The sequence below is a fragment of the Sturnira hondurensis genome, unplaced genomic scaffold, assembly GCF_014824575.4.
Source record: "Sturnira hondurensis isolate 20B ecotype Veracruz unplaced genomic scaffold, ASM1482457v3 Scaffold0020793, whole genome shotgun sequence".
NCBI classification, from domain to species: Eukaryota; Metazoa; Chordata; class Mammalia; order Chiroptera; family Phyllostomidae; genus Sturnira; species Sturnira hondurensis.
This window is the reverse complement of record NW_028093424.1, coordinates 9776-151813: the sequence shown is the minus strand read 5'-3', so window position 1 is coordinate 151813 and position 142038 is coordinate 9776. Positions and strand designations below refer to the sequence as shown.

At 42.4% G+C, this 142038-nt stretch overlaps 7 protein-coding genes and 2 non-coding genes across 11 annotated transcripts; 4 read left to right on the top strand and 5 right to left on the bottom strand.

The window, feature by feature from the left end:
* The first annotated feature begins 7380 nt into the window (after window positions 1–7380).
* NUPR2 (nuclear protein 2, transcriptional regulator) lies at window positions 7381–8249 on the top strand. The gene is made up of 2 exons (XM_037030674.1): window positions 7381–7719; window positions 8039–8249. Coding segments are annotated over exons 1-2 (288 nt in total). The 5' UTR covers window positions 7381–7433; the 3' UTR covers window positions 8041–8249.
* A 6764-nt stretch (window positions 8250–15013) lies between these two features.
* Window positions 15014–19046, top strand: CHCHD2 (coiled-coil-helix-coiled-coil-helix domain containing 2). Its single transcript, XM_037030669.1, has 4 exons — window positions 15014–15207; window positions 16726–16975; window positions 17746–17902; window positions 18750–19046. The coding sequence occupies exons 1-4, from the start codon at window positions 15158–15160 to the stop codon at window positions 18758–18760; spliced, it is 468 nt and encodes a 155-aa protein (XP_036886564.1). The 5' UTR covers window positions 15014–15157; the 3' UTR covers window positions 18761–19046.
* Window positions 19047–21037: 1991 nt separating this feature from the next.
* On the top strand, window positions 21038–32591 carry PHKG1 (phosphorylase kinase catalytic subunit gamma 1). 2 transcript variants are annotated; one of them, XM_037030665.1, is made up of 10 exons: window positions 21038–21315; window positions 23593–23707; window positions 24209–24387; window positions 24862–24916; window positions 29718–29783; window positions 30059–30222; window positions 30641–30731; window positions 30854–31041; window positions 31170–31295; window positions 31647–31739. In XM_037030665.1, exons 2-9 carry the CDS (start codon window positions 23625–23627, stop codon window positions 31280–31282), a joined length of 939 nt encoding a protein of 312 aa, XP_036886560.1. In that variant the 5' UTR covers window positions 21038–21315; window positions 23593–23624; the 3' UTR covers window positions 31283–31295; window positions 31647–31739. The 2 variants fall into 2 exon arrangements, with proteins under 2 accessions (XP_036886560.1, XP_036886559.1); XM_037030664.1 differs by having other exon boundaries at window positions 21045–21315; window positions 30854–31007; window positions 31647–32591.
* SUMF2 (sulfatase modifying factor 2) lies at window positions 32572–46786 on the bottom strand. The gene is made up of 9 exons (XM_037030666.1): window positions 46650–46786; window positions 44717–44873; window positions 41359–41473; window positions 40880–40924; window positions 40121–40271; window positions 39216–39271; window positions 36705–36789; window positions 34522–34666; window positions 32572–33089 (listed from the first exon to the last, which is right to left on the bottom strand). Exons 1-9 carry the CDS (start codon window positions 46711–46713, stop codon window positions 33005–33007), a joined length of 903 nt encoding a protein of 300 aa, XP_036886561.1. The 5' UTR covers window positions 46714–46786; the 3' UTR covers window positions 32572–33004.
* Window positions 46787–47260: 474 nt separating this feature from the next.
* Window positions 47261–57667, bottom strand: CCT6A (chaperonin containing TCP1 subunit 6A). Its single transcript, XM_037030668.1, has 14 exons — window positions 57423–57667; window positions 56943–57006; window positions 55255–55389; window positions 54273–54446; window positions 53677–53780; window positions 52895–53005; window positions 52459–52618; window positions 52284–52366; window positions 50957–51053; window positions 50523–50670; window positions 49967–50100; window positions 49458–49560; window positions 48488–48560; window positions 47261–48216 (listed from the first exon to the last, which is right to left on the bottom strand). Exons 1-14 carry the CDS (start codon window positions 57557–57559, stop codon window positions 48144–48146), a joined length of 1596 nt encoding a protein of 531 aa, XP_036886563.1. The 5' UTR covers window positions 57560–57667; the 3' UTR covers window positions 47261–48143.
* On the bottom strand, window positions 50327–50467 carry LOC118976268 (small nucleolar RNA SNORA15). Its single transcript, XR_005064229.1, has one exon. It is a non-coding gene; the product is annotated as a small nucleolar RNA SNORA15 (small nucleolar RNA).
* On the bottom strand, window positions 54548–54681 carry LOC118976269 (small nucleolar RNA SNORA22). The gene has a single exon (XR_005064230.1). It is a non-coding gene; the product is annotated as a small nucleolar RNA SNORA22 (small nucleolar RNA).
* A 10824-nt stretch (window positions 57668–68491) lies between the features above and the next one.
* PSPH (phosphoserine phosphatase) lies at window positions 68492–97660 on the top strand. 2 transcript variants are annotated; one of them, XM_037030671.1, is made up of 8 exons: window positions 68577–68700; window positions 71366–71367; window positions 76079–76209; window positions 92061–92219; window positions 92885–93019; window positions 93693–93838; window positions 94832–94980; window positions 97394–97660. In XM_037030671.1, exons 4-8 carry the CDS (start codon window positions 92080–92082, stop codon window positions 97499–97501), a joined length of 678 nt encoding a protein of 225 aa, XP_036886566.1. In that variant the 5' UTR covers window positions 68577–68700; window positions 71366–71367; window positions 76079–76209; window positions 92061–92079; the 3' UTR covers window positions 97502–97660. The 2 variants fall into 2 exon arrangements, with proteins under 2 accessions (XP_036886565.1, XP_036886566.1); XM_037030670.1 differs by lacking the exon at window positions 71366–71367 and having other exon boundaries at window positions 68492–68697.
* A 4224-nt stretch (window positions 97661–101884) lies between these two features.
* Window positions 101885–140376, bottom strand: NIPSNAP2 (nipsnap homolog 2). The gene is made up of 11 exons (XM_037030663.1): window positions 140201–140376; window positions 130473–130612; window positions 130345–130390; window positions 124805–124899; window positions 124408–124478; window positions 123422–123562; window positions 122367–122398; window positions 113371–113465; window positions 106151–106234; window positions 102843–103032; window positions 101885–102774 (listed from the first exon to the last, which is right to left on the bottom strand). Exons 1-10 carry the CDS (start codon window positions 140290–140292, stop codon window positions 102968–102970), a joined length of 861 nt encoding a protein of 286 aa, XP_036886558.1. The 5' UTR covers window positions 140293–140376; the 3' UTR covers window positions 101885–102774; window positions 102843–102967.
* Window positions 140377–142038: the final 1662 nt, after the last annotated feature.

Sequence of the window (142038 nt, the reverse complement as noted above, 5' to 3'; positions counted from 1 at the left end):
CTATAAAATTTCAGTATAGCACTGTTTTTGCTGCATCCCATAAGTTTTGGTATACCATCTTTTTGTTTTCATTTTTCTTGAGTTGTTTTATAATTTCCCTGTTGTGTTTTTCTTTGACCCATTAGTTGTTGAAGACTATGTAGTTAATTTCTACACATTCGTAGATTTCTCAGTCTTTCTTCTGTTATTCACTTCTAGTTTCAGGCCGCTGTAACTGGAAAATATACTATGTATAATTTCAATTTCTTTAAATTTATTAAATCTTGTTTTGAAAACTTGTATGTGGTCTATCCTGGAGAAATATCCATATGCACTTGAAAAAAATGTGCATTCTGCTGTTGTTGGTTCAGGTGTTTTATATATGTGTGTAAGGTTCAATTAGTGTATGGTGTTGTCAAGTCTTTTACTTCCCTATTGATCTGTCTGGTGGTTCTACCCATTATTGGAAGTGGGGTATTGATGCCACCAACTATTTATTGTAGAGCAGTTTATTTCTTCCTTTAATTCTCTCAAAGTTTCTTTATATGCTTTGGATCTCTAGTATTTAATACATATATGTTTATAGTCACTACATCTTCTTGGTGAATTTACCCTTTTATCAGTTATTGACTGAAAGTCCATTTTGTCCGATATTAGCACAGCCATCCTAGCTCTCTTCTGGTTACCATTTGCATGGAATCTCTTTTTCCATTCTTTCATTTTCAATCTATTTGTGTTCTTAGATCAAAAATTAATCTCTTGAACTTCCTGCCAAGATGGAGGCATAGGTAGACACACTGTGCCTTCTTGCATAACCAAAAGAAGGACAACAACAATTTAAAAACAAAAAACAACCAGAACTGATAGAACATCGGACTGTATGGAAGTCTGACAACCAAGGAGTTAAAGAAGAAACATCCACCAAGACCCGTAGGAGGGGCAGAGATGGGGTAGCTGGGAGGAGAGGACTCATAGCAAAGTGATGGTAGAGGACCAGGGCGGGCAAGTCGGTGGCCGGCAGACCCAGACAGCCAGAGGACTGTGGATTGGGCAGTCCCACATTCATGTGCAGGTAAACCAGGAGGAACACCTGGGGAGTGAGACAGACCTCACAACATGGGGCTCCAGCAAGGGAAAATAAACCCTCAAATCACCAATTGAAAACACCAGTGGGGGTTGAGGTGGCATTGGGAGAAACTCCAAGCCTCACAGCAGAGTTTGGCAGAGAGACCCACAGGGTCCTAGAATGTACACAAGCCCACCCACCTGGGAATCAGCACCAGAAGGGCCCACTTTGCTTGTGGGTAGCAGAGGAAGTGACTGAAATCTGGCAGAGAGCAGAGCAAGTGCCATTGTTCCCTCTTGTACCCAGCCCCCACATACAGTGTCACAAAGCAGTGACCATGGGTCACCCTGCCCTGGTCAACACCTAAGGCTCCGCCCCTTATATGTAGCAGGCACACCAAGACAAAAGAAAAATGGCAAGAAATGAAAGAACAGATCAAAGCTCCAGAAAAAATACAACTAAGTGATGACGAGATAGCCAGCCTATCAGATGCACAGTTCAAAACACTGGTAATCAGGATGCTCAGAAAATTGGTTGAATTTGGTCACAAATTAGATTTTAAAAAATGAAGGCTGTGCTAAGTGAAATAAAGGAAAATGTACAAGGAACCAATAGTGATGGGAAGGAACCTGGGACTCTAATCAACCAGAAGGAAGAAGAAGGAAGGGACCAGAAGGAAGAAAGAAACATTCAACCAGTACAGAATGAAGAAACAAGAATTCAAAAAAATGAGGAGAGGCTTAGGAACTTCCAGGACATCTTTAAACATTCCAACATCTGAATTATAGGGATGCCAGAAGGAGAAGAGGAAGAGCAAGAAATTGAAAACTTATTTGGACAAATAATGAAGGAGAACTTCCCAATCTGGCAAAAAAAAAAAAAAAATAGACTTCTAAGAAGTCCAGGAAGCTCAGAGAGTCCCAAAGAAGTTGGACCCAAGGAGGAATACACCACACCAAAGCACATCATAATTACACTACCCAAGACTAAAAATAAGGAGGGAATCTTAAAAGCAGCAAGAGAAAAGAAGACAGTTACCTACAAAGGAGTTCCCATAAGACTGTCAGCTGATTTCTCAAGAGAGACCTTACAGGCAAGAAGGGCCTGGAAAGAAGTATTCCAAGTCATGAAAGGCAAGGACCTACATCCAAGATTGCTCTATTCAGCAAAGCTATCATTTAGAATGGAAGGGCAGATAAAGTGCTTCTCAGATAAGGTCAAGTTAAGGGAGTTCAAGACCTTATTATATGAAATGTTAAAGGAACTTATCTAAGAAAAAGAAGATTAGAACTATGAACAGTAAAATGACAACAAACTCACAACTATCAACAACTGAGCCTAAAACAAAAACAAACTAAGCAAACAACTAGATCAGGAGCAGAACCATAGAAACGAAGATCTTATGGAGGAATATCAGTAGGGAGGCAAAGGGGGAGAAAGGGGGAAAGGGTACAGGGAATAAGAAATGATAGGTACAAAATAGGCAGGGGGAGGCTAAGAATAGTATAGGAAATGTAGAAGCTAACAAACTTTTATGTATGACCCATGGACATGAACTAAGGGGGGCAATGCTGGAATACATGGGGGAACTAAGGGGGTACATGGCCATGGGGGATAAAGGGGTAAAAAAAAATGGGAGAGTTGTAATAGCATAATTAATAAAATATACTTTAAAATAGAAATGATTACTGTTAAGAAAAAAGGGCTATACAAATGTTTATTCTCATTAATAATTTTAATGGTTTATTTCTTTATATCCATACATGTATTTATTTAACAAGCATTTATTTTTCATCTACTGTGAACTGGAAATGAAGGGGGAAAGCTGTGTTTGATCTTAAAGAGGAACTAGACAAATACCCAGATAATGCAAAAGCATGAACAAATGGGGAAGAGAGGAAAATGTTGAATGTAAACTGTAGCTAGGCCTGAGTTTGAAAATGAGTATTATTCATCTTCTAATATGAAAGACCTCAGAAACATCAGCAAGTTCTGCTAAGGCCCAAATGCAGACACATGAAATCACTGTACCATGGACCTTGGGCAAGCCATATGACCTAAATGAATCTCCATTTCTTTTTCCATCAACTAATGAGTTAGTTGCAATGATTTATTAAGAAAGTAATAAGACAGAACTTTATAATCTGTGCATAATTATGCTAATACAAAGAGTTAAAGTCTACTTCTGAAGAATGATTGCTATTTGTTTTCAATTCTAGAGTTAAAAAACCACGAAACAAAATGCAGTCCATCTTAAAAATCATATTACAGTGGACTTCCAGTTATCAAGTGGCAGATAAAGAGCTTCCCAGACAACAAAAACTAAAGGAGTTCATTATCAACAAACCATTATTAATAAAATGATAAAGGGACTTATTTAAGAAAAAGAAGGTCAAAACTATGAACAATAAAATGGCAATAAAAACATACCTATTAACGATTGAAAAACTTAGCAAACAAGAACAGACAGAATCATGGATACAGAGAGCGTTTTGATGGTTGATAAATGAGAGGGGGCATGGGGGGATAGGTGAAGAGGTGAGGAAAGTAAGAATTACAAATTGGGCCCTGGCTGGTGTGGCTCAGTGGATTGAATGCCAGCCTGCAAACCAAAGGATGGAAGATTCCATTCCCAGGCAGGGCACATGCCTGGGTTGTGGGCCAGGTCCCCCAGTAGGGGGCCCATGAGGGGCAACCAGACGATGTTTCTCTTTCTCTCTTTCTCCCTCCCTTCCCCTCTTTCTAAAAATAATTAATAAAATCTTTTTTTTGAAGAAGCACAAATTGGTTGCCACAGAATAGCCATGGGGATGTAAAGTACAGTACAGGAGAAGGAATAGCCAAATCATTTATACACATGACCCATGAACACAAACAAAGGAGTGGGGATTGCCTGAGGGAGTGGGCAAGAGGCAGAGGTGGAAAATTGGTACAACTGTAATATTACATTTTTATTAAAAAAAATATAATGAAAAATTTAAATCTTATTACAGTGATTCGTTGTCATTAGCTTAGAGTCTTCAGGTAGGAAAGAAAGACAGATAGCAGCACCTGCTTTTAAATATCGTCTCAGAAGCTAGGGTGTCAAGTATGTTTAGCAATCTGTCTATGAACTAAAAAGTAATGAGTTCATACCAAGAGGCACAGTAAAATGGAAGAAACATTACCTAGGTGTCGGAAGATCTCACTCAGTCTAGCTCTGCTTTTTATGTCATATAACCTTGAGAAAGTTGTTAAACTTTCCCTCATCCTGAAAATTGGGACAGTAATATCTCACAGGGTTTTTGTAAAGATCAAGGGACATAATACACTTAGTATTAGCACTGTTGTCTCTAAATCCATTTCCCACACTAAAAAGATCAAGGACTCCTTGGAGAAATGGCTGATTCCAGATCTGGGGCATAAAATGTAGAGGATGAGCCTTGACATCTTACTTTACCAGAATACATTCTCCTAGACTACTAGCTTATGCCAAAAGTACAGAAGAATCACATGAAGGAGCTCCCACTGGCCAAAAATGGAAAGCTTTGAGTGTTAAAAAAGAATAAAACTGAATGAAACTGATTGAAACATATGGACTGTGTTTTCAAAAGGTCCACAAGTCCATGATGATTCTGAAGAAAAAAGTTAAGTCCATTGGAACCCCTGGAAACCAAACTTTAAATGGAAAGAATTAAGCATTTGTCCTGCTTTTCTTGTCAAAATGTATTTCATGAGGGAAAGAATTCTAGCTAATAAATGTGAAAGGAACAATTGAATTAGAAAATTGCTATTTTACAACCCCTGACAAAATAATAGCAAATGAATATAACAGCACATAAAGTAATGAAATACAAAGGAAACCGATCATAAGAAAAAAGTTTAATGTGAAACTTTACAACTACAGGGACATGTTGTCACCACCTGAGTCCACTGGCTAGTGATCGCATTACTAAAACTGGGACAATGAGCCATTGTAAGTCTTCTGGTGCGCTGCCAAAACACACCACTTTCTAGGAAGTTTTCTTGGCCCCAAAAGTGAACCTGAGTATAAACAAGCCTCTAGAGCCAACCTCAATATACAGGAAATATGGGAAAGAAAGGAACGAGTTAAATGACACCATGGGAAGCAGAAAAATCCACATTTTACATGAAAATTGACCCAGTTTCTGCAAATAGGCAATGGCAGAAAAATGAAAAGGGCAGGGGGACTGCTCTGACATCAGAGATTTAAAAGCCATACAAGCAAATTTCATGTGTAGATTTTGTAAGCATTCTATGTATTTTGATGTCTGTTAGACAGATTTGATTTGGGCTGGGTGTTAGATAATAACAGGAACAGTTGATTTTTTTATCGGGTATAAAAATGGCATTACAGTTATATAAGAAATGTCTAGTTTTTTTAGAGCTGTATGTTGAGACATACTCATATACGGGTGAAATGACATAAGGTCTGCAATTTGATAAAAAATGCTGAAGCAGAGGAAAACAGGATATGGTACATAAAGCAAATACGACAGGATCTTGGTAACTGTTGAATCCTTGTGATGGGATATGGGAGTTCACTGTTCTTTTCAGCTTTGTGAATGTCTGCATATTTCCATAAGGACAAATTCTAAAGAGATTTTTTTAAAGAGACAATGTATGGGAGAGTTACTTAGGGATAAATATTAATTTCTCTTTTTCCCAGCAGCAGATGTAAGACACATGGATGTAAGAGAAAATCCCCTCTGGTGTTTAATTAAAAACATTCTCCAGGGACTTGTTCATTTAAGGTACCAACAAAAGTGTGCTCAGAGTGAGGTATGTAGGCCACGCCCCACCAGGAATAAGGCTTCATAACGCAGAAGAAAAACTCAAATCAGCCACTTGGTCACAGACAAACTCAGAAGATCAAATACCTGGGAAGTCCTTTTCTCTTTTAATTAGAGAATTATTTTCCATCTATTAAAAAGAAAATCCCCAAGGGGGTGGCTGTAATTTGGTGGCAGTTTTCAATGTAAGAAAATCACAAACCAGTAGAGAATTTTTATGTGAGTTTATTTGAGACAAAGTGATGACATCTACCAGGGAGCAAAATTTCAAAAATTCTGGAGAATAACAGTTTTGCAGGTTACTTTATGCATTTGAAATTAAAGAGTGATTTTAAGGAAGATTACATGGAGGTGGGAGAACAAAGGCTCTCTTGCTTCTCATATGCTCTCTTTAGGATGGTTACAATTTAATTCAAAGGTATGTTAACTGATCCAAATGCATAGAAACAATGGACCTGGCTTGCTTAAAACAGAGATAAGTCTTTTACTAAACACTTGTGAGCATGGGGCATGACTATCCACCATGACCTGCCCAGTTAGGAAAGTAACCTCATACTTTTTTGTCCACATAGTTAAACCAAACCAAAACAAAGGCCTTCTTCCCAGTAACTAACTCTCAGCATTTACCAACTCAGTTCACCTGACTAGACTCCTCTAGCCTGTGATGCTTTCTGGAGCACCCTTCGCAATGCTGCAGCTCAGGACTCAGCTCTCACTCCAAGTTGCCAATGGGTGAAGTCATCAAACTTACCACACCTGGGATGTTGGCGCCTTCGGATAACCCGAAATTGTGCAGATTCTGGGCCTTGCAGCAGGCAGAGTGCTTTTCCTTCTAATCGCTCTCTCTTAATACAATTAACTCTTACTCCTCAAAAACACAGACTTGAGGAAAAGAAAGAGAACTAATATATAACCCTACCCAGTCAGAACTACTTTTAGCATTTTGATGAATTTCCTTTCAGTCTTTTATAGACAGATGTGTTTTAAAAGTACGCTCCTGGGATACTGGAGGCATTTATTTCTTCAGAAGATAATTTTTCACTTTCATTATTGAGCGCTTTTTGCCGACATCAAATAGCCTTAACAAAATATTTATTACTGATAAACTCCCTCCAGGGGAATACATAGCCCACATTTTCTTTAAGCAATCCCTTTGGTCATTTGGATAGTTTACTTTTTTTCTTAAACAACAGAAGTTTGTCTCACACTTGTAAAAGCTGGAAGTTTAAAATCGAGACGTCCGCAGGGTCGGTATCTCCTGAAACCTGTCTCGTCTTGCAGATGGTCACATTCTTGCTGTGTCCTCACATGGCCTTTCTTGTGTGCATGTTAGTTTACCATTTTTGACCAATACAAAGGAACTATTCGGTCGGATTTTGCCAACCTCCCCCTCTCGGGTCAGGGGTACACAGGCTTAGGGACCAGAAAGGGTCAGGGAGGGTTGTCCCCCGCTGGAGAGCAGAGATCTAGCGGAGCGCGCAGGCCCGGCTCTGTGAGGTCACGCCTAGGCTCCGCCCGAGGGGCGGAGCCAATCGCGGCTGGGGAGGGGCCTCCAGAGGGGCGCGCCTGCGTGGGCCCTTGGCGGGGCAGGGGCGATGGACCCAGTCCATCCCAGCGCCCCTACTCGGGCCCCGCAGCCGCTGCCCCCGCCAGCGAATTCTGAGGAGGAGCTCTACGACTGCCCCGATTACTACTACCTGCGCGACTTCCCGGCTAGTGGGGCCGGGCACAGCAAGGGTCGGACGCGGCGCGAGCGGGAACTGCGCACCAATTGGCCGGTGCCTGGTGGCCACGAGCGCAAAATCACACAGAAACTCCTCAACGGCCAGCGCAAGCGCCGCCAGCGCAAGCTACTGCCCCGACCGCGGACTCGCCTCGCCTGTGCGTACCTGCCGCGACCGAGCAGGGTCCAGGGAAGCCCCGTGAGCGCCGCGGGCCACGTCCGTTGGTCCCCTACGACTCGGCCCGGGCAGTCTCCCCTTTCAGAGGCGGTCCCGCGTTGGCGAGTCTCAGGTGTTCCCCTCTAGCCCTCAGGTTATCCTCTGACTGCATGTGGACTGGTGGAAGGGGTTAGGAAACGTAGAAAAACATCTTTTTATAAAATTAAGTGACGGATTAACAATTGAGGGATTTACTTCCAGTGCTGATGCTCCGGCTAAAGAAAAGAATTGATTTTTGTCTTTTGTCTGATTTTCTGCAGGATACCGAAAGACCTGATAAAAGTATTTTCTCTGACTCCAGCTGTAACTCTGGTCCCAAGGGGGAGAGAGAATCCATGTTGGTCAACAGATTTGTTTCCGACATCGCTTACGTTTAGTGCTTCAGTATCTTTTCCTTACTGGTTGTTAATTAAGTGACATCCAAGTGGGTATGCCTTTTTAGGGTTTTTGATTAAAAGAGCAGCAGCAAAAGTGGCATTTTAACTCTGGGGGCGGGGGTTGGTTGCTATGGTAATTCGTTTCACGTCTAAAAATATTTGCGTTTTGTGTAAAAAAAAGATCACAAAGATAAATGGTGGGAGGAAAACAAAGATAGGAATCTGTACAAGATTTCAACTCAAGTGTCAAAGGAAACTGTGCAGGTTTAATATTTGTTTTCCAAGGAAAGGAGTATTTTCCATTGTAATACTGTCTGTTGAACTTACTTGCTAGGTTCTCTGTACTGCAGGTCCCACAACAATCCTTTGAGGTAGATGCTGTTATTTCTTTCTTTCTTTCTTTTTTTTTTTTACAGAGAGGAATCTTTTTAAAAAGATTTTATTTATGTATTTTAGGGAGGGGAAGGGAAAGACGAAAACATCAATGTGTGGTTGCCTCTCTGGCGCCCCCTACTGAGAACCTGGCCCGCACCCCAGGTGTGTGCCCTGACTGGGAATCAAATCAGTGACCCCTTGATTAGCAGGCTGGCGCTCAATCCACTGAGCCACATCAGCCAGGGCTACAGAGAGGATTCTTGAGGCTTGGAAGTTCTCACAACTTTTCAGAGATCACCCAGCTAGTTAGAAGGAAAATGGGTATAACATACTTTTGCATCACAGTTTTCCTCAACTGCATACAATATTCTGTGGTTCAGAACCACCCACAAACTCCATGTCCAAGGATAAGAGTTGAGTTTTAGTTTTAAAGTTATGCATAATATGGCAGGGTAGCTTTCTTTTTATCTTCAGTCTGCAACTCAGTCAGGCCTCTGCACCCAGTTTTGAGTCCTTGGTGAGGACAGAATGGTGTGGACTGGCAGGAGCAACCTTACTATTAATCTTAGCTATGACTGATCACCGCACTGGTGGTCAGCAAACTTCTGAGTGGCAACAACTGTTAAGTTCCACCAAGCTTTAGGTTTCTCATTTGTAAAATGGGTGTAATATTGGATTACTTTGCCAAACTGGATGATAGATAAAATATATGAAACATCTGACAGAGTTAAAGGCCTGACACATAATAAGTGCACAATAAGTGGTAATTATTTTTAAGTTTACAGAACACAATCCCTCCTCCTTTCTCTCTGGGCACAGTCTTACATTATTTCACTCATTACATTAATTCTTTTTTTTAAAAGATTTTATTTATTTATCTTTAGAGGGGAAGGGAAGCAGAGAGGGAGAGAAATATCAATGTATAGTTGCCTCTCGTGTGTCCCCTGCTGAGAACTGGCCCGCAACCCAGGCATGTGCCCTGACTGGGAATTGAACTGCAATCCTTTGGTTCGCAGGCCGCACTCAATCCACTGAGCTACACCAGCCAGGGCTACATTAATTCTTTTAAAACATCTCCAGCATCAGGCAGTATGGTATGGTAGGAGTCCTGGCTTTGGAGTAAACTACTGAAGGGCAAGTTGCTTAAACTTGGATCTACATGAAGAGCGTTTTAATCATAAAACCATTAACAGGATAAAAAGTATAGATTTCTCATGTTGTACTGTAATTTCTTAAATTTTGGCCCACAATTTCCAAAAACACTGACTCTTGACAAATCCACCCTCACCATAATTCTGTTTTTTTCATTTGAATCTGTATTGTCCTATTTAGCATGCCCTTCCCCCTTTACAATTTTAATCCTGAAACTAATTCACCCATATTTACTTAAATGGCACTTTTTCCCTGAAGCCTTCACCACATTGAAAATCCAGTCCTTTCTAATTCTATAGTACTTCATGTAAAGCACCATTTAACTACTTTTTCATATAGTATTTTGTATTTTTAGATGAACAGTTAAAAATTCATTCTTTTTGTCTAATATGTGCAAGGCACTGTATATAAGTATATCTTAGTTATTTTTTTAAAAAATCCCACATTTAGATTGTACTATTCCAAACATCTCATTTTCTACACAATTCCTACTGTGTAGCATACCCAGACAGACATAAGCCATGTTAAAGCAACTCTAATGTGTTCTAACTATTGGGTTGGCCAAAAAGTCCATTTAGTTTTCTCCATAATATAATAAAAATAATAATGTGGAGTTTTCTCCACATTTTTCATTTTCTCCAATAACTTTATTGATTTGGGTATTTTACTATGTTGGCCATCTCTCCCACGTGGCATGACATTGATTGTTCTTAATTTGATCACTATCAACTTTGACTTGTCTCCCCGACTGTGGAACATCATCCACACACAAAACTTCACAAACCACTTCTGACACATTTCAGTAAGTCACAGCACCTTCTCCATACACTGCACAAATCTTTCTTTGCATTTCAGTTGCATTTTTACCTTTTTTGAAATAATAAAGCATAATGTGCCAAAAATGTTGCTTATTTATTCTATCTTCAATATTAAAATGGCTACACGAAAATTCACCAATTTGTTTCTTTTAAATGCATTCTGATATGACAGCTGTCACAATCCAACCTAACAAAATTATTTCAAATGAAGTTAAAGACAACTAAGTGCTACTAGAGCCATCTTATGGAAAAAAAACCTTTTTGGCCAGCCCATCCATTTTTCTCATTTTTAGATAATATAATGTTTACAACTTAAATATGGTAACTAGAAATTGTGAGTTATTTATTGCTCTGTAATTTATTGCTCTATAATAAATTATTCCAAAACCTAGTGGCTTAAAAGAACAAATAATTAACTCAGTTTCTGTGGGACAAGGATTCAAAGTGGCTTAATTGGGTGGTCCTAACTCAGCCGTGAGGTTTCAGTCAAGCTGAGACCAGTCATCAGAAGGCTGCTTCCAAGTTTGCTTACCCACATGGCTGTTGGCAGATGGTCTCACTTCCTAGCTACATGAGACTCCATTGGGCTCCTTGCGTGTCCTCACGATGTGACAGATGGCTTTCCCCAGAGTAAATGATCTGAGTGAACAAAGGAGGAAGCCACAATACCTTTTAAGACCTGGTGTCCAAAGTTGTATACCATCACTTTTGCTTTTTTCTATCCATTCAGAGTCACTAAATCCAGCTCACACGTAAGGGGAAAGGTATTGGGGCCTGCTCTGTTTTTGGAGATGTTATCCCCGAGAGAGAGAGCAAGCACTGAAAGGGGTTGGTAAGTCTCCCTGGAAAACCAGGTCATAACGCAGGTGGCAGGCATGAATCTATTCTAATACTGAGGGTCCTGTGGGAGTCAGCCCTGAAATGTATATTTTTGTCCTCTGAAGCTGGCTATACAGCAATAAGCCCTGTTAGTATAACCCAGATGATTGAGTTCAAGGCATAAGGAGTGGAACTCCCTACTTCGTGATATATGCCTTTACAGCCATCTGGTGCCTGCATGTCTCACAGACCCCAACCTGAAAAGATTTCTGTGTTTCTTTAATTGTTATCTATAGTGTTAGTTCTTTATGACTATAGCCTGTTGGACACTGATTGATAAACTATGCACCTGCAATCCCCAACCCTAATAAAAGCCACATCAGAGAAGGGCTGGGGACATTCTCCCCTAGAGGGAATAGCCACCCCTTTTCCAGCGGGAGCAACAAGACTGCATCCAGGACGACTCTATTTCCATTTGCGGCAGCCCTAAGGAATCTTGTGGGCCAAAGTTCCCCTCAGAAAGGAACAGGCTCCACCTTTTTTTAAAAAAGGATTTTATTTTTAAACAGGGGAAGGGAAGGAGAAAGAGGGAGAAAAAACCATCAATGTGTGCTTGCCTCTCAAGCAACCACTACTAGGGACCTGGCTCGCAACCCAGGCATGTGCGCTGACTGGGAATTGAACAGGAAACCCTTTGGTTCACAAGCCAGCACCCATCCACTGAGTCACACCAGCCAGGCCAGGCTCCACCTTTTGCAAAAAATAATCAATCTGTGGATATTTTAGACCACCATGGTATGTTTAATACAGGTTTATTCATTGAAAAAAAATTGGAAAATATGGACAAAATGAAGAAATCATTACTCAATTGATAATGTCACTCCTTGGTTGTATATAACACCAGTCTTTAAAATATATAAATTTTCGCCCTGGCTGGTGTGGCTCAGTGGATTGAGCACAGGCCTGCGAACCAGAGGATCTCAGTTTGATTCCCAGTCAGGGCACATTCCCGGGTTGGAGGCCAGTTCCCTACAGGCCAGTTCCCTACAGGCCAGTTCCCAGCAGGGGACGCACGAAAGGCAACCATACATTGATGTTTCTCTCCCTCTCTCCTTCCCCTCTAAAGATAAATAAATAAATAAAATCTTTAAAAAAATAAAATATATAAATTTTCTCAAAATATAAATGTACCATGTATATTATTTTGTAAACTTTCATTTAACATATTATGAAGATACCTTTCATGTCAAATATTCTTTCACAATATTTTAAATGTATGCATAGCACCTTACATATATGTATAATTTAACTCTATTATAGGACACTTAGGTTTTTTACAGGTTTTTTCCTATTTTATATATTTTGTTAAACATCCTTACAACTAATTTCTTTTTACATATAACTGTTCTTCATTCTTTTTTTACTGCTGTTTCTTACATTCCTAGACATGAAATTTCTGGAACAGAGTTTTCACTATTTTATTTTGTTTTATGGGGGAGGGAATGCACAATTTCAAAACTTTTGTTATCTACTGCTTAATTTGAGTAGAATTTTTGCTGCAATCATCAAGAGTGCATTCAGTCAAATGTCTGTCAAATATAATGATGTCTATAAGAGTTCTTCATTCAAGTTATGATCACCATAAGAATTTGTTGAGACTGACTGAAATCACTATGAAATGAGAAGTTGTTACATAAAGTTTACTGAAGAGTGTACTTCAGCACATCTCTCCAGCAAACTACAAGTGATACGTAGCAGAATTCTAGCATTTATTTTCAATTTCTGCTTTTTTAAACTTCTGGCATGTTTTTTGTTTTTTGAATACAGGGAATACACTAATTATTCCCTCTATTCAAAAAGATAGAAATCCAAAAGATAGAAAATGTTAACAGCAAAAGTTCTACACCCATACCACAGATATCCAGTCCTACTGCCTGAGGGCAGGCATCATCATTAACAGCTGCAGATCTTTTATGCATATGCGATATGGTCTTTTCCATTTTACACAAACTTGCACTATACTTAATCCTGCCCCTTGCTTTTTTCCCCCCTGGTAGTTTATCTTGGAAATCATATCAATAAAGAAGCTTCTTCATTATTTTTTATAGCCACATATTGTGTGAATGTGCAATGATTTTAAGATTTTTATTTTTAGAGAGGGCAAGGGAGGGAGAGAGAAACATCAATGTGCGGTTGCCTCTCACACACCCCCCTGCTGGGAACTTGCCTGCAACCCAGGCATGTGCCTTGGCTGGAAATTGAACCCATGACCCTTCGGTTTGCAGGTCAGCGCTCAATCCACTGAGCCACACCAGCCAAGGCTGTGCCATGATTTTTGTAACCAGAAATCTAACGGGATTATTAGGTTGTTTCCAGTTTTCTACTATCATATAATAAATAACCTTGTGCAAAACATTTAATATTCTCTTCAATTTGAAGTAATGCTTAGTCAAGATATTAAAAGTGCCTGTCTTGATTACCCAAAGTTCTCCCTGTAAGTTCTTGTGCCAGGGCGTCCTTTATTAAGTTCCTTTTCTCTGTCTCTGCATATGAATTATCCAAAGGCAAGTACAAAGTCTTACCATTTATAAAGCTTTAATTTCTTTAGGAAATACAATGAAAATAAAATAAACCTTTTTCATGAAAAGGTTTTGCATTTACCCCTTGGTTCCACAAACACCCTGCTATTGCTGGAAAGGTTGTGTCAAACTCCATTACCTCCAGTAGAAGGGGAAATTTCTGGGGGATACCCAGTAGAAACGGAGGTTCCACCTCAGCTTTCTCTCCTCCATAAATCCCATCCCAACTCCAACGACCTTCCCATGAAATGCCACTAGTCAGCTTTCCCCCTACTGCAGAGGCTCTAAAATGTTATTGTTAAAAGCATTTCACACCAACTACTACTAAAGCACAGACCCTTGGGACCTGTGCAATTGCTGTTCCCTCTGCCTGGAATGCTCTTACCCTTCATAAACACATGACTTGCTTCCCCACTTCAGGGACTCTGTTCAAATATTGCATCTTCAAAGAATTCAGTCCTCTTCACCATAAATCTCTGTTACCCTGCTTTTGTCACCACCACCTGGGTCATATAAATGTTTGTGTCTTCCCTCCCTAAACTAAGCTAGCTGGCACTTAAGAACACCTCTTTATCAGTGAGTACTAACCCAATTATGGCCTCAAATTCCAAAACACGAAACTGGGGTGGAAATGTATAGTATACATGAATGTAAGGCACTATTACAGTCTGAAGCTAGCTTTTGTTGGCTGAATCCACAGACAAAACAAATGCAGTCTGTACTGTCGATTCCTGCCTAAACTTTTCAACTTCCTTCACTTCATACTACGTGCCCCACGGTGCCTCAAAAAATATAATCCAAATCATGCTGAGAAAGGTTAAGTAATTGGCCCAAGGCCCAGTGATAGTTCCGACAGAGCTCTGACTCTCAAGGTTGGATATGACGTACCACGTTACTAAAATGTTTGAAGGACACAGCAACGGTCCTTCTACTAGAAGCAAACCTGCAAGCCCTTCTGACTCAAAATAGGCTGGGACAGAGGGTTAACACAGCAGTCACAGACACTTCCGGTTTTCTAAAGTATCCCGGCGTCCGGCTCCTGACGCCAACCGCGCGCGACGAGACGCCGACGCGTCGTCACGTTCTTCCAGTGACCTTCAGGGCCCACGGAGACGTCGGCAAACGGAAGGGCTCTGCCTGTTTGATGATTGGTCGGGCGCGGACGGCCTGCCTCCTGTTTTCCGCTCTCCTTTTCCAGAAGGCGTCGGGATCTTCTCGGAGCTTCGCACTTACAAACCAAGAGCTGTAGCGCAGTAGTGATGCCGCGTGGAAGCCGGAGTCGCACTTCCCGCGTGGCCCCTCCGGCCAGGTGAGGCCACTGCGGGGTTTGGGGCCCTGCGCCCGCCGTGACGCAGAGGGAGGCAGCGCTAGGCCTCGGCGGGGCCGGGCGGAGGCTGGTGACTGCTGCGGGCGAGGGCGTCTGAAGGCCGCTTCTGGGTCGGTCCGACCGCGCCAGTTGCAAGCTGGCTTGGAAATAGGCCTTGGCCAGATTTTCCGTTAATGGCGGATGCTCGTGAATTGTTTAAAATACCTCATAGCTCGTTTTAATTTAAAACAACGATGGTGTAAAAAGAAAGGGACATTTATAAGTGTAAATAGGCTGACATATCAGAAGCAAAAAAATGTAGAAGAAAGGTGATATAACCGGGAAAGAAGATCGGATTTCAATGAAATGAATAGTCTTTGAGCGTCCATCTTAAGCAGTGAGCGTTTTAGGGTCTCAGCCTAATTGGGGACGTGGTCATTAAGGCCCTCAACGTTTACGTGATGTTTTCTAGTTAATAACGTAGCTGAAATACGTACTGGCAATGACACTTCATGGTAACACTAGAGATCGATGTTATTTCTACTTCACAGAAATTAGGAAACAGGAGACTCTGAATAAAGGACTTGTCCAAGGTCATACCTCCAGTAAGTAGGCAAGCCAGGTCTCAGACCCTGGTTTTCCAGTGACTAATTCAGGACATTTATCACAGTGCCGTCTTGCTTCACTGGATTTCAGTCTTACAGTGTGCTTAGGAGCGTAGGGGAGCGGTTCACTTAGGAAAAGAAACTTCAAGGGACCGGTAACCACATTTTTATGAAGTGAAGTCATAAACTTTTGACCTGGTTTTATTTGGGGGAAGAACACCCAAGGAAACAATTTAAAAATGGGTAGAGAGAGTATAATATATGTGAAGATTTTTAAACCAGTCGGGGATATATAAGTGAAATTGTTGAAAATGTCCAAACGTCCTACAGGTGAGAAATAGTTGAAATTAATTTTGGTATAACAGTTCAGGCAAGTCACTTCCAGTCAGTGGACTTCGGTGTTCTAGTCGAAATTAAACTAGATTGTTCCTCCAGACTATTGGATGGCCCATTCAGATGTTAGCAGGGAGACCTCCCTTCACTATCCTTAAATTACAACATCCCACAAAGGGCTCTTCCTCTCGATATATTTTTTTTCTAACACGCGATGAATTCTGTGAGGGTATTTTAAGCCCGTAATATTTTGTAACTTTTATGAGGTATTGAAATAACTTACTTAAAGATACTGTGGGCTATGTGACTAAATGGTAGCCAAAAAGCAGGAAGAAAATAGTTTGTACTTGGTGATTACAACCTTAACCAAAGGTTAAAGAGAAAAAATGTGATGAAATAGTTTAGGTAATTGTGTCCTATGAAGTTTTCTTGTAAGTGGATATAGTATTTATGTTTAATAATTTAAAATGAAAATCTTGATACTTATTTTAATGTACAAGGTTTTTTTTTTTTAAGTTGACAATTTCCAAACATGGTTGGAAGTGGAAACTGCATTTTTTATTTTTTATTTTTTTTTTTACAGCCGGGCACCTCAGATGAGAGCTGCACCCAGGCCAGCTCCAGCAGCTCAGCCACCAGCACCAGCTCCACCATCTGCTGTGGGCTCACCTGCTGCTGCCCCCAGGCAGCCAGGTCTCATGGCCCAGATGGCAAGCACGGCAGCTGGTGTGGCTGTGGGCTCTGCTGTGGGGCACACCATAGGTCATGCCATAACTGGGGGCTTTAGTGGAGGAAGCAATGCTGAGACCTCAAGGCCTGACATCACTTACCAGGTAAGATTTGGGGCAGTGTTTCCCTTCAGTGGTATAATTTATGAGAAAACCTAGTTATTTGTAAGTTTCTTATGTGTAAGAACTGTCTATCTACAGTGCTGGTAACAGAAAATGTTTTATCAAAAGCCACATTTGGCAGCTGAATTAATGCCTTAGGCCAGCATCATCAAGTGCTGTACAAATTGTAATTCTTCCCAAGGAGTAGAATTGTAGTAGTTTGACCTGATTCACTATAAAGCAGCCATTTTTCCTTATTTTAAATATTTTTGTCTTGGTTACCCTTATCTAATTGAGTCTCAATTTTAGTTAAGTATTTTTTAAAATCACTTGGATAGCTATCTGCTCTTTGATCTCTTGGATAGCTATCTGCTCTCAGGTAGAGAGCATTTGCTACTGACATTTGCTACTGCCCCTCTTTCCTGAGGTGTGTGAATTTTCTCTGAAGAGCATGAGTGTATACTGTTTTATTTTTATAACAGTCCCATTTTTTTCCTCCATGAGACTTCACTAAACCACTGGTCATTAAATGTTCAGGTAGACATTTCACTTTATTTGCACCTTTATTCTTGAATCTTTGTGATTACAACTGGAATTCTGCCTTGCAGAATTCTAAAGTTCATTTTCTGCTTTGCAAATATTTACTCTCCATGTTATTAGATGAAAACTTCAGTTTGCCACTAGGTTTAGTTGTTTGCCTAGTGGATGCTGCTCTTGTTCAGGTGTAAATCTGATTTCCTTTCTAAACGTTTCTGAATGTTACGCCTTTGCAGGAGCCTCAGGGAGCTCAGCCGGAATACCAGCAGCAGCAGCAGTTTGGCCCATGCCACTATGAGATGAAACAGTTTTTGGAGTGTGCACAGAACCAGAGTGACCTGAAGCTTTGTGAGGGTTTCAGCGAGGTGCTGAAACAGTGCAGATTTGCAAATGGTAGGTGATACATCATTCCATGATTGAACTTGGCGTGTGCTTGATTGGTTTAGTGGTGGTGCTCCTGGACCCTGTGGAACTTAGGGAACCTGGTTTAATAATTAAACTGACAAATTAGAGAAGATTTTGTTAAAATTATTCTAAAAATAAGCCAGCTTCTAACTAGGAGCTGGTCCCGAGGTCATTTCTAGTCATTATTTTAATCTTTTACCAGTTATGTTTTGAATCTAATTCTTCCTTAAGTATAGATTAGTGTGTCAGATCTTACTGTGGTTAACTGTATGTGAGTGATCTGGACTTTAGGCTATGAATACAAAATTCCATTTCACCAGAGTCCCAGGAATGTACATAAAGACTCTGATACTGCCACTCCAAATGCTTCATTTGAGAGGGATAAACTTATTAAATCACTGAGTGGAGCTGAGATTTAGGCTTTCTGGAATGTCAATTTGTTGTCATTTAATTTACTTTTATCAAGCTAAGAATTCACTATCTATTAAAATGCTATTTTTATTTTCCCACCTTCATTTTGGAAGTGTATAAGGGAGAAGTTACCCCTTTCAGGTGGTTGAACTATGGAAGTAGGAGGAGACTGGGTGTCCACATTTATCAAGATTCTCTGGTGAAGCTACATCTAGCATCAAAGTAGCTAAATGTCTGCTTCAGGGCTCTGTCCCCCAAAGCACGTGTGCCCTGACTTTCCTCAGTTGTGACTGCAGAGTTGAGGTTTTGTTGGTTTCAGGATAACCTTCAGTAACTTACGAAAGAAACCTGGGTTTGGGGGAGGGCTTCTGTTAAGAATGTACAGCAGGTGCTGTTCTAATGTACATTTTTTTTTTGTTTGCAGGATTAGCCTAATCAAGAAGTTCATATTGAAGAAATGGAAAATCATCTCTCATGACCCAAGTTAATTTAGTATAAAGATATAATTTATAGTGAAAGTATAAGTACCAGTTAAACCTCTCCTATCATTAATAGTTTCCTTGCCTCGCAATTGCAGTGGAAGAGTGTTCTTACTATATAGAAGCTCCCTGAGGTGGTATTGAGTTTGGGGCTGGGCAAATGTTGGTGTGACCTTCTTAAATCAGCTTTTGTGATGTTAACTGTTTGTGAATCAATTAGAATAAAGTGAATTTCTTCCAAAGTGGTGTCTGATAAATGTAAGTTTATAAGTTAGATATGGTATATGCATGCCATGGTACATGTAAGTATTTTGCAGAACTTAATTGTCTCAACACGTATTTAAGTTTATCTAGTTTATAGTCTGGATAATAAATGAGCATCCACCCAGAGGATCTGGTAGAGCTCCCTGAGGAACTTTTGTGGAGAAATAGTTACAGAAGGAGTAGTTCACTAGCAAACATGCTGCTCCTTAAAAAGTTTCCAGTCACTCTCGACCATGTGAGTCAGTGTTCAATAAACTGAGCAGTAACAAACTGTCAAAAATAATTGCTCTAGTCAGGTGAATGCTAAATGGGTTCTCTGTAGCCAGGTCAACACTACATGTTACTGTTACCCTAGAATACCCAATTAGCTGGTCAGAGATGAAAACCATTCTATTAATGCAAACAGTTCCCCTGCAAATGTTTTTCTAATGTTTGAGGCACATCATTTTTTTTGAAAAAATGAACCAAGCTCCAAACTTCAAAGAACTAAACATCTTACTCACTTAGGAGTTGACCTCCGAGTCTAAATCAGGCTTCTGCACTTTTCCAACTTTAAAATGTACCTTTCAGAGTTTGTTTCCTGATTTTCCCCCCAAGTTTTAGAAACCTGTACAAGGTGAGTGGGTTGATGTTGGATGAGGAAATGACCCAGTTGCCTCCTGTTCTCAGCTGTGTTCTTAAGAGTGCCATATTCCACCAAATCATTCAGTTCCCAAAAGGGGCTAAGACTTCTTGCCCTGAGCATCTGAATGACCACAGTCAATTCACTCTCAGTGAGTGTTCCAGCATATTCCCACCTGGGTTCATCAGGAAGCTCCTTTGCCCATTTTCCTGGAAGCTCAGGACTTCTAAGTTCATAGTGTCAATTCCCTTAAGTCTAAGGTGTGATGTATAGTGAGTACCCAAATATTGTTACCGGTAAGCTTGTGAATCAAAGGAAGCTAAATCACTGACATCATTAAAGTGCAAGAGTCTGGCTGGCCTGGCCTCCCTGGTAGGAACCACTGCTCCACGAGAAGAGCATGAAATATCCTCTAGGTGCAGTGTCATTTTGCCCTTAGGTCAGAAGAGAGTTTCTTGTGCACTGAAAAACAAACTGGCATGAGTCAGGTCTTGCTAGCTTAGAATAGGGGGGGTGGGGGGGGGAAGCTTATTGACAGGAAGTAAAAGAGATGGAGGTGTTTTTATCCTTGGAGCCACATGTTTCATCTCAATAAGCTGAAGACCTTTATGCATAAAACTCATACCCTGAGGTCATTTTCAGTTCCTTTCTGTGTCGCAATAAAGTGAAGTATTTCGTAAATGAAAATTAGATGGTCAGCATGACAGAACACGAAGAGCACTTGGGCCCACATCTGGGGTTAACTTAGGCCCTCATACAGTTTTTGATGGTGAACAAGTCACATTCCCCGGAAATTGGCTAGTTCCAGAGTTCTAGTTCTAATCAAATGGGTATGTATGGGCTCAGTCCCTCCCTTCATTTTGTTAGAATTGAGAGTGAAGGAAGGTTGCTTTAGAAATAGGGACAGCAATAAATGTCTACTGTGTGCCAGTGTTTCGTACACTATTTACAATTCTGTCAGCCTCTCAAGACTAGGCTGATGAGGACCATGACCCAAATCGCACACAGCCCGTATGCTTTTCCTAGCACGCAGAACTCTCCCCAGGAGATACTGCAGGCTGAAAACAAAATGAGTTAAGGGTGAAATCATGGAGGCAGATCAGAGGTCAACTCCTGAAGGAGTCGTTCCCTAACAGTTAAGGTCTGCAGTTTGTCCGGCAGCCACACTGTCCCTGAGCAGGTCCTGATGAGCAGGTCTGAACACAGCAGTGGATGTGCCAGTGTGCTGTTTTCCTGATCACCACAAACACAGAAATGGCTCCCAGAGAAGCAGGTTGGCTTTATATCCTCTGGTCCTGGAGGCACAGAGAGCTCCAAAAGGAAGATTGGTCACCTCATGCTGCCATGCCTGGTCCCAGGTCACCTGAACTTCCCTCACCCTCCACCAGAGGTCACCCCTGGTGAGACTTGGCCTGCATCCCGGGTTTGCAGTTGCGATTTATTTTTGGCACCTCAGCCTTGCCTCAAGTAGCAAAGCAGGAAGGAGGAGCAGCAAAATATCCTGCTCCAGCCACGAGTGTCTCCTTGGGACACACTTCAGTCCTCTGTTGTCCCCTCTCCCCAAGGGGCTCTGGGACCTTTGCGATTCCTGTCAAGATCATTCAAGGGCCTTCAAGGACCTAACGGTGAGTAGCTGGTGCAGTGATGGACAAAAGCCAGGTGGCAAACAGGGAGCAGGAGAGGTTGTGGGGCAGAGAAGATAGAAACCCCAAAACCCATTAGCCCCACTCTCCCTTCTGAAGGTAGATGGACAGAAAAGCAGCACCGGCTGTTGAAACCCCTTCCAAAGGACTTTATCTATAGAAAGTGGGTCCCTGTGACTGTATTCAGCCTCTGAGTCTCAGGGAGGAATGTTACTCCAGAAAGAACTAAACCCATTTGCCAACCCTTTTCAAAGGGGTCTAGGAAACAGTGTGAGGGGAGCAGCTGGGGACAGAGAACAGAGACACAAAATCAGCCCCAAGTTAGGCCTAGAGCAAGGGCAGGAGGCAAGAGAAACCTCCCCACCCCCACCCCCAGGAGAGAGAATGCAGTCAGAACTTGCTGCACCTGGCTAACCTTGGGGCCTGATGGCCTGATGTCTGGGGCCATGGACTAGATCCCCCAGCCAGGACGGCATCCTGTGGTGGGTTCAGATAGACCCTCTGCCCATGGAGGGATGGGGAAAGGGAAAGAGCTGGTGCCACTTAGCTTTGGGAACTTAAAAGGACTTGCCAGGAAATCAGTCAACTTGTTTTTATGGAGAACGGGCTCCCCTGTGCTCAGCTGAAGTTGCTGATAGGGCAGAAGCAGCCTGTGAGCAGCCCAGGAGCCTGCTGCTGGCAGAAGAGACTGTTATTCCTATCCTTCTCACAACCAGATACTCAGCAGTGGGGACACCAGGCTTCCTGGAACAGCCAGCCTGAGTCCCGAGGCAGCCAGGGCTGCAGCTTGGCTGGTCAGCAGATTGGCCCCTCTGACAGGCCAGGCCTCGCTGGGCCCTGAAAGGGCAGTAGAAGCGGGGCTAGAGGCAGTTTGGCCCTGCTGAGTGGCAGCTTGTGTTCATTTTTTCTATCTGCTCTTCTTCCTATTGGTAGATGACTCTCTCCATTCCTCAAATCCTACATCTGAGATCAGTACACCAGGGGCCTCTACATAGCAAAGCAAAGCTGGCTGGCTCAGGTCCTCTGTGTCCAGGGCTGAATGTCCTAGCTCTGTACACCCCACACTGTGGCAGGACCCCTCAGAGCTCCCTGACCATCGTGAAGTAGGATGGGGGCTTCCTGGCGACAGGACCATGGACGAAAGCAATACCTCCAACCATCAGCTCTCCTCTAGGGAGTTGCACCTGCTACATACCTGCACTGGGCACAGAGGGGTAGGGTGGCTGGGGTGGGACACCCTAGAGAAGACCACAGTGTAATGGGGGAGATGACAGCACACACCGACAAGTGGTACCAGAGGCCGGGCCCAGGCTTTCCACATCAAGCTCTGCACCCCTCAGAGCATCTGGCACAGTGCTTTGCAAAGAGAATAGAAGAATGAATGAACAAAAGAGTGATTTGAAAGTCTGGGTTAAGGACAAAATAAGTGAGGAAGGAGCATTGGGAAGGTCCGGAAGCATGTTCTGAAAGAAGGGATGTTTTCAGATTCAGACAGTTAGGACAGGGGTAGGTAAGGGGAGGCTGTAAGAGCTGCATATTAAGAAGAAATTGTGCTCTAGCTGGGTGGCTCAGTTGGTTGGAGCATCGATCCATACGCCAACAGGTTGTGGGTTCCATCCCTGTCTGGGGTGTGTATGGGAGGCAACTGATCAATGTTTCTCTCTCCCCCTCTCTCTCATTCTCTCTCTTTCTCAAATCAGTAAACTTCTTTGGGTGAGGATTTTTAAAAAATAAATGGAGAAGGTGAAATTATGAAGCTTTTTACCTTTTCCACAAGTGCAGAGAGCAGACAGAGAGAGAGAAGCACCAGCCTCATCTCCTCACAGAGGAAAGGAAACAGCACTTTTATTTGTCCTCTGGAAAGTTTCTCTGTGGTTCTTTCTAAAATAGAGGGTGCGCCTGTTTCCTCAAGGCTAACTGTGGGGCCTGATGGCCTGATGTTCTGTCACAGGCCTGGGCCCGGGCCTGGGCCCGGCTGACTCTCAGCCTCTCTCCTACAAGGGGGCAGCAGCTTTCAGAGAGCACGTGCAGGGAGACACGGTCACCTGGGCTCACAAGACTTTTTACAGCCAGTGGGAAGAACAATGCTGGGTTCTTTTCAGAATGTTTTTCCAATTCAAAATAATTTATTTTGAATATTCACAATAGGCCAGGCCCGTGCCAAGAGAGACAAAGGTGGGTGAAAAAATGGTCCCAGCCTTCTAAGAGCACACCCACTGGGTCAGGAAGGCTGACTGCTTCTTTCTGTCCCCCTCTCAGAGCCCTTCGGGATCACCTCCACGGAGCTGAGCATGACACGGGACGAGGCACTGCTGGACTCACATTCCGCACAGGGTTTCTATGAGAACTATGAGACCAAGGAGATCCTGGGCAGGTAAGGCCCAGACTTTCCCCGGGACATGCTGTCCTAGGCTCCAGCCAGCTCTGCAGGGTGGGCCAGTCTCTGCTTGCCCCTGACCATGGAGACCATTTCCATCCCCTCAGTTTGGATTCTCCCCTCCTGAACAGGACAAATAAGGGAGTATAAGGGTATGCAAATCAGAGACCTCTCCTGGCAAAGAGCTTCCTGCAACCCTTACAGGTGCTGATGACAAGCAGGTGCAAAACTCAGCTTTGGGCCAGGGTCAGGAGCCAGGGGTCAGAGAAAGCTTTGGCCAATATGTGAAAGAACACTGAACTGGGAGTTAAGAGGCCTGACACCAGGCTTGTTACTCATCAGCTCCAGGCCAATGACCATCTCTGTGCCTTCTCACCCTACTGCCCAAAAGCTCACAGGGAATTGGGGTACAAGGCAGGACATCTCTGCTGGGGCCTGGACTTGGGACAAACCCTGGAGTGAGGTGCCCAGGGACCATCTGCCCTCTGCACCTCCCAGGGGAGTTAGCAGTGTCGTCAGGCGCTGTATCCACAAGCCCACGAGCCAGGAGTACGCCGTGAAGATCATTGACATCACCGGCGGGGGCAGCTTCAGCCCCCAGGAGGTGCAGGAGCTGCGACAGGCCACGCTGAAGGAGGTGGACATCCTGCGCAAGGTGTCAGGGTACCCCAACATAAGTGAGTGATAGCTCTGAGCTACAGTGGGGTTCTCTGCCATTGCTCCTGCCCTGATAACCCGAGTCAGGGAGCGCAGCCCCACTGTGTGGCTCGCCAGAACAGTTCAGCGTGCCTCCTGCACCCTGAGGCCCCACCAACCCTGTGCCCTGAGGCCTGAGGTTCCAGCTCCAACCTCCAGGAAGACATCTCTGGGATTTGCTCTCATCCCCTCTTCCAGCCAGACAGAAGGGGTCAGGGCAGGGGCAGGGGCAGGGGCTGGGGCTGGGTGAGGGTGGGGAAATGGGGTGTGAAGTCCCTGAGCCTGCCCCCTCCACCCACCATGGGCCTCCTTTGAGTACCTTCCAGATACCTCCTCCACTTTGGAAGCCAGCTCCAGCAGCTTCAAAAGTGGAGGGGATACCCCCTTGCCCCCATGCCCCACTGCCTCTGCCCAGGCTTCTGCTCCCAGAGACAAACCAGCCATTTCCATTTCAGTACAGCTGAAGGACACTTATGAGAACAACACCTTCTTCTTCTTGGTGTTTGATCTGTAAGTACCCAGCCCTGGTGCCAGCCATACCCTGAGGGCATAGCATTGTGGTCCCCCACCCAGGGCTTCCTGGGGAACAGCGGCCAGTTCACTACACTGTGGATGCTGAACAGGAACACACATGCTGTAGGCAGATCAGGCCCTGGGGTCAGTCTGCCGGGTTTTGAATCCTGGCTCCACGTATGTGCTGGATGTTTTAAGCACTAGGTTTCCTTCTCATCAGTATTGTGGCAGCAATAATAGCACAGTTCCTGACACCAGGTAAATGCTAATACCTATTAGCTTCACAGTGATATGGTGGTCATTCACTACTTTTCTAGACATCGAGGATACAGCAATGAACATAACAGATAAGGTTCCTGACTTCATGTAGTAATTTTCACAGGCAATGAATGGAAAGCATCGGGCCATAAATCACGCATGTTGTTATGTGCATATGTAACAGGTGAAGGTAAACTGCAGTTAGAGAGAAGTGGGGCTTCTTTTCTTTAGATAATGTGGTCAGGGAAGGTTCTTCAGGAGGTGACCTGAGCAGAGACCCAGATGATGTGAGGGAGGAATCCAACCAAGGCCTGAAGAAGGAGCCTTCCAGCAGACGGAGAGCCAGAGCAGGGGCCCTGCAGAAGGGGCTCGTCATGGTGGAGGGCTGGTAAGGAAGCCAGGGTGGGGGAGTGGAGCAAGCTCGCACTGATGGCAGGATTCGAGGTCAGTCAGCACCACAGACCTGATTCTGCAGACCTTTTAGCCATGGTAAGGACTTTGGAGGGGGACATCAGAAGGGTAATGTGAGCTGATTCACTTTTGGAAAAGGTCCCACTGACTCTTGGGAGGCCAGAGTGGAAAGGAGGAGGCAGCAGTATTTTTTTTAAAGATTTTTAATGTACTTATCTTTAGAGGGGAAGGGAAGGAGAGAAGGAGAGAAATATCAATGTATGGTTGCCTCTCGTGAGTCCCCTGCTGGGAACCGGCCTGCAACCCAGGCATGTGCCCTGACTGGGAATCGAACTGCGATTGTGTGTTTTGCAGGCCCGCGCTCAATCCACTGAGCTACACCAGCCAGGGCAGTATTTTTTTAAATATATTTTATTGATTATGCCATTAGTTGTTCTAATTCCTCCCTTCAATCCCCTCCACCCTGCATACCCCTCCCCCACCATTCCCCCCCTTTAGTTTATGTCCATGTGTCTCAAGTTTAGATTCTATATTTCCCCTACTATTCTTGCCCTCCCCCTTGTCTATTTTCTACCTACCGTCTATGCTACTTACTTTCTGTACCTTCTCCCCCCTTTTCCTCCTCCCACTCCCCTGTTGCTAACCCTCCATGTGATCTCCATTTCTATGGTTCTGCTCCTGATCTAGCCGTCCTCTTAGTTTGCTTTTGTTTTAGGTGTGGTTGTTAGTAACTGTGAGTTTGCTGTCCTTTCACTGTTCATATTTTTTATCTTCTTTTTCTTTTTTTTTAATAGAATCTGTAGAACAATTTGGAGAGAATTGATATCTTAACAATACTCGATCTTTCAATCTATGAAAATGGCTTAGCTATTTGGATCATCTTTAATCCCTCTTAACAATGTAGGATTTTTAAAATATATTTTATTGATTATACCATTACAGTTGTTCTATTCCCCACTTCATTCCCCTCCACCCTGCACACCCCTCCCCCACCATTCCCCCACTTTAGTTTATGACCATGTGTCTCAAGTTCTTTAAATTCTATATTTCCCCTACTATTCTTGCCCTCCCCCCTATCCATTTTCTACCTACTGTCTATGCTATTTTCTGTACCTTCTCCCCCCTCTCCTCCTCCCACTCCCCTGTTGCTAACCCTCCATGTGATCTCCATTTCTATGGTTCTGCTCCCAATCTAGCTGTCCTCTTAGTTTGTTCTTGTTTTAGGTATGGTTGTTAATAATTGTGAGTTTGCTGTCCTTTCACTGTTCATATTTTTATCTTCTTTTTCTTAGATAAGTCCCTTTAACATTTCATATAATAAGGCCTTGGTGATGATGAACTCCTTGAATTTGATCTTATCTGAGAAGCACTTTATCTGCCCTTCCCTTCTAAATGAAAGCTTTGCTGGATAGAGCAATTATGGATGTAGGTTCTTGCCTTTCATGACTTAGAATACTTCTTTCCAGCCCCTTCTTGCCTGCAAGGTCCCTTTTGAGAAATCAGTTGACAGTCTGATGGGAACTCCTTTGTAGGTGACTGTCCCCTTATCTCTTGCTGCTTCTAGGATTCTCTCCTTCATTTTAATCTTGGCTAATGTAATTATGATGTGCCTTGGTGTGTTCCTCTTTGAGTCCACCTTCTTTGGAACTCTCTGAGCTTCCTGGACTTCCTGGAAGTCTATTTCCTTTGCCAGACTGGGGAAGTTCTCCTTTATTATTTGTTCAAATAAGGTTTCCACTCGTGGCTGTTTCTTTCCCCCTTCTGGTACCCCTATAATTCGGATGTTGGAGCATTTAAAGATGTCCTGGAGGTTCCTAAGCCTCTCCTCATTTTTTTGAATTCTTGTTTCTTCATATTTTTCTGTTTGGTCATTTTTTCCTTCCTTCTGGTCCACTCCCTTGATTTGAGTCCCAGTTTCCTTTCCATCACTATTGGTTTCCTGTGCATTTCCCTTCATTTCAATTAGTGTAGCCTTCATTTGTTCCTCTAATTTGTGACTAAAATCAACCAGTTCTGTGAGCATCCTGATCACCAGTATTTTGTACTGTGCATCTGAGAGGTTGGCTATTTCTTGGTCACTTAGAATTATCGGCTCTGGGCCTTTGAATTCTTCTTGAGCCATATTTTGGTCTGTTCATACCTGTTATGTACAAGGAATAGAGCCCTAGGTGTTCACCAGGGCAGGGCAACTCAATTGCTGGGTTGTGACACTGTATGTGGGGGGGGGTCAGAGAGGGGCAATGGCAGTCCCCTCTGCTGCTTCCCACTGCTGGGGCCTGCATGGTCTGTCTCACTGCTCGCTCCTTTGCTGGTTTATCTGCACAGGAATGTGTGACTGAGGTCAGCCTGCCGCCTTACACCCTCACTGGATCTGCCTGTTGCTACCCCACACCTGGGATCTGCCCATGGCTGCCTGCATGCCTAGGTCAGGGGATCTTTCCTGCCCACCCGCTCCACTGCTGGCTCTGCCCCTCTTACTGGTCCAGTTGAATGGTTCATTGTTGTCAGACTTCCGTATAGTTCAATTTTCTGTGTTTTGGCTGTGCTTTCATTACTGAAACTTTGTTGACTTTAAACTTGGTTGTGAGAGGAGGCACAGTGTTTCCACCTATGCCTCCATCTTGGTAGAAGTCGGAGGAGGCAAGAGACCCACCAAGGAGAAAGAGGTTGTATTTGGGGTGTGGTTCTCAGATGGACCTCAGCGTCCTCTTCAGTGTCCCCAGTCCCCGGCTGCTGCACCGGTAGGGCTATTGACATGAGCTCCTCTGTTTTCTCAAGAAAGGGCCAATGATGCTGACCACTCTGCCTAGGTCATCAGGCTCTAAGGAGCCCTTTGAATGGTACATTCAGTGATTGTTACCGTTTTTGTTAGGAAAGGTTCCAGGGGAAAGGAGCTCTCTGGCTCCTTCATCCTCACTCCACTGAGTCCTCCCTAAAGAACAGAACTCTGCTGTGGGATTCACTGTTAAAGGGGCGTCTCAATCTCTCCATACATAACAGCTAGTTTGGGGCTTCATTTTCTTGGGAAATTATTCAAGTAGATTTTGTATTCTTGGAACATTCCATGCAGTAGCCATACTGAACGTATGCAGTATTATGTTACCTGGAGAAACAATTTAACTTGGCGTGTGTACACAATTAACCCACCAGTGCCAGAAAGGCAGGAGCCTGCTGATGCACCTTGCATAGTCCCCAGTACTTGCAGGTAAATCTTTTTGCTGCTGCTGCTATTGCTAATAGTGAGTCCTCCTAGTGTCTTTAAAATGGAATTAAAATGACAAAAACTGGCTTCACATGTTGCTTTTCAGGAACACAGTACAGATATTATATAAAAGAAGGCTTACCTCTGTAAATTCCAGGTTGTTTCCTCAACAGAACCCCCCTCCCTGCCCTAGCAGCTAAGCTCAATGGTTTCCTTGCCTCTCTGTAACACTGGTGAAGTCCCTTATGCCCTAGGAATCTTTCCCTGGAGGGTGGGTGGGCAAGAGGGGGCAGGGTGCCCCTTCCTGTTTGTCCCCGGAAGACTTTCCCAGGGCCCTTCAGACTGGACTGGCCTCAGCTGCCCAAGCTCTGCTCAGTGGCACTGTCCTTGGGGGCAGCTCAGATGTCTCTAACCTTTGAAGAAGTGGCTTGTGGAATCTATTTTTAATGCTGCCCCAAGTTGCCCTCCATTTTATAATGAGATTGTTCTAGCAGAGACCTCTTTATAGATAATCCCAACGAGTGAGAAGATTGAACTGCAATTCTTAACCATAAAACAGGCAAAACTGCTCCTCCCACACCTGCACTGCCACTTCTGTTTGTTCCTGAAAAAAATCAGGATACTCCTGTCCTTCTGATTTGGGTCTGGGCCCTTGGCCAGTGTTTTACCTCCCGGCCCTGATACATCCCAGTCCACGCTGTCAATTCCACAGATGGGGGAAGCCTCACACTGGGCCATTCCACCCCTCCAGCCTCCCTCGCCCTTCTCCCAGTCTTCCCAGACAACCTCCCCACTCACTCTCCCTCCTCCCTGCAGACTTTGGTCCTTTGCCTCTGGAGGTATGAGGGTGAGAAACAGCTCTCGGGGAGCAGGGTATGAGGGGGTGGTCTTGGGACCAATCCAGCTACAAACCCTCCGTCCCCACAGGATGAAAAGAGGGGAGCTCTTTGATTACCTCACTGAGAAGGTCACCCTGAGTGAGAAGGAAACCAGGTGAGGATCCATTTGCCCCTCTCCCTACTCCCTGCCCGAGTCCTAGTACCACAGGCACCAAGGGCTCGGAGGGGCACGGAGTGCATGTGTCTGGGGGGGGGGGGGTGCACTGCTGGCTTTCGTGACCTCCCTCCCTCCTTGGCTCAGCCTAGACTGTCCCAGGCTGTCCTGAGTCCTCTCTCACTTGCAGTCTGGCTGGTATGCGGGCTTTGGTCTCCCCGCCTGCTACCTGACCCTGTAGAGTAGGAGCGATAACATGTGCCTGTCCCACCCAGGAAGATTATGAGGTCCCTGCTGGAGGTGATCTGCACCTTGCACAAACTCAACATCATACATCGGGATCTGAAACCTGAGAACATCCTCTTGGACGATGACATGAACATCAAGCTCACAGACTTTGGCTTTTCCTGCCAGTTGGAGCCAGGACAGAAGCTACGAGGTCTGGTAACGTGGTCTTGGCCCATGCTAGGGGCTCAGGCTTTCTCATCAACTTTCCCAGGAACAGAGATTGCCCGGGTTTCTCCCCTACATCCCCCTGACCCCCAGAATAAAAATCCTATCATTTCAGGGCTGGGTGTCTTTTCAGTCAGGACCTCTTCTCAGGACTGAGTTGAACCAGGTGAGCCAGGTTCTCACTGCCTGAGTTCTAGGCCAGAATGGTTAGACGTAACCGGGGAACTTACAGGCCCCGAGTGGGTGGCCCTATGAGCCACCCCTCGCCCCTCCCCTTGGCCCTGAAGTTGGCCAGTGCTAGGAGAGTCCCAGCCCAAGCACCATTTTGGTTCCATCTTATTTCTTTGCACCTTCTTCTTCCAAGTGCCCTGGCTGAGCTATCTTGACGGTAACTGTTCCCGCAGAGGTCTGTGGCACTCCCAGTTACCTGGCCCCTGAGATCATTGAGTGCTCCATGAACGATGACCACCCAGGCTACGGGAAGGAGGCAGATATGTGAGTGTGTTTGGGCAGGGGAAGGGATGCCACCATGACGGGGGACACTGACTGTGGAGGGGAGGAATGGGCTGGGGCTATAGCCAGCCCTCCTGCCTTCCTTCCCACCCACCTGGTGCCAGGTGGAGCACAGGGGTCATCATGTACACCCTGCTGGCCGGCTCCCCGCCCTTCTGGCACCGGAAGCAGATGCTGATGCTGAGGATGATCATGAGTGGCAACTACCAGTTTAGCTCACCTGAGTGGGATGACTACTCGGACACCGTGAAAGACTTGGTGAGGGGCCAGGCCTGCTGGCTCCCCGGCTCAGGCAAGGGGGGGCGTCCACCATGGGGGGAGGGAAGTATGAGAGTCTGCCAGGAGACACCCTCTGTCTTCAGAAGTGCTGCAGGGGACCCTGCCTCCATGTTCTCAGTCCCCACCCCCTTGCTCTCTCAGGTTTCCCGCTTCTTGGTGGTGAACCCTCAGGGCCGCCTTTCAGCAGAAGAGGCCTTAGCGCACCCCTTCTTCCAGCAGTACGATGTGGAAGAAGTGCGCCACTTCAGCCCTAGGGGGAAGTTCAAGGTACTGAAGCTCCCTTCCCACCCTTGGGCATTGGGGCCATTACTGCTGTCTGCCAAGTCCTCTTCTTCCCCCCCAGGGACTACTTACACTACTTATACTCCTGGGGTTCCCAGGGCCCCCACCCTTCCCCTCCCATCTACCAAGGATGGTTTTGGGAAATGTTTCTGGCTTTGGGGAAGACAGATGTCCCCTGACTGGCTGGTGGAGTAGTAATGGCGGTAACACTTGGAGGGGCCCGGCAGAAGCCACCCCAGCCTTCAAGGCAAACAAGCCCAGGGCCTGCCTGCACTGCAGCTGGAGGAGACGGCCCCGCAGGGGCTGGCACAGGCTCTCAGTCCTGGCCCTCCGCAGGTGATCGCTCTGACAGTGCTGGCTTCAGTGCGGATCTACTACCAGTACCACCGGGTGAAGCCTGTGACCCGGGAGATCATCATTCGTGACCCCTACTCCCTCCGGCCTCTGCGCCGACTCATCGACGCCTACGCTTTCCGAATCTACGGCCACTGGGTGAAGAAGGGCCAGCAGCAGAACCGAGCTGCCCTCTTTGAGAACACTCCCAAGGCTGTGCTCCTCTCCCTGGTTGAGGAGGACTACTGAGGCGCTGGTGGGAGGGCTGGGGGAGAGGGGGCAGGCAGGGAGGGGGAGCCACAGAAGTGCTGGTCAAAGGGGTGAGATGTGTGCTGGCCTCTGCTGAGGGAGGACTTGGTCCTAACCAGGCCTCCTGGGACCAGGCCATTACCCCCTCTCAGAGGCTCTGCAGGAGAGCAGGGCACCCCCATCACCCAATGGGAAGTGCATTCTGGGGCCAGGTCAGGGACCAGATGTGGTCTGATCGCCAGGAGCCTTCCCGCTCCTCTTCTTGCCAGTCGTGCCACTGCCTCAGCTTCTCATGGGAGGCCCAGAGCTACTGACACCAGGATGCACTTCCCTCAGGGTCCCAGAGTGAGGATGAAGGCCAGGCAACAGTCTGAGATGCCCGAGCACGATGGGAGATTTTACTGGCTTCACATTGTCCACGGGAGCAGGCTCTTCTCAAGGGGACAGTTTTCTAGAGGCATCTAGAAGCCCTTACGTAATTAACAATAGAAAGGGAAACGTCTCACATTTGTCTTTCTGGGAGATGATTACTTTGTGACTTCCACGATACGCAGTTTGGCCTCCTCGCCCTTTAAACTCTGACGCTGTGCCTTCAAGAGCCCCTGTTACTGCAATTCACGGACAGCTAGTGGAAATCAGGTTCCTTCAGAGGCACAGAAAACACTATAAATGAGACAAATGAAGGAAGCATTTTTTTTTTCCACAGCAATTCGCTGGGTAAACAGAGAACTGGGGAAATCCTACCCTGAGAAAACACCACCTGATCCCTGAAATCAGACACCGAGATGGGGGGAGGGAACAAATTTAAAATTTTTTTTAACAAACTGCTTTTAACAACACTCTGCCTCAATTGTTTGAGAATTTGGCCCCTATATGGTTAATATTTGACCTCTAAGAGAAACACCCAGTTCCCTGCCACCATCAGTGAGATGGGCCCCTTGACCAAGAGACAGTGGTGTCCTCTGAGGTCAGCGGTCTCTCCTGCCCTGTGAGAGGTACCTGTCACAAAGGGATGGGGGAGGGGAAGGCAGTCACTCCTGAGGCTGAGGCTGAAGAGCTTGAGTTTTGGGTGCGTTTGGCAGGGGGTCTTCTCCTTGGCCCTGCGTGGCTGCTCACAGCTCCTCAGGCAATCGGCCGATACCGGAAGCACAGCGGAAGCCTAGGTTGTCTGAGGCTGAATCTGGAGTGTTGCCCATTCTGCCACCAAAGGAGAGAAGAGGGAACATTTGTTGAGAAAGGGGCCCTGGGCCTTACCCAGCTTTCCTGTTCCACCGCCCAGGGCCTGCAGTGGTCTGGGGTGCCCGAGGACTACAAAGGGCATGGTCTGGAAAACAGCCTGGTCTGATCTGAAGGTGCCCCTGGGGACATGAAGGGGCGCTGAAACAGGGTGGAGGAAGTGAGAGTGGTCCTGGGAGATTGCACTGGAGGGCAGGAAAGGCCATGACTAATAACTATGACTGTTGGTGGTTAGGAATAACTCAGCCAAAGAAACCTGTCCCCAAGAAGTGAGAATATCTTAAGTCCTGACCAGGTAGATCAGTTACTTCAAGTGTCATCCTGATACACTAAAGTTGTGAGTTCGATCCCCAGTCACGGTACATATAAGAATCAACCAATGAATGCATAAATAAGTGGAACAACAAATCAGTGTTTTCCTCTTTCTCTCTTTTTCTCTCCCTTCTCCCCCCTCTCTCTCTATAATCAATAAATTCTTTTTAAAGTGAGAATATCATACTGCCAGTCATTCTGCATACTTTTCAGGAAATTTCACATATATTCCCTTATTTCCTATTTCCCAGTTGCCCTGGCAAGCAGGATTTGTCCACCATTTTATTGACTCAGGATCGGGCACGAGAAAGAGTCCAGTTTCTTGCCCAAGGCCAACCACTGCTTCAATGGCACAACATCAATGTCAAACCCAGTTTCCTGGTTTCTGGGCTAGTGCTTTTTCTACTACTTTGTCCTCAACAAGGATGTGAGAGAATACAGGTGCCTGTATGGGTCAAAGAAACACCTGCAAATCGGATATCCTGAGGACACAGAAACAGTGGCCTCTACAGTTCTCATGGAACTGAGGAGGAGGAGGAGGAGTTGCAGGGAGGTCAAACAAAATGTATCTACAGATGAAAGAAGCAGAAAGTTCTAGGAGACCAGGAGCCTGGGACTCTACCACCCAGGTGCCACCACTAACCATCTGTGCAAAATGAGCCGGTCCCGGGACCCACCTGAGCCCATTTTTAACTTGACTGTAAATCAAAATGTCTGTAGAAAATTATTTTTCATGTGCCCACCAGTGTAAAGCATCACTATTTCCATGACCCATGGCCATGACCTATTGACATGGCCATTTTAATTCCCTGCCTCTGCACACCTACTTATGAGGACTGGAAGAGAGACCCATGTAATTAAGATGCTGGACACAAAGTCTCCCTTGGTGCTCAGAGCTGAAAAGAAAAGGCACAAGTTGTCCTGGGCTGTTTTGTTTTTCCTGGCAAGCGCTGCCTGGTTTCTTTTCAGCACCCACAACTCCTGGTGGAAGTAGAGGTGCAGAGGCAGCGCCAACAGCAGTTCTGGTGCCACCTGTGCTCTGGGAGCCCACGTCCCAGACCCTCAGCCCCCGGCTTCTCACCTGGTGGTGACCCGGGCCCGGTGATTGGCGGAGCCATCAGATGTGTCGATCCAGGATGCCCCCCGCAGGACACGCATGTCCTGGTCAGCACCCTGGTATGGTGAAGCAGTCCACTCCCACACGTTGCCCACGAGGTCATAGAGCCCTGCAGCACAGCAGGTGGGTCAGATCCATGCTGGGAAGTACCACACCCACCCTGCCAGCCACCAAAGTCTTGGGAAGCAAATGCTTCCATGTGGTGCTTTCGTGGTGCTTTTTTAAAAAAAAGTGCATTTCACTGATTATGCTATTACAGTTGTCCCATTTGTTTCTCCCCTTTACTTCTTTCTGCCCTGTACCCCCTCCCACCTGCATTCTCCCATGTTAGTTCATGCCCATGGGTTGTACATGTAAGTTCTTTGGCTTCTTCATGTCCTATACTATTCTTAACCTCCCCGTCTATTTTGTACCTACCATTTATGCTACTTATTCCCTGTACCTTTTCCCTCATTCTCCCTCCTCTCTCTCCCCACTGATAGATAACCCTCCATGTGATCTCCATTTCTGTGATTCTGTTCCTGTTCTAGTTGTCTGCTTAGTGTGTTTTTGGTGGTTTTTTTTTAAGTTCAGTTGTTGATAGTTGTTTGTTGTCATTTTACTGTTCATATTTTTTATCTTTTTCTTAGATACGTTCCCTTAACATTTCATATAATAAGGGCTTGGTGATGATGAACTCCTTTATTTTACCTTATCCGGGAAACACTTTATCTGCCTTTCTATTCTCAATGATAGCTTTGTTAGATAGAATAATATTGGATGTAGGTCCTTGCCTTTCATGACTTGGAATACCTCCTTCCAGCTCCTTCCTGACTACAAGGTCTCTTTTGAGAAATCAGCTGACAGTCTTATGGGAACTCCTTTGTGGGTAACTGTCTCCTTTTTTCTCACTGCTTTTAAGTTTCTCTCCTCATCTTTAATCTTGGGTAATATAATTATGGTGTGCCTTGGTGTGCTTCTTCTTGGGTCCAACTTCTTTGAGACTCTGAGCTTCCCAGACTTCCTGGAAGTCTATTTCCTTTACCAGATTAGGGAGGTTTTCCTTCATTATGTTTTCAATTTCTTCCTCTTCCTCTTCTCCTTCTGGCACCCCTATGATTTGGATGTTGCAATATTTAAAGTTGTCCTGGAAGTTCCTAAGCCTCTCCTCGTTTTTTTGAATTCTTGTTTCTTCATTCTGTTCTCATTGAATGTTTATTTCTTCCTTCTCCTCCAAATCTTTGATTTGAGTCCTGGTATCCTTCCCTTCACTGTTGGTTCCCCGTACATTTTCCTTTATTTCACTTTGCATAGGCTTCACTTCATCCTTTATTTTGAGACCATACTCAACCAGTTCTGTGAGCATCCTGATAACCAGTGTTTTGAACTCTGTATCTGATAGGTTGGCTACCTCATCATTGCTTAGTTCTGTTTTTGGAGCTTTGATCTATTCTCTGATTTGGGCCATATTTCTTTGTCTCAGTGCACCTATTACATTGTAAGGGGCAGAACCTAGGTACCCACCAGGGCAGGGCAACCCACATCTTTGCCTTGTGGTGCAGTATGTGGGGGAGGGGTCTGAGAGGGCACAATGACTCTTGCTCAGCTCTCAGCTGACTTTCAGTCGTGTCCCCCACTACCCACAAGTAAATTGGGCCCTTCTGGTGCTGATTCCCAGGTGGATGGTTTTGTGTACATTCTAGGACCTTGTGGGTCTCTCCAACAAACTCTCCTGTGAGGCTGGGAGTTTCTCCCACTGCCTTTACCCCCACAAGATTTTATGGCTAGAGGTTTTGAGGCTTTATTTCCCTGTGCTGGAACCCTGGGTTGCGCTGTCTATCTCGCTTCCCAGTTGTTCCTCCCAGTTTATCCACATGCCACCACCTTGCTGTCTCCACATCCCCCACCAGTCTGGATGAGTGTTTCTTCTTTAACTCCTCGGCTGTCATAGTTCTATTACAGCTTGATTTTATGGCAATTCTGGTTGTTTTTGTTTTTAATTTTGTGGTTGTCCTTTTTTTGGTTGTGCAAGGAGGCAAAGTGATATTACCTATACCTCCAGTCCGGCCAGAAGTCCCTATGGTGCTTCTTTCTGCCTCATCTATCAGGCAGAATGCTCCCACTAACCACTCTGTAAATGTTGACAGTAACCCAATATGCAGTCTCACCATAGTTATTCTGCGGAGGGAAAGCATTCACCGGGGAGACTCCATGGAAGCCATCCTCAGCCTTGTCACCCTTGGGGAACTTTCCCTGAGGGGAAGAAGTTTAGACTGAAAGATTTACCATCCTGTCCCATGGTCTGGGTTCTTGCCTGCCCCCATAAATACCCAGGTCATCTTGCTCTATCATCTGGAATAGGGGGAAGGGCATGGGGCAGTGACCCAAGGTTCCCACCCTGAGCTCCCAAAACAGCTGCCTTATGTCCTCCAGGCTGGTTAGGAAGTGTGTGGTTTCCCTAGTACCTGTGGTGGTCTGTGTCAAGCCCATCCCACTCCCACATTCTCCACTCTCACAGACCTCCGCCCCTCTGCCTCCAACCCCATGTGCTAGGGCCCTTGGGAAGGAAGGTTCCTCCTCCCCTTCTCCATGCTGTGCACCTTCCACCTTCTCAGGAACCACCGATGCCCGTCCTATGCTCCCTTGTACCATCGCTTTCTCTTCCACCATGACAGGTTTAACCTCCCTCATCTGCCCTGACTCCCCCTTCCCTCACCTCCTGCGCCTTACCACCAAGATTCTTGAAAAAGTAACCCATACTTGCAAATGCAATTTTTTAAACTTGTTCATTCCTCTCATTAAAATTGAGCTCAGCTGCCATGACTCTATGGAAGTTGCTTTTATGAATGGGAAGATAAAGAGGCTGTAAGTTACCCAATATCTCCTATGTGCTACGGCTGCTACACTTGTCTTTTCATTGATTTATTTACTGGTTATCCTTACCCGAAAACATGCTTATTCTAGAGAGAAGGGGAGGGAGAGAGGGAAAGGAGAGAAACATCAGTGTGAGAACATCAATTGGTTGCAACCTAGGCATGTTCCCTGACCAGGAATTGAACCTGCGACCCTTCAGTTTATGGAACTATGCTCCAACCAACTGAGCCACACTGGCCTGGGCTGTGTCTTTTGATTTAATCCTTGTAAGGTTGTGAGGCAAGTATTTTGTCCCTTTAAAAAACTAGCAACTGTTTCTTAGCCCGTTCCTGCCTGTAAATGGATTTTGAGCCCCAACAGTAATTGGACACACGCCTGGGTTGTGGGTTCGGTCCCCAGTCTAGGCATGTCCAAGAGGCAACAGATCAATGTTTCTCTCTCACATGGATGTTTCTCTCCCTCTTTCTCCTTCCCTCCCCTTCTCTCTAACAAATAAATAAATAAAATCTTTGGGGGGAAAAAAGATGTTGAGGCCCTCTATAACTTTCTAATCAAGTATGAGGTAAATGAAAAGTGTCAAAAAATATATGAAAAACTAGCATCTGAAGCTCAAAATGGATAATTCATCAAAAATCAAACTATACGTCAGAAATCTCTTTCTGTAAAGCTCTGATCCCAATATCTTCTAAAAGGTTAGTCTCCCCCTCAGGTCCTTCTCAATGCTTCCCTCTAAACTATGGATGCTGTGCTCCCCTCACTCTGCAGTCTCCTGGGGGCAGGGGGTTCATTCCTTCCTAAGGTTTATGTTGATGACTCGCAAGCCACTTGCTCTGGCCAAGACCCTTGGTCAGAAGTTTCAGACTCATATTTCCAACCTCTGACTGATCATATGAATGACCCCAAGGCATCCTAAGCTAAGCTGATCCGACACTGATCAAGGTCAATCCCTCTGACCCAACAGGAATCTTATCTATTTTGGATAATGGTAGCACCATCACTCTGTTGCCCAAGCTTGGATTCATGCTACGGTCCAACTCTCTTCCACCCTTCCATGTCTGATTAATCACCAAACCCTATCTTCTCAGACATGCCTCTCCCATTTGGCTTCCTCTCTATTCCACTTCTGCTTAACTCAGTCGTCTGTAATCATCTGGGCCACTGCCACAGACTCAAATGCAGGGAGCCCCTGCCACCACTGCAGCTGTGCGTCACCTAGTCCTGCACAAATGAGCAACCATCGGCATGCCTCCAGATCGGCATCTGATGTGTTACTCCTCCGTTTAAAAACCTCCTTTGGCTCCCCACTGCCTAGAGGGTAAAATCTAAAACCATGTCTTGGCACACCTGCTCCTTCAAAATCTGCCTCCAACCTACTGTCTACTTCATCTCCTAACACCCCACCCCCGCCTCGGTTTGCCTATGCTCCAGTCTCTCTGAATTTGTCGTGCTTCCAAACACACAGTGTCCTTTCCTAATACAATGCCAGCACTCATGCTGCTTCTGCTGTTAGGCTCAGAGCACCCTTTCCCCCACTTTTCACTTGGCAAACTCCTATCTGATCAGCTCAAATGCCATCCTGTCTGTGAAGTCACCCCAGCACTCTCAGGCAGTGGACAGTGGGCTTACTCCTGCCCACACTCTGCACTGCCACCCAGTTTTCCGCTCCACCCTTCTCCCGGTTGCCAGTTCTATTAGGACGTAAGACTCTGAATCCCATGGCTTAGCACAAGGCCTTGCACAATGCCTAGCCTCCAGCAGGCCCCATGGCTTTGAGAAAGGACAGGAGCGAGGAAGGTATGTCTTACCTGCCACAGGTTGGTGCGGTTTGGCTGGAACTGGTTTCCCCAGGGGTAAACCTGACCTGCCAGGAGAACAAGGAGGGAGCAGGGGAGGGAGAGGTGAAGAGTTGGGAAAGACAGAGCAAGGAAACCCAAAGGAAGTCAGGTGGTGATGAGAAAAGAAGGAGCCCTTACGTCCTTACGTGTATGCCCATGCCCACCCCCTCCGCTCCCTGCACTGCCTTAGGAGGCCTGGTCTCCTGTATTACTCCAGGGCAGTGCGATCCTAGGTGTGGTTCTGAGGGGTGCCAGTCTGTGTGTGAACTCTTTGTTACCAGTTCATATTGAGATCAGTGCAGAAATGGAGAGTGACCACTGGGAAGCTTGTCAATTGGACCTAGATTGGCTAAATGAACAAGCAACCTCATTTATCACATTCATAACTTTGACTATTGGTATAGCTGTTGTTCATTCAAAGAGTGTGTAGAGGTGTTGAGTATGAGGAACTGCTCTTTCACTCTCATAACTTTTCTTTTCAGTTAGGACTGCAAAACAACAAAGGTATGAGCAAATAGCAATTTTTAAAGTATTAACCCCTATACATCTATGGAAAAGGCATGTAGTGTGGATAACTCTTCTTTTTTTCTAAGCTATGTTGTTCTGATTGTATTTTTTGAAATGTAACATGTCTTTGGAATCTGCAACAATAAAAATTTTTATGTGTTTTTTCATTCCACTTTCCCAGTTACTAATTTTTAGGGTATTTTACATAGTATTGGTCAGAGGTAGATTAGAAATGAAAAAGGCAACAGCAACTGGTCCTTCACCACATGCTTTAAGACACTGCTCTAGGGACCCTTCCCACCCTCAGAAGCCCCCCTTGAAGGGTAGGATGGAGAGAAGAACAGGAAATCATGGCAGCATCTTTTTACCCTTCAGGCCCCCTCGGGCAGCAAACTCCCACTCCTCCTCGGTCGGCAGCCGTTTCCCCCGCCAAGTGCAGTAGGCACGAGCATCATTCCAGCTCACGTGTACCACAGGGAGCTCCAGTCTCTCTCGGATGCCGGAGCCGGGACCTGCAGGCTGACAGCCAGGATGCAGTGAGACAGGATTCTGGGAGCAGGGAGCTCATGGAAGTCTGAGGAAGGCTAGGCTTACCCAAGTTCAGCTTTTACCACTAGGTGAAGCAAGGGAGTTGGAAGAGACAGCCTGGTGAGTGAAGAAAGGACCAGAGTCAGAAAGAAGAGACTAGCCCCAGCCAGGTGGCTTAGTTAATTGGAGCATCGTCCTGTACACCAAAAGGTCGTGGAGTCAATTCCGGGTCAGGGCACATACCTAGGTTGCGGGTTCGATCCCCAGATGGGGCACATATGGGAGACAACCAACTAATGTTTCTCTCTCACATTGATGTCCCCCACCTCTCCTTTCTTCTCTCTCTAAAATAGATAAACATCTCTTTGGGTGAGGATTAAAAATAAAAATAAAAAAGGAAGAAGAGATGAAACAGGAGACTGAAAAGAAAAATAGGACAGGTAAAGGGAACACGATTAGGACAGATAAAACAGGGTTGCTTGGCTGCTTCCCTGAAACATTCTGCCATCCTTTTTAAGTCAGTATTCCTAGACAGGCAAGGGATGTAGGGAAGTCAGCCTTCCAGAGGTAGAAAACAAGCTGAAGGAACCAACCCTTACCTGTCTCCAGAAAGCCCTTTCCACTGGAAGCCACCAAAGAACAGGCTACAAAGAAGAAAGAGCAGGATCAAAAACAGGAGCGCAGCTGGTACATGCCTCCTGACACAGGATGCAGAGCAGAGACTTTAGGCTGAGACTCGGGTGGTCCAAGTGAGGCTGTGTCTGGAATCTTTAAAGCATGACATCTCACAATCCTTATTACAGGGAGGCTTGTCAAGATGTTCTCCTGCTTGTTCAGGGTGTATATTGATCCCTATATGTATCTGGGTCTTTACAGAGTCTTTGCAAACACCAGCTCAGGGGTCACTTCCTGGGAGTGTGCATTCATCTGACTCTTCCAAGGGGGGTTTCCCTCCCTTCTCCGCTGCCTCCGCTCTCAGGCTTGATTTCTACTGTGGCCCAGCGGACCCCGCATCCCACAGGAGTCCAGGTGCAGGTCCCACTCCCATTCCCTCAACTGCAAGCCCAGGTCTTCTCACCTTCATTTGCTGAGTTGCTTTGCTTCTAAGCTCATCGGAGACAAAGTCCTCAAAGACAAAGCTCCACCCAAACTTTTCAGCCTCTGTCCTGTACTTTTTCTCCCTGACAAACTCCCTGAAAAGAGATATTTCACTTGGGTCAGCTGAAAGGGTTCTGTGCTCCACCCTCCCCGCTCCTGCTTCAGAAAAGCTCATATATCCTTATTCTCAGAGTCACACACCACAGAGTTCTCATGAACTCCAAGAAATTAACGTGAAGCCCTGAGCAGATTTTCTTTTCAAATCTGTTGCTGTCTGTGTAATTCACATACAGTAAAATTGTCTTTTTTAGTGTATTTTTTGGTGAGTTCCGTCAAAGCATACAGTCACTGTCACAATGAAGAAACAGATCAGTTTCCCTAAACACACCCCCAAATTCCCCTGTGCCCCTAAAACTACTGATCTGTTTTTTGGCCCTCTGGCTTTGCTTTTCCTGGAATGTAAATTCACATATATTAAACCATACACTACGCAGTTTTGTGCTTCTGAAATTGATCCAGATTGTTGAAGGTATCAGTAGTTTGTTTCTTTTTATTACTGAGTAGTATTTCATTGCATGGATATACTATATTATGTTTATTCATTCACCAATGGCAGGTCACTTGGGTTATCTTCGGTTTTTCAAGATTATAAATAAAGCTGCTGAGAAGATTCAAGCATAGGGAATGGGCCCGTTTTCTAAAAGGTCTTCCTTACACACCCAATCTCACAACAATCATGGAGGGAGGCAGAACAGATGTTATCATCACCATCTAACAGGAAAGAAACTGAATCGAATCAAAATAAGTTGATGAAAAAACAAAAGAAAGAAAAAATGTTTACAAAAACAAGAAGAGATGACTTGCTGAGATTTGAGAATGGATCTTCATATAGTTTGGTACAGTTTAGCAAAAGTCAACCAGCAGATTGCTGGGGTAAGTGGATTGTTTTCATTGTCTTCATTACCACCTTGTCTGTGCCAGCCCTCTGATTCAAAAAGACATTGCTCACCCATCCGAGGGGCATTGGGAATAGAGGAGCTGGTTAGATTTGGTAGCAGCAGCTATTTACCAGCCTCAGAGCATCTGAACAGTTTGAGAGTCTTTGACCACAAAGACAGACAAATGATGGGTTCTAAGCAAAGTTTAAAGCGGCTTGCTAGAGGTGATGTTATATTTCTATCATATATTAAGTTATAATTAGAAATGTAAAACATGTGTACTGTGCATCTATTTTGGTTTGTCATGATATGGTACAAAACTGATCAGAAGTGATTTCTCCTTCAATTTTAATAACTTGCTGGTTTAAAAATACTTTTAAAAAGTATATATAGGCAGTATCCAAGGTATTGTAGAAAATGGGTAAATACAAGTAGGTAACAATAAAAAATTAAAATAATCCATTACCACACCAACTAAGATACATCATGCCATATCTCCCTGCCTTCTGCCCCCCTCTCCCCACCCAACCCTGTTTAACAAGGTGCTTCCCTGAATTTATTTTTATCTGGAAGCCCCCCAAACATGGGCAAATCTGTCAACGAATGCACTTCCACTTCTTTTTTATTTATTTTTTCAAAGATTTTATTTATTTACTTTTAGAGAGAGGGAAAGGGAAGGAGAAAGAGAGGGAGAGAAACATCAATGTGTGGTTGCCTCTCACATGGCCCTCACTGGGGACCTGGCCCACAACCCAGGCACATGCCCTCAATGGGAATCAAAATGGTGACCCTTTGGTTCGAAACCCGCACTCGATCCACTGAGCTACACCAGCCAGGGATTCACTTTTTTTTTTTAATGCACATACCTTCTACATACATAGTTTTTTAAAAGTGAGCTCAGATATTTTGCAAGATATTTTCCTCACTTAATATCTCACAACTCTCTTTTTGACAACAGGACTTAATTTTTCTTAAAGATTTTATTTATTTTTACAGAGGGGAAGGGAGGAAAAGGAGAGAGAGAAAACCCATCAAAGTATGGTTTTCTCTTGCAAGGACCTGGCCCACAACCCAACCACATGCCCTGACTGGGAACTGAACCAGCAACCCCTTGGTTTGCAGGCCAGCACTCAATCTACTCAGCCATAATAGCCAGAGCAATAATAAGATTTTCAATGGCAGCTAAGTATTTTATTATATTGATATAATGTGTTAAAATAACCCTTAAATTGTTAATCGTTGTTTACAATGTCATCTTTTCAGCTGAGTGTATTTGGACAAGCTTAATTTTTTCCTTAAGACAAATCCCTAGAGGCAGAATCACTGAGTCAAAGAGCCTGAAGAGTATGTGTCTCCTGAGTCCATTTCCCCCCATCACCTTTGATCTTGAAAAGCTGCAACTGCACAAATGTAACATTTAAGTCATTTACCACATTTGCGTTATTATCTTCCTGTTTTGTCCCTTGCCTCCCCCACCACCTCTCTATATATTTGCCCCTGTACCGCTTAAGGGTAAGTTACAAAATGTAGCACCTTGAGGAAACTAAGGCAGCTCAACTTGGCTTCTTAGAATATTGCACTCCTAAAACAAGGCCATTTCCCCAAGTAAATATAAAAGGAATTTAAGACACTGTCAGCCTGTATGACCCTTCTCCCAATCCCCTTTTCCCCGTTAAAGAGGTTTGTGTTGAGTGTCTCACTTCTGCCCCTATTTCTTAGTGCTATGCCCAGTGTAATGGAAAATCCGCTGGCTCAAGAGCCAGGAAATCCTGAGTTACAGGCCCAAGTCTACCACTAACAGAGGGCAAGGTAAACCTCTTTAGACTTCAGATTCTTCATCTGAAAAGTGTAGGTAACACATTTCACGGTATTACTGAAAAGATATGTGATACTAAACAAACTAGTTTCCTTTTAGATATTGAAAATGAAGATTAGAAAGAGCCTTGCCCTGCCTGGCATGGCTCAGTGGATTGGGTGCTGGCCTGTGAACCAAAGTGTCTCTGATTCGATTCCTGGTCAGGGCACATGCCTGGGTTGTGGGCCAGGTCCCCAGCTGGGGGCACACAAGAAACAACCACACATTGATGTTTCTCTCCCCCTCTTTCTCCCTCACTTCCCCTCTCTCTAAAAATAAATAAATAAAATCTTGAAAAAGGAAAAAAAGGCCCTGGCTGGTGTGGCTCAGTGGATTGAGCGCTGGCCTGTGAACCAAAGGGTTGCTGGTTCCATTCCAAAACAGGGCACCTGCCTGGGTTGCAGGCCAGGTCCTCAGTAGGGTGCGCTCTGGAGGCAACCACACATTGATGTTTCTCTCCCTCTTTTCTCTCTCTCTTCCCCTCTAAAAAAAAAAAAAAGCAGAAGAAGACAGAGCCTTCACTCTTGGAAGAATACCTGATGTACCTGAAATCTTTGTTGGTGACAGGAAATATGTCGATGGCAAAAGGTTTTACTGTCACTTCCCGGACAGGTCCTTCACCATCTCTGCCATCTGGTGAATTTGTTCCCATCTGGAATTTCCCACCTGGTAGCTGGACCATGTTAGTCACCTGACTATTCCCTGAAGAGGAAAAAAAAAAAGAGCAATCAGTAATGCATGAATATACAAAAACAAATGGCAACATTTATTTTGGATCATATGTAATACTCATGAGTATTCATCAACAAAAAATGAAGGCTTAAAATTTTAGCTTTAAATTCTTGTACTGCCACTTACTTTGCTGGGATGACCTTAGGTAAGTTAATCTGAGTTTCAATTTCTTCATTTATACGATGGGAATACCATCTATCTCATAGGCAGAGCTGTATGAATTCAAATCATGTGTAAAATGTTGAGCACATGGTAGGTTTTCAACAAATGTTTTGTTCCTTACCACTTTATTCTTCTACACAACAACCTTTTGTCCCAGCGAGGTAAACCTAGACACTGTATCTTCAGATATACCTAGCATCTTTCTACCCATACTTCTGCTCATGCTGACTTTGTCTCCTCCTCTCCATGTGTTGTACTCTTATAAGTTCTTACCGCTGTATTATGTGCTCCAGAAAAGAAAGGACTACATCTACTTTGCCAGTGTATCCCTGGCACCTAGCGCAAGTGCACAATAATTATTAAATAATTGAATGAGCTCCTTCATACTTGCTGTTTGAGTGCCTCAAAAAGTCAGATGAAAAGGATCTTTAATTCGACCCCCTTATTTACCAGGAGGGAAACCAGGACCCCAAAAGAAAGTGACTTAAAGAGCTAGTTAGCAGGAGAGAGGGCTAGATCCAGTTTCTTTACTGCCGGGTCAGTGGTATCTCCAGCAAGACATACTTCTCTGGCTTGATGTACTACTTTATGGAGTTATGTTTCTACCTAAGCATGTCTAAGAACCTTAAGTTCCTTAAAGGCAGAGTCCATGTCTTTTTATGTTCCTCAGGATCCTATTTTTGATTCTCTTCTCAACCTCATTCTGATACATTCACACAGATGACTTCATTCACTTCAAGGGAAAAAAAAGTGGAGCAAGTAGGAATAGCTCAGAATAAAAGAAAATTAACAAAAAAAAACCCCAGCCCTGGCTGGTATAGCTCAGTGGATTGAGCACAGGCCTGCGAACCACACAATCGCAGTTCGATTCCCAGTCAGGGCACATGACTGGGTTGCAAGCTGGTTCCCTACAGGCCAACTCCCAGCAGGGGACGCAGGAAAGGCAACCATACATTGATGTTTCTCTCTCTCTCTCCTTCCCCTCTAAAGATAAATAAAATTTTTAAAAAACCCAGACAATTACAACATATAGTTTATTTTGACACTAATTCAACAAGTGAAGTATAACTTAAAAACACTTATAGTAGGTGAATCTGAACACTAACTGGATGTTATTTTGTAGGTAGAAAATGTTATGGCATTTTTCTTTTCATGACTTGACTTTTTGGAATTATTTATGAATAAATTGTGTCATGCTTGGATTCACCTAATTATGACCCCAGGGGAGGGGAAAGTGGGTTACCAAAGCAGCAAGATTAGCCATAGATTTGCAACTACTTAAGCAGAATGATTTGTACGTGGGGGGCTTGTTACAATTATGTTGTAACATAATTACAGACTGCGTTTATGTTCGAAAGATGTCAAAATGGTAAATTAAAAGTAAAAAGGAAGTAAAATACCACGTTAACTGTTAATTGCCTCGCTGGATTGGCAATCTGCGAGGTGCCTCGAGCTATAAACCAGAGCGGAGGGGCCACAGTATCTTTTCCCACCGGGGTGAAGCGCCTCAGGTCCCTTCCAGACAACTCCTGGAATTAATGGTGCCAATTGAAGGTGGGCAAGCCAGCAGGCCAGCAGACTGACCTAGCTCGATCCACGGGCCGGGAAGGAGCAGCAGCAGGGTCAGCAATTGCAGAGAGGATCTCATGTCAGGAACACAAACCACGGCAGCGGCAGGAACTGGGTACGCACGCCCAGCTGCGCATGCGCTCCACAGGCACTACGTCCGTCATCAACCTGGGCGCACTGCCCCCTAGCGCACTCTCAACTGAAGGGCCTATGGAGCCCACGCCCGGAATGGGAGGGGACCTGGATTGAATGGGGTAGGATGATGTTAGCATGCAATTCTCAATTCTGTCACGGTTAGTGTTGAGAGCCCTATGGTTTCAGAATCCCCACCTTGTGAAGATTTGGACTGACTTCCTTCTTTCATATTCAATTCAAACTTTAAAAAAAAATCTATTTAGCTATCTTTAAGAGGGGAAGGGGAGGGAAATACCAATGTATGGTTTCCTCTGGTGCATCCCTGTCTGTCCCCTGCTGGGAACTGGCCTGCAATCTAGCATGTTCCCTGACTGGGAATTGAACCACAGTTGTTTGGTTCACAGGCCCACACACAATCCACTGAGCTACACCAGCCAGGTCAATTCAGATTCCTTTTGTGCCTTGGAATATCACTGCAAGATCACAGAAAATGTTTCAAGTTAAACATTTATTGCACACTTACTGGAGGCAACTGCCAAGTCCTCAAAAATACAAAGTTTAAGAACACAATTTCACCTTCAATGACTGTAGATACACGAACTGTATAAAAAACGATTTTGTGTAAACACGTAGAATAACTTAAGAAATGACACTGCCGATTTTTGGATGGATATTTCAGTATAAGCAAAGGTCCGGGTGTGAAAATGTATGGCCTAGCTGAAAATCTCTTAAACTAAGCCTTCAAGCTTTCTTTTTACCTCCTCTATTTTCATTTTTGCCACTTTATAAATTCATAGCTCCCTTGCCTCTAATTCACCCATCTTTCTGCTCACTTCCACTGAACTTTACTGGGAGTATTTTAGCAAAGCTACTTCAATGTGTAAGTCCAATCATGTTACTCATAACAATTTACACTAAGTGAACAGGGATGCTTTCAAAACCTAAGTTTCTTATATGTTATTTATGAACATAAAAATTTTAATCCATTAAGGGAACTACTGCATAAATTAAAGTACATTTAGAAGAAACTGTTAAACCATTAAAGTTTAATTTTCAAGGAATATTTAATAAGGTAGTAACTAACATATGCTTTTCTAACATGTACTTTCATATCACAGAAGATAAAACATCTTGCACATTGGGTAAAAATGGCCTGCTTTATGTGTATACACTGAGTGCAATTTAAAAAATACTGTAATTATATTTTCAGGCTTTGGAATTTGTATAGGTGGTGTCAGTATTCTCCTTTCTTCACACGGGAAAAAAATTCCTTTGAAAATCATTTGAAGCTAGGACAAAAATTCCACAGCTGTATTCCTTCTTAGGATCACTCTAGAGTCTTCATGATTCAGATGATAAAAGGGAAGCTTCCATTCAACTTTTTAGAGAAGACATCCCAGCTCGCATGATCTCATCGACCAGGAGAATGTTGGTAGCAATCACAGTGCTGAAAACGGGGGAAAAACATCAGATGGCTCAGATTTCAGATATGAACCCTAATTAAACTCAATATCCAACGGAACCATGTAAATTATATACTATTAAATGTCCCTTCCCCCCCCCACACACACACATTAAAGTCAGGTTTCTGTCTACACTTTCAATTTTTACATTTTTATGGGGGAGGGGGGAGAGAAAGAAATTAAACAGCACATCAAATTAAAAGAGTATGTTGATTACTTAAAAGGTTATTTTGGTTTTGGCTTTCCCCAGCTTACCAGGAGTGAAGAAGCTGTTTCTTTACACAATAGTTATCCCATATGCCTGCTTCTGCTGCTACCATTGGCTCACCTGAAAAGTAAATCCAGTAGTCTTAAAATCATATATAGTAGGCCATAATATCAGAATACTGTCTTTTAAAAGAGTATTTTGTGCTGCTTCACTTATCAGTGATCACTCTTATTTCTTCCAGTATTAACAGTAAGAACCCATATTTCTTCAATTAATCCAATTTTGTACCCCAAACCATGATTCCTGCGTGCAGTATTTTTGATGAGTGACTAATCTCTATATAGAAGACTTCAGTTATAAGAATGATCTATTTGGTCACCAAATGTTTGAACATCTTATTTTCCTGGACGCATTCCTGTTTGTCCACATAAAATTACAGCACCTGAACTATATAATCTGCCCAAAATGAGCTTACTGTTTTTCTCATTCCAAAAATCTTTTTTATTAACTTAAATGTAAATGCCACTGTTGACATAAGTCTTATACCTATCGACTGGATGTATCTCAGTTATCTCCTCCACTCTGTATTTACATAATTTGTGTTCAAGGGCTTTAAACATTTCATTAGATTTGGTTCCCCAGCTAGCATTATTTGCTATACTCAGCCTTTTTTTCATCAGTGAATATGATCATCTAATATATTTTATCAAAATCAGTGATAGAAAATTGAGTAAACCTAATGTAAAAACTTTCAATATTAACCTGAACCACCACTCAGCAATATCAATAAATCCACAAACAGAATCCACATTCTTTGATAGTATTCAAATGTATATAATCTATTCCCTTAATTACTTTATCTAGTTACTCATTTTCTGTACTGTATTTTAAAACCCAGAGTTTACTTTTAGGACTAATAATAAACTGCAAAGCATCCAAAGATTCTTTTGATTCTTCCTGGCTTTACTTCACCTCTATTATCTAGTTTCTCCCCAAATAATAGCTGAATTCTTTTACCTGTATTCAGGTCCACACCCACAAGTTGACCTGATGCTGAATGTTCTGCCTGAACTTTAACTAGTGTTTCCTGAAGATCAAAACCAGAATTCTGAGCAAGAACCTAAAGCAAGAAAATTTAATAATTTAAAATACAGAACCTAAGAATTGACAGTTAAGTACACAATACATGGAACAGTATTTTCAATTAGTAATTAATAGAAAATCGTGATATCAATCATAATTTTACCTAAACAATAAGCAAGCTTATAGTCAAATGCATCCCTTACACTACAAACCCTCTTAAAATAGTTGTCTATTTTAAATTGCCACCTGAAACTTCAGATATTCAAGTTTCCTATCCAGAAGAACCAAATACATTTGGGGATGTTCTAGTGTTAGAAAGAAAACTGATCAAATTATTGAAAATGTCCATTATGAGAAAATCCATATTATCAAAAAGCTTTCACATTCATCAACTGAATCATTTTGGTATATTTTAGAAAATCGACTGTTAAAAGTAGTCAGACCTTGGGAATAATGAGCAATGCATCAGCAAATGCTTGAACTCCAAGCTGGGCCCTGCCCTTGACACTGGGCTTATGTTTAATCAGAGCTTCTGCCATTGCCACTTCCACTGCACCAGCCCCTGGAACTACACAGCCTGTTGGGTGGTGTAGGAGAGAAAGACAGAAATGCTAAGCTACAAAGAAAGCTGTAGAATTACAAGAAAACATATAAATTATAACACATGTAAATGAAAACCATTAATATCTTTAGAATTCAGTATAACCACAGCAGTTTTAACACTGCATTTGAAAACAGTACAAGCAACATATCAAATAGCATAATTTAATTTAACGTTCTAGAACCCCTACCAGCTCTTATTTACTTGTATCCACTTTTAGTAATGATATGCTATGAAGACACAAGGCATACCATCACAGCTACTTTAAAAGGGAAGATTTTTCTTTTGCATGGTGTCTGGCTGTGTAAACTACTGACAAAAAGAACACAGTATTCAGCCATGCCTTTCAGACTAGCAAAAAAAAAAAAAAAAAAGTTTGAGTAAAGTGAGGATCTTACCATCATCAATAGCATTTTTAACAGCCCTCAAACCATCTCTTATTGCATCTTTGATTTGAGTGAGTGTATGCTTATTTGGTCCTTTGATCAATAATGTGACAGAGCGAGGATTGTTACATTTCTCAATAAAGGTGAACTTCTCTTCTCCCTGTGTAAAGAGAGTATTTTAAAAAACAAGACATGGTTGTACAAAGAATGATCAGAGAATAACTAATAAGTAGTATATTAATAGAAAACCGATCACATTAAAGAAATTTCTTAAAAATCACACGTAAAAGAAACGTGACTTTCCCACTAAAGGAGTATCACTGCTACACATAAACCATCAAAATGTTATGTAAACAAATAAATAGGAGCCTGAGTTTGAATGAGCCTTTACTACTGAAGAATTCATGAACCAAAAAGTATTACCTTTGAAAAAAAAATATACTTACCAATGTGTACTCATAGACAAGTCCTGCATGTCCCAAACAATCAGGATTTAGGTCATCAAAAGAATTTAGAGCTACCCCACCACAAGCCAGAGTCAGCCTGAAATATTGAAGTATATCAAGAAGTGTCTTTTATTAGTTATGTTTAAAGATTAATAATTTTTAATAATTTTGTTACTACTAAAATTATATTCTAAAATGTATTTTTTAGAACATTTATTTTATATTTTTTAAAGATTTTCTTTATTTTTAGACAGAGGGGAAAAGAGGGAAACATCAATGGTTGCCTCACACACTGATGCCTCACTCAACCACTGAGCCACACCAGGCAGGCTAAAATGTATTTTAACTTCAGCCTTTCCATTTACCACCATCCAGCTGAAAACTGGTCTTTTCTCCTAACCCTCCATTTAAACCAATCTCAAGTCAGCAAATATTCCGATATGAAATCTAAAGGTGGAAAAGAGCTCTTTCTTACATTTTCCTGAAGTTCTCTGATGCTCTTTCAACATTGAAAAATATGTACAATCTATGTCATAGTTAAAAATAAAACAATGTTCATAGTGGCATTATTCCTAATAGCCAAATGGTAGAAACCCAAATAAATGCTGACAGATAAATGAATAAAAATAGACATGATATTATCTATACAATGGAATATTAGTTTTTAGTAAAAAAAGAACGAGCCCTGGCTGGTGTGGCTTAGTGGAATGAGTGCTGAACTGCAAACCAAAAGGTCACCAGTTCAATTCCATCAGAGCACATGAATGGGTAGTGGGGCAGGTCCCCAGTAGGGGGCATATGACAGGCAACCAATCATTATTTCTCACACATTGATATTTCTCTCCCTTCCTTTCCCTCTCTAAACATAAATAAAATCTGTATTTTTTAAAGAAAGGATAAAATTCTGATACCTACAACATGGATGAATTTTGAAAACATTATGCTAAGTGAAATAAGCCAGACCCCAAAGATCAATCATTGTATGATTCTTTATATGAGATACCAAATTCATAGACAGAAAGCAGAATAGTTTTGTATGGGTAAAGGAGAAATGGAAAAGTTAACTGTTTAATGAGTAGAGAGTTTCAGTTTGCAATGATGTAAAAGTTTTGAAAATTGGTAACTGTAAAGGTTGCACAACAATGTAAATGTAACTTAATGGTACTAGGATTTTTTTAACACTTTAAAAAAAGAATAAAAAGGTAAATTTGTATTATGTGTATTTTATCGCAATATAAAGCAGAAGAAAATGCAAAGATAAGTTGGGGTGGGGAGTCCCAGTTAACTTGCACAAATTCACATCTCTCAGATAATCTGCTATCCGTACCGTTCCATATTTCTCTTTTTAGCTCTCCGCAGAGCTACTATGCCTTCTTTTGCAAGAGCATCTAAGGAAAATGGGTCAATTCCCTGTAACAAAGAAAAATTAGTTTCTCAATATATTTCACCTGAAAAATAAAAAATGGATACAGACTAGTTTATAAAGCAAAATTCATTCTCACCTTTTGATTAATAACAACAAATCCTTTATCTGTGTCACCACAGACTTTCTTTTTTAGTTCTATTATTTTTTTAACTCTATCTTCAATGAATTTTCTTTCAGCTTTTACTAGTTTCTCTCTCTCTTCTGCACTCTTGTAAAAAAAGCCAGAATTCACCTCTCTATTAAAAAAAAAAGTACAGGGGGAAGAATGTTTATTTTTTGAGAAGATAAGCCAGCAGTCTCAGAAACTGGGTTATTAGTCTCGATTTTACAATTATTCACATAATTCTGATCCTGCTCCTGGTATATTCAGTTTATTTCACAGAATTCTCCCAAACCCAACTGAGGCATTATTGTCCATACAGTGAGAAACTGAGTCTCACAAAGAAGTGACTTGCCCAAAATACCAAGTTCCTCTGATTCCTGATTCCACTTATAAGAGGATATAAACTCACGTTTTTTCATATTCTAATGACACATTGCATGTGAGGATGTATGCATCTTCTACTCTTTTTTTCATATCAGGATGTCGTGCCCCATGGTCCAAAACAAGACCTCTGATTAAGCTGTTAAAACATAAAAATTATGACAATCACTTCATAAGGTATATAAACATTTAATCACTATGTTACATACCTGAAACTAATATAATATTGACTGTTAACTGTAACTAAAAATTAAAGTAAAAGAAAAAATATACATGAATGACTGTCAGATGGGATATAGCATATGCTAACAAAAGTAAAACAATGAACTGAAACTGTATGGGTAATTTTCACACAATCAGCTTTATTTCTTGAGTTATTCGAATAAGACTTCTGAATGAGACTAGTTAGGGTCAATTATGAAAAAGCAATATTCTAGAACATGACAAAAACAATTTATCTTATACAGAAAATTCTGCAGAGAAAATTTCTCAACTGGTGGGCTATCAAGGTGTTTTTAATTTTTTAAAAATGTTTTCAAGCTAGATCTTTGAAATATATTTTTAAATTCCTCAAGTCTCCTATTAAGCTTTGTGTCAATAAATGCCAAACAACTGATACAGCTCAATTTTCTGAATCATTCTGATTATAAATACACCACACCATTAACTTCAAGAGGAAATATTACTGAATAATCCGCTCATCTAGGCAATATATATTAATTTGAGGCAAAAAATCAGCCAAAATTGTATAAAGCACCTGTAAATTTATAAACACATTTTCTAAGTATTTTATAGTATTTTACCACTTACCTTGTATCAGTTTCAGATTTATGTTTCATCTCCATAATCTCAACCATGAAGAGGTCAATAGGTTCATCTTGTTTTTTAATGGCCAAAATGGAGTCAACTACAGCCTACAATAAGAGTATACCATTAAATGAATGAGTTATACAAGATGCTTATTGTTACATGTTCTACAGAGAATTTTAGACAGATTCTCAACTTTAAAATCTTTTGAACTGATCTAAGTCTTTTTCTGTGACCTAACAGAATACATGTGTAAAGGGCTAAAGTCATTTACATTTCTGAAATCTCAATCTGTCATTACCTAAAGAACCACTGAGGTCAGTCCTAGCTGTTTTATTTAAAATATTGGTAACAAGAAGCTTTTTAATGTCATCTACATTTTATAAACGTTTTAATGAAAGCTCTGATTACACCTTTATAACTTGGTCAGGAACGTGATTATTTTTCTCATTTAACTTTTTTACAGACACATATCAGGTAATCGTTGCCACAAAAATAAACCTACTTATTTCACAATATGATACTGTGAAGACTTAGAGAGCATCCTATAATTGAAATTGGTAAGCTTATAATATCAGGGGTTTTAACTCAATACATACCTCTGTTAAGACATCAGCAAGTTCAGCATGAACTTTAGTACGCAGAGATGTCCTGGCCACATCTATGAGTGTTTCCCTGTCCATCTCTTTGCTGACTTTGATTTGTTCCAAAAACTGAAGTGCCTTTTCCTTTGCCGCTTCAAATCCTTCTGTTATTATTCTGGGATGAAGACCCTACAATACAGACAATGACAAAACCACCACTGAGTCTCTCAATTAGATGCAACTATAGTTTCACAATAAAGTACACTTTGAAGATTTATTCTGGATCAATATAATGTGCTGACTTTCTGAATACATTTAAAAGGATAAATAGTCCTTTCAATGCAGAGGAAAAGGACAGACATTTCTCTAGCACAGAGTCAAATCCAAGGGAACTATAAAGCACACTTGGATGTTCACTGTGCCAACCATAAGGAATGACAAAAACTCAACGTGTCACAACAACCTACGGTTAAAAGGACCATGATATAAAATAAATTTACATCATTTACTAATAAAAAGTAGAAATGAAGACTAGGCCTGCTTCCTTTGTCTTCCCAGGAAGTTCTTCCTGGCATCAGATTAGTTGTCACTAAGGTTTGCTTCACTTTCAAACTACTCAGGGCTAAAAAAAAGTTGTAGAACTGTCATTTAAAGTTAAGTTTTTGGTTAGCTTCTTCCTTATAAATATACCTGGTCCCAAACATCCCATTTTTAGATATCAACTATTAATCTACATTATAGAGATATAAATCACATACATGCCACTTAATTAAGAAAAAAGAAAATACATTCAGGCCAAGGAGGGTTCCTGATCTTGTCCAGGATCACCATAAACTTGTGTCAGACCAAGATAAAGACACTGGTTCCCAGACTTAAGCCCCATGGCTCTTCAAATTCTATATATGGCCTCAGCTACTATTAATACATCAATATGTAGAAACAAAACTCAGATAATTTCTTATAAACAGTACCACAGAAACACAAGAATCATGTATACTTCAGAAATGTAGAGATCGGCCTGTTTCAGCAGTTCTCCAATGATTAAAACATTGGAAGTGGTACCATCACCAGTGATGTCGTCCTGGGCTGTTGCTACTTTGGCTATTAAGGAGGCTGTTGGGTGTTGAATTTGCTGAAAACAGAAAAAAGAAAAAATAACTTAAAACAATCCAAAAATAGCTTAAAATGTGTAAAACCCCTCCTTAAGTGCTATGTACATAAATTGCCAAATTACTTGCTACACATTACTTTAACTAGAAACTCACACTTATTTCACATTATTAGTTTCTACTAACCAAAACAGTCATGTGTAAATTTGTATACTTCTCAAGATTACTTTCAATTTACTCCTAAGAAAACCAGAGGCTCAATGTTTACTTAAGGGGACAGAGCTAGGGGACAGAGCTAACAAGTAACAGTAACAAATATTTTCAAACCCGTGCCTGTCTCTTTATGACAAATCTAGGACATTCTTGAGAATAATTCAGGTGTCTTCTATAATGAAAGCCCAGCAGCCTCCAATGCTACTTGGCACTGACTAAATAAAGTTAAAAAAAAAAAAAGCTGTTAGCAAAGACCATCAGTGGATGCAAAATCACTGCATGGAAAGGCGTTAGAAGAACAGAATATTCCCTAAGTCTCCACACAGTCTAAATTACAAAGTATTCAATGAAGGCGCCCACACTGCTTTTAGTTATATGTCTCCTTACCTCCTTTAATCTAGAACAGTTTACTAGCCTTTTATGTCTTTGGGGACACTGACAGTTTTTCAGAATCCAGCCCAGTCATCTTGCAGACTATCTCCTTATCTAAATTTGCTGATGCTATGTTTGACACTATACAGATGATACTGTATACTTCTCACTGTTTGCTTATAGGTTCTTGTTAAACTGTAATTGTTTAAGGTGCTCCTCTGTGTTTATGCTGCATTTCAATTTCAAAAAATCTAGTGAAAATAAAAAAGCCATGTAGATTTGATTTTTCAGACATTAAGTTTAAACTGTGACCCCAATTGCTCTCAGGTAACATAGGCCACCATTTAACCCACCAAAAACAAACAAAAACCTACACCTTCTAGGTCAGCTGGTCCTTACTGAAGATATTTACAAACACCTAGATGTTGAAGGCAAGAAACCCTACTATCAAAATCCTAAATTTTATTCCAAACTCAAGACACATGCAAGTTATTTCCTTTTCTTAGATATGAACTGCTAGGTTTGGGAAATTTAGGGATGTGTAAAAAGACTTCTGAATTTCATATTCTTGGTCATGGGGACTTTTAAAGTGGTTAAGCAAAGAGTTTTACCTCCCCTCCAGTTGGAGGTGGAGAAACGAGATGTAACGTAGAAAAATCAAATAGCTGCTTTAAAAAAAGTGTAAGCAACCTATCTCACTTTACCTGATTGTGTCACTTAGATTTTCCGATTTTATTAGATTTTAGTAATTACAGTCCTTTAACTCCAGCCTCAAATGTCAGGACCACGGATTAAAAAATAAGTATCAGACTCCAGGAATCCTCACTTCACTATCACTACTACTACTACTGTCTACATTTCTTCTCTGCACCCTCCAGTGAGAGGTAACGAATACGTTTCCTCCCACCTTGAAAATGAACAAGATCTTCCTACAAATTGAGTTTACTACGAAAAATCAAGACGTTTTTGACCGAGTATAGCAGTCTCTCACCATTTCATGAAGCAGCACATTGCCATCTTTAGTAAGCTTGATGTCTCCAGCACCAGAAACAAGCCTGTTCAATGGGCAGAAACGACTTAGCGTGACTTTTTCAACGGAGACCGAATTGAATCTCATAAAAAGCGAGCTTTACCCAGAGCCTAAGGATAAGGGGCCATGGGATCGGTTCTCTCAACCAGGTAATAGTAAACGTGTAGTGTCCACCCCCTCCCTTCTGACAGTCTGCCGAGTCCCCAAGTCGCTGAAACCCCAGAGCACGAGGGAGCGCCGCGCACCCGGGCAGCTTTGTTCTCCGCGGAGACTGCACCGACTACAAAAGGAAATGGCCGGGTCACGAAACATGCCCGACAAGGAAGAACGCGGGAAAAAGAGACACAGCAGCGGGCTGGAGACCACGACTCCCGGAATCAGGCCCGCGGCCGCTCGAGGTGCGTGGTGCCCGCCCGGCCCTGCCTTCCAGCCCCGCCTTACATCTTCATGGTGCCCTTAGGCCCCAAGTTGGTCCTCAGCACGTCCTGCAGTCCCCGGGCCGCGCTGATGTTGACCGCCAACGCTGCCTGAGCCCGGGCCACCTCAGCTTTGGGGTTCAGCGTCTTCACGGCCGCCATAGCTGCACCAACAGAAAAAGAGACCCACGGGGAAGAATACCCAAAGCCGGCTCAGCGTGGCAGAGAGGCGCTATCCGGGTATTCTGGAAAAGTCGAGCGCATCCTGCCCGCCTCCAGCGTGCCGACGCACCGCCACTATTGGCTGCGTGTCTGCGGGCGCGGCTCATTGGGTCATAGTCCAGAGGCCCCGCCTCTCGCTCTGGGCCTACGGCGCCGTTGCGCACAGGAGGAGTTTGTTTTCCGGGCTGTAAGCCCTGGCTGGGCTGCAATTAGCGCCCCCTAGGATCCATCTTTGGCAGACTGGATCCGTACGCCAGGCCGGGCTGTTGGCCCACGTTCCTGCACTTTACTAGGGAGCGGGCGATTCTTCTCTGAGGTCTCTGACATGAGGGTGAAGGGTGGGTTTCCTCCTCTCCCAATCCCTGTTTACCAGCGTTTTCTGGAGTATATACTGTGACAATGTTCTAGGTCCTGTGGGGATACTGTAATGAATCTGATGAGGGCTGGGAATGAAAAGGGGGCCATGCACTAGACCTCACAAGCTTAGGGACGGAGAGGGGGTTGTCACATACCAGGCCTGACAAGCGCAGTAACCAAAAGTAAGCACATAAGATGGTCTGATCACAAATTCTTAACTGGGCAGATCATAGCAGTAGTCACATCCCAGGCCTATAGTTTCCTTAGCAAAGGTCAATCGTTACCTTAAACGTTAAGGGAGCTCTGGCCATTGATCTTATACATCTAGGATAACAGCTTAGAAATGTCTTTTCCTGCCTCTGAAAGACACAACCGCTGGCACTACAGAACCCCTCATTACATTGTTCCCCTGAATACCATCTCTATGTGCTGTAAATGTTAAATTGTTAACTATCCAGTATGCAGGATAGTTAAAAGAAATGTTTCTCCATTTTGCCTTTTATCCAATCCTAGAAATTTCTCTACTATGCTTTCTCCCGCCTTATATTTAATGTAACTCTCCTTACTACCATTTCTAGGTTATAGTGTATAAAATAAGCTTCAAAACTGCCATTCTCCCGAACCTTTCACAATCCATTGAGATTTTGCTTCCTGGTGTTGTGTTGTCAGTTTGGTTCAAATAAACTCGTAGAAATGAGCTTTTAAGTTTGGACATTTCTTACTTCGACAGGACCCTTGCCCAGTATCTTATGTGTTTTTGGCCTAGGGAAAATGAAGTGATGTAATGCAAGGTACAGAGTGTTACATGCTATTAGAAAGCTACAGGATTGGTGCCATGGCAATTCAATGTTCAGAACACACTGCTGAGACCTTAGGCTCTCAAGGCAGGTTTGAAAACTCAAAACTTGATTGCAAAATGGTGTCTAGCTTTTCAGAGAACTCTTTTTTTTTTTTAAGACAGAAAAATTCTGAAAGATGTCCAACAGTTGTTTTCTAGTATCCTCCCAAGTAGTAATGTTTTGTATTTTATTTTTATAGATAATAATGAAAATTGTTCAGAAATTAAAAGGTGCCAAAGGGTATATAATACAAAGTTAAGTTTACCTCCCTGGGTGTAACTTCCTCCAGACAAGCACAATTACCTTTAGATGCTCTGAATTCTCCCTGATGCTTTCTGAATGTATAAATAAATATATAGGTATAAATAAAGGTATTTTCCTCCACACAAAGTGGCAGTTGTAATACATGCTGTTGGGTATATCATAAAAGTATCTTGGAGACTGTACCATATCAATACAAACAGAATTTCTCATTCTTATTAACAGCAAAATGATATTTTTTGTAAGAATGACATAATTAAGCATCTACCGGTTGATGTGTAGATCGTTCCCAGTCTTCTGCTCTTAAGGCTGCAGCGAATATCCTGGTATATAATACTTTTATGCGGTTTTGTGCAGAATCACCAAAACATCTATGTAAGTTTGAGTAATAGCATAAAACGATAGAGACTCTTAGGATGGGTGGGGTAGGACAAAATGGTGGCTGAACTACAACCCGGAAAAGGCGGCTCACGTCAAACCAGAGAGCTGAAAGGGCAGGCTTTATCTACATAGCAACCTGAGCCCAAGGAGAACCGCCAATGATATATTGCAGCTTTATTCAAAGGGGACCAATCCCCAGCTCCCACAAAGAGAGCCAACCAAAATAAAACCCTGCCACATTCCCTGCTTGGGCACGACTTCCCCAGCCCCACTCTGCCTAACTTTGTGGCTGATTGGCATTTCTTCCTCGGCAGAGACCAAGAAAACCTTTCAATGATATTACTTGCTATGCATGCAGATTTAGTTAACTACTGTTAGAGACGTATGCGGAGACGTAACAGAGATGAAGTTTGTAGAATTTTAGGCATCTGCTTAAAGGTAGGGAAAGGAGATGGACTTTCACTCTCCTGAGGTGCAAAATTTAAGGGGCACTAAATATTCAGTAATGGAGCCCTGGCTGGTGTAGGTCAGTGGATAGAGCACGGGCCTGCGAAACAGAGGATTGCGGGGCACATGCCTGGGTTGCAGGCCAGTTTCCGGCAGGGGCCAGTTCCCTGCAGGGGATGCACGAGAAGCAACCATACATTGATGTTTCCTTCCTCTCTCCTTCCCTTCCCCTCTAAAGATAAATAAATAAAATATTTTTTAAAAATATTCAGTAATGGAGATCAATAATATTTTAATGCAGTGTTTTTAAAAAATCAAAATGCATGCAAAAATCCACAATGAATAAATATCAGAACTTTAAATTAGGCATCTCCACTAACATATCAGGTATTAGACAAAGTCAGCAAAAGAGAAGGATCCTCATGATTCCTCTAGAAGCAATTTATTTGCATATATCATTTTACTAGGTTATCCACTCATTTTTCATTATATGATACAAAATAGAGTACCAAGCGAGTGTCATGTGTATGCTAATGTATGTATAGAATGGGAGAACTTTAGAATGGGTTTTGAAGAGTTTCAAACAAAATGTCACATTTTGGGAGCAGATCCGTTTTAGTTTATGACTGAAGAAATTGAGGTGGCAGCAGGTGTTTAGCTGTTTGATTCAGAAAGCATGTCAGTAAAGGAGAACATTTTATGGAAGGAACCCTAATGAGGTAGAGTGATGTATTAGAATTCCAGAGTCAAACAACTAGAATTTGAATTCTAATTTTGCAATGGTTATCATTATGTGACCTTGGACAAGTTACATAACTTTCAAAAATTTTTCATTTACTGGCCCTGGCTTGTGGGTCTCGGTAGATTGAGCATGGGCTGTGCGCTCAACAATCAAAGGGTTGTTGGTTTGAATCCTGGTCGGGGCACATGCCTTCGTTGCAGGCCAAGTCCCCAGTGGGGGCCACACAAGAGGCAACCACACATTGATGTTTCCCTCCCTCCCTTCCCCCCTCTCTAAAAATAAAAATATTTTTAATGTTATTTATTGATTTTTAGAGAGAGAGGAAGTATGAGAGAGAGAGAGATTGATTTGTTGTTCCACTTATTTATGTATGCATTGGTTGATTTTTATATGTGCCCTGACCAGGGATTGAACCCACAACCTTGGCGTATTGGTTGAATCTCTGGCTAACTGAGCTACCTGGCCAGGGCTAAGTGACCTAATTTTTTTTGACTCAATTTTCTAACTTATAAAGTAGAGTTAGTGACATCTTAGAGAAAATGAAAAGAGATTGCATCTGTAACATGTTATATTGTGCCAGACGTGGAAGGTGTTAGTTAAGTCAATTGTCATTACTGCACTCATACAATGCAATTATTTTATTTTCATAGCACCTTCACATGCAATGTCTCATTTGATTCTAATATGGATCCTTTGAAGTGGAAAGGTCCTGTACTAAACTAGTTTCACAGATGATTACATCAACACAGAGGTTTAATGCCCAACTAGAGCCAAAATCCCAGGTTTCATCCTTGGCTACTTCCTTCGCTTGGGTCCTCATATGCACAGAGTCCCTGAATGTTTTTATGTTTACTTTCTCATTATCACCTCTCTCCACTCCATAAACTTTTTTCTGCCCCCATTTCCACCACTCAGGTTTAGGCTGTGATCATTTCTTTCTTGGATAACTACCATAGTGCCCTAGTTAATTGTTGCTCTGCCTTTATTTCCCATGATGCCACTGGAGCAATCTATTAAAAGTAAATCGAAAAGCCATAGCTCTGCTTATAGTCCCTCAGTTGTCCCCAACTGAAATCTAAACTTTTTTAACTTTCATGTTACTGAAATTCTATTATTAACTAGCATCCCTCTCTAATACCAAAGCTTCTTCTAAACTAGTAAACTAAAAGACAAAGAACCTAAGAATGAATAAAGATTACATATCAATCATTTCTTGCTGTATAACAATATTTACCACAAACCTAGTGGTAATAAACCTTTATACATTAAATTTTTTTTCACTTACAGTTTACATTGAGTATTACTTTGTATTAGTATCAGGTGTACAGCATAGTGGTTAGACAATTTATACTTTTACAAAGTGTTCTAGTACCCAAGAGGCACCATACGTAGTTATTATTGATTGTATTTCCTACGCTGTACTTTATATCCCCATGACTATTTTGTAACTGCTAATCTGTACTTCTCAATCCCTTTACCTTTTTCACCCAGTCCCACAACCACCCTCACATCTGCCAGTCATCAGTCTATTCCCCACTTCTATGAGACTGTTTGTTTTGTTTGTTCATTTATATTGTTCTTTATTTTTCATTATTTTTAAAGATTTTATTTATTTATTTTTAGAGAGGGAAAGGGAGGGAGAGAGAGAGGGAATGAAACAATGGGGACTTTGAGAAAGTCCCAATCAATGTGTGGTTGCCTCTTGCATGCCCCACGCTGGGGACCTGACCTGCAACCCAGGCATGTGCCCTAGACTGGGACTCAAAATAGCAACCCTTTAGTTCGCAGGCCAACACTCAATCCACTGAGCTACAACCAGCCAGGGATATATTGTTCTTTTGATTCCACATATAAGTGAGATCATATGGGATCTGTCTTCCTCTGACTGACTTATTTCACTTAGCATATACCATCTAGGTCCATCCATCTTGCAAATGGTAGAATTTTGTTATTATTATTATTAAAAAACATTATTATTCATGTGTTTTATCTTTTTTTTTGCTTCTTAAAAAGACCCTTTAACATTTCTTGTAATACTGGTTTGGTGGTGAGGAACTCCTTTAGCTCTTTCTTGTCTAGGAAGTTCTTTATCTGTCCTTCAAATTTAAATGAAAGCTTTGCTGGGTAGAGTAATCTTGTTGAATGTAGATCCTTTCTTTTCATCACTTTGAATTTTTCCTGCCAATCCCTTCTGGCCTGCATGGTTTCTGTTGAAAAATCAGCTGACAGTCTTATGGCAGCATGCCTGTAAGCAACTAACTGCTTTTCAACTGGCTGCTCTTAAGATTCTTTTTTTGTCTTTAACCCTTGCATTTTAATTATGATGTGTCTTGGTGTGGACCTCTTGGGCCCATCTTGTTTGGTACTCTGTATTTCCTGGACTTGTATGTTTATTTCATTCACCAGGTTAAAGAAGTTGTCATTATTCTTTCAAATAGGTTTTCAATTTCTTGCTCCCTCTCTCCTCCTTCCAGAACCTCCATGATGCAAATTTTGGATATTTGGATTTTATGTAAAACAGGCTTTATACACTTAAAAAGTATTTAAAAATTTTCCCCATGTTTTCTTTTGTATTTTAAAGCTTTTGTTTTTTATTTTAATCTTTGTTTCATTTGGAATTTATTTTGGTAAGTAACGAGAAGTATCTGTGGTATAATGAAAATATGTGTTTGGAGTTTGTCCCTGGTTTCTGACACAGAACTCCTGAAATCATTGGTTTTCTGAGTGATAGGAGTGTCTTTTGTTATCCATAACAATCACCTTTGTAATACACCTGAGTCTGTGCTAAAGAGGTGAGTCAAGGTGGGCACCCTAGATACCCTCAGAATGAGGGCTGGTCACTAGAAAGATCAAACACTGATTAGTGGGTGGAAACTCTCAGCCCCATACCACCAATATCTGATGAGTGGTAGGGGCCAGAGATGGGTCATAAAAGTGCTTGAACAACCAGAGTGGGTGAACACACTGATGCCCTGGTAGAGCAGTATATCCAGAGGGCATGGAAGCTCTGCATTACTCCCCCAATACCTTGGCCTGTGCATCTTTTGTATTTGGCTGTTCCTGAATTATATGTTTTATAAAAACAACTAAGCCTTAATAAAGTGATTGCCTAAGTCAGTCTCCAAATTTTTCAAACCTGAGGAGATAGTCATGGGAACCCCCAAGTTTGCAGGCAAGTTGGACAGAAGTCTGGGTAGCCTGAGGACCTGGGATTTTACAACTGGTGTGTGTGGGACTGAGCCCTTAACTGTACAGTTAGCACTAACCCCAGATGGTGTCACTGAGTTGTTGGACACACAGTTGATGATGGAGAGAGTTAGTGTCTGAGGGTGAGAGAATTGGTTATTGGTGTTTGCAGAGAACATTTTTATTTTTTCCAGAATAATTCATGTTATCTACCACTAATGTGTAATATAATTTTTAGCATATGCAACATTGCCAGATGTATCTGGATCTACTTTGGACTATACTCTCTTCTATAGTGCTGTCTATTCAAATTATGCAGTAAATAAAAACAACATCATATAGTTAACTTATTGTAGTTTTACAATGAGTTTGATAATTTGGTAGGGTTAGATTTTTTTCATCAATCTTATCAGAAAATTTTCTGGCTATTTTATATGTTTGTTTTTCTATCCAAATGAATGATAAAATTATCTAGTTTTTAAAAATGTGGGTTTTTTCCATCTTAGGTTGCTTATAAAAATACTTTAAGTGTGTGTAACTTTTTTAGTAAAACACATATTTTAATAGGTGGAATATTTAAATTAAAGCAGTAGAAGTGGAGGTGGCAAAAGGCTAGGGGCTAGGGGTATTTCAGACAAAATTGATAGAATTCTGAGATGTGCTACATGGTTATCATTTCTAGTTTAGGAATCTGAAGATGTCAAGAAATTCCAGAAATGGGGAAGGCTTGGAATGGGGAGGTGAAGTAATAGTATTGATTTGGGGTAATATTTTTTCTGTTGTTGGCCCTTTGAGTGTCTATCTTGTGGCAGAGTTCTGTGCTTGGGAAAAATATACAAATGAAAAGAGAAGGCCCTTAAAAGAGATGAACATACAACAACATGTAAAATGTACTAAAGAGCTATCACAGTATATTCTCAGTGCCACACTACTAGGGAAGACTTCTGAAGCAAATTTTATTTTAAAATGTACACTTGATTTTTGTATTATAAAATAATGCATAATCATCATTAAAAAAGCAAAAACCTACTTTTAAATAAATTCATAATTTCACAATAAATTCATAATCACAAGGCATGTGATTGTTAATTTTATGTGTCAGCTTGACTGGGTCATGGTGCCAAGATGTTTGGTCAAACGTTATTCTGGACATGCCTGTGAACATGTTTTGTTGTTGTTGTTTTGTGAGATTAACATTGAAATAGGTGGTCTTTGAGTTAAGCAGATTATCTTACATAATATGGATGGGCTTCATTGACGTGGACACCAGCCTGTACTGTCTGCGGCATTATGGATGAGATATGAGACAAATTCACATGGACTGCGGAGTCCTGTGGAGGAAAAGGGATGGCATGGCTATTCTCTCAAGGGGAGAGTGTGCTGACTCTTGCCTGGACAGGCTTTTTGTGTGTGTGTGTGTGTGTGTGTGTGTGTTTTTGTGTTTTTTTTTTAAGATTTTATTTATTTATCTTTAGAGGGGAAGGAGAGAGGGAGAGAAACATCAATGTATGGTTGCCTTTCGAGCATCCCCTGCTGGGAGTTGGCCTGCAGGGAACCAGCCTGCAACCCAGGCATGTGCCCTGACTGGGAATTGAACTGCGATCCTCTGGTTCGCAGGCCTGTGCTCAATCCACTGAGCTACACCAGCCAGGGTGGACAGGCTTTTATTGGGTTCAATTAGCACAGGAATACAGGTAAAGCTCATTAATCGTTGTCAGGCAGTAAGGACCAAACAATAGATAGCATACAAAGAACTAGGAGGACCTATTCTGAGTCAGGGTCTGTTAGCTAAAGGGCTACAAAACTTTGGGAAACAAACTTATTTCCTGCTTGGACACTTATCATTTAGTTGAGAGCATTCTTAGCAAAGCAGGTTTCAGAGGAGTTTATGCATTCTTTCTTAGGTCTGATCACCCAGGGAACCTGCCCTTTCCAGCACAGGGCTGCACTGCCCTCTGTCATTGTTTCAGGCTTAAGTCAGGCAGAGGAGGCAAGATAGCCAAGAGATTAGGAGACTTCTCGCTGACAGAATGAGGACTCAGGCTGTGTCAAAGCCGAGGGGTGAGGGTCCATCACCCCCTTTTGCTGTAGCCCCCCAAGTCCTTCCCTCGGGCTTCCCCACGATCATGCCTATCTTAGGTCGTTCCCCCCTTGGGGAATCTTACGTATCATTGGCTAACCAATCAAGCACTGGGAGCTAGTTATGGATGAAGTAACAGGAGTAGAAGCAGCACTCAAGCCAGGGAGATAAGCTTTGTCTTTTTAGTGGCCTATGTTCCAAAGGTCGCTCACTCAGCCTTAGCCACTTGGAGGTTACAGCCTCTGAAATCTGGCAGGGTAGTTCCCAACACTTCATCCAAGTATTTTAAGACTTAACAGAGTGAACACTGAACTCTCTTGAGCAAAAGGGGATTCTGCCAAAAAATACTGCCTTTGGACTCAGCTGCAACTCTTCACTGAGTCTCTGGCCCACCAGCCTACCCTGCAGGTTTTGGACTCAGCAAGTCTCCATAATCACAGGGGCCAAGTCCCTAAAATCTCTCTCTCTCTAGATAATGCCCTCACTTTAACAGTACATATACAGCCTGTGAGGCTGTATATCTAGACATATCTAGATTGATACTATATCTAGATATATAGATTTATATGCTTCCTGTTGGTTCTGTGTCTTTGGAGACTGCTGACAAATAAGGATTTTGATACTAAAAGTGGTTTTAAAGAAGCAGAATTTTTAAGGATGAATTTTCTGAATTGGTCCTGGAGTTTCTGTAATTGGCTATCTAATATGATTAGATTTAAAGACACTAATGATTCTGTTTCCAGTAGTAAAGAGAGTAGTAATGATGATATAAAAATAGAAATATGCAAGGCCCTGGCTGGTGTAGCTCAGTGGATTGAGCACGGGCCTGTGAACTACACGATCGCAGTTTGATTCCCAGTCAGGACACATGCCTGGGTTGCAGGCCAGTTCCCATCAAGGGACTCACGGGAGGCAATCATACATTGATATTTCTCTCCTTCTCTCCTTCCCTTCCCCTCTAAAGATAAATAAATAAAAATATTTAAAAAAAAGAAATATGCAAAATATCACCATTGGATACTTCTAATTAAACACTTAAAAGAGGCAAGGATCTAAGTGTATATAATATTGTTGAACTTTTTTGTCAAATTAATGAATACAATGAGACTGGCTAGTTGCTCCTAATGTCACTGGACAAAGTGGAGGAAAGAAAAGAATGAGGTCAAGGATTCAAATTCCCAGTTCAAGCACTGTATAAATGACCAGAAAACTTCTGAGTTTATCTATCCTGAAAGAGACTTTTAACTTCTGTAGCTGCAGAGCTCACATTCCTGAAAACCAAACCCAGAATCCTATCCTGTGAGTAGCTAAATTGCAATGCAAATTGAAAAGTGACAGCATTGATGAGGAAGGAATGGGATCCTGAAATTTGGAATGGAACATGTGAGAACACCCTGATGAAGTTAAGGACATTGACTTCCTAAATCCTGTTGAAGCTTCTTTGCCAGAAGTAGCCTCTTTATCCCTGTTTGAGGATACCTACCCTGCATTGCCCTATGAAACTGTAATGGCCTCCTTGAGGCAGTTCCCCTGCAAAACACTGATTCTCTTCAGGACTCAAGCCCTCCACTCCTCTTTGCTTCTAGAACCATAAATAGACTGAGTCCCAGCAGGCCATGGAGGCACAAATAAATTACATGGAGGATTGGCCCAAATATCTGTAACGCCAACTTCTGCTGTCCTACCTCATTTCTCCCAGCCTGCACCTATGGCTTCATAGAAAGTTTGCTGTGATCAGTTGACAGAGGAAGAGAACACTTAGGCCTGATTTACAGAGGGTTATGCAGGCACCACCAAAAAGTGGACAGCTGCTGTTTTACAGCCCTTTCTGGGACATCTCTAAAGGACAATGGTAAAAGGAAATCCTCCCAGTGGACAGAACGTCAAGCAGGGCATCAGGTTATTTGCTTGGAAGGAGAAATGGCTTGATAAGTGATCATATACCAAATTCATGGACTGTGGCCAATGATTTAGCTGGATGGTCAGGGACTTGGAAGGAACATGATTAAAAAATTGGTGACATGTCCTGGCTGGTGTAGCTCGGTGGACTGAGGGCCGGCCTGGGAACCAAAAGATCGTCGGTTCAATTCCCAGTCAGGGCAGGTGCCTGGGTTGTGGGCCGGGCTCCCCATTTGGGGGCATGCGAGAGGAAACTGATAGATGTATTTCTCTCACGTTGGTGTTTCTCTCCCTCTCTTCAAAAGTAAATAAACAAAATCTTTTTAAAAAATTAGAAATCTAGAGATGGGTTGCTGCTGGTATTGGGATCAATGGTGCAATCATTTCATAGCTGGGTTGCTGGCACTCTTGATTTTTCTTCATGATTGCAACACGACTACTGTGCCTTCTTCAGTCACCTCATTAATATTGAAAACAACAAGAAATAAGAAGGGACTGAAGCCAGTGATGGGTTAAAGAGACATTGAGAATCTTCCCTGTTTATGCCTGAGCCTTGACCTTTATTGTAAAAATGAAATATAGGTGTGCTCTCTCCCAGGGAGAACTGGCCCTTCTCCCTGGGAGATTAGCATTTTTAATATTTAACTGTTCCTTCGGGGAGAACTGGCCCTTCTCCCAGAGGGACCTGTTGGTTAACTAAGTCACACAAGGCCCTTGGCACATAGCCACTTTTGTCTAAAACATATTTCATCATAGCCCCCAAGGTGGGACTTCTCAATCTCACCAGAGAGAAAGGACACTTCACTGGAAACTTTGCCAGTCGATCCAAATGCTGTCTTGGGGATTCCCCAGCATCTGTGTTCCCGTGTTGGTGAACTCCGGTCTTGTGGTACATGATCTTGATTTTTGCTTTCCCTTTGCTCTCACTTAGTAAAGTGCTTAGTCATTCACATTTGACTTGGGGTTTTTATTGTCTGTGAATCCAAACCTCCAGATTAAGTGGCCATGATCTCGTACATGCCCCTTAACAGCACAAAATTGGCGTCACGAAAAGGATTCAAGAACAATATGTCCTTTTTCTGTAAGCGTGAAGTGTGTGATTTGTGAATTGCCGGGGCTGGGAGGACTTGCCGTGCTCCCTGGTCGTACAAGAATGAGCTAGGAGAGAGAAGTGGCCTGACTTCCAGCCAAGATGGAGGTGTAGGTGGAAACACTGTGCCTCTTCGCACAACTAAATTTAAAAACAACAAAGTTTTAGTGACAAAAACACAGCCAAAACACAGAAAATTGAACTGAGAAGTCCAACAACAACGAACCATTTGGCCAGACCACGTCACAACCCAGCGACTGGGTCGCCCGGCCCTGGTGAACACCTGAGAGGTGGGAACAGACTGAAATATGGCTCAGGAACAGCTCAAAGCCCCAGAGCCTATAATTCTAAGCGACCAAGAAATAACCAACCTCTCAGATGCACAGTTCAAAACACTGGTGATCAGGATGCTCACAGAATTGGTTGATTTTGGTCACAAATTAGAGGAACAAATGAAGGCTAAACTAATTGAAATGAAGGGAAATGAACAGGAAACCAATAGCGATGGAAAGAAAACTGGGACTCAAATCAAGGGAGTGGACCAGAAAGAAGAAAAAAATGACCAAATAGAAAAGAAGGAAGAAACAAGAATTCAACAAAATGAGGAGAGGCTTAGGAACCTCCAGGACATCTTTAAATGCTCCAACATCCAAATTATAGGGGTACCAGAAAGGGAAGAGGAAGAGCAATAAGTAGAAACCTTATTTGAACAAATAATAAAGGAGAACTTCCCCAGTCTGGCAAAGGAAATAGACTTCCAGGAAATCCAGGAAGCTCAGAGAGTCCCAAAGAAGTTGGACCCAAGAAGGAACACTCCAAGGCACATCATAATTACATTAGCCAAGATTAAAATGGAGAGGATTCTAGAAGCAGTGAGAGATAAGGGGACAGTCACCTACAAATGACTTCCCATCAGACTGTCAGCTGATTTCTCAAAAGAGACCTTACAGGCAAGAAGGGGCTGGAAAGAAGTATTCCAAGTCATGAAGATTACTCTATCCAGCAAAGCTTTCATTTAGAATGGAAGGACAGATAAAGTGCTTCTCAGATAAGGTCAAATTCAAGGAGTTCATCATCAGCAAGCCCTTATTATATGAAAGGTTAAAGGGACTTATCTAAGAAAAAGAAGATAAAAAATATGAACAGTGAAAGGACAGCAAACTCACAATTATTAACAACCACACCTAAAACAAGAACAAACTAAGAGGACAGCTAGATTGGGAGCAGAACCATAGAAATGGAGATCACATGGAGGGTTAGCAACAGGGGAGTGGGAGGAGGAGAAGGGGGGAGAAGGTACAGAGAATAAGTAGCATAGGTGGTGGGTAGAAAATAGACAGGGGGGAGGGCAAGAATACTATGGGAAATACAGAATCTAAAGATCTTGTGACACATGAACATAAACTAAAGGGGGGGGAATGGTGGGGGAGGGGTGTGCAGGGTGGAGGGGAATGAAGGGGGGGAATAGGACAATTGTAATGGCATAATCAATAAAATATAATACAAAATTTTTTAAAAAGAACAAGCTAGGGAATGGTCCCTTTGAGGATGGGGGATGCAAAGTGAAGACCAGGGAACCACCCCAGTTAGTAGAATGCCTTCAGGCAGTAACTGCTACTACAACTTTAATTGACAGGGTACACAAGTTCCCTGGCAATGACGTGCTATCATTGATTTAGCTAATGCTTTTTTCATGATCCCTTCTGACCCTGTACAGTTTGCCCTTACTTGTCAGGGGAGACAGTACACATTTACTGGTTTGCCCCAGTAAACCTGCATGGCCCTACTATTTGCCATCCAATTGTGGCCGAGCACCTGGATAACTTTCCTTTGCTTCCTGGGGGCCCATATTACTCACTACATTGATGACATTATGATTCAAGCAGAATCCCAAGAGACAGCAGATCAAATTTTATAGGCCCCAATTCAGTATACGAAGGGAAATCAACTCCACCAAAGTACAGGGGCCAGTGCAGCAAGTCAAGTTCTTAGAAATACATTGGACCCAAGGCCATGGAGAAATACTACCCAAGGCCAGACAAAAAAACCCTTGATTTTCCTCCCCCACGTAGTAAAAAGGAAGCTCAGAAATTTGTAGGTCTCTTTGGATATTGGGGGGCCCACATGCCACACTTAGGGGAGATTCTCCAACCTTTATATAAGGTGACCAGGAAAAAATATGAATTTGAATGGGGGGGAGAGAGGCCGCCACCTTTAAGGGGGCTAAAGTGGCTGTACAGAGACTGCTTCAGACGTGTGTAGCACAGCCAGCAATGTTATTCTCATATTTTGCTTTCCCCACCTCCTCAGTGTGTTTCTGTCCAAATCTCAATAGTCGAATCAGAAATGCACAGTCACCCTAAGTAGAGGGAAGCTGGGGAAGCGGAGAACAGGATTTCACAATTGGCTGAGATCAATTGGCAGCTTTAGACAACTTTTATGAATGCCCAATCATTGGACTTAGATGTCCGAGGCATTTATTTTTTTTTTTACCTTTTCAGACTTTATTTTATTATTTACTTTTATTGAGCTATAATTGACACACGAGTATTATATCAGTTTCAGGTGTACAACATACTGATTTGATATTTGTACATGTTGCAAAATGATCACCACAACAAACATCTGTCACTACAGTTACAATTTTTTTCTCTAATGAGAACTTTGATGATCTACTTTTTTTAGCAACTTTCAAATATGCAACACAGTATTAACTATAGTCACTTTAATGCCCATTACTGTAAGATAATAGAAAATATATATTAGTCTCTACCTGTGGTTCCTGGAACAGACCCCCTAAAACCACTGTAATTCCCTAAGTGATAAGAAAACTAGAGCCCTGGCCGGGTATCTCAGTTGGCTAGAGCATCCGCCATCCTATATGCCAAGGTTGTGGATTTGATCCCAGTCGGTGCACGTACAAGAATCAACCAATGAATGCATAAATAATCGGAGAAACAAACCGATGTTTCTCTCTCTCTGTGTCTCTCTTCTTTCCCCTCTCTTTCTCCAAAACATCAATAAATGCAATTTTTAAAAGAAGAGCACTGGGAACATCTCTTGTTCTAGTGTTGGTTTTTAACCTCTGTTCCTGACAGAGAGCTCCTGAAACCCTTGGAATTTTGTGGGTGGTAGGAGTGTTAAAGACCAAGCTGAGATTAGAAGTTTGGGATTTTCAGCCACTTCTCATTCTCATGAGAAGGGAGGAGGGATGAAAATGGAGTTAACAACCAATCACGCCTATGTGATGAAGAAAGACTCCATAAAAATCCTTGAAATTCAGGGTTTGGAGAGCTCCCAGGTTGGTGAACACATCCACACTGGGAGGGTGATAGATCCCAAATTAGAGGGTGATAGACCACACTGGGAGGGTGATAGACAGAAACTCCTGTGCTTGGAACCCTCCCAGACCTCGCATGTGCACGGGCAGTTTTGTGGGACTGAGTCCTTAACCTGAAGGATCTGATGCCTCAGGCAGATAGCGTCAGAATTGAGTTAAATTATATGACATCCAGCTGGTGGAGCAGCAAATTGTCTGATGTGGGGAAAAACCTCCACATTTGGTGACTTAGAAAAGATAGAAATGTGAAGAAGGCAATTCTTCACTCCATTTACTCCCCAGAATTAACTACTATTGAGTCTGGTATATACCCTTTTATAAACATATCTAGACATATAACCATATACTGCATATGTATGTAGACATACACTGAATTTTCTTTGTTCAAAAACAGAAATCATGCCCTGGCTGGTGTAGCTCAGTGGACTGAGCATGGGCCTATGAACCAAAGAATCACAGTTCAATTTCCAGTCAGGGCACATGTCTGGGTTGCAGGCCATTTCCCAGCAGGGATGCACAAGATGCAACCGTACATTGATATTTCTTTCCCTCTCTCCTCCCTTCCCCTCTAAACATAAATAAATAAAATCTTTAAAAAAACAGAAACCAAACTCTATATATCATTCTGCGACCTGCTTTATTCACATATCATGGACATATTTCCATGGTGTGGCTCATGTTGAACACCATTGTTTATGTTAAATTGTATTTTCTCTTTAACCGTATTCTTTTAAAACATTTGATATTTCATTGTATAGGTATTGTATATATTGATATAAACTATTACATGTGTTAGAGCATAGTCTATATACTACACACAGATACAAAAAGAAATCTCCATACCTACTGCCTTCAAACAAAGGAATGTCATCAACACCATGAGAAAGCGCTTTACAGAACCTGCTCCCAGTCTCATTTCCTCTCCTGTCCCCAGAGGCTCACATCTACCATCCTGAATTTTATGTTGGGAGTTATCTTTTATGATATTAAATTATATTCTCTTTTTTGAAGGATTTTATTTATTTATTTTTAGAGAAAGGGGAAGAGAGGGAGAGAAACATGGATGCCAGAGAGAAACATTAATCAGTTGCCTCTCCTACGTGCCCTACGGGGACGGAACATGCAACCCAGGCATATGCCCCGATGGGGAGTCCAACTGGCAACTTTTCGATTTGTGGGACAACATCCAACCAAACTGAGCCATACCAGTCAGGGTGATACTTCCTTTTTTTAAGTTTTTGGTTAAGGATCATTTCTATATGTGAACTTTCTATATGTGACTCCTGGTCCTCCTGTACAAGTTTCTTTTGAATACATCTCTATGGTGGTATTGCTGTGTTATAGAAAACGTGCATGTTCAGCGTTAAGTGTGTTTTCTAAAGTAATTGTTGTAAACAGTTTTATTTAGATTTAAATTTATTAGATTTAAAAAAGATTGTATTTATTTTTGAGGGAGAGAAACATCAATGTGGAAGAGAAACATCAATTGCTTGCCTCTCACATGCCTCCAGCCAGGGGCCTGGCCCACAACCCAGGCACATGACCTGACCAGAAATCAAACTGGCGACCTTTTGGTTTGCAGGCTGGCACTCAATCCACTGCTCCACACTAGCCAGGGTGATGAACTACTATATTTTAGAAGACTATTTTATTAGCACTGAATTATTTGAAAGAAAAACAGTACTTGGTTCTAACATAGTTAATTATTAGAAAACTTGTTAGCTTATAAAAATGCGATCTATGGAAAACCTTACAGGAACAGTTGTATTACCTGCATTACTTTTTAATGACCAATTATGATTAAAGCTTTGCAAAAGATTTCGTTAATGTTTTTATTATTACTTAGTTATTCTATACTGTATTTGGTTTATGTTTGCTACTTACCATTATGGTTTGCTACTTACCATTTGCTACTTACCATTATGCTACTTACCATTTGGTTTATGTTCTACTTACCAGAAGAACAACAATGAAGCACATCATGATCTATTTATATTTTTATCCCTTGTCTGGCGAGAGTACTCCCTCATTGTTACATGTACCTGTGACCACCCATTAGCTTCTTCCGGACTTTATTTTTAACTTTAGAAACATGTCTTTTAAGTTTTTATTTTATTTTTTAAAGATTTTATTTATTTATTTTTAGAGAGAAGGGAAGGGAGGGGGAAGGAGAGGGAGAGAAACACTGATGTGTGGTTGCCCCTCATGCACCCCCTACTGGGGAGCTGGCTTGCAACACAGGCATGTGTCCTGACGGGGAATCAAACAGACAACTCTTTGGTTCAGCACTCAATCCACTGAGCCACAGCAGCTAGGGCTGTATTTTATTTTTTAAAGTACTTTATTGTTATTCTATTATAGTTGTCCCAATTTCCCCTTCTTTGCCCTCCTCTGCCCAGCCCAGCCCCCTCCCACAGTCGTTCCCCACCCTGTTGTCCATGTCTGTGGGTCACTAATGTATTGTGTGCTCTAGCTAAACAGTGCCTACAACACTGCCATCTCCTGTCCATGAATGTTAATACAGGTGTGAATGTGAGGTAGGGCCTATGAGCAGTTGACTTATTTTATTCATTGTAAATATTTATTTGAAACCTATTTAATATTACACATCTATGAAATAGAAATAATTGCAGAAATGAACTCCTCTACTCTTTCACATTTATTGTACTTGGGTTTCTTTTCCTCTTTAAATAAATTCTCAGTTGACATTTATATTTATATACAAGTATGTGGTGTTTAACTTCTTGTTTGCTTTATTAGACTTGTTTCTAATTACCACAAAACATAAATAGGTTTTTACTAGATTGTTACTTTAAACCCCCTTATTTTGCCTACCCCCCCAGTAATTATATAATAATTTACCTCATATTTCGAAACATCAAAAGTCCTTCTCTGCATCTTTCCTCAGAACCACTTCTGGCATATCTGGGAGAAATCAAGCCGTGTGTGCCCCAAACCTGCAACCATTTTCTTACTGGTGAAATCTGAGAATATGGTACTTAAAAGGCACATCCGAATAGAACTGTGGTTTTTGAGGAGTTCTGTAGCAAAGGGCCAGGGGTAAACATGTGACCAAGCATTTTGCTCCCGCAATTGCATGCCGTCTGCCTGAGTGACCATCTGGGGGAGAAGCTACAGAGCTGACTGTCAGCATCTGAGGTTTCAAAGTGTGTTTAGGGTGGGACTTCACTGCTCAGTTCCAGACAGATGTACTCAAAGGTGAATGTTTGGGGGCAGTTTTACTTATTGTAGTATCAACATAAAAGCAGCTGGGCAAGTGACAGCTAGAAGAAAACAAGATGACAAAAAAAGGAAGAAAGAAAAAAGGGGTGCAAAGACTTACTTTGTCACTCATCGTTTTCTGTATTTTAGTTGAGAATATAAATGGTTCCAAACATTCTCTTGGGACCTACATTCTTACAAGAGCATAATGTCAAAACAGGCCCCTTAGAGGCGTTTGTTAATCGCAAAGACAGTGAAAAGGTCCCTCGTTTCTCTCACATACCCTTATCCCCAAGTGGTGATGACCGTGGGAAGTGCTTCTGAAGGTCGTGTGCTCTTTCGCGCCACCTCTGTAGAGTGGAGGTGATGCGCCTTTTTAGCAAAGCCTCCGCCGCCTAGCAGTGCAGGTCTTGGTCGGAGGGGCTGAGCCCGGAGAAGGAGGAGGGGCGGGCTCCGGGAGCCCTCCCTGGGGGCGGGGCCACGGGCTTCTTCCCAGCTGGGCTCTGCAGTTCTCAGTTTAGTTAAAGCACTTGCAGAGCAGACCAGAAACCACTACACTTAGCAGCAGATCTCTGGTGGTTGTTGGATGAAGAAAGGCTCTGCCAGTCTGCATAGGTCACCTCCCTCGGAACTGCGCGCCTGAACGCGACTGAACCAGCCCTCAGCCTCTGCAACAGTCGGAAGGTTCCAGCCGCGGGAGTCCTGAAGGCGGCGGCGGCCCAGGAAGCAGCAGCAGCAGCACCAGGGTGAGCCTGGGCATGTGTTTATCACTTCGTGTGGCCAGCTTTCTGATTTACCCGACTGCCTTTTCCACATCCAGGGCCTCTGTGATTCTACATTTATTTTTCTTTATCGGGATAGATAAAATATTTCCTGGGATTTCAAGGTTTTCATCAATTTACTTTTATGTACTTTTGGCGTGTTTTATCCCACCTCTGCCTGTTAACAAACTGCATGAATGAATGATGCAATCCTGCATGGGGGAATCATCAATGCAAGACCAGGAAAATCTCCAAAATTTAGAGTTGCAGTGTCTGACTTTGTCACCTTCTTTCCCATTAGAATTAGAAGTTTAAATAAGTGATTCCTAGATACATTGTTGTATTTGTAGAGAAACAGCTTCAGGCTGAGAATTAAATGATTCTTTTATTCATAAACTTATTTACTCTATTTTCCTTATGTGACTTGCACATTATGGTTATTCTTCTCCTGTGTCATATTTGACCGGTATTGGAATGAGGATCAGAAAAGAAAATAATGAAATCCAAGATTTCTGTATTTATTACAACTGCCTGATAAGTTTTCGTTATAATAGTGATCATGGTCCTGTCACTTTCATTGTTGAAACAAAGTAGTCAGTTGGCATGCATTAAGGTTTTAAATAATTTGATACATGCCTAATAACTTTTTGAAAAGTATATATATATATGTATATATATATATATATATATATATATATATATATATATTTTAGAGAGAGGGGAAGGGAGGGAGAAAGAGAGGGAGACAAACATCCAGGTGACAGAGAAACATCCATGGGTTGCCTCTCCTCCCAGCCCTGACAAGGATGAACCCACAACCCAGGTATGTGCCCTGATTAGAAATGGAACCCAGCGACCTTTCACTTTGCCGGACCATGCCCAACCATGCCCAACTGAGCCACACCTTCCAGGGCCTAATAACTTTTTAAAGCTAACATTTGATTGATATATAATTTCAGGCAATAATACACACCCATTTTAAGTGTACGTTTTGATGAATTTTGACAATTTTGTGCATACTTAGTCACCACCACAATAGACTACTTCCATTACCCCTGAAATTTTCCCAGGGCCTCTTTGCCCTCCAGTCCCCCCATCACTAGCTCTACTGACCTGGTTTTTGTCTTTCATACAATGCATTTGTTTTCATTTTCTGAGTTTTCATATAAATGGAATCATATTTCTACTTATCTTTAAAATATTTTATTTTTTATTTTCAATTTAGAGAGAGGGGAAAGGAGGGAGAAAGAGAGGGTGAGAGAGAGAGACGTCCGACTGGCTGCCTTCCAGACCTGTGCCAGGGGACTGAGCCTGAAACCCAGGACTGTGCCCTGACCTGTAATCAAACTTGTGACCTTTCAGTTCATGGGAGGAAGCCTGACCAACTGAGCCACACAGGCCAGGGCTGGAATCATATTTTTTTTATTTTTTAAATATTTATCCACTTTATAGCATGCAATTCATTTTATAGCATGCATCAGTAATTAATTCCTTTTTATTGCTGAGTAGTGTTCCTTTGTGGGGATATACCACAATTTGTGTATACATCTATCTACTGATGGACATTCTAGTTCCTATCGCAGATATAGCTGCTATGAATATGTTTTCATTTCTCTTGGGTAAATCTCCCAGAATGAGGTTGCTGAGTCTTATGGTAATTGTATGTTTAACTTTGTAAGACACTGCCAAAATGTTTTTACCATTTTTCATCCCCACCAGCAATGTATAAGAGTTCTAATTATTCCATGTCCTCTCCAATACTTGGTATTGTCAGTCTTTTTTTATTTTAATTGTTCTTCTTTTGAGTTTATTTGCATTATCTGTCTTCTTTTTAGAAATGTCTATTTAGCCCTGGCTCGTTTGGCTCAGTGAATTGAGTGCTGGCCTGCAAACCAGAGGGTCATGGGTTTGATTCCCAGTCAGGGCACGTGCTTGGGTTGTGGACCAGGTCCCCAGTAGGGAGCATGTGAGAGGGTTGCCATGTGAGAGGCAACCCCACATTGATATTTCTCTCCCTCTCTCTCCTTCCCTTCCCCTCTCTTTAAAAATAAATAAATAAATAAATAAGAAATGTTTATTCAACTCTTTTGCTCAGTTTTTAATGATGGTTTTTTTTGGTCTTATTATTGAGCTGTACGACTTCTTTGTTCTGGACAAGCTCATTGTTAAATATATGTCCTGTGAATATTTGTTTTTCCCATTCTGTGGCTTGCCTTTTCTTTCTTTCTTTTCCATAATGGTATCTTTTGAAGGGCAGAAGCTTTTCATTTTGATGAAGTCCTATCACTTTTTCCTTTTATTATGCATGCTCTTAGGGTTTTGTTTAAGAAAATTTTGCTTACCTCAAGGTTGTTATATTAACTGTTGCTTTTATTTTTATTTTAAGTTTTAAGTTCAGTTTTACTCCTACCAGAAAATGAAACAGATGTATTACATCGTATTTTCACAAATCTCTTGGCATTTCATATGTGCATGCTTCCCTCTGCCTGGAGACAAGTAGTTCCTAGGCCACGATGCTGCCCTATATGGATTCGCCAGCCCTTTGTTTTAAAACTTTAAAAAAATATTCAATTACACTTGACATACACTATTATATTAGTTTTGGGTGTACAACATATTGACTTACAAAGTAATCACCCCAATAAGTCTAGTACCCATCTGACACCATACATAATTATTACAATATTATTGACTATATTCCCTATGTTGTACTTTACATTTCTGCAACTTTTTAAAAAAATATTTTATTTATCTTTAGATAGAGGGGAAGGGAAGGAGAAAGAGGGAGAGAATCATTAATGTGTGGTTGCCTCTCACCTGCCCCCTACTGGGGACCATGCCCACAACCCAGGCATGTGCCCTGACTGGGAATTGAACCAGCGCCCCTTTGGTTCGCACGCTGGCACTCAGTCCACTGAGCCACACCAGCCGGGGCAACTGTGACTATTTTTGTAACTGACAATTTGTACATATTAATCTTTTCCTCTCTTTTACCCATCCTGTCAACCCTTCTCCCAGCTGGCAACCATCAATTTGTTCTCTGTATCTATGCATTTGTTTCTGTTTTGTTGGTTGGTTTATTTTGTGTTTTAGATTCTCCTTATAAGTGAAATCATATGGTATTTGTATTTCTCTGTTTGACTTATTTCAGTTAGCATAATACGCCTCTAGGTCCATCCATATGGTTGCAAATGGCAAGATTTCTTTCTTTTTGTGGTTGAGTAATATTCCATTGTATATGTGCACTGCATCTTTAACCATTCATCTATACATGGTCACCGAGGTTGCTTCCATATCTTGCCTATTGTAAACAGTGGTGCACTGACACAGAGGTGCATATCTTTTTAAATTAGTATTTTGGATTTCTTTGGAAATACCCAGGAGTGGAATTGCTGGGTCATGTGGTAGTTCTATTTTTAATTTTTTGAAGAACCTCCACACTGTTTTCCATAGTGGCTGTACCAGTTTACAAGCCCACCAACAGTGCATGAGGATTCTGTTTTCTCCACATCCTTGCCAACAATTACTTGCTGATTTATTGATGACAGCCATTCTGACAGGTGTGAGGTGGTATGTCATTGTAGTTTTCATTTGCATTTCTCTGATAATTAGTGACATTGAGTATCTTTTCATCTGTCTGTTGGCCATCCTATTTCCTCTTTGGAGCAATGTCTATTCAGTTTCTGTTATTTTAAAAGTATATTTTACTGATTATGCTATCGAAGTTGTCCCACTTTCCCCCTCTCCTTTATTGCCCTTTGCCTTGCACCCCTCTCACCAGTATTCCTACCCTCACGCCTTAGTTCATGTCCATGGGTCACGCATGTAAGTTTTTTGGCTTTCCGTTTCCCCTTGTCTATTTTGTACCTACTATTTATGCTTCTTATTCCCTGTGCCTTTTCCCCCATTCTCCCCACTTTCTCTCCTGCTGATAACCCTCCATGTGATTTCCATTTCTGTGATTCTATTCCTGTTCTAGTTGTTTGCTTAGTTTGTTTTTGTTTCTGTTTTTTTAGGTTCAGATATTGATAGTTGTGAGTTTGTTGTCACTTTACTGTTCATATTTTTATCTTCTTTTTCTTAGATAAGGCCCTTTAACATTTCATATAATATGGCTTTGTGATGATGAACTCCTTTAACTTGACCTTATCTAGGAAGCACTTTATCTGCCCTTCCCTTCTAAATTATAGCTTTGCTGGATAGAGTAATCTTGGATGTAGGTCCTTGCCTTTCATGACTTCGAACACTTCTTTCCAGCCTCTTCTTGCCTCTAAGGTTTCTTTAGAAAAATTAGCGATAATCTTATAGAACTCCTTTATAGGTAACTGTCTCCTTTTGTCTTGCTGCTTTTAAGATTCTTTCCTCTTTAATCTTGGGTAATGTAATTATGATGTGCCTTGGTGTGTGCTTCCTTGGGTCCAACTTTTTTGGACTCTCCGAGATACTTTGCCTCCCTAAAGTCTGTTTCTTTTATCACCGTGGGGAAGTTCTCCTTCACTATTTGTTCAAATAAGTTTTCAATTTCTTGCTCTTCCTCTTCTCTTTCTGGCACCCCCATGATTTGGATGTTGGAACATTTAAAGATGTCCTGGAGGTTCCTAAGCCTCTCCTCATTTTTTTTTGACTTTTTCATTTTTCATTCTGTTCTGATTGAATATTTATTTCCTCCTTCTGCTACAAACTATTGATTTGAGTCCTAGTTTCCTTCCCTTCACTGTTGGTTTCCTGTGTATTTTTCTTTATTTCACTTTGCATAGCCTTCACTTCTTCCTCCATTTTGTGACCATACTCCATCATTTCAGTGAGCATCCTGATCACTAGTGTTTTGAACTCCACATCTCATAGGTTGCCTGTTTCCTTGTTGCAAAGTTCTTTTTCTGGAGTTTTGATCTATTCTTTCATTTGGGCCATATTTCTTTGTCCCGGTGTACCTGTTACATCGTAAGGGGTAGAACTAGGGCAGAGTAACCCACTTAGAGAGGGGAAGGGAGGGGGAAAGAGAAGGACAGAAACATCAATGTGTGGTTGCCTCATGTGCACCCCTTACCTTACCAGGGACCTGGCCCTCAACCCAGGCATGTGTCCTAGACTGGGAATTGAACCAGCAACCCTTTGATTTGCAGGCCGACACTCAATCCCTGAGCCATAATAGCTGGTATGGCTCAGCCTTCTTTTCTTGTTTTAAAGATCCCATTTGTTTATCGTTACAGAGAGGGGAAGGAAGGCAGAAAGAGAGGGAGAGAAACATGGACGTGCAAGAGAAACATTGATTGGTTGCCTCTTCCATACACCTTAACCAGGGACCGATCCTGTGACCCAAGCATGTGCCCTGACTGGGAATTGAACTTGGGACCTTTTGCTTTGCAGTATGATGCCCAAGCAACTGAGCCTCATTGGCCAGGGCTGAGATTTTTTTCTGTTTGTTTTTAGTGTATAGAAATGCATCTGATGTTTGAATGTTAATTTTGTATCCTGCTACTTTGCTAAACTCATTTATCAGTTTTAATAGTTGTTTGGTGGAATCGTTAGAGTTTTCTACATATAATACCATCTACAAATAATGACAATTTTATTTCTTTCTTCCCAATATGGATGCTTTTTATTTCTTTTACTTGTCTGATTGTTGTGGCTAGGACTTACAATACTATGTTGAGTAAAAGTGGTGAAAGTGGAATCCTTGACCTGTTCCTGATCTTAGAGAAAAAACTTTTAGCTCTTCACCATTGAGTATGATGTTAGCTGTAGGTTTGTCATACGGCTTTTATTGTGTTGGGATGTGTTCCGTCTATTCCCACTTTGCTGAGATTTTTTATCATGAATGTATGTTGGATTTTTAAAAAGATTTTGTTTATTTATTTTTAGGGAGAGGGGAAGGGAAGGAAAAGAGAGGGAGAGAAACATCAATGTGTGGCTGCCTCTCCTGTGCCCCCTATTGGGGTCCTGGCCTGAAACCCGGTCATGTGCCCTAGACTTTGGAATTGAACTGGCAGCCCTTCAGTTCGCAGGCCCATGCTCAATCCACTGAGCTATGCCAGCCAGGGCAGATGTTGGATTTTTAAGTGCTTATTTTGCATCTATTGATATGATCATATGATTATTCGTTATTCATTTTTATGTGGTTTACCATGTTAATTGATTTGCAGATATTTAACCAACTTTGCATCTTGGGAATAAATTCCACTTGATCATGGGTGTATGATCTTTTTAATGTATTGCTGGATTTAATTTGATAATATTTCGTTGAAGATTTTTGTTTCTATGTTTATCTGGGGTATTGGTCTCTAATTTTTTTTGTAGTGTCCTTTTCTGGTTTTGGTAGGTGGTACTGTTGGCCTTGTAAAATTATTTTGAGAGTGTTCCATCCTCTTCAATTTTTTGGACTAGTTTGAGAGGGATAGATGTCAACTCTTCTTTGGATTTTTGGTAAAATTCATCTGTGAAGCCTTTGTTCCAGGGCTGGGTTGGCAGAGGGCTCACAAAATAACAATGGCACCTGCCCTGGCTGGGTAACTCAGTTGTTTAGAACATTGTCCTGATATGTCAAGGTTGTGGGTTCGATCCCTGGTCAGGGTGTATGTAAGAGTCAACCACTGAATGCATAAATAAGTGCATTCATTGGTTGACTCTTAAATAAGTGAAACAACAGATTGATGATTTTTCTCTCTCTCTCTAAAGTAAATAAATAAATAAAAACAAAAGGACAATTGCACCTGCCAGCACTCTGTCACAGGAGAGAGCTGCCCTGACCCTTGTTTCTTAAGTTCTTTTCCTGACATTCGTTAATTCAGTCCCTCTGCCTTTGTCCCCAGTACTTTTCAAGCTGCTGGCCCAGCGTTGGAGCCCAGAGTGAGTGAGTTTGTGAGTGGGTTTGTGTGTGGTCCCTGCGTGGGGGTTGGGACCTCTGCTTCCCCTCCACAGCCCTAATATCCCTCCTGATTCTTAGCCGTGGGTGTGAGAGCAACTCATTTCTCGTCTCTGCTTTTCCTACCAGTGTGAATGAGGCTTCTTCTTTATAGCCTTAATTATAGAAATTCTGTTCAGCTAGCCTTCAAGTGGTTCTCAGTGATGATTTAGTTGTATAATTTAGTTGTAATTCTGATGTTGCAGGAGAAGGTGAGCACGACATTTACCTACTCCGCCACTTTGGTCAGAAGCTGTCAACAGACATTTATTTTCTCACAGTTTCTGTGGGTCAAACATCTGGGAGCAGTTTAGCTGGATGGTTCTGGCTTAGGGTCTCTTAAGAGGGTGTAGTTGGTCAAGGTCAACTTATTTGAAAGCTCTATTAGGGAGGATCGGCTTCCTAGCCCATTCACATGTCACTGGCAAGATTCAGTTCCTTGAGGGTTGTTGGACTGAGGCCTGGGTTCCTCGCTGGCTGTTTGCTGGAGGCGCCTCAGTTGTGCCGCAGGTGCCTGTCCTTAGGGTAGCTGCCTACACAGCATCTGCCTTCCCTCAGAGCAAAGTGGGAGGAGGAGCGGAGGCTAAATAGAAGCCACTATGTTTTACTTTATTTTTAGGTTAGCTCACTTAGAAAACAAACAAACAGACCACTTTTATTTCAAAAGAATTTGAAGTGGTTATGGATTCACAGGAGTTTGCAAAGAAATATACAGGGATGTCTCACATGCTCCTCTTTCCCCCATGTCCCTTCCCCTGAGGCCAGTAGCCCAAGTGACTGATGTTGGGACAACCCATAGAATTTCAGATATCACAGTTGTATATGCACTTGTTTATGTCACAGTCTGATCTAGCAAGCAATGTCCCACCACTGCCACCTCATTCTAGTCACTGGAAAAAAGCCACTAAATCCAGTTTATAATCAAAAATGGGGTTACAGAAGGGTCCGAATTCCAGGAGCTGTGGTGGAGGCTGCCTACCACAGTCACCACATTTTTCTCCTACATTTGAGAAGTTTTATGTGTTGTAGCTTTTATTTTATTTTGAGTTAGGCCTTGTTTTATTTTGAGTTAATTTTTGGCATTGGAAATCTATGAATTCAAAGATTTCTGTATTTTATTACAGCAACCAGGTAGGATTTCAATATAATAATGATTATAGTCCTGTTATTTCCATGTTCATGAAAACTAGAAGGGACTTTTTAAATTTTCAAATGATTTAATACGTGCCCAATTAAAACAAAAGTTAAGCAGCAATGTATGAATTCCAAATTAGAAGGGAAATATGGCAGGCCTTTGTAATTCACTAGGGCACAGGTGGCAAACTCGAGGCCCACAGGCTGAATCTGGCCGTCCGTCTTGTTTTATCCGCCTGGCACCTTGTTTCGATGAACTGTTAAGGAGTAGTTACAGTTATACAGTCCTAAAATTACATTCGGCCCTTTGAAGGCAACCACGAGCCTGATGTGGCCCCCGGTGAAAATGAGTTTGACACCCCTGAACTATTGTCTTTTAGATGTAAATGGTGTCAAAGAATGAGTAAACTATACTTAAAAAGGAAATTTGAGATATTACTTTGGTTGTCCAGCCATTCCAGGCAGGAGGCCTTCTCTTAGGCTTAGCAGCTCTGGGAGAGGCTTCCGGGGCTGCAGCTCTCCCCTGCAGCAGGGGAGTAGGATTCAGAACTCCCAGAGAGGCCAGTGGTGCTGAGCAGAACGAGAGAAGAAGTGTGAGACTTGCACCCCCAGCTACTGGGCTCTTCCTCCTTCGGAAGAAAGAGTACTGCCCCGTGTGACTTGGGTGAGCGGAGGGGTACACTGGACCCTTCTTGAGTTCTACATTTGAATCTTGTGAATGATTTGTGTCCATTCTGGCTCTCTTCCTTCTCAACCTCACCTTTGCTTTTCCTTGCCTGTTGTTGTTAACCATTTCTGTTACCCTTTGTTTTGAACTTTTATCCACATCTATTGACAGTTTTAATTATGAGGACTGTAATTCAAGTGGTTGGCTCTGTTCCCTTGTGTTCTGGCAGCAGGACTCTTGTCTGACTGTTCTTGGAATGCTGTTGACTTTGTGTCCTCCCTGGAAGACAGCAGGGGGTGTTGGGCAGAGTCGGTGACCCTGTCCACCTCTCCGTGTTTGCGTTTTGTTCTCCCGGTGGACCCTCTCTCCCTTCTCCTCTCCTGGGGACCCTGCTCATCAGGTGTAGGTAATTTCCTGTCAGACCTGAAGCTTCTGCAGAGTCAGAGCTACGGAATAGAATGTTTAACTGCTCTTTAGTGGTAGAAGGAGGCAGAAGTCAAGCGCGTCCCAAAGGAGGCGGCCATGGGAAACGCTGCATCAGACGCCCTGTGCCAGTCCTAGGGGGAGGGAGAGTGAAGTCAGTCTCTGTCTTTGTAGTCACGGGTCTGGACCTTGGTGTTCATTTCCTAGGACTTAGTTTCTAGGCTCTTCTTACTCTTGCAGAATTCATGGGATCTCTCTGAAAGGAATTTGTCATCAGAACTTTGGGCTGCATTTTTATTGGGGAATGAAGCAGGAAGAGGAGAGTGTCTCCTGGGAATCCAGCACTGGAGAAACATGAGTCGAATTTGTCTTGTTTTGTGTTTATTATATGTTTGTCTATCAGTTAGCAGTCTACTCTTTACCTAAATTTTAAAAGTTGTCTGCTCTAACTGATGTGCTATGCCTAAAATCTCAGGTTCCCCAGAGAATAGCTGCTCTTTTTTCTTTTATCCTAAAACATAGTATATGTTGGAACCCTAATCCTAGTTACAGAGAGTAATTTGGACTCTGATCCAGAAGCCCTCAGGCTCCATTTGCTCATTGTTTCAACTGCCTAAAGGGCCCAGGTGGAGTCCAGCTAAGCCTAGAAAGCTTTGTTCTTTCAGCTGTGCTTGACCTCCACAGTCTCTAACCAGCTTGTGTTTGTTTTCATACGGGCCAAGGTGAGAGGTCACTCCTAACTGGAGGGGAAGTTGGTGCAAGTTTTCCAGATGCCACTTGTAAAATGCATCGATGGAGAAGTTGAAAGAGAGTTTTCTTGGGTGAGCAGTTTTTTCCCCTTCTTTAAAATTAGACCTCCTAAGGCTGGCCCTGAAGAGAAACATGCTTTTGTACTTTTAGAGCTGGGGGGAGAGAAGGAGTTGTCACTGGTGGCTTTTTTATCAGTTGGCCTCTGCTTTCCCTACATGACCAGAAGCTCCAGGGGGCTGGGGTCCTATTCTGAGCCGCAGAAGACAGTGGTCCAGTGGTCAGGACTGGGCCTGGAAGCTGCCATGGCTGAGCTCAGACCCTCCCATCAGGATTTCTTTCACCCCTATTCCTGTCCTGAAGGGCCATATATGAGGGACTCAGAGTTCATTCTCCAGAAATGATTTTTCTTGGTATGAAATTCTAATATATACAATTTTCTTCGAAGCAACTGGATTTAACTCAGCAGATTCTGCCCCCACCCCAAGCTATGAGAATTTTCAGTAAGTATGAATTATGAGTCACTCATGGTGGAGATAATGAAAAAAGAGGGACACAGAAGTGAACAAGGAGGCAGAGCACTTGACAGGACAGGTTGGAAAGTGGACCAGAGCCAGAAGGGCAGTGTATGGGCCGTGGAGAGGGTGGAATGTGGAGCCCCTTGGGTTTCCTGGCTTGGTGAGAATTTGACAGCTTGCGAAACCTGTCTGTTTGCTGGTCTCCTGAAGACTGTGGAGACCTTCCTCTTTCACTGTTAGGGAATCATCGCCCATTGTGTTGTACAGTTAGCAGAATTCTGAATTTGGTCTGAATTCTTGATGAAAATTTTTGATGTTTCCTGGGTTCACCTAAGGTTCTTATCAATGTTTAGCCTTATTTAGCTCTGCTTAATTCACCCACGTCTTTCATGCTGTCTCTGTGCATTTGAGGTCCAAGGTTTAGTTTTTAGCCATCACTTAGGAGCTGTGTGACTTCAGATAAAGCATTTAACTTCCTTGTACCTCTGTTAGTTTAGTTAATCTCAGAAATGGACACATTAATGCTATTCCTATAGAAAGGCATGGGACCCGGCCCAGATGACGGCTTTAAAGTTTCTTCCAACTTCAGCAGACATGATATTGATTCTGTGTAGGCATTATTGCTGCTTAAGGATCATATTTATTTATCTTTAGAGAGATGGGAAGGGAGGGAGAAAGAGAGGAAGAGGAACATCGATGTGTAAGAGATAGATCATGCCCCCAACTGCAACCCAGGCATGTGCCCTGACTGGGAACCGAACCAGTGACCTTTAGGTTTTCAGGCTGGTGTTCAATCCACTGAGCCACACTAGCCAGGGCATAAGGACTTTAATTACAGGCTGTAATAGCACACTTCACTGGAATCGTTTTATTGAGAATAATATTCAATTCTGTGTTGATTTCTCAAAAACTGCTTAGATTCAAATCTATCTAATTCACAAAACATTTACTTAACACCTGGGTGCTAGAAACAAAAATAGATAATTCAGTCAAGGTCCTTATCCTGAAGGAAGTAAGAGAGAAATGGGAGTGATTAATTAATTAATTTTGGGCGGGAAAAGGGGAGGAAGGGGATAGTGTAGTATAGGGAAGGTCATTTAATCTACACCTTAAAGAATACGTAGGAATTTGCCCATTAGACTTGAGGGATTGGGTGATTTCAGGCAGAGAGACCAGCATCTGCAAAAGCATAGAGGAATAATAAACCATGACATATTTGAGGAACAGGAAGCCTTTTGTATTTCTTGAACAAAAGGGTTGTGTCCATGTGTGTATTTGGGGGGAGGGGTGAAGAACAATGTGGAATAGATCAGTGTAATGGATAGACTCCAAATCTCAAAGGGCATAAATGAATTGAATGAATAACAGAGACTTTTTATTAATTTGTATTCTAATGATGGGGAATGGATTAGCAAGAGCATCACAACGTTTTATGTGATGTCTTAACCTGATTTGATTCTAAAATCCTCAGCAGCCAGACCTGAATACAGGGAAGTATAGTAGTATTATAATGCAAATGCCCATGTTAAAAAATAGTCCTTTTTAGAAATATAGACTGAAATATTTTTATATGAGATGATATAATTTACTTTGAGATAATAAGGGCAGGTGGATGTGTGAGGGTGTGATATTGTGATTTACATTTGTAGTAAGAAACAAATGTTTGGTCTTTGTCAGTTTTCCTTGTGGCCAGTGTTAAAGGTGCCTCTTGTTATGTTAGTGCCATGACTGTGGGACTATACCTGGGGACAGGGGTTATTTGCCAAGAGACTAAACTGTGTGATTAGAGGGTTGAAACATTCATTCGCACGTGCATGCCCTCCCCCACTCCACCCCCAACCTCCTAGGAAGGGAAAGGGTCTGGAACTTGCGGGTTGGTGAACATGCGGAGTTGCTGGGAGAACAATGGGCCTGGGGAGGGCATGGAAGCTCCGTGCCCTTTCCCCACACCATGCCCTGGGCATCTCTTCCACCTGGCTGTTCCCGAGTGATCTTTATTTTTTTTTTTTTTTAAGATTTTATTTATTTATCTTTAGAGGGGAAGGGAAGGAGAGAGGGAGAGAAACATCAATGTATGGTTGCCTCTTGTGAGTCCCCTTCTGGGAACTGGCCTGCAACCCAGGCATGTGCCCTGACTGGGAATCGAACCTCGATCATGTGGTTCGCAGGCCTGCAACTCAGTCCACTGAGCTACACCAGCCAGGGCCTGAGTCATCTTTTTATAATCAACCAACAATCTACTAAATACCGTATTTTGCCATGTATAATGCATACTCAGGTTTTGTGTGCATTATACATGAGTTTCTTGCTCTCATGGTATGTAATCATTATACCCATGTAAAATGTGCATTCTTATTTTTTCCCTCAAAAATTTGGGCAAAAAATATGCATTATACATGGCATAATACAGTAAAATGTTCCTTTGAGTTCTTCTGGCTGCTCTAGCAGATCAGTCTAACCTGAGGAGGAGGGGTGAGGGAACCCCCAATCTATGGCTGGACTTGTGATGGGCATCTGAAGTGTGTACGTGGGTCAGTCTTGTGGGACTGAACCCTAAGCGTGTGAAATCTGATGCTCTCCCTGGGTGGGGAGGGGCAGAATTGGGCTGAACCGTAGGACACCCTGCGGGTGGTCGAGAATTGCTTGGATGTGTGGGAAACCCCCTCCTATGTTGAAACTGGGTCCAGAACCCTTTTTAGTAGGGTTGTTGATGAAGCCAGATTTTTTATGATTGTGGAAGCATATTTTTGTATGCATTTGAAATTTTCCACAATAAAAAGTTTTAAAAAATGGCTAGTTGGGGGAGTGTAATTCACTTACCCCTCAGAAAATAATTGAGAGTCTATTTTTTAAAAGGCTCAAATTGGTGTTTTGGAAAATTTTGGATTTTAGTATACAGAGCTTGTAAACCAGGGGTGGAGGTGACATGCACATAAATAAGTCTAACATAAGTTGGAATATTGTGAATTCCATATATGAGAAACAGGTCTAGATAAGGTACTGTAGAAGTTCTGGGGAGATAGAATGAAGACGGCATCTGACCTTTGCTCATTCACTCAATGCTGCAGACACTTTGGGCTTTGCAGGCCTCGCCGTGTCTGTTGCAGGTGCTCAGCTCATCTGTTGTGAGCAGCTGTGGTCACGTAAATGAGTGAACATGTCTATATTCCAATAAAACTTGGTTTATGGACAGTCAGTTTTGAATTTTGTATAACTTTCATGTGTCTGCGGAAAAATATTATAATTGGAATCATTTTATGTTAATTTATTTCTTTAAAAGATTTTTTTAATTTAGAAAGATGGGAAGGGAGGGAGAGAGGGAGAGAAACATCAATGTGAGGGAGAAACACTGATTGGCCCGATCGGGGTCTGAACCCACAACCCAGGCATGTTCCTGGACCAGCAGTTTAACTGGCGACCTTCTGCTTTGGGGGACGACACCCAGTCAACTGAGCCACCGTGAGTCAGGGCCAATTGGAGGCACTTTAAAATAAGGTTGGAGCTGTCATCCCAGAGGGACTGCCTTGCCCAGCGTGTGTCTTGGGGCTTTGTAATGTTAAAACGGGGCCAAATAACATTTGGACTGGACCTAAAGCAGCATTTGAAACAACTGTTTGCAAAGAGAACAAGAAAGCAGATGTTGTGACTCCAGAGACTGGCTGGGCTGAAAACCAAAAACGTTCTTTAGAATTAGCACCATTTGTTAGCCTATTTGCACCTATAGAAATTCCTTCCTTCCATTGATGCAGTTGTTCCCCTTCCTTCTCACAAGTGCTTCTCAGCTTCTAGTCAGAACACGGTTTGGGTTTCCTGTTGAGTCACTGCTTCCCAAATATCTATGCTTTGGGGTCTCAAATGCTTGTTGCCTTTACTCTGGCCTTTTACCTTTAGGTGACACATCACAAGATATTATTCTTCCGTTTATTTTTTCAACTATTTAAAATGTAAGAATCATCCTTCATAGGCCAAACAGGAACAGGTGGCGGCCTGGATGTGGCCTATTGCTGTAGTTTGCCAACCCCAGCCGCGGCTTAGAAGTTCCTCATCTCAATTTTGAAATGGATCATTCTGCCGGATGCGTTGGTTAGAAATCAGTTACAAAGTGATTTGGCCAGCTTCCGTGAGTCTGTTTTCAGCCTATTCTAAATACAGATTATTTCCATCTTTCATGTGGCCTGTTCACGACATATTAGTGTCTCTGACGGGAAACTGGTTTAGATCTAGACAGTCTCTGGGATACGGTTCAGCCTGATGATTCTAGTCCATTGATTTTCTTAAAGAAAAAACCTGCTCTGGCTGGTGTGGTTCAGTGGATTGAGCACTGGCCTGTGAACTGAAGGACTGGTGGTTCGATCCCCAGTCAGGGCACATGCCTGGGTTGCAGGCCAGGTCCCCAGGAGTGCGTACATGAGAGGCAACCATACATCGATGTTTCTTTCTCTCTCTTTCTCCCTCCCTTCCCCTCTCTCTAAAAATAAATAACATCTTTAAACATTTTTTTAAGTTAAAGAACCTCAGAATTCTTTTTGAAACTGTCCCCCATAGCTTCTGCAGCACTGTGATCTCTCAGAGTTTCTTCTTGTGACCTGTCCTTTTCATTTTATTTCCCGGGCTCTTGACTCGGATGTTCCGTCCCTGCTGGCCTTGTCCCTGCCTTCTTCTTTTCTCCCTCTTCTCCCCTGTGGTGACTTTCATCAGTCCATGCTTTCAGTCTGCACTGGTGACTGTCTTCTGATGCATACATACAGCCTTTCAAGGTTTCCCATTACCTAGAAGTTAAAATCCAAACTCCTTAGCCAGGCCCAAGGCCTCTCTTGGTCTGAATTCCTTGTGCATTGCCTGGTAGCTGGACCGCACCAGTTGGCAGCTTCCAGCATGTTATCTATCGTTCTTCCTCCATGCCTCTGGCCAGGCCTTGCCCCGCTCTGCCGTCCCTGCCCTCTCTCCTTGCCTCCGTCTCCCTCCTTCCTGTTCCCAGCACACTCCAAATCGATACCCTGCCCTTTAAGAAGCCACTCTGAGGGCCACTTGCCCTTCAAGATTCAGCTCATGTGCCCATGCTTCATGGAAGCCCTGTTTCATAGACCAGATTAAACATTTTCTTTGTGAGTCTATAGTATCTTATGTATATTTCTATTTTTGTACTTGCCTTACTGGATTTATTACTAGGTCAGAAACAGTTGCATATTGGACGTCAAACGTGCTGTTGCCTTCACTAGGCTGAGTTGCTGGGAATAGACCTTTGTTTGGGTCTGCCCATCTTTGTAAGTCCAGAGGCTGACCTTTAGAAGGTACTTCATTTGTGTTAAAAAAAAATGAATGGCATGCTTTTGTGGGCTATACTGAGTTTGATACAAATCAAGCACTTTGGCATTAGTAGGCAAAATTGGACTATTTTGTACTTGTATTTTATGTCTTTAAGTATATTTATCACTTTTTGTTGCAGGAGGAACATTCTTCTAAGGATGGTCTCCCACTCAGAGTTGAGGAAAGTCTTCTGCTCGGCGGATGCAGTCTGCTTTGATGTCGACAGCACGGTCATCAGAGAAGAAGGCATCGATGAGCTGGCCAAGATCTGTGGAGTTGAGGACGCTGTGTCAGAAATGTAGGAACAGTGTTTATTCACTGTGGGAAATGACAAAGCATTGCAAAAGAGATGGACTTGGGATGACAGGCAGGATCAGAGCCACGTTCTCTGGTTGTAGTCCCTTGTTATGAAACATGGACTCTAGGCTTTTTTCCCACCATTCGTGGTTGAATCTGGTGATGCCCATCACCTAGCCATCCATTTATACGAACGTGGATAAGACACTCTCTTAGCCTGGTCAGGGGAATGGTGACCATCACCAACCAAACAGGATGACTTGGGTGGGTCCCCGACGTGTCCAGTGCTTTGTGTCATGGTTGAAAGCGTGGCCGTGGTGGTTTTCTGGAAAGCTAGTTTTGGTTCAGAGTCTGTCACCGGATACCTGGACGACCCCTCCTGCCCTCCTGCCCTCCTGCCCTCCTTGTGCTCTCTGTAGTCGCCAGGTCCTGGACCACTTCATGTTCAGCTGCGTTTGATACAAGACGCGGCTTTAAAATATTTATGTGATTTTCAAGCAAACCCTCAGTGATTTGTTCTCATAGCATCATAGCTTGTCCATTATACAGGGGGGCTCTAGGCAGCCCCTTCCCCATGGGTGGGCGTTGTGAGGAGCTGGGGGGTTAGGCAGGTAAACTTTGAGAACAGCTGACTTGGCAGGCCTGATTGTTGGGTCTTCCTCCCAGGACAAAGCGAGCCATGGGTGGGGCAGTGCCTTTCAAGGCTGCCCTCACAGAGCGCCTGGCGCTGATCCAGCCCTCCAGGGAACAGGTACAGAGGCTCATCGCAGAGCACCCTCCACACCTGACCCCTGGCATAAGGTAAGAGGAGCCCTAGTCTGGCTATATTGTCTCCCTATCAGCACCTGCATTTGGGGGCACGTCCTCCTGAAGGCATCTCACCATTACTTTATTTTTTTTTAAGATTTTATTTATTTAGCTTGAGAGAGAGAGAGGAAGAGAGGGAACAAGAGAGGGAGAGAAACATCAATGTGTGGTTGCCTCTTAAGCGCCCCTTATTGGGGACCCACTCACAACCAGGTGTGTACCCTGACCGGGAATCAAACTGGCAGCGCTTTGGTTTGAAGGCCGGTGCTCAGTTCGCTGAGCCACACCAGCCAGGGCAACACCATTACTTTAGAGCTCCCTTCTGTGTGGTACTTTTGGCACTTACATGAGTGACTCTGCCCATGCCTGCCTTCATTCTCTCCCCACGGGGAGCACAACCTCCTCTTTATCCTGCATTTCTAGGTATAAGGGCAGACTACAGCTGTGGAATGGTGTCCTAAAACAGTCAAGCCTCATCCTTTAATTTATAAGTGCGTTCAGAAAAGCATATATAAAACATTAACGCACCAGGCAATATATACTTTGTCTGACATACCTTGGGGCAAATGCATTCAGGAAAAAAAATACATTTATGTTTTGGTTTCTTTTTTTATGTTTTCTCTTTTGTATTAAACAGTGTTTGGTATTTTATATTTCTTTTTTTCAGGGAGCTAGTAAGTCACCTACAAGAGAGAAATGTTCAGGTTTTCCTAATATCTGGTGGCTTTAGGAGCATTGTAGAACATGTCGCTTCAAAACTTAATATCCCATCGACCAATGTATTTGCCAATAGGCTGAAATTCTACTTTAATGGTAAGACTTTAATGGTAACATTTTCCCTTTCTCATCAGTTGTAGTTTTCACTATCCTAGGCAATGTCTGTTGGAATGCAACGTAAGCAAGGAGGCATCAGGGTTAAATACTGAAATAAAGACTTCTCTTGACTGATATCTCTTGCTCGTTGGTATCCTTTGTTCAGCAAAATAGTATTAGGTCATCATCAGTATGTAAATACCTGTACTGAGTACAATGTTCATTTCTGTGTAACTCACATGACTTATTTTGTCATGCATTATAGTTCAGTGTTATGAGAGCTCTCCTGTATGTGACCTGATTTAGACTCAAGCAGAGTCAATTTGTTAGCAAGTCACGGGGCCGCAGCTGCCTCTGGAGGTGCCTCTGGCCCTTTTAAGGGCCATTGCAGAGCCCCAGCTGTGGTTTTAGAGGTCCCCCGTGAGGTCAGGGGTGGCCGACATCCATAAAGCCAAATAATACAATGGGGACATCTGAATGGTGTCGACAATAAAAATAAAAAAATAATAATAATATTAATTTAACAATCTAAGGTGTGTTAATAGAACACTTTCGAATAGTCTATAGCTAGAGGTCATTAAAAAAAGAAGTGAATGCGTGTAGTAGTTGCTGTGTGAATGGAAATAACTGATTGAATGTAAGTTAGAATCTCCTCTGACATGAAGTTATGTATTAACTTATTTTAAATTTACTATACTACCATTTCATGGTGTTCTGCTACCTTCATGAGGTTTGAGAATTACTACACTGGAAGCTTAGAGGATAAAGCGAATTTACCCCAAGGTGTTTATGGCATAAAAGAGCATTTGCGGTTTAAAAGCAAAGCTGTGTCACGTCAAGGAACGGGTGTGGGAGTCTAGGCTGTGTCACTTTACTGAGGACCCCTCTTGGCTTTCTCGGTGACGTTTAAGTGAGGCTACCATCCGTGCAAAAAGCTGACCCTATTGATGTAATTCTTTGCATCTTTAACCCTGTTTTAACTGCTCTTTTAAGGTGAATATGCAGGTTTTGATGAGATGCAGCCAACAGCTGAATCTGGTGGGAAAGGCAAAGTTATTAAACTTTTAAAGGAAAAGTTTCATTTTAAGAAAATAATCATGATTGGAGATGGAGCCACAGACCTGGAAGCCTGTCCTCCTGCTGTATGTATTAAGCCTGCTCATCTTTTCCTGGTTGTACTTCTGTTTTAGACGGCTGATGTAGAAGTCAGTAAGATTTATGAGGGTTAAACAAAAGAACCTGAATATCATAGTAAGATAGAAAACAATAAGTAAAACAAATTTAATTTTAGTATGTCAGTTTATTTTTTGCAAACCCAAGAAAGGTTGCAAATAAGGAACTGAAAATCTTTTCATCTTTCAGCAGCCTTTTGTCCCTACTGTACGGGCATCTCTCAGCCCCAGAGTGTGCTCATCAAGGTTTGGCTTCATTTCCTCAAATAATACCACAAATAATACAGCTCCTGCAACTATAACCAAAATTTTTATGTTACTGTATATTTGATAGACTGTCTCCTTACACATCTTCTCATTTAACCCTCGCAACAACCCTATGAGGTGAAGTCTCATCGCCTTTTCACTGGTTGGAGAACTGAGGCTCGTGGAGGCTCGATAATGAGTCTGTGCGAAAGATTCTGTTCTTCTCAGCTAATGCTGTTTCCTGAGACTGGCAGGAGACAGGTGTCCTAAGTATCGAAAGTGTCCATTTCACAGAGGCCTTTGCCTTTATCGTCTCATTCTATGAAGGCTCAAACTGAACCAAGAAACATAGTGTTAAACTTTTTTACTGCCTAATTTCCTGAGATCTAAACATCGTAATCGCCTTTGTAAAGGATTCATCCAAAAGTAATTAAACATCTTTTTGGAACCTCGTTAACGTTACTCAGATCAGTTAAAGGTAACACATTGTTAGATAATGTACCACCAACACTGGGGCTGACAAAGCAGTGAGCACTGGGCTAGTTTAATGAGGTGTACACAGACGTAAATGCAGAGTCCTCTCCGGAAGCTCCCGATCTGTGTCAAGATGGGACAAATTATATATTCCAGAATGTGATTTACAATTATATTCCGAAATTATAAATAGCCTGACTGAACCAAGAGAAAGTGGCGTGCATGCAGGTGGGTAGCCCTTGGGAGGTGGTAAGAGGAATCTGTGACCTAAAGGAAGGTTTGCAGGCACCCGGGCAGGGCTCAGGGGCAGAAGTTTCTGGAGGGACGGGAGGCCACGGAGCAGAGTGGGATGTATGAGGCATAGCTCTGGGCTGGTCGGTGGGCGAGGACCAGCAGGAGTGGGTTTTCTCTTCAGCAACTGATGAAGACCCTGTGTTTCACCCAGCACTTGGGGTGCTACCTTTAGGTCATGGGAAGCCCTAGAAAGCTTTTGGAGAGAGAAGGAAAGAGTCGCTGTGCTGGCCCAGCTGAGTTGGTGCTGGCAAGTGGAAGAGGCTGCCACGGGGGCAGGACGCTCAGTTAGGAGGCTAAGTTTAACTGGGGGGTACAAATCTACAATAGTGACTTTTCCCCCCTACTGTGGCATGAAAATTAAAATGAAGAGAAAGGGCAAGTAAGAGAATTTTGTATCTACCATCTAGTGTATATCGTGTCTATATCCTGCCAGAAAAGGAGAAAAATACTATTTTAAAAGACTTGGAAAAGGGCCCTCACCTGACCATGGTGGTGCCCTGATCTTAGGCTTCCAGGCTCCCAATCTGTGAGAAATAAATTTCTGTGGTTTATAAGAAAGAAAAGAAAAGGAAAGAAAGAAAGAAAAAGAAAGAGAGAGAGAGAGAGAGGAAAAGAAAGGAAAGAAAGAAAGGAAAGAAAGAAAGAAAGAAGAAAGAAAGAAAAGAAAGAAAGAAAGAAAGAAAGAAAGAAAGAAAGAAAGAAAGAAAGAAAGATAGAAAGAAAGAAAAGAAAGAGGGAGGGAGGGAGAGAGGGAAAAGGCCATTGAGTAAAGAAGGTACGATTTAGTAGGAATTAATGAAACACTGTAACTTTAAATAATTTTAAATGATGAAAGTAGAGTGCTGCCAGCAGATATTGGGGCTGTCATCTCCCTCAGGCCAGGATTAACACACCTGCCAGGAAGGGCAGAGGTGGGAGGGAGGAGAAAGGAGGGAGGGAGGAGCCAGCCTCTCAGGTTCCTGCAGGGCACCGTGGAGAGAGGCCTGCTCTGGTCCTGATCTGAGGCCCTGGGTGACTAGTCCCCCTGCACCACAGGATTCCCATTGATCTTTCCTCTGAAATTTCCTGGACTGGGTGTGATTGCTGAAGTCAGACATTTACCACCCGCTGTGATTTTACCTCCGTAAGCCATTGTCTGGGTGGTAAGAGGACTTACATTCTCCAGAAGCCAGCAGTGGCCAGGGAATGGGTGTGCAGCGGGGCCGCTCATTCAGCAGGCGGGAGGCTCACAGGAGCTCCGGAGACACGGGACTGAAGTTGGCTTCACCTCTTGGTTTATTCTTCCAAACAACACTTCTTGCCCTAGGCTGTTACTGCATCTTTTTCTTTTTTTAATAAAACTATCCCCCGCCCCTTTCTTCCTTCTCAGGATGCTTTCATTGGATTTGGAGGAAATGTGATCAGACAACAAGTAAAGGACAACGCAGAATGGTACATCACTGATTTTGTAGAGCTTTTGGGAGAACTGGAAGAATAATCAATTTTTACATAGTTTACAACAACTTTGTATCAATTTTTAAAAGTTAATACAGTTTGTACCGTTTACTTAAAATTGCCTGTTACAACTTAATGGATAAATTTGGTACTGATTATCTGTACTTTCAAATAAACTATAATTAGGGCTTTTAGAAAGCTGCTTTTTTAAAAAAATAAAACAAAACTATAGTTCCAGTATTATGACCATCAATTACCTGGAGAGTTTTATAATCTGAATTCATTATGTATTTTCCTATCTTTATTTTATTTGAAGCTTTTTAAAGGCAGAGAGTAAATTACCATAAACACCTTCCCTATTGAAAATATGATTAGGCAATGAATAGTAGTTTTCCCTTTGGGATACAAATAAAAGTTTATCCATATATCAGAAAGAATTAGGGGAATTTTTATTTTTGCCTGTCATGTATTTCAATGTCCAGTATTTCAAGTGCTGTAGGTGTTTGAGTGGAGACAACCTCGAGGCAAAGAACCAAAAAACAAAGTGGAGAGCCCTCTGAGCAGGGGTCCCCCATCCATCCCTGCTGCTCAGCACCCCCCCACCACACGGAGTGAAGCTTGAAATTTGTCATATACAGAATTGTTACCAAAGCTTAAAAAAATCAATGGAGTCTTAAATAAAAGTGGGTATTTGAAAATTACATGAAATAAAAGAACTAAAAACATTTTATTCATCCCAAAGGAAGGTAGCCCTCTCCCCTAATGAATTAAGAAATAACTTCTAATAGCACATATGAACCATTTCTTCCTTACAGATGACCTGGAAAGCCTTGGACGCCAGGTTCATGGTTCATTCTGAGTAGTGCCAAGAAAGGGAGCTTTCAGAACATGGCTTTAAAAGTATGAGATTATATACCCTCCCTCGTGGAAAAATCAGGGAGGATAAAGACACAGGTTTAGGAAGAGGCATGCAGTGGATACCGTTGGAAATTAAGTAGAAAAGGCCGGAAAGGTTTGATACTGGAAATTACTTGAAAAATCCATAATTTAATCAAAGTTGGCCCAATAATCAGGTGATTATTTAGCCAGATAATCAAATCAGATGAATCAAATTTCCTTCGAAACCAGAATTTCTGCCTTGGCTGGTGTGGCTCAGTTGATTGTGCCAGCCTGCAAACCAAAGGCTCGCTGGTTCGATTCCCAGTCAGGGCACATGCCTGGGTTGCGGGCCACGTCCCTACAAGGGGGTGCCACATGAGAGGCAACCACACACTGATGTTTCTCTTCCTCTCTTTCTCCCTCCCTTCCCCTCTCTCTAAAAATAAATGATTCTTTAAAAAAAAAAAACAACCAGAATTTCTGTGGGAGAGATGTGAAATAGGTTTGGCAACATTTAAATGAAATCACCAACAAGGAGGCAGTTGTTCCCTGACTGTGAATGCTTTCTGGCAGCTCTCCTAGACGCAGTTTTGTGCTCTGGGCAGGACCAGGCAGGCCAGGTCTTCGAAGGGTGCTGCCAGCAGCCTGGGCTTTTGCCACCATCCAGTGTGCCTGAGCTGAAGCAAGCCTTCCTCCGGAGCCAGAGGCCTGAGAAGCTGTTGGCCTGTCACAGCCTGCCATCCGCAGGGCAGCAGCCTGAACAGGAGGTGCCCATGGTATTTGGCTCCAAGGAGTCTGATCTGCTGAGAAGTTGTGATACCAATATAAAACCCTTTAGGCCAACTACCCACCCCCTCCTCTGACCCACAGGCTCCCCAACTCAGCAAGCTGCACGCACCAACGCACTCACAGTTCCTTCTTTGTTGTGTTGGAGGGGTCGGTTTGAAGTGGGGCAATAGCTGCACTCACCTCTTTCCTGCTTTTCCAGTTCTGGACTCCTGGGAAAGAGCTACAGGGTGGCTCTCCCAGGAGTCATGGACGTGGTTCCACCAGGAGGGGGCTCAGAAAGAGGCGGCAGTGTTACATGGCTTCCTATCCTTTGGGGCCATCTTTCCCGCTGCTACCAACACTGCTTATGTAAACAAAACAGGGTAAGAGCAGGGGGTGTGAAGAATGGAAATTAAGTTGAAACAAGTCCCTCAAAACTTTCATGTGCTCAAACAAGGCAACCCTTGGCCAACTCATCCCCTACTCCCAGCCCCATCTCTTCAGTTTTCACTGCTGTTAGGATTCTTCTGTCTCTCTCTTCTACTTGGAGACAAATGTTTCTTCTCCATGACACCCAGGGAGTCCCACCTGGCTGCCACCCCCAGTGCAGGGCACGGGATTCTAGATCTGGGGCAGGGTTGTGGCCAGGGATTCAGGTGGTTGGCCTCAGTGGTGGCACAGGCATGATGACTTCTGCCTCTGTGACCCTCAGGATCTTCATGATCAGGTTCAGAAAACTTGGGGAATGAACTGACCCCAAGGCCCACTGCTGATTTTCACATTTTCCAAGATGTTTTTATGTTTCCTCGTGAACCTCACAACCCCGAGGTCGGCAGAATAGATACCACTGTCCTCTTTTTTAACAGATGGGAACCAAACTCACAAAAATTAATGAGTACTATGGAGTCACATTCAGAGCTGGGACACAGGCCAGTGATGCCCCAGCCTTCTTTACCTGCGTTACTAGAGGGTTAATTTATTAGAGCCAGGAGGTTTTGCCCTAAGCTAGTAATTACTAACATTCTGATCACTGGTGTTAATATATATTAATAAGTGGATCACATTTTACTTCCTGGGATGGAAGGCCTTTACTGCAAAAAGTTGAAGTCTCTTTTTAATGGTCACTAAACACTGGAAAAAGTAAGTTTTAGTACTAGAGGATTGTTCAGTAATTTGCTGACCCGTTTCCAATTCAGAACATAATTCTATATATGTTTGTCTTCCTTTTGATTACAAAAATTTTCTGTGGTTAAATTCTATTTGTTTAATCCTTATCCAAGGAATAAATGAATACTTAACATCGATGTGAGAGAGAAACATGGATCAGTTGCCTGCCTCCCACACCCCCCCGGGCTGAGGATCAAACTCACAACCTAGCTATGTGCCCTGCCCAGGAATCGAACCTGCAAGCTGGTCAGGGCTATTTTCTAACTAGGACTGACAGTCTGCACAGTTTCTATCCCTTCCTTCCCTCTCTCTCCTTTCCCATCCTCCCTCATTCTTTCTATTGATTCATCAAACATCTATGTCTCAGCCAGAAACCTAAAATATAACTTTAGGAAAAAAGTATCCTGTAGAACTGAAAAAGAATCTCTCAGGCACTTGTGAGAATAAGAGAAAAGAAGCAGGTTCTGTTGAGTGTTACTTTGGCGCAAAGTGTAGTTCTGCGAGGGCTTTTAAGAAGTAGTAGGGATGCCCTGGATGGTGTTGCTCAGTGGATTGAGTTCCAGCGTGTGAACCAAAAGATTGCCTGCTGGATTCCCAGACAGGGCACCCACCTGGGTTGCAGGCCAGGTCCCCAGTTGGGGGCGTGTGAGAGGCAACCAATCGGTGTTTCTCTCCCTCTCTGCTTCCCTTCTCTCTCTGAAAAATAAACAAAACCTTAATAAAAAAAAGTAGTAGGGCTGATATCACATGAATGATAATTAAGAATGAGTTGATTTATATAAGTAATATTCACTAGGCTTATACCCAATGAATGGAAAATGAGATTGGAAGTTTTAAATATTGCCAATGAAAATTAATAGTGGGGCAAATAATACAATGTATTTTACTATAGGGGTTTAATACAAAAAGAGGGCAGGAAGTGCTAAAATAAAGTGATAATTTGATACATTAGCTTAATAGAATGATTTTGTCCAAAGTCGGTATGTTGCTAAATGAATGATCAGTTTTCAGACTTCATCCAACCCAACCTGGCAGCAGCACTTGACGCGGGTGACCTCATCCTGGATGGACTTTCTAAACTTGGCTGTCACGACACCCCACCTTCTCGAGTCCCTTCCTGTCTCCCTGGTGGCTTCTCACTCTCCCTTCCTGGTTCCTCCTCTCCTACTGCCTCCCACGGCACCGAGAGCCAGTTACAGAAATTCTGAGCCAAAGGAATCTTAAATACGGTGTTCAACCGCCTCATTTTACAGATTAAGGAACTCAAAGAGGGTAAACACGTTGTCAAGGAGCAAAGTCTGGACCTGAAAAAGCCTGTTCTGTGGGCAGCCCCAAGCCCCCAGACGCCATGCTGCTGGCTCTGGAACAGGAGTGCTCGTTCCCCGGGACACCCTCCCAAACGGCCAAAGGGAGCTGCTGACAAGCTTATTCAGTATTTTACTCTACAGACTCATATAAGCCCACTGAACTGCGAAGAGCTCTTTTTCAAGAGTGAGAGGGTCATTCTCAGCACAAGGTCATAAAAAAAGACCACAAACATGTAATATGTGAAAAGTCAGAGAATTTTATTGACTTTTATAGGTTCTTGGAGAAAACCATTCACATGTAAAAGTTTGAAATTTGATATGAGATTTATTCACACTTTGTTACACATAAATTATTTTATTTGTGAGACAATTTTTCATTTCAAGAGGACTTCTACATGATTACATTCACAAAATTGGCACACTATATTAAAAAACACAATCAAACAGAGCTAGACAAGTATACAGCTTTATGCCAATTTAAATGTCAACACACACACCCCTCATGCATGATCGTGGAAGTATCTGCTGTGCGCTTACCAGAATATTAATAGAGAATGCCTGAGATCATGAATGATTGTTTACAAAATAAAACCTCTTTTTCTAGTGCTTGTTTTGTTATAGAAAAATACTACAAATAAAAATTAGTGCTATTCAAGGTGTTCATTTTAAAATCACATAGGATACACAGGTTCAAGCCATCTCCCCCTCTCATACGGAGACACTGCAAGACCCCACGAGGACCGAATCACTGAGTAAATCACCTTGGCAGCCACGACCAGCTTAGCAACGACACGTTTACTGAGCTGAATGACTGAAAATGAGAGTGCATTAACATGTACTTAGGCATTAGGTTCCTTCATAATTTGTCCCTAGTCTGAGACTCAAAAACACTGCCAGAGAAACATGACAAAATTTGTGTTTCTTCCTGATACAAGAAATTTGTCTAAAAATCTGTAGTTATAAGACAGATTTGCTTTTTTAAAAGAAGTGACTTTTTTCCATGATTAGATTCTTATTTAGAGATGATCTGAATTTTAGTTTGGGCTCTCTTTCCCTGGAGGCTGGGAGGGGGGGTTGGTACTGGAAGGATTCGACAAACACAGGGAGGTTTCCAAGAGGACTGTGGAGCACTGTTACAATCCGTCAAACTGTAGCAGTTTCCTTTCTGAGAATTATGTAAATTTTAAAGAAAAGAAAATTTTAAAGAAATTTTTAAAAGAAAATTTTAAAGAAATTTTCTTCAAAAGAAAATTTTAAAGAAAAGGTCTCTCATAAGCTATATACAGCAGTTTACATTTCAGCGTTTTTCACTTGATATACAATTAAAATTAATTCATGACAAATACTTGTCACAGAAATTTATGTAGGCACATCTAAAGTCGGTAGCTTTACTGGAGGGGTGAGGTCTTCAGTGGGATCATGATTCTGGATTCCATTTCCTGAATAAGTGGAACTGAAAACAGGAGCGAGATTACTGTGCTTGTCCTTTTCCAAACAGATGACGGTCAATACACACGAATAAACAGGTTGCTGAGTATAGTTGGAAGTTGTGCTGCTTGAAATCACAGAATATTGGAAAATACAGGACTAACCTCAGGGTCAGAAATATACAAGATAATGACAGATCAGCCAGCGCCCTGTAAGATGTGACTTTAAAGTTATAACAGATTCTGTCTGGAGATGTGTTTCATCTGCAGGAAATTGGGCAAATCCGTATTATGAGAAGGATAGTGCTTTCTCAAAAGGTTCTTTGAAGTAAAACAGATTTATATAAAACCAAGTAAGACTACATTGGGCTGTATTCCCACACCGTACCGTAAAACTCACCCCAGAGTAAAACATGCCTCTGAAAGCTGATGGAAGTGTAAGAATAACCAGCAAAATCACATACAATGATGTGACTTTTTGAACCAAAATACTTATTTTCTAGAACAAATCACTCTTTGACTGTCTCAGTAGTACATGGGCTTACACACAGCAGACACGCAACTCGCTGGCTCCTACCACCTGTCCTAGCATCATGGGGTTGTATTCAGCCCCACTGGTTCTCTTATAATAATCAAGCACCCATGATTTCATAGTAAATATGCATGTGGGTATACATGCATGTGCAAGTGTACATGTATATGCAAACACATGTGTAGAAAGTCTAAATATCAAATTAATTTTCAAAATTACTATTTAATTGCTGTTTTATAATTTTTTGTGAATGAACAATTTTGATGAGGAAGGGAAAGCTTAGAAACGATTTGTTACAAATTTTCAGGCAATGTAGAAATGTACAAAAAAAGTAATGATGTAAAATCACACATGAAAGGGTCTGAACACTGTACCAGACAACATACATAGAAGAATGAGTATTCTTCTTTATTGGAAAGAGTCATATAGTTATTAAAGGAGAATCTGACTCTCTCTCTTCCCCCCAACCTTACCATTCACCATCAAGAGCAACATACTACTTTTGCTTCCAGCCAAGATGGAGCCAAAGGTAGACACACTGTGCCTCCTTGCACAACCAAAATAAGGACAACAAAAATTTAGAAACAAAATAACAACCAGAACTGACAAAATTGAACTGTATGGAAGTCAGACAGACAAGGAGCTGAAAGTAGGTGGGACAGAGTCTGGCAGCTGAGCAGAAAGGGGTTGTGGCACAAGAAGTGGTGACACGGGGCACACAAGGCACCCCGGGCGTGCAAGATGGCAGCGGGTGGACCCTGGGCGCGCAGGCAGTGGCTGGAAGACCCCAGGCGCAGGGTGACAATGGGGAGACCCAGTGAGGAGGCGATTGTGAAGCAAGGCACTACATACAAGGCGGCTGGCTGACCGGGTGGCGGTCCCACATTTGTGCGCAGATAACTGGGGAGTGAGACAGACCAAGCACGCAGCCCAGGGTCTCAGCCTCGGAAAATAAAGCCTCAAAACACTGACTGAAAACACCTATGGGGGTTGACGTGCAGGGAGAGACTCCCAGCCTCACAGGATCGTTCGCTGGAGAGACCCACAGGGTGCTAGAATGTACACCAGCCCACCCACCTGGGTATGAGCACCAGAAGGGCCCAGTTTGCTTGGGGGAAGCAGCAGAGGGGACCAAGGTGGGACCAAGAGCAAGCGCCACGTTCCCCCTCAGACCCCGCCCCTACATACAGGGTCAAAACCCAGCAACTGGGTTGCCCCGCCCTGGTGAACACCTAGGGCTCTGCTCCTCATACATAACAGGTGCAAACAGACCAAACAAAGATGGCCCAAACAGAAGAACAGATGAAAGCTCCAGAAATAATACAACTAAGTGACCAAGAAATAGCCAACCTATCAGATGCACAGTTCAAGGCACTAGTGATAAGGATGCTCACAGACTTGGTTGATTTTGGTCTCGAATTAGATGAAAAAGTGAAGGCTACACTAAGTGAAATGAAGGAAAAGGTGCAGGGAACCAACAGTGATGGAAACAAAACTGGGACTCAAATCAAGGGAGTGGACCAGAAGAAAGGAAGAAATAACCAAACAGAAAAGAATGGAGAAATAAGAATTCAAAAAACTGAGGAGAGGCTTAGGAACCTCCAGGACAACTTTAAATGTTCCAACATCCAAATTATAGGAGTACCAGAAGGGGAAGAGGAAGAACGATAAGTGGAAAACTTACTTGAACAAATAATAAAGGAGAACTTCCCCAATCTGGCAAAGGAAATAGACTTCCAGGAAGTCCAGGAAGCTCAGAGAGTGCCAAAGAAGTTGGACCCAAGAAGGAACACACCAAGGCACATCATAATTACATTAGCCAAGACTAAAATGAAGGAGAGAATCCTAGAAGCAGCAAGAGATAAGGGGACAGCCACCTACAAAGGAGTTCCCATCAGACTGTCAGCGGATTTCTCAAAAGAGACCTTACAGGCAAGAAGGGGCTGGAAAGAAGTATTCCAAGTCATGAAATCCAAAGACCCACATCCAAGATTGCTCTATCTAACAAAGCTTTCATTTAGAATGGAAGGACTGATAAAGTGCTACTCAGATGAGATCAAATTAAAGGAGTTCATCACCACCAAGCCCTTATTATATGAAAGGTTAAAGGGACTTATCTAAGAAAAAGAAGATGAAAAACATGTATAGTAAAATAACAGCACTCACAATTACTAACAACCACACCTAAAACAAAAACAAACTAAGGAAACAACTAGAACAGGAACAGAACTACAGAAATGGAGATCACATGGAGGGATAGCAACAGGGGAGTGGGAGGAGGAGGGGGGAGAAGGTACAGAGAATAAGTAGCATAGATGGTAGGGATAAAATAGACAGGGGAAGGGCAAGAATAATATGGGAAATGTAGAAGCTAAAGAACTTAAGACACATGGACATGAACTGAAGTGGGGGAATGTGGGTGGGACAGGGTGTGCAGGGTGGAGGGGAATGAAGGGGGTGAATGGGACAACTATAATAGCATAATCAATAAAATATATATTTTTATAAAGCACAACATACTATTTAAAAAAAATACATATTAGCTTCAAGGTGAAGGATTCCAAAACAGTAAGATGAGAAAAATAAAACATCTATGCCTGTTAAAATATTACCTGTATAATACACCAATTCCTCCCAGCCATGTTTATGCCATGCTGCATTCCGTATGTCTTCCCTTGTCTGAAGGTCCTTGTAAGCTAAAAATAACCACACAGGAAAAATAAGACTTGAACCAGGGATGTCCAACCCATGGCCCATGTAGCCCAACACGGAATGATAAATTTACTTAAATTATGAGATTTTTTTGGTGATTATGTGTTACATCAGGTGAAATAAACATACGTATTCTCTATTTGTACACATGTATGGTTTCAGTTTACGGCTTCCAGTGCATCATCTTCCAAGTGCAAGCAGCAGAATTGACACCATCAGATGTTATATGTGCTCGTGGTGACTTAGCGAGGCAGAGATTATCAATAATATTTCAACCTGCCATTGCAACGTTAGGTGTTTAATGTTATTTAGAAGTCAGGTAAACTTTCTTATTTGATTATTAAAGGTACTTCCACACCTTGGTGGCACCTGACACATCACTTGCCACGCTTTACAATCGGCCCTCCCTGTCACCCTGCAGGGCAGCCGAGAGGGCTGTGGAAGGGCCCAAACCTTGCTTTCTATTATCCTGTCAATTGATTTTCATAATCAAAGTAAATAAAGTCCCTTATCTATTATTATTTTTTAATCCAAGTATGGCTTCTACACTATCTCAAAGGAAAAAAGAACCCCCCAAAAGAAAAACTATGGATGAAGGAAGACTGTTTGGTGAAAAGCAGACAGATGACTACTTTTTTGTCAAGGCAAATGGTAAGGCGCTCTGCTTAATTTGTAGGAAATTTGTGCAAGTTTTCAAAGACTATAATTTGGAAAGGCATTATATGCAAAAGCAAGCTGCCAAATTCAATGCATATGAAGGACTCTGTCGTAAGGACAAAATACCAGAACTGAAAAAAGGTCTGTCTTCTCAACAAAGTTTTTTCAAAAAGTTACAACATTGTAAAAGCTAGTTATGTGGTAGCACATTTAATAGCAAAAACAAAACAAAACAAAACAAAACCATTTACTGATGGTGAGTTTATTAAGCAATGTATAGAAAGCTTAGCAGATATAATCTGCCCTGAAAGAAAGGGGGATATTTTTAAAATCAGTTTCTCACCAGACTATAGCCAGGCAAACGGAAGAAACTGGGAATCTATCACAAGAAGTCTGGAGAGCAAAGCTGCTAATTTAAAATGTTGTGCTTTGGCGATGGGTGTAGCACTGATGCTACAGATACAGCTCAACTTGCCATTTTTATTAGAGGTTTTTGGTGCCGAATATAATGTCACTAAAGAAATGGCTTCTCTAGTGCCATTGAAATACACAACTGAATCAAGAGATTTATATAAAACAGTAAAAAACAGTATGTTAAACCGATTTTCTTTGTTCATTGTCCACATATCTGGTATAGTTACCGACTGTTCCTCGGCAATGGTAGGTAAAAGAGGGGGACTTGTAAGATTAATAGAAGACAATGCAATTGCTGCCCCAAACTCACATTTGATGAAGTATCATTGCATAGCACATCAAGAAAATGAATGCATGAAAGCTTTAAAAATGGTAACGTCATGAAAATCATAATCGAGACTGCGAACTTCATAGAGGCCAAGGGATTGAATCATTGCCAATTCCAGGAATTCCTTAAAAGCATTGATGCTGACTATGGAGACATCATTTACTTTCTGGAAGTAAGATGGCTAAGTTGAGGCTAAATGTTGAAAAGATGTTATGATTTGTGACATGTTATCAAGTTGCTTATGGTATCAAAAAAACAAATTTGTGCCAGAACTTCATGATGAAAACTGGCTTACAGATTTAGCATTTTTAGTGGATTTAACCTCTCACTTCAATGAGTTGAACAAGCACATGTTTCAAACCATAATTGTGCTCTAAATGAATGTGAAATCATAGCAAGCTCAAATTAAGGCAAACAATTTTATGCATTTCGACAGCTGGCTGCTAAACAGTCCTGTGAACAGTGATAAATATGTAGCTTTGCTTTTTGATTTGATACAAGAATTTGAAAACAGATTTCAAGATTTCTGGGAAAATAATCAATGTTTTGCTACATCTGTGACTCCACTGTCAGTGGACATAAATACGTTATCTGTCAATTTTCAAATGGAATGCATAGAGCTGCAAGCTGACATTCAACTTAAAAAAAATTTTGATTGCGTCTCTTTACTGGACTTTATAGGTCCCATCTTCCCAGAGACAAATACCCCTTGCTTCACAATCACGCCTTATTCATGGCATTGCCCTGTGGCAGCCCCTACATTTGCAAGCAACTATTTTCAAGAATGAACACACTGAAGGAAAATTAGAACCGAAATATCTGTTGACACCTTGAAAACTCCCTGAGAATTGTAACTGCTTCTAACAAACCAGATATTGCTGCACTAGTTTCTCAAATACAGTGTCAAACATCCCACTAGTTTTGTGTTGCCCTCTTTTCTTTTGCTTTTATGATAAAAATATTTCTTAAAAATCAGTGATATTTTATTACTTAGATGTGTACATTTTCTTTTTTTCCTCCTTCATCAATTTATTTTTAATTTTTAATTTTTAAAATATATTTTATTGATTATACCATTACAGTTGTTCTATTCCACCCCTTTATTTCCCTCTACCCTGCACACCCCTCCCCCACCCTTCCCCCTCCTTTAGTTTATGACCACGTGTCTCAAGTTCTTTAGTTTCTACATTTCCCATACTACTCTTGCCCTCCCCCCATCTATTTTTTACCTACCGTCTATGCTACTTATTCTCTGTACCTTCTCCCCCCTTCTCCTCCTCCCACTCTCCTGTTGCTAACCCTCCATGTGATCTTCATTTCTATGGTTCTGTGCCTGATCTAGTTGTCCTCTTGGTTTGCTTTTGTTTTAGGTGTGGTTGTTAGTAACTGAGTTTGCTGTCCTTCCACTGTTCATATTTTTAATCTTCTTTTTCTTATATAAGTCCCTTTAACATTTCATAGAATAAGGGCTTGGTGATGATGAACTCCTTGAATTTGATCTATATTAGTGATCATAAACTTGGGACTTGCCTGATGATTCTAAAAGATTATCAAAAGGGCTGCTGCACAATTAGGGTTATTACGTGAGGACTTTTTTGCTTATCTGTGGTGGCAGATATCACGAAAATTATGCATGTACCTTTTTTTGCTTATCAGTTTTTGTTAGGGTTTGTGCATTTAATATGTGGCCCAAGACACCAAAAAGTTGGACACTCCTGACTTAAACCAAATATAATGCCCTACATTCCACCAGTACGCCCATTTAATTTTGATTCAGCTGATCTTCTCTCTCAGAGACGACTTTGGGAGTTTAGTAGAAAGCTGGGATAACTGTGAGCTGGTTATTCTGAGCAAAATTATGTTAGGCCTTGTGGGAGAAGCAAAACAACACACTCTTAAAAATAATCTGCCCTCAAGTTTTACAGTCCAGTGGGTCCCAGACATACATTAGAAACCTAGTGAACTTCTTCAGTAACATATTAAACTCATAACCAGAAACTGTTAGACTATAGGTGAGCCATATCAGGTTTGATTTTGCTCAATACTTATAAAACACTACAAAGATCTGGGTGAGACTGTGTTCAGTGCAGTGGAAAACAAAGACAAGTAAAAGGAGAGTCAATCCCCGCTGAGCACTGTGGTATCCCTGAGAGCTGAGCCCAAGAAGGCAGGAGACTGGGAAAGGTGCCCAGTGTGGGAAGCGGGGAAAGTGTGATTGGGCCAGGTGGGCCTTGAAGATTGAAGAGGAAGCATCCAGTACACAGGAATGGAAGAGAAAGGTGCCCCAGGTGAAGGGGAGAACATGGTCAACGGCATCCATGTCCTTGGTGTCATGTGGTAGAATCCACAGGTATCTCATCTGGGTGCCTTGGCTTCTGAATCCCAACCTTCCAGCTACTCACTTCTCCTAGGCATCTCGACAGTATGTGGGTACCAGTCAGACTGGACGACCATGCAGGGCTCCCTGCTTCGGTTCTAGTTTCTGTTTGGGGACGACACATTCTCCCCCCGGGACTTCCTTCTCCCTGAGAGAAAGATCTACCCTTTGTAGGTCTGCTAGTTTAACGGTAAAGACAAAATTTCCCTTTACTAGTAACCAAATATAAATGAACATTCGAAGATGCTGAGAAATAAAAGAGAAACTTCTGACCTCTTGCCACCTGGAGGAAAACACGGGTGACACGTGAGAAGCAGCAGTGTTCTCACTGAGGTCAGGCTGACCCTCGTAGGGAACCAGGGTTGGGGAGGCCTTTTTTGTTTCCGTAATTTAAATTTTTCTATTGTGGTATAATATACATAAATTTTACTATTTTAACCATTGTAAATGCATAATTTAGTAGCATTAAATGTACTAAATTATGCCCCCATCACATTGTGCCGCCATCACTACCATGCACCTCGCCAATCAATCCCAAATGTAAGCCGAACCACGACTCCCCATTCCACCGCTCCCCTGACCTCTAGTCTACAATCCGTCCCTGTGACCTTGCCTGTTGCAGGTACCTCACACGAGTGCAATCACAGGATGTCTGTCCTTGTGTGCCTGGCTTATTGCACTTGGTATGTTTTCAAGGTTCATCCATGATGTAGCAGGTACTGGAATTTCATTCCTTTTTTATGGTTGATTAATGTTCTATTACATGTACCTACCACACTTACGTGTTCATCCGCTGACAGACATTTGGGTTTGAAAAGAAAGATGGCGGGCAGTTGAGTATGGGCACACACTGAGGGAAGGAGGCCACAGACAGGGAGGTGGTGGAGCAGCCGAAGTCAGGCCTTGAGGAGGGGAATGGGGTGGGGCATCGAGGGCTGTGAAGCAGACAGCAAGGTCTGAGCCTGGCTCAGCTACAGCATAGCTGTGGGTCCTGCGTGATTCTTTATGGTGCCATCTATGAATTACAAATATCTCATTTGTGATGGGTGGGTCTAAGCGTTGAAGGAAATGACGCATAAAATAACTAACACACTAGATGTGTTTGATAAATACTGGTTTTTTTTTTCATCTTAAAAAATGTGGGTAAGTGAGGGTATGTTTTAGAAACTGGCAATTGACAATTCGCCTCTGCCTATCTCAATACTTTTCTGTATTAAATAGGAAGTGGGGCGTGAACACCTGGGACACTGACTGGGGACTCCAAGGGAAGGGGGAGAAGGGCGCTGCCTAATGAAGGATGCAGGTGCCGCAACCTGGCCACCCTCGGAGGCTACGGGGGGTGGACTGTGTGTGGGAGGGTGAGCAGGAGCCACTCGCAGAGGAAGGGACCTCTCCAGGCTCAGAGGAGGGGGAGGGAGGGCAGAGGCCTGACTTTCCAGCTTATAGCCTCTGGACGGATTGTATGCTATTTAAAAAATAAAAACTACTTCACCCCTAACTCAAGTCCATAAAGGTTAAACTAGATTTGGCATATTCTTTTTTTTAAAAGATTTTATTTATTTATCTTAGAGGGGAAGGGAAGGAAAGAGGGAGAGAAATATCAATGTATGGTTGCCTCTCATGCGTCCCCTGCTGGGAACTGGCCTGCAACCCGGGCATGTGCTCTGAGTGGGAATCGAACCGCGATTGTGTGGTTCACAGGCCCGCGCTCAATCCACTGAGCTACACCAGCCAGGGCTAGATTTGGCATATTCTTAAAAGGCAGAAACATAGGACACATTCATTAAAGATCTGTTTCCAAACCTACTACAGTTGAAAACTTATGCTTAGGTCAAATCTCAGCTAGGACAATGCTGCCCCTGCTGTTCTGTGGAGCTGAGGTTATTCACAGCATCTATCATTTGGCTAGGGGTTTTCAATCTCTTAAACACAGGGCTGAGACGAGCACCTGGTCGAAGCAGTGACTGGTAGGGGTAAGGGTGGCGGTGTCCTTTCCAGACCTTGAAGGTTTGGGGCCAGGGAAGGGGGAGTGGGGTTGGGTGCCGTTTCAGGAACACAATGTAAAAATTTTCTTGCCTTAACTTACCCATTCAGACTTAGGTCCCTGGCAGATATTTTACCATTCAGTCAGTTGGAATCATCTGCAGTTTTCTGAGCACTTTTTGTAATTTCCCATGTCACCATCACTGTCCTAGCCTTTCCTCCCCCCTTACTTGTCAATCCCATCTAGATCCTGAAGTCTGGCTAATAGCCCACCTTTTATTAATTTTCGCCACACACAGTAACTTCATATCCCTTTAGGAGTTAGGAGTACCCTGATCACACACTGCCTCGTGGCACGTCACTCATGTTTGCTTTACCCCTCATCAGACAGGTCACCGCACATTTGCAAGACTGACACGCTAACACAGCAGGCAGACAGGGTGTGGCACGTGGTGAGACTGAACAGGGGAAGCTAACACCTCACTTCACTGATATGGTCTAGAAATAAGTTATGCTTTTTTCTTTCTTTGTTTTATTCTCACCTGAGGACATGCTTATTGATTTTAGAGAGAAGGGAAGAGAGGAAGAGGCAGAGAGAAACATGGATCGGTTCCCTCCTGTTTGCATCCTGACCAGGAACCGAACCGGTGACCTTTCAGTTTATGGGATGATGCTCCAACTGACCCATACCAGCCAGGGCTGCTTTTCCTTTTTTAAACTTTAATGACCATTTACAAATGTGCCCAGAACATCTGGCAGTATTCATACCAAGCTGTTACTGAGAGCCAGTTCCCATCCTAGCAGGGAGGTGGATACAAAGTCACAGAGGTGACTACTGTGGCTCAGGAGGAGAGGGGCATTCACTTGGGGGGGCGGGGAGGGAACATGAGTCAGGCCTGAAAGACACCAATGATGGAAAAGCTGGAGGAAAAGGCCTTTGGGATGATGGAACAAGACCCACAGCGGGTGGTGAGTTCACATGCAGGGAGCTGCCTCTCAGGGTACGATGCAGGGCTGTCTCTGAGGGAACAACGGAGCAGAGCGTGTCTAGAAAGGGTGGTGGGGCCACTCCGTCAAAGGCACTCGGGGCTTTATCATCTGCCTCTGCCGTGTTCGCTGACTTCACTTCTTATTCCTTTCGCTATTATTCCCTTTGGATTATCAGTTTACTAAAAGCCTATGGACACTTTTGCTCTTGACTTCTTGTTCTAGACAGCCCTGTACTTACCTACCATCTGTGATGTTTGAATTTGCTAGTGTTTAAACTTACTGACTTGAGATACACTTTACTGCCTATTTTAATTTATTTAGTACCGAACTGTGAAATCCCAGTAACACAAAAACGAAGGAAAGATAAATACCCCAAAGATGATGCACCATATACAACTGCCCAATCTGAGAGAAGAATCCGCCAACAGCTTCACTGCTGTCCTGTCTGAAGCGAATTGCACGAGCCCTGCGAGAGAGAAGAAAACAATGTTCAGATACTGAACTAGCATGTTAAAGAGAATGTTGATTTCCTCCATTGTCTGAGCAAGCTTTTCAGAATGAATACTAATTGTTTTTTATCAGATACAATCAGGTTATTTTAATGTATATAAAGTGTATCTTTCTATAGCTACGCTAGCCATTTTTGTGAGCAGTTAACAACTACCAGAAGTGTGAGGATACGCGGTTGCACTGCTTATTCTTCACGAGTCAAGCAAGTTGGCAGAGGACAGGACCAGTAAACAGAAGATTGCTTGTCCAAGATGTCACTGAGAAACTGAGGGAAACCTGGATATGAAAACACCTAAGATGCCAGAGGAAGACAGGGACCGCCTCCCAAGAATGGGGTTTAAGAAGAGATGAAGGAACCACACCTTCAAAGCAGCTGGAGACAGTGAACTCTGAGAAATGTGTGAGCTCTCTGAACTGTAAAGGTGATCTGCCACCTCTTGGGAAGCATATGGGACCATGAAAGTGGAGCTTCTTGGCCACATACCATCGCAATCAAAACTGAAGATACCTCTCGGTTTTCCTTCTTACCGGTGTGAACCATTAGGAAAATGAGTACCAAACGGCATTCGTGACGTACTATGTGTGAAGGGAAGGGTGTACGTATGTTGTGTCTATGTGTGTAAGATGAAATTGTGATTGAATTGGTTAAAAGTTGGCACGTCTTAAACTTCAAGATTAACTGTTGCAAAAGGTATCAGCTCTTCAAACACCCTTTTTTACATTTGTTCCAGGTACTTTATTTTTATATTTAGTGATGCATCTGAAATCCTAAAAATGTTTTTAAAATGTATATATTTTTCCGAAAGCAGTTTTTAGAATTAAAGTTAAAAAAATTGTTATCAACAATGTCCAGGCTTTGACCTGAAGTCTCAGTGACATCATGGTCCCGAGTTGATGGGACAGGCGAAGATGCACTCATTTTAACTCATTTTAGAGCCGGAGGCACATGAACAAGCATACCAACCTGTGGATTTGTATAGTGAGAGACGTCAGTCTCTAGGGACAAGATTTTGAGATGGCTTGATTAGTGCATTCTCTTCTTGGAGGCAAACATCATAGCAACTGAATGAAAACATCTCAAAGGGGCCAGGGGAGTACGGGATCAGGGCAGGGCAGCCTGCGGTGGGAGTGATGAAGCCAGGCTCTTCTCAAGGTCACTGTGTGATCCTCAGCTCTCATCAACCAGGTGCTCAACTTCATGAGGGTGATTCAAGTTAAAGGTGACGAAGGGATCGCTTGCTATTGCTTGCCCCCAAGGATTACCCATAAATGATATTAAATTTTAACTTTTGCATTTAAAATTAGTTGATCAGTATCTTCACAAAAATGACAAATCCGATTGGTAAATTATTGAGATTAATCAATCACATTAATTTGCATTCTAACTCAGAAGGAAACAAAATACTTTCATTAATAGTGATATTCAGGATTATTCATTTCATTTTGAATTTTTCCAATTTAGTTACAGTAGGCAAAGAAAACATACTTGCCTTAGCCTGGTAATAATCGGAAGCATGTACTGAAGAGATCACCATCTTAAAATAGCCGCCTATGTACCAAAATATAAATTGAATGCTGAACTGACTTTATAAATAATTTTTAAAGTGAGGAATAACCTCAGACCTTCCTTGTGGATTCGTGGTGGGCAAGTTTTAATCAGTGACATACAAAAAACAGAACTACTCAGCAATCCTACTCTAGGGACAATTGAATTATTACATATAAAGCCCCCCCACTTAAAAAAGTGGTGTCTATAATAGTAGTATTTGAGGGAAAGCCGAGTTTGCCACCCTAAAATACCCCTTTTGGGACATTATTTTAAGCCGGTTATTTTTAAGAAATGGAAGACTCAGGAAAAGCCTTTGACCTTCCCCCTAACTGCCTAAAAGAATTTAGAGGCCCTGTCCCAGGAAGGGAGCTGTGATCACAGCTAACTCCAGTGTCACATGAAGTAAGGGCAACAGGCAGGGAGGGCCCCGGCAAGGCCTGGCCGACCACAGTCCTCTGCGTCCCAATGCTGAAGGCCCAGCGAACGTTCATCTACCAAATGTTTGCCTTTTCATCTCCATGTGAACTGCCTTCCCGCCCTCTGAAGGCCCGAGCCACAGCTCCCTTCTTTTTGGCTCAACATGGCACAGAGGCCTTCACTGCCGACCTGTCCTGGGGTCCCCCCATTCTTATGGAACCTCCACACGTGTATATATATAATAAATCTGGACATTTTCTTCTGTTCGTCTGTCTCACGTTAATTTGACGATTAGTCCAGCCACAACTTAAAAGAGGAGGAGGAGGAAAATGAGTTTTCCTCCCCCACATTTACAATAAAATATTTCTTAGTTTTCAAATTAAAAGAAACTCCAACTTGCATTCTTTAATTTTTGATGACCTAAGACAAAGATTCATTAGAAAGATCACAGAACCATTTTCTGGAGCTGGAAGAGATCTTAAAAATGACCTAGTCCAATGCAAGAAATTGCATAATGGAAACAAGAGCATATATATGTTAAGAGTAAGTAAAAGTCACAGGTTCTCTTTTAAAGATAAAGATAAACCAAGGGTCAATAGCTGACCGATGGCTAATAATCTATTTTTGTATCCCTCATAATTATCGAGGCTGTGTATTATTTTATCTTTGACTTGTCTTTTCTCTATTATAATAGTCAGGCTTACATAAAACAGCATAAAGTTACAATGGTGAAAGTTGGTGATATTTTGTTTAATGGTAACAGGCATGTTTTGTGTGCTTTGCCATTAAGCTTAGTGTAGCTGTTAAAAAGGAGGACTTCCGCCAAGATGGAGGCATAGGTGGAAACACTGTGCCTTCTCCCACAACCAAGTTTGAATACAACACAGGTTTGGAGAAACAAAGACACAACCAAAGGACAGAAAATTGAATTATACGGAAGTCCGACTACATCTAACCGTAAAACAGGGACGGTAAGAGGGGTGGAGCCAACAGCGAGCAGGGTCGGGCAGGACAGGTCCCCGACCCCGGCGTGCGGGCAGCCCGGAACCAGTTGGAGTGTGGGGCAGACTGACCGCGGTCGCACATTCGCGCACAGTGAGACAGACCACGCAGGCCCCATGGGGCGAGGGCTGACGGCGGTGGCACACTCGCGTGCAGTGGGATGAGACGCGTGGGCCCGGTGACGGCAGCAACTGCGGCACCAGTGAGGGCCACGGCGGCAGGCGGCAGACAGGATGCCACAGTCCCTCTTTGACCCCGCCCCCACATACAACGTCACAACCCAGCCACTTAGTTGCCCTGTTCTAGTGAACACTTTAGGGCTCTGATCCTGCTATGGAACAGGCACGAACAGCCCAAAAGATGGTGCAAGAAGAACTCAAAGTCCCAGAGCCAATAACTCTAAGTGACCGAGAAATTGCCAGCCTCTCAGAAGCACAATTCAAGACACTATTTATCAGGATGCTCACAGAACTGGTAGATTATAGTCACAAATTAGAGGAACATAGTCACAAATTAGAGGAACATATGAAGGCTAAACTAATTGAAATGAAGGGAGATGCACAGGAAACCAATAGTGATGGAAAGGAAAGTGGGACTCAAATCAATGGAATGGACCAGAAGGAAGAACAAAACATCCCACCAGAAAGGAATGAAGAAATGAGAATTCAAAAAAATGAGGAGAGGCTTAGGAACCTCCAGGACATCTTTAAACGTTCCAACATCCGAATTATAGGGGTACCAGAAGGGGGAAAGAAACAGCCACGAGTGGAAAACGTATTTGAACAAATAATAAAGGAGAACTTCCCCAGTCTGGCAAAGGAAATAGACTTCCAGGAAATCCAGGAAGCTCAGAGAGTGCCAAAGAAGTTGGACCCAAGAAGGAACACACCAAGGCACATCATAATTACATTAGCCAAGACCAAAATGAAGGAGAGAATCCTAGAAGCATCAAGGGATAAGGGGACAGTCACCTACAAAGGAGTACCCATCAGACTGTCAGCGGATTTCTCAAAAGAGACCTTACAGGCAAGAAGGGGCTGGAAAGAAGTATTCCAAGTCATGAAATCCAAAGACCTACAGCCAAGATTGCTTTATCCAGCAAAACTTTCATTTAGAATGGAAGGACAGATAAAGTGCTTCTCAGATAAGGTCAAGTTCAAGGAGTTCATCATCACCAAGCCCTTATTATATGAAATGCTAAAGGGACTTATATAAGAAAAAGAAGATGAAAAATATTAACAGTGAAAGGACAGCAAACACACAGTTATTAACAACCACACCTAAAACAAAAGCAAACCAAGAGGACAGCTAGATCAGGAGTGTAACCATAGAAATGAAGAACACATGGAGGGTTAGAAACAGGGGGGTGGGAGGGGGAGAAGGGGGGAGAAGGCACAGAAAATAGCATAGATGGTAGGTAGAAAATAGATAGGGGGGAGGGCGAGAATAGTGGGGGAAATATAGAATCCAAAGAACTTGAGACACATGGTTATAAACTAAGTGGGGGAGAATGGTGGGGGAGGGAGGGTGCGGGTGGAGGGGAATGAAGGGGGGGAATAGAACAACTGTAATGGTATAATCAATAAAATATATTTTAAAAAAAAGGAGAGACGGCAGTTTTATCATGTAAACCAGGGCCAGCAAATCACAGGCCTTGGGTGAAATCCCACCCACCAAAGCTTGTTTTTATGGCCCAGGGGCTAGGAATGGTTTTTACATTTTTAAGTGCTTAGAAAAAATCAAATAAAAACATTATCTCATGACACATGAAAATTGCAAAATTCAAATTTCAGCATCCATCAATAAAAGTTTTCTTGCAACAGTCACACTTACTCCTTTCCTAATGCCGACGTTTCGTTCCCATGACCACAGCAGTTAAGCGACCTGTGACCCAGCGCGGTCCACAAAGCCTATAGTATTTACTACCTGGTCCTTTACAGAAAAGTTTGTGCCAACCTGATTCACGTAAAATAGTCTGTATTCCTAACTTTAATGTTTTTCTTTTTTAAATTAGGATTTGGTGTATCTAATGTGTCAAGTCTTATCAAATGCCTTCTGAACATGAATTAAGATGTATTTTGTTTTTTAATTACAAAATATTTCAACCATTCTAGTTACCTAGATTTTTAAAACACAAACACTTCATGTTTGCTTCAGATCTTTTCAAAGACACGAACACTGCAGCTCCTTTTATTCCTCCTCACTCCCAGCCCCTTCTTTCCTTCCTTATCAGTTACTTTGGAAGTAGTTATCTCTTTTGAATACAACTCTTCTTGTCCATGGTTTTATATTTCTAATTCATACAAATGTATCTATGAATAGTCATACCTTTTTATATAGCTCTTGTTAAATATTTTATGTAATCCTTGTTATCTTTTTAAAATTTACATAAAAGACATCATGTAATACATATTCTCCTTTAATTCTCAACATGGTGCTTCCAAGATGGATCATTAACGGGTACTGATCAGGTTTACTTTGACCACTGGGCAAAATTCCACCGCATGAATATACTATCTTTCCAATCATGGCATACAGCTTTACACTTTTGGCAACTACAACTGACTTTTTCATGTGACCGTTAGTTTCTGCCATCCATCCTCCTGATGACCAGGACGTGCCAGCCTTTGTCGACAGCTGCAGACCTGACTGAAGCATTGCTGGGGTGCGACTGCTCCGGCACAGGCCTGGCAGTGATGTGTCGGGGGCACAGAGGCCGGAGCACGTGTGCTGGGCACCTATTCTGGCCTCAACTGTATGTGTTACATTAACGGATTTCCTCACTTTGAGTCATCCTTGGATTCATGTACAAATTCTCTTTGGTGGGGTATGTCATTAGCATCTTTATCAAGGTATATCTTACATATCATAAAGTTCACCTAAGTGAGCAATTCCATGCTCTTAAAGTAAACTTACAGGCTTGTACAACCAACACAATCCAATTGTGCTAAAAGACCCCTTTTGCCCATTTGCAATCTTCCCGCTCCCCACCCTAGCCCTAGGCAACCACTAATCTGTGTGTCTACATCTGCTTTTCTGGACATTTCATACCAATGGGACCACAGACTCTGGACTCCTTTGTACTGGGCTTTCATATTGCATATTGTTGAGGTTCATCTGCATTTGTAGCATGTATCATAGTTCATTCCTTTTTATTGAATAGTATTCAATTACATACATATACCATATTTCTTTATTTTTTTGCTGATGAGTGTTTAGCTTGTTTCCACCTTTTGGTCATTATGAAAAATGCTGTCTGTGATCTACGTGTATAAGTTTGTATGGATGTATTCTTGATTTTCTTAGGTAAACACCTAGAAGTACATAGTCATCCCCTGGGTCCTGCGGTAACTCCATGTCCAATATTTTGAGGAACTGCCAGACTATTTTCCAAGGTGGCTGTACCATTTCATTTTTCTTACCAGTAATTTATGAGGCTCCCAATTTTTCCACAACCTTACCAATATGGTATTATCTTTTTAGTTACAGCCATCCTAGTGGGTGTGAAGTTGCATCTCACTGTTTTACTTTGCATTTCCATAATAACTGATGATGCTTAGCACCTTTTCATGTGCTTATTAGGCATTCACATATGTCCTTTGGTAAAATGTTTATTCAAATCCTTTGCCCATTTAAAATATTTTTAAAAATTTATGGTTTTCCTTATTTTTATTATGGTAAAAAGCACATACATTAAATTTACCTCAATGGTTTTCAACTGTATAGTTCAGTAGTACCAAATCTATTCAGAGTGTCATGCAACAGATCACCAAAACCTTTTCATTTGGTAAAACCAAAACTTTATACCCACCAAACACAGCAACCCTCCTCCCAGTCCCTGGCACCACATTTTTGTTTTCTGTGATTGTGAGTACTTCAGATACTTTGTATTAGTGGAATCATATTTTATTTGTCCTTTGTAACTGGCTTATTTCACTTAGCTTAGTCATCAGGATTCATCCCTATTGCAGCACGTGGCAGGATTTGCTTTTTAAAGGCTTCATAATGCTCAGCTGTATGTATGTACTGCATTTGCTTTGTCCCTTCACATGTCCATGGATATTTGGGTTCTCTCCCCCTCCTGGCTACCGTGAATAATGCTGCAATGAACAGAGGTATGCAAATGTCTTTTTGAGATGCTGATTTGAATTCTTTTGCATACTCAGTCCCGGGATAGCTGGATCATATGATAATTCTATTTTGAATATCTGAGGAACTGATAAACTGTTTTCTGTCATGGCTGCACCATTTTAATTCCTACGAACAGTGCACAAGGTTTCCAACTCTCTGGAATTTTGCCAATATTTATGATTTTCTGTTCTTTTAATAATAGTCATTCTAGAGTATAATATATCTCATTGTGGTTTTGATTTGCATTTCTCTTATGATTAGTGATGTTGAGCATCTTTTCACCTACTTTTTGGCCATATGTATACCTTTGGAGAATTACCTATTCAAGTTCGTTGCCCATTTTTTAAATGGGGGTTGTCTTACTGAGTTGAAGAATATTTTTATACATTCTGCATATAAGTCCTTTATGAGATACATGATTTGCAAAATTTTCTCCAATCTGTGACTTGTCCTTTCACTTTAAAAATGATATCCTTTTAATTACAAAGGTTTTAAATCCTGATGAATTGTATTTTATCCATTTTTTCTTTTGTGGATCATGATTTGGTGTTATCTAAGAACTCACTGCCTAATCCTATATCACAAAGATTTTCTCCTATGGTTTTCTCAAAAAGTTTTATATTTAGGTCTACAATTCATTTTTGATTAGTTCTTGTATATAAAGTAAGATAGGGGTCTAAATTCATCATTTTGCTAAGATATCCAGTTGTCTTAGCATCTTTTGTTGAAAAGACTATTTGTCCCCATTGAACTGCCTTGGTACATTTATCAAAAACTAATTACTCATATCTGGGAGTGTTTATGTCTGGACATTCAATTATGCCCCAGTGATCTGCACATGGGTCCCTATGTGAGTACCACACTGTCCGGACTGCTCCAGCTCTGTATCGGTTTTGAAACGGAGAAGTGTGAGTCCTCCAACTTTGTGCTTCTTTTTCAAGGTTGTTTCACCTATTTTGGGTCCTTTGCATTTCCAAAGCCTGCTGGGAGATTTTGATCAAGATTGTGTTCGATTTATAGATCAGTCTGAGGAAAAAACTGGTATTCCACTAGATAAACAAAGAAAAAAGTAGCAATCCTATCATCTTGGGGCTTTGTTTATGTGACAAAAAGCAACATTTCATAAAAGATAATGTCCAAACAGAATATAAAACAAACTTATGCAACACTGGGGGTTTGTTTGGGAAAATAAAAAGGAGTCCTTATGTCTCAGAGAGATACTAAAATATTTATGGACAAAATGGTGTGTTGTCTGGGATTTGCTTCCCAATAATCTGGGCTGGGGGAGTTAGATCTAAGCAAGACTGGCCATGTGTCAGTAATTACTGAACCTAAATAATGGGTATGGAAGGGGGGGATCCATGGTATTACTCTTTCTAGTTTGTGTATGTTTGAAAAATTTTACAATAAAAACGTCAAACAATAAATATCAAATCACAGCATTATCCCTGGAATTTATTCCTAAAATTAACATAATGGCCTCATGTAATCTATTAATAAGACTTACAACCCCAGCTGGTGTGGCTCAGTGGATTGAGCACTGGCCTGCAAACCAAAGGGTCGCTGGTTTGATTCCCAGTCAGGGCACATGCCTGGGTTGCAGACTAGGTCCCCAGTGGGGGACATGTGAGAGGCAAACACACGTTGATGTTTCCCTCCCTCTATTTCTCCCTCCTTTCCCCTCTCTCTAAAAATTAGTAAATAAAATCTTTAAAAACAAGAAAGACTCACAAACTCACCATCTAGTAATATACTCACCAGTAATTGCCCCATTCAATCATAGTTCCTGGCTGAAAAGAGATTTGGGTTTTGATTTGTTAGTTCTTTTGTGAAGAGATATGGAAATGTAAAAAATAACAAATGATAAAACTAACTAAAATTAACATTTAATAATGTGAGGTGTAACAAATAAAAATGTACAAAATAATATTATTCACTGTGTTCATACCTATCTCTTGGGGGAAGTAATGTTCTAATGTTCTATGGCTTCACATAATAAGACAACATACAGTGTGGGGTAAAAGTAGGTTTACAGTAATGAGTACACAAAACCCAGAGTTTGTGTATTATTACTTTTTAACTATCGTATTATTTTCCATATGAACAACTGTAAACCTACTTTTGCCCTATCTTAAGTCATCCAGTTATTAACGGTGATCACAACCACAGTCAGGCCCATCCTCCTTAACTATTAAACTGCTGGCACCCACTCAGATTTTATTGTAAAATTAAAAAAATGCAATTTAAGTAAATTTAGTAAGGATATCACTTCTTTTTTTCCAGCAGAAGGGTGAATGTCAGACCCTGAGATCGACTGACATGTATTCCATTGAACAATGTTGCTATCTGTGGCTTTCTTGCTGGTGGTGACTTAGCAGGCAAATACCTAGAAAGTCTTACAAAACATTATTTATTCCTTTTCATCTTATAGTGGTATCCAATTTATTCAACAGTCACACGCTTATTAGTTGTTCTATTTCAATCACAATAAATGCTATATGTTGTACCTAGTCCTGCATTTTAGGTCTTTTCTTTTAAAAACAGAATTGCTACATAATGCCACATAATAACTTTTATGTTTAAAATTATAAAGACAAAGGAGCTTAGCAGAAGAGAAGGAATGAAAATTAAGAAGAAGATTTTTTTGAAAAGGTACTAAGAGAAGGACTAGACAGGCGAGAAAACCAACCAACCAAAGTATAATGCCCAACACATCAGAGAATGTACACTCAACTGTTTTGGGTCAGCATTAAGGGTACTCATGCTTCTTTGCAGAAGAATGAGGGACAGTTAACTCATATTTCAGTACTTACTCGAAGTTGGTAAGATCTGAGTTCGTATATATTAGGTCCTGACCGTGGAACAGGCTCATTCCAGAAACTGAATTCTAATAGCAGCTGATTCTTCCTAGAGAGAAGCATGTTGCTTCTTGCCTTCCGGAATTCCAAAAATTCCTTTGAGTGAAAAAAAGATGCTCATGAACTCTTCTAATATTTATTCACAAGCCTACGTTAGCAACAGCTATGTCCCTCCTATAATAGAACACTCTTACAAACAGGGTCTCAGCTGTCCCTATTAGTATTCTCTTTCACCATCAAGTGCCCAGGTTCAGGAGACAAGCTACATGGTCATCCGAGTTATTTAAATGACAACATAAACAAATGTAATGGCTCACAGTTTAGGTTCTTCTAATTGTGTCGGACAGCATCATAAAGGAGGTGACATGGAGACCACAAAAATATCAAATAATCCAGGAGCACCTAAGATCTTGCTTCCTGGCACGTCATCAGTGTTGCTCAGATAAACTAATAAAGCTCAAAAACAAAGACACAAAAAACTTCAAAGAATCCAAAAGCCATTTTTGTTTGGACTGGGAAGCTATACAAAAGATTTTCTTTCCTAACAATGTGTAGCTGTTAAAATTCTCTCCACTAACATAGTGAAGGGAGGGACAGGATAGCAAAGTCAGTTCAAGGTCAAGTATATGTGGTTGGACATTCCTGAAACAGAGGTGTGTTAGCTAACCTAGGCTGATTCTGTCTACCATGCTAACTTACTGTTTCAAAGAACCAGCTCATCATTTTCTAAGTACAACTGACTTTCTTAAGAACTGTTATTTTCATAGTATTACAATGGGTTACTTTATGTTTGAATACATCTTCAGAGTGTCCAAATAATAAAATTTGTATTACAAAAAGTAGTTTACCAATGGTAAAAAAACTGATGACAGAAGTTATTTAATTCTGTACTAGCACTACTATATTATTAATGTAAACAAGTAAGTTTTCAAAATCATTACCTGATTTTCTCTGAGTTTACTCATGACCTCTGTGAGGGCGGGATAGCCTCCTTCATACCTCCAGAGGTGGACTGGAATATATTTTAAAAGATAACATACATTTAGAGTTTCATGATAATCCTGCCTTGGAAATATTCTACACATGCATGGTCCTAACAGGGTGCAAATCCGTAATGTGCCATGGGTTGGCCTATGAGTTACACTATAAAGTTACAATAATAGATTTGAACAATGAAACAATAAAATAAAATGTCTGCAATGAATTACTGGAGAAATGATTTTAACCATAAAACCAGACTGAAACGTGGAAAGCTCTGATTATAAATACAAGCATTAAATTACATATTATTTAAAGGCTTAAGGAATAGTGTATATTCCAAAGAGATCTGCTTCCTACCAGCTTGATCCTGCTCGCCATACCACGTGTTCCAAGTCCCCACCAAAGTGCAAGGGTAATGTTTATCTTCATGGATCTTCAGCAACACCTCTTGACTTAAAGAGGAGAAATAGCGACACTCATTAAACAACCAACAGAAATTCACCAGGTGTAGCACACGTGATCAGTAACAGGAAAAAGGCCATCTACCCCATGTTCTGACAACTGACTTCGGAATACATTTATGATAAAACAACATGCAAAATAACCTTTTACCTCAATTCTGTTCTACTGGTACCTCGCTTATCAGAAGCTTAGGTTTCTGATGCCTCCAGATGTATCTAGAACGTTGGGAAGCAACTCAAGTATAATGATAAAAATGATAAAGAAGAGCCAAAGGTTCCAAGATTCCAGGAACTATGAGTCTACTATTTGTCATTCCAGAAAGAACTATTTACCAGTGGTGACATTTATAAGAGCTAAGTTTCACTGATTTGAAAGACAGGAAGAACAAGGGAAATGGGAATAGAAAAAGGACACGGGAAAAAAGTAAGAAAGGGAAGAAAGTAATGTTCAAGATGGGGGGACAAGAGAAATGGCACAATCGGGGAGGTAACAGGGGCAGAGAACGGCTGGCCTGAAGTAAGGAGGGAGAAGACAGAGGTAGAACCCAACGTAGCTCCAACAGGTCCAAAGGGCATCGGTGTGACAGAAGAATCCAATGAAAGACACAATGGAAAGCAATGATTCGGTTCTGCTGAATTCAAGGGAGGGGATTTGAGAGGTACCGCATAACTCCACGTCAGACACACCACCCCTTCTATAACCACTGACTGTACAGCGGCAGAGGCCAGGCCCTGACTGACAGGCATGGCACAGTGTTAACTGAACAGAAGTATCCAAGCTTGATTATATGGAAGCCTTCCACGGCACAGGTTCTAATTTACAAGGAAAGGCAAAGGAAAGAGACATAACTATGCCATGCCAAGAGAGAAGCTAAAGCCTGTATACTATTTGATTAGAAAAATTATGATGAAAAAATACAATACAGATTCAACAACAGACGCAAAAAGACATCAAGGTTCAGAAATGGAACCTGTTCAAATTGTTTGCTGACGCGGAGCAACATTAAACCAGCAATCACCACTAAAGTCTGGGGCACATGGACTGGGTATGTTTTAACGGTTAACAGAGGAGAGGTCAGAATGGTATTACGTCTAACTAAAAACCCATAAAAGCAAATGCCATCCTTCAGAAAATACACATGGTGTAGTCTTGTACTGGCTCATACAGACTTATGTTCAGAACTAAGAGGACATTAATGGAAATTGGGGTGGGGAAAGACCGTTGGGGAAAAGGAAGTGGGCCTCCTTTTTTTGCCATATGACATGAGCAATAAGTAAACAGCCCTGAACTGGAGCCGATGTGGAAGAAGGAAGCCTGTACTATTGACCCAGATGGGGTCCAGGAAGGGGCGGAGGACTGACAATGGACATAGATTTTCAATACAAAATCGTATATGGGTTTGCAGCCAGTCCTTTGTTGAAAGCCCTCAACCTGCTCCTGGAAGCCCTGGCTTTACCTGATTGGGGGTTCTAAGGCAGGCAGTGTCTTCCCAACTGGGGGGGTTGGGAAGAACCTCATTATGGGGGCCCCAACAAACCAGGCAGGAGTTAAGTACTAATATCACTGAAAACAAGGAGTTGAAGTTTCAGAGTAAAGGAAAAAAAACAACGTGATAAAGGAGAAAAAAACTCGAGCAGATCAACTGGACAAACTTTTGGGACTGCAGGCTGGGGTGGAAGTACAGGCACAGCTACAAGTCCAGGAAGGAGTCAGAAGGGACGGTCCTTGGAAGCGGGGCTCAGCGGGCTGGGAAAGGGAGACGAATAAGGAAACGAGCAAAGAGAACTAAAATACGTGTCAGATGAAGAATGGAGAGCCTTAGTAACTAATCATGAAGAAGTAAGGAAAGGGTTAAATAAAACCACGGTGAGTGGCACACACAGGGATGCTGAAAGCCAGGTAATCCTACCTGTTGAGTCTGAAGGAAGAGCAACACATCCAAACAAGAATATGAACAGATATATCTGGGACAGGAGATGAAGTAATAAAAACAGGACAGGAAGGATGACCCACGGAAACATCAGCGTAGAGAGATAATTTCATTTTATGAGAAAAGATTTAGAAATAAGTATCTGCTTTATTTTAGGACAATTTTTTAAATGGAGAAAACTGTGCCACTGAAATTCTATACTAATGCTTTATTTCACAAGTCATGCCCCAATATAAAACAACAGACTTTTGCTTCTGAAAATTATACTGATTCTGATGATGGAATCATTTGTTTTATCATGAAAGTAGCAGATATTAAAGATAAAAAATGGATTTTAATTAAAATTGCTCAAAATTGACCATTAAGATACCTCTTCTATTAATTTAATTAAGAACTGATATAGGACTTCCAGTCAAGATGGCAGTGTAGGGAGACACAGATCACCTCTCTGCATAACCAAATCAAAATTACAACTAAAATATAGAACAACCATCACTCAGAACTGCCAGAAATGAAGTTGAATGGAAGTCTGACAACTATGGAATTAAAGAAACCACATCCGTCCAGACTGATAGGAGGGGTGTAAACTCGGAATGGGCTTGTCCCATTACCACACATGGTGGATAAAATTTGGGAGGGATATCTCAGGAGTGAGGATTCCCACCCCCACACCGGGCTCCCCCAGCCAGGGTTCTAGTGCCAGGAAGGTAAGTCTCCACAACTTCTGGCTGCAAAATCCAGTGGGGCTTGAGTCTGTGGAAGAAGCTGGCGGAACTCTAAGCAGTTCCTTTTAAAGAACTCACACATGGACTCACCTACTCAGACTCGCTCCATCCGAGCTCTGGCACTGGGGTGAAGGCAGCTTGGAAGACACCAGTGGCATAAAGGGAGGAACTGAAGTGTCTGGCATCAATGTGAGCAGAGGCCATTGCCCCTTCTTTAAACTCTCCCCCAAAAGAGCCAGGAACCTGGTGTCATATCTGAGAATCCATCAACCTGGCTAACACACTGTTTGACCAGCCTTGGAGATCCCCAGGGACTCTGCCCCACCTGACTTATGGTCCCATCCAAGCTGCTTTTCCATGACTGGCTGGTCTTTGCTCATGCTTCACAACTTCCTAAATCCTATCAAACAAGCAACAGGTGACCTCAGTGAGCCCCAGGGACAGCACTAGCAGCAGCCAGCCCAGATTCACAACTTGGCTTCTCCTGGGAATCTCCCAGACCAGTACAAGTGGCAGCCATCTCAGACTAATTTATAGCTCAGGCAAGGTGGCCCTGGGCAAAACACAGGTGGGGGCTGACCCTGACCTGCACCACCTGGGAAACCCCAGGGCCAGTGCACCCAGTGGACAGCTACAGACCATGCTGGAGCACCACCACCCTGTCCCTATATAGCTGATCCTTCATGGAGGGCAGAGGTTAGTGGTCAGTGGTCACAGCCAGTCCCTACAGCTTACTGGCCTGGGTAAATCCCTCCCACTGATCTGCCAACAGCAACCAAGGCTCAACTACAAAAGGAGGGTGTACTCAGCCCACACAAAGGGCACACCTTGAGTACCCAGCTTGGGTGATATGGGAGGCTGTGCCCCAGGACCCTATAGTACACCTAGTTCATAAGTCCACACTACCAAGACAGGGAGTCAAAGCAGCTCTACCTAATACATAGAAACAAACACAGGGAGGCTGCCAAAATGAGGAGAGAAAGAAACATGGCCCAAATGAGAGAACAGATCAAAACTCCAGAAAAAGAGCTAAATGAAATGGAGATAAGCAATCTATCAGATGCAAAGTTAAAAATACTGGTTATAAGAATGCTCAAGGAACTTAGTGAGGACCTCAACAGCATAAAAAATATCCAGTCAGAAACGAATGATATGCTATTTGAAATAAACAGTTTACAGGGAAACAACAGTAGAATGGATGAAGTTGAGAATCGAATCAATGATTTGGAACATAAGGAAGAAAAAACAACCAATCAGAACAAGAAGAAAAAAGAATTAAAAAAATGAGGATAGTATAAGCAGCCTCTGGAGAAACTTTAAGAGGTCCAACATTTGTATCAGAGGGGTACCAGAAGAAGAGAAAGAGCAAGTAATTGGAAATCTATCTGAGAAAATTGTGAAAGAAAACATCCCTAATTTATTGAAGGAAATAGACATGCAAGTCCAGGAAGCTTAGAGTCTCAAACAAGATGGATGCAAAGAGGCCCACTCCAAGACATATCATTAAAATGCCAAAGGTTAAAGATAAAGAGACAATCTCAAAAGCAGTTAGTTACCTACAGCGGGGGTTCCCATAAGACTGTCAGCTGATTTCTTAAAAGAAACTTGGCAGGCCAGAAGGGATTGACCAGAAATATTCCAAGTCATGAAAAGCAGGGGCCTATAGCCAAGACTGCTCTACCCAGCAAAGCTATTACTTAGAATCAAAGGGCAGATAAAGAGCTTCCCAGACAAAAACTAGAGGAGTTCATCATCACCAAACCATTACTATATGAAATGGTAAAGGGACTTATTTAAGAAAAAGATCAAAACTAGGAACACTACAATGGCAGAAATACATATCTATCAACAATTGAATCTAAAAAACAAACTAAGCAAACAAGAACAGAGACAAAATCATGGACAGGGAGAGAGTTTTGTTGGTTGCTGAATGGGATAAGGTGTAGGGGAATGGGTGAAGAGGTGAGGGGAGTAAGAAGTACAAATAGGTAGTTACAGAATAGCCACGGGGATGTAAAGTACAGTATAGGAAATGGAGTAGCCTAAGAACTTATATGCATGACCATGGACATGAACAATGGTGTGGACATTGCCTGAGGGAGTGGGGCATGCTGGGTGGAGGGGAGCAAAGGGAGTAAAAATCAGGACAACTTTAATAGCACAATCAATAAATTAAATTAGAAAGGGAACTGATGTAATTTTCTCTTTAGTCTAAAAGTTTACAAATTCTGTAAGAACATACAGAGTTCAAATCATGAGAATCTGCTGAAAGAACTTGAATTCTGGCAAACGGGAAGATTTGGGAAGAAATGGCAGCTATATTCAAATATACACAGGACTTCCACGTGGCAGTATTACTTAGAAGTAAAACTGGAAACAATGGTGGTCATAAGGACATGAGTTCTAATTCCTAACAGTCATAGCTGTCCAGAGATGGTGGGATGTATGAGTGTATTTAAGCACAGGCAGTCAGGAGGGTTTGCAGAAAAACTCAAGCACTGGATGAGCTGACGGACTACACAGTTTTGCAAGGGTCCTTCCAACCTTAAGAGACTGGTAACATTCTAAGGTTTGATAGCTTATGTGATAATTTACTGTCTGAGTGACTAAAATCAAACGCCCCCTGGTAATCCTATACAGAGCTCAACCTAACGGCCTCTGAACATTTAGTTTTAAGAAAATGGAACAAAGATTTCACTCTGCTATCAAGTGTTAGCTGAACCAACAAGTTATTAAAATCATTATTTTTCCCCAAGTAAAGGATAGTTTGGTATACACACCAAATTTTGTTGTATGCTTCTAGGCACTCCGGTTTAACATTGTGAACTGAAACAAAAGAAAATTCAACGATGAACTTATGAACAAAGGGAAAAAAGTCAACCAGGAAGACAGCAGACCCATCACTCACACTGTAATTTGTACAGACTGCTTGTTTCCTTTTTGGCTAGGAGATTAGAGTGAGCATCTTTTCTTGGATCAACTTTCCGGACAAATAAGGATTTCAACCAGCTGTCTTCTCGAAGCCTGTTACTGGAAGATGTCAACCTCCTATGGAGTAACAAACAAAAAATGTGAGTCTCATCAGAAGCACAAAAATGTCAGTGTCTTTAGGTAATGTCATCTAATACACCATTTTCATACATTCATCACCCACTCAGCAAACGTGCCTTGGGCACTTATTCTAAGCGCTTCACTAGAACCCAGCCTACCACCAAAGGTCTGTTTTCTATCATGTGCACTCTGAACAGCAGGAATAAAGTGTGAAGAAGTAACTTGTGGCTCTCCTAACAGAGTTCTCACGTTTATCTGTTCTTTCCACTATGTATTTTCCCCTCCTGCAAAGCAATTTTTGACCTAGAATAAATAAACATAAAAACCTAGAATAGCCAAATTCACAGAGAAAAAGTAAGGTGGCTGTCACGGGCTGAGGGGAGAATGGGCAGAGAATCCCAGTTTGGGAAGGTAAAAAAGTTCTGGAGATGGTTGTACAATAATGTGAATTCATAATGCCACCACTGAACTGTACGTTGAAAAGTGATCAAAACTGCAAATTTTATATTACCTATATTTTCCAAGAATAAAAAATGTGAAAATAAATATATAGGGCAGTGAATTATTTAATTTTTATTTTTAATCCTCACCTGAGGACATTTTTAAAAAAGATTTATTTATTTTTAGAAAGAGGGGATGGGAAGGAGAAAGAGAGGGAGAGAAACATCCATGTGAGGTTGCCTTTCACATGCCCCCTACTGGGGACCTGGCCCACAACCCAGGCATGTGCCCTGACTGGGAATCAAACCAGTGACCCTTTGATTCACAGGCCTGTGCTCAACCCACTAAGTCACATCAGTAAGGGCTTGAGGACACTTTTCTCATTGCTTCTTAGAGATACAGGGAGAGAAATGCTGATGTGAAAGAGAAGCATTGATCGTTTGTGCCCCGTATGCACCTGGACTAGGGATCACATGTGCCCAGAACCAGAGATGGAAGCTGCAACCTAGGTATGTGCCCTGACAGGGACCCAAACTCAACTTTTTGGCTATGGGATAACATTCAACCAAGCCACAATGCCAGGGCGAATTCTTTATTTAAAATTTTTTATTTTACCCCTCAACTTGCCTTAGAATCAAGATTAACTGTCACAAAAACCTAAAAACAGGACTTCCGCCAAGATGGAGGCACAGGTGGAAACACTGTGCCTTCTCCCACAACCAAGTTTGAATAAAACAAAGGTTTGGAAAAACAAAGACACAACCAAAGGACAGAAAATTGAATTATATGGAAGTCCGACTACATCTAACCGTTCAACAGGGCCCGTAAGAGGGGCGGAGCCAGCAGCGAGCAGGGTCGGACAGGACAGGGCCCCCGACCCAGGCACGCAGGCAGACGAGAACCAGTTGGGGTGCGGGGCAGACTGCGGGTGCATATTCGCGCACAGTGAGACAGACCACGCAGGCCTCAGGGGGCGAGGGCTGACGGTGGTGGCACACTCTCGAGCAGTGGGACGAAACGCGTGGGCCTGGTGATGGCAGCAACTGTGGCACCGGTGAGGGCCGTGGCAGCAGGCGGCGGACAGGACGCCATAGTCCCTCTTTGACCCCGCCCCCACATACAGCGTCACAACCCAGCGACTTAGTTGCCCTTCGGCACCGGTGAGGGCCAGGGCAGCAGGCGGCAGATGGGACGCCAGAGTCCCTCTTTGACCCCGCCCCCCCAAACAGCGTCACAACCCAGCGACTTAGTTGCCCTGCAATACCGGTGAGAGCCATTGTCGCTCTTTGACCCCGCCCCCACATACAACGTCACAACCCAGCCACTTAGTTGCCCTGTTCTAGTGAACACTTGAGGGCTCTGATCCTGCTATGGAACAGGCATGAACAGCCCGAAAGATGGCACAAGAAGAACTCAAAGTCCAAGAGCCAATAACTCTCAGCGACCAAGAAATTGCCAGCCTCTCAGAAGCACAATTCAGGACACTATTTATCAGGATAGTGATAAATAGTTCTGCTCACAGAACTGGTAGATTATAGTCANAAAATGAAGGAGAGAATCCTAGAAGCAGCAAGGGATAAGGGGACAGTCACCTACAAAGGAGTACCCATCAGACTGTCAGCGGATTTCTCAAAAGAGACCTTACAGGCAAGAAGGGGCTGGAAAGAAGTATTCCAAGTCATGAAATCCAAAGACCTACAGCCAAGATTGCTTTATCCAGCAAAGCTTTCATTTAGAATGGAAGGACAGATAAAGTGCTTCTCAGATAAGGTCAAGTTCAAGGAGTTCATCATTACCAAGCCCTTATTATATGAAATGCTAAAGGGACTTATATAAGAAAAAGAAGATGAAAAATATTAACAGTGAAAGGACAGCAAACACACAGTTATTAACAACCACACCTAAAACAAAAGCAAACCAAGAGGACAGCTAGATCAGGAGTGCAACCATAGAAATGAAGAACACATGGAGGGTTAGAAACAGGGGGGTGGGAGGGGGAGCAGGGGGGAGAAGGCACAGAAAATAGCATAGATGGTAGGTAGAAAATACATAGGGGGGAGGGCAAGAATAGTGGGGGAAATATAGAATCCAAAGAACTTGAGACACGTGGTTATAGTTATAAACTAAGGGGGGCAGAATGGTGGGGGAGGGAGGGTGCGGGTGGAAGGGATTGAAGGGGGAACAACCGTAATGGTATAATCAATAAAATATATTTAAAATAAAAAATAAAAATAAAAAATCTAAAAACATAAACTTCATTAATACATAATTTGCTAATTTTCATTTATAACAACTTCTACTATACATGCTGTCAGAAAGTGGGCATAAGTTTGACTGAAATAACAAACTATACTTTAACCTAAAATTTTTCTTTTTCTTTTTAATCAGACTTATTGGGGTAACATTGGTTAATAAAATTATATAATTTTCAGGTGTACAAGATTATAATTTTACATTTGCATACTCTGCTGTGTGCTCACTGCCTGAAGACAAGTTTCTTTCTGTTATCATATATTTGACCCCTTTTACTCTCTTCATCCTGCCTCCCATTCTGCTTTCCCTCTGGTCACCACCACTCATTTTGTTGCCTATGTCTGTGAGTTTTATTTATTTATTTATTTATTTATTTATTTATTTATTTATTTATTGAGAGAGGAAGAGAGAGAGAGAGGAAGAGAGAGAGAATCACCAATGTGAGAGAAACATATCGACTGGTTGTCTCCTGTATGTGCCTCAACGGGGGATTGAACCTACAACCTAGGTGTGTCCTGACCAGGAACTGAACTAGCAACCTTTGTTGTGTACTGTACAATGCTCCAACTAACTGAGCCACCAGGCCAGGACTGTGAGTTTATTTTTAAGTGCATGTTCTTCCATTGCTTGCAAGTGGAATTACCAATCTATGCAACCTGCCTAGAGGGCAGTATGACACTATCTATATAAAAATTAAAACCATAAAACTTTGGCCCAAATAATTGTACTTGCAGCTATGTTTAGACAAGTGTACAGAGTCAAATACACAGAAACATTCATTACTGCCTTGTTTCCGGTTTGTTCCTGGGACAAGAAATTTGGATGCCCATTAATAGGACTGGTCAAATGAATTTGGGAATATCCAAAATCAGAACAAAATGTAATCATTAAAAAGAATGATAGATCTACATACATATATTTGAGAGAAACTATGTGAAAAAAGCAGGCACAGAACAGTACCATAAATATACAGTACAAAGTGAACTGCTAATAGTGATGATGGCCACCTTTTCCTATTTTTGCTTTAAGAGTATCTTTTAATTTAAAGCTAACTCATAAGATATTATCACAAACAGCTAGAAACCAGATAAAAAGACCTTTGAATGATGTAAGGTTACAAATACAGAAACATAAAACACATAAATATAAAATTAACAATGTTTTCTATAAATTATCGAGAAATATAAAAGTACCTTTTCAAATCCTTTAAAAATTACATAGCTGCAAGCATATAGTAAACGAGCAAAATAAGTCAATACCAGTCATGCAATTTTTCTTGTAAGTGCAAAGGAGAAAAATATATAATTTTACAATTCTTCTATTTTGCTTTTATCATGTTAAAATTTGATAGAATTAAGAAAGTGTTAATGGTGGTATCTCTGAGAGAGGGACAGTTAAAAAATTAAGTTTTTAGAACTATCTTTTTCAATAAAACAAAGGTTTTTTTAAAAGATTTTATTTATTATATTTATCTTTAGAGGGGAAGGGAAGAAGAGAAGTATCAATGTATGATTGCCTCTGGTGAGTCCCCTGCTGGGAACTGGCCTGCAACCCAGGCATGTGCCCTGACTGGGAATTGAACCGCGATCGTGTGGTTACCCTTTACCCCAAACCAAAACATACATTATTTGTTTCTGTTTTCAATTCACTGATTGATTATATAAATAAACTCATTCTGAAGAAAGCAATTCTTCAAACAAATTATGTTAAAATTTATTTCAATAAAAATGAAAACATTTTGTCAATCTGTTTTAAATACATTTTAGGATATTTGCATTATATTATAAAGCAATATGGCAAGTATACAAAATTAAGGATTTACAAAGTATAAAGTTTTATGATTTATTAATGGGACTTTGTACAATTCTTGTTTTTTCTTTAACTTCGATTTTAAGTTCACTAAACAGAAATTGTGCTTAATTTTTCTTGGTTAAATACATTGTAAGAACCTAGGAATAACAATTATGAACAATTAAGAAAGAGATTCCACAGAAGTTTCTAAAAATATCAGCAGTAGGAAATTTCATTTGAAACATAAAATACTCATCACAGCAACCACTACTAACAGATTTTAGTGTATCCTTCCAGAAATGTATATACAAGCATACACATGTTGACATTTAATTTCTATGGCATTTAATCTATATTTTTAAAATCCTCACCTGAGGACATGCTTATTGATTTTAGAGAGGGGAGGGGAGGGAAACCTTGATCAGCTGCCTCTCCTATGTGCCCCAACTTGGGACTCAACTCACAAGGTGGGCATGGGTCCTGACCAGGAATTGAACCCTTGACCTTTCAGTTCACGGGACGATGCTCCAACCAACAGAGCCACACTGGCTAGGGCAGCATTTAATACTTTACAAAATAAAAGAGAATAAACAATTATTTGCAGACTAAATCTGGAACAGAAAATATCCCAAAGTAATTTATCTCCTCTTCCTTAGAACTTAGGGGGATTAAAAGCTAATAAGTACATATTTCCTGTTAGGTACTGGACTAGGTAGTCTGTCATCTCATTTAGTTCTTAGTCCTCAGAACAATCTAGCAAAGTATGTATTAATGAACTTTAAAGACTGGCTCAGCTAGGTAAATGACCTGAGCTAAAAGTGGCAAAATAAAAGTATAAACCTAGATCTATGAAGTTCAAAATATTTTTACTATTAAGGGATACCCCCCAAACACAAATCTCCCCAACTGAGTGTTTTCTCCAGATTTTAATAATACCAAAGGGATATATTTTAGAATGAGTAAAATGAGGTCAGATATATGTAAATGTTTTGTAAACTAAAGGTAAGTCTCAGAAATAGTCACTATTACAGGATACACATAAGAACCTGAATATTGTCTGCTTGTGAACTTGGGTAGCAACTGTCCGGACAAATGAAAAATAGGCTGGCCCAGCATTATCCCCATCTGACTACAAAACCCTGAAATCTTTCAAGTGCCAGGTGACCAAACATGCCTAATGTGCTTGGGTCATCCAGCTGTCCAAACTGAATCATGGAAAGGGGTGGAAGCAGTGATGCCAACAGCTGTCAGGGTGGCAAGATCCGGGCTCAGCTGGGGTTAATGACAATGACAAACATCACCATCAGTTGTCTTTATAAGATCACTTATATGCTGTAATACATACTGTGCTATAAGATCATTAGGTCTACGGCAACAGCACTCTGTAGCCATCCAATCTCGTCTGATCTCAGAAGCTAAGCAAGGCTGGGACTGGTTAGTACTTGGATGGAGCACTCGACTTTAAATAGAACAAGCATCATGTGCCAGGCTCTGTGGGTATAAAGATGAACCAGATGCCTAGCCTGTTCAGTCTCATGGGAAAAACCGATCAGTCAACAGCCAGAGTGATCACGGACAGATACTGTAGACTTTTACACACAAACATGTGCACGGACGCTGACACACACACACACACACACACACACACACGAAATGAAACACTAGCTTGGCCTGTGAGGAGCGAGAGGGACTCCATCCAAGTGGAGACATTCTTGGAAAACAAGACAGGTGATAATTCCAAAAGGAACAACATGTCCATGGGCACGGACTCATGAAACTGTATGGCATATGTTTGGAACAGCAAAGAGTTTCGTTAGGCAGAACAGGGTACAGGAAGGTGGCAACTGAGATAAGGGGAGGGCAAGGAGGCAAGGAGGTTAGGCTCTTGTGCACCACGCATGTCTGTCAGCTGAATGCTAACCTGTACGTGGTGCAATGCTAACAAGTTTAAAAAAAAATTCTAGGTGTAAAAAGCAGCCTGGGTGGCGTTTTGGCAGATGAACTAGAGCAATAAGGCAGGGAGCATGTTGCTAAGAGTTGAGCTGGGGAGTGGCAATAGAGAAGGCAGAGTGAAGTGCACTGGAGGTAACAGGAGGAGATGGGCTTGGAGAAGACTTTCTGGTTTCTGGTGTGAGCCGCTAAATGGAAGATGTTCCTTTATTGGGGACAGAAAATCCAGAAGCAAGCAGGCTCTGTAGGGGGAAGATGAGTTAAATACTGCATCGATAAGCATCTTAAGCACTTGCTGGGCACTATGCAATATTTACTAAGTAGCTGGAACTCTGGGTCTGGCACTGAGCAGAGCTGAGGAAGAAGTGCTGGTAAGTAAGTGTCCCAGGAAGACTTCCTCCTTTCCCTTCGAAACCTTGCAGGTCACCCATAATATACCCCTGTTGGCAAACGCAGTTTTCTTCTGTCACCTTAACCTTTTAGCGGCATCTGGCATAGGTCACCACTCCTTTAAATACCTCCCCCTGGTCATTGTCATATAACAACGACCTCACTGGCTGCCCCTTCTGTCTCCCTTGCCAGCTTCTTTTTCCTATATCCCCCTATAAACGTTGACACATTCCAGGGTCTGTTTCTCAGCCCCTTTTCCACAATCTCATTGACTTCTATGGTTTAAAAAAAAGTTTTATTATGAAAACTTCCAATCAAATGCAAAACAAGATACTGAAACCCATGCATCTATCAATGTTTAGCATTCCTATATGCTGACAACTCCCAAAGGTTTCCTGTAGCCCAGACATCTCCTTCATTGAGTTATTTGAGTTAAGCAGGCCAGTTGCCTCCTTGGCCTTTCCATCTGAGTAGTTCACAGCCATCTCAAACTTTGCCAGTTCCAAAACTGTACCTCACTCCACACCTGTTGCTCCTTTTCTAAACTATTAGCAAGATGGAGAGGATCTTGTGTGCTCCTTATTCACTGTTTCCGATAGCACCCAGCATATGGTGGGCACTCATATACCTATGGAACAAATTACTCTCAGTAAACGGCATAAGCATCCACCCAGTTGGTCATCACCCTTGATTCTGTCCCCTTTCAAAAGTCAAACCAACCTTTGAAAACTGAGGATCAGATCATGTCACACTAGAATTTATACCTTCAAATGTTTTCCACAGCTCCCAGAATAAAATCCAAACTCTCTAAAACAACGGCAAGACCTGGAATCATTCGGTCCCTGCTCCTTGTCACCGTCCTCTAGCCAGTCTTCCCTTCGCCCCCGTGCTCCAGCCTCCTAGACTTTCCTGGGGGTTTCCAGCATGTACAGCTCCTTCCCACTCAGGACTTTCGCGTGCACTGACCCTCCTGGTCTCAGCTAAACATCATCTTCTCGGAGAGGCCTTCCGTGATCTCAGGGGGTAGGTTCCCTGGTCTCCTCTCATAGCACCTACCTCAGTCTGTATGTCTACATGGGTTTTTACTTTGGCCATGGCTTCCTGAGGATAGTGACTAAGGCTGTTATGTTCAGTTTCACAGAACTTCAAAGGCATCATATACATGCAATATTTGACAGAATCAGATAATAACCGGGTCTAGACTGAGTCTTAAAGAACACCTACAGTTAAGGCAGGCGAGAGCCCAGGAAGGAACAGTCAAAAGGTACAGGGGATCTGAGAGAGCAATCAAAGAATCAACAGGCTGGATAGAGATAAGGACTCCAAGGTTAAGAGCATTTGGTCCCAGCAGGAAGTGAGGGTACTGGGTATACCCTGGTACCATTCTTCAGTTTCCTAGCTTTGTGACCCTGGGCATTGTAGGTAAACATGTTGAGTGAACACTTTCAGTCTCAGCTGAAAGAAAATATGAATTTCATGGGCTCCTATCATCTGTGTGAAAAAAGATGACACACAGGAGATGCTCAATAACAGAATAAAAATAAAAGGGTGTTGATTTGTTAATCAACTTCGAAACAGAAACATCAAATTTGGAAATACAAGTTGACCTTCAGTCCTAAGAGGAGTGCTGGGCCTGAAGCCTGACAAACTGGGACTCCGGCTAGAAAATATTTAGCTACAGATCTCATAACATTCGAGGTTCCATCTGATCTCTAAAATGCAGATCCTATTACTTATTTAAGATTGCTACTAGGATTTATTTATCTTTTCTAGGATTTAATTAAATCAGTCGTATTATATAAAGCTCCCCAGTTTATATAATAATATAAACTCTTATTATATTAAGAGTTTAACAAACAACAGGTAGTTTCTTTGCTTTTTCATTTTTAAGTGCCAACTATATTTTCTAGAGGCTCATTATTTGAATTAAAAACAAACAAACTAAAAAATAGCACTTAAACTACCCAATGTAAAGAAAACAAGAAAGCAAACCTACAAGCAAACCTTATTGTAGAAGTTACAATAGCACGGGCTTTGGGGGTTTGGTTTGTTTTTTGAATGTGAAAAATGGGACATAGATATGTCAAAGTGATGGATTCAGAAAACCGAACATAATCTGAAGTTAGAAGAAAAGTTAAACCATGAACTCAACGCTTACCTATTGATGATAATTGTAAATAACTTTTGATCCACTACTTACTCTTAAATGTAAGTCAAAAACTGTTCCTAGTACTGAGACCTCCTTACTCCCTTCCCTTCAATGGGGGCTCACCCGAGAAGATGAGTTATCTCTTCCCTCACAACGACCTAAGAGGTAAGCAGTACCTCTACTGATAACTGCAGATGCAGACACCGGGGCTCTGCGCGGGCACGCAGCCTTGTCAGCACGCCCGGCGGGAACCCGGCAGGCCGACAACAGGGCCTGCGGCCTCAGTCGCGCGCACCTCTGGGCCACGTCTCCAGGTCGCGTGGGGTGAAGGTCCCCCCAGGCCCAGCAGGCACAGCGGGAGTACGTGGCCTCGGTGCCGAACGCAGTCCCCGCCGTGACCTTGAGCCTGGGGGTAAGGCGCTTGGACCCCGCCGAAGCGAGGCGTCCGTCCACCTCGGCCACCGCTGACCGCGGCCTCGGCCCTCGGCACCCCGCAGCCCCTACCGCCCTGCCCCGTGGGAGCGCGGCCAGGCCGGGGCGGAGATCCACGCCAGGGACCCCGCGCCCTCCGCACAGTAGCGGCCCCTCCCCGAAAGGGCGGCGCTGCTCACCGGAGCCCAGGCAAGAGGCTGCAGGGGACCGCAAGCTGTAGGAGGCCGCCGGCCGAGGCCGCTCCGCAGGCGTGCAGCACTCGCACCGCCATGTTGCTCCGGTGCCTGGGTTCCCACCGTCCGGACCGCAGCTGACGCCGCCGCCTCCACGACCCCTCCCTCGGCTAGTCCTGCCGAGGCCGGGGCGGGGCGGGGTGGGGCAAGGCGGGGCCCACGGCCGCTGCGGCGAGGGGCACAGCCACCAGGGGGAGCAGGGAGCGGGCCGCAAGGACCCGCAGCGCAGTACGTCCCTGCGCGGGGCGCCCTGGAGCCGCAAAGTGGGAGCCAGAAAAAATTCAGTAACCTCCAGCGAAAGGAGCTGGTGCCCAGAACAAGGTGTGCAAAAGGAACACAGGCAAGGCCTGAAAGAAAAGAGTAACAATGTTGCTAGGGGACTCCAAGGCCTGGGGCACAAAGCTGGGAGGCGGGCTTCGCTTCTCCCGAATACCTTTGAAATTTTGTACCATATGTATATAGTCTTTTCAACAAAAATAAACAAACAAAAAATAAACACGTACAGCTTTAATAAAAGCATTCTGGATGGTAACATACTCAAGATCTCATAGGTTCGAAACTTCACTGTTCCTGTTCATTTCACCAGCGGTGGGCGGGCTCTAGCTCCATTCCTGCCCTCAAGCCATCCCAAACCAGTGGGGCAGGGTGTGAAATGATTGTGTAAAGTGTGTAAAGTGTTGAAAGGAGAGGTTCCCAAGATGGGAAGGGAGCACGGACTGGAGAGCCTTTAACCAGCAGTGGCTGTGGAACATAGATACACCCAGGAGCTGACACAACAGTGCAGTCAGTGGAAGAGGAGTTGACCAGGAGGTCATTTCCAATTAGCAGAGGAAACAATTTAAATAAAGGCGTGGGTCAGGATGGCACTGTTTGGGGAAAGTGCACTAGCAGTAAGATAATAAAACCACAAATGTAACCATGAAAACTGCAGCCAAGACAAGATGGGCAGAAAGGGAGCCAGAGAGAGAGAAGGGGAGAAACAGCGAGCAGCAGAGGCCCCACCCACTAAAGGGAGCACTTCACGGCCAGTGGGAATCTGCAGAGGCCAACGGGAAAATGCCCCAGGACCAGGTAGCTGGGAGGTCTCTGTATCCATGTTAAGAAGAATAGATAGCAAACCTGAGCTGGGAGTGGAAGGGAGACCTGTCTCACCCATTAATTTAGCAGCCCTGAGCCCAGACAGATTGATTGCCAGGTGTTCTGAAAATCACAAGAGACTATGAATAGTGCAGGAGGGGAGCCTTTGAAATTCTGTGTGTATTATTTACACTATTTAGGCAAGAAAGCTTTTGAAACTAAATTAATCCCAAGGTCCAGAGAAGGGAGGAGGAGGGGGAATTAAGAGGCTGGCTGTAAGTATGAAATCCCCAAAACCCTAATAGGCACTCACACTAGCTGGGTGCCCGCTTGCAGCTCCGTGGTCGTGTACTTCATAAGTAGACTTAATATCTCGTTTCCACTATATGTGTTGTCTCTTGCCTGAATTTCTCTCTCACAAGAAAATAACTGAGGAGGGTAGCCCCCTAATTTGGGTCTCCCCAGTAACACCCAGGCAGAGCTCTGTAGGAGCAGTAGGGCTAGAAACTGGGTTTATGCACTGAGGGGTTCTCTGAAGCTGGTAATCTTGGAGGCAAAGGAAGCACTGGGGCTCAAGTGGTGCAGGAGTTTTCTGGGGGCAATGTTTGAACACCTTAATATGGCAAGGAGCCACCAGAGAGGAGGAAATAGGTCTTGTGGTTGGAGGGGTGGCAATAAGGATTTGCCCCAGACAGTGCATCTGGGGA

What these genes read in the sequence shown, in the direction of transcription:
- NUPR2 (XM_037030674.1), top strand. Translation starts at nt 7,434, where the DNA reads ATGGACCCAGTCCATCCCAGCGCCCCTACTCGGGCCCCGCAGCCGCTG.
- CHCHD2 (XM_037030669.1), top strand. Translation starts at nt 15,158, where the DNA reads ATGCCGCGTGGAAGCCGGAGTCGCACTTCCCGCGTGGCCCCTCCGGCC. An exon ending in CGCGTGGCCCCTCCGGCCAG is followed by an intron (nt 15,208 to 16,725) that starts GTGAGGCCACTG and finishes TTTTTTTTACAG; the next exon opens with CCGGGCACCTCAGATGAGAG. An exon ending in GGCCTGACATCACTTACCAG is followed by an intron (nt 16,976 to 17,745) that starts GTAAGATTTGGG and finishes ACGCCTTTGCAG; the next exon opens with GAGCCTCAGGGAGCTCAGCC.
- PHKG1 (XM_037030664.1), top strand. Translation starts at nt 23,625, where the DNA reads ATGACACGGGACGAGGCACTGCTGGACTCACATTCCGCACAGGGTTTC. An exon ending in ACCAAGGAGATCCTGGGCAG is followed by an intron (nt 23,708 to 24,208) that starts GTAAGGCCCAGA and finishes TGCACCTCCCAG; the next exon opens with GGGAGTTAGCAGTGTCGTCA. An exon ending in GCCAGGACAGAAGCTACGAG is followed by an intron (nt 30,223 to 30,640) that starts GTCTGGTAACGT and finishes CTGTTCCCGCAG; the next exon opens with AGGTCTGTGGCACTCCCAGT.
- SUMF2 (XM_037030666.1), bottom strand. Translation starts at nt 46,713, where the DNA reads ATGAGATCCTCTCTGCAATTGCTGACCCTGCTGCTGCTCCTTCCCGGC. An exon ending in TGCCCGAGGGGGCCTGAAGG is followed by an intron (nt 39,272 to 40,120) that starts GTAAAAAGATGC and finishes TTCTCCTGGCAG; the next exon opens with GTCAGGTTTACCCCTGGGGA. An exon ending in CGGGCCCGGGTCACCACCAG is followed by an intron (nt 33,090 to 34,521) that starts GTGAGAAGCCGG and finishes CTTTGGTGGCAG; the next exon opens with AATGGGCAACACTCCAGATT.
- CCT6A (XM_037030668.1), bottom strand. Translation starts at nt 57,559, where the DNA reads ATGGCGGCCGTGAAGACGCTGAACCCCAAAGCTGAGGTGGCCCGGGCT. An exon ending in AAATCTGAAACTGATACAAG is followed by an intron (nt 53,006 to 53,676) that starts GTAAGTGGTAAA and finishes ATGTTTTAACAG; the next exon opens with CTTAATCAGAGGTCTTGTTT. An exon ending in TTGTCTATGAGTACACATTG is followed by an intron (nt 50,671 to 50,956) that starts GTAAGTATATTT and finishes CTCTTTACACAG; the next exon opens with GGAGAAGAGAAGTTCACCTT.
- PSPH (XM_037030670.1), top strand. Translation starts at nt 68,641, where the DNA reads ATGCTGTCTTGGGGATTCCCCAGCATCTGTGTTCCCGTGTTGGTGAAC. An exon ending in CACCTGACCCCTGGCATAAG is followed by an intron (nt 93,020 to 93,692) that starts GTAAGAGGAGCC and finishes TCTTTTTTTCAG; the next exon opens with GGAGCTAGTAAGTCACCTAC. An exon ending in TGGAAGCCTGTCCTCCTGCT is followed by an intron (nt 94,981 to 97,393) that starts GTATGTATTAAG and finishes CTTCCTTCTCAG; the next exon opens with GATGCTTTCATTGGATTTGG.
- NIPSNAP2 (XM_037030663.1), bottom strand. Translation starts at nt 140,292, where the DNA reads ATGGCGGTGCGAGTGCTGCACGCCTGCGGAGCGGCCTCGGCCGGCGGC. An exon ending in GAAGCATACAACAAAATTTG is followed by an intron (nt 124,900 to 130,344) that starts GTGTGTATACCA and finishes CTCCTCTTTAAG; the next exon opens with TCAAGAGGTGTTGCTGAAGA. An exon ending in ATTGAATGGGGCAATTACTG is followed by an intron (nt 113,466 to 122,366) that starts GTGAGTATATTA and finishes TCTCTCTCGCAG; the next exon opens with GGCTCGTGCAATTCGCTTCA.